We start from the raw sequence: 122,680 nt of genomic DNA, 5'->3' as shown, positions 1-122,680 counted from the left end.
GTCAGTGCTTGAGGAGCCTTCCTTCCTCTCCTGTGTGTGACATTTGTCAACTGATGTTGCATCTAACCCGGTGGTAGCAAGAGCTGGAGAGGAAATACTCTCCCCTCTTGCCTTCCCTGCCTCTGGTACCCAGATTGCATGAGAGAAGGCAAAGGGATAGCCAGCAACTGCGCTCAGCTTTAATTTAACTTAAAAGTAGGTTTGTCCATCTCCTTTAGGGCAAATAGCATCCGGCAGCCCTTCGTGCTCTGAGCAAAGCCCCGAGGCTGTCCCTCGCAAAAGATCTTCACGGGAGCCCTTGGGCGAGTGGTGCCTGGTTAATTCCTGCAACCAGCCACGAGGAAACACTTCTCCTCTCCCCCCCACCCCAGAAAAGCTTCGCATGTGGAAATTGTTAAAGATTTATCCTGAGCGTGTTTTTTTAAACCTAAGCCACAAGTCAGGATGGGCCAAGAAAAACATACCAGGGCAGAACGCACCTCATCATCTCCACCGACCGCTCTGCCCGCACCGGCTTCGCCGCGGCTGGGGCTGAACGCGAGCGGTGAGACCGTGGGGAAGGGAACGGCATCCCCATGCCCTCACCATCCTCGCCGAGCAAGTCCGAGGCCCGGACTGGCCACTCCACCCTCCCAGCAGTGCTTTGCCGTTCCCAGCATTAGGCCAAGTTTACCATAAATGGGATCTACGTGTATGTCTATGGTCAATATAACGACAATGCAATGACTGAAATGTTATTATAGCTGCACGTATAGTCACTATAATGTATATTTTTACAACGATACCATGCGCAGGGCTGTACAGGTGCGTACTGTCCCCCCGCCCTTACGAGCGCTCCGGGCACAGCTCCCGCCCGGCTGCGGGGGGCGCGGGCCCTTTAAGTGGGGCCCTCCCACCGCCGGCAAGGTCCAGCCCTGACCGCGCAACCAACCTCGCTCCACCGCCCTTTCCCGCCGCCCATTGGCCAGACGGCGCTGAAGGTCCCGCCTTCCGGCGCTGCTAGCCAATGGGAGGAGAGCTGGGCGAGAGTCGGGACTACGGTGGTGCGTGTGGCCGATGGCCGGCGAGCGGCGGGTCAGTGCAGGGGCTCGGGACAGGGCCCGCCACGGGGGTAGGGCCTGGCCACCCTCGGGGCGCGGGGGCTGAGGGGAGAGGAGCGGGGCCCTGCGGGGATCAGGCCCCCCCTGAGGCGCTGAGGGGATCGGGCCCCCCCTGAGGCGCTGTGGGGATCGGGCCCCCCACCGAGGCGCGGGGTTGGGGCGACGGTCCGGGCGGGCCGCCGCCTCGCTGTGCTCTGCGGAGGCGCCGCCGTCGGCCCCGGGAGCCGTGCCGGGAGCGGTGCCGGGAGCGAAGCGTCGATCCCGCGGCGGGGATGCCCCTCTGCCCTGCCGACACGGGGCGGGGGTCCGGGGAGGCGGGCTCCTGCCTCCCTGTGGTTGCCGGCACCCGGTTCGCCACACGTGTCGGGGCGGGGCGGGACCCAGGCCGTCACCCTGCGTGACCCAGGGGTGCGGGGGCTGGGGCGGCCAGAGCCGGCCTGGAGAAGGGTTTTGGCCCTCCCTGGGGAGAAACGATAAGTGAAGTGCGTCAGGGCAGCACCCTTGGCTTGCTGCTTATCGAAAGGCAGCGGTGTCCCACAGGAGCGTCAGGGAGACTGTGGCGCCAGCTCTCAGCAGAGCTGTGACCCTGCCTGCAGCCTGGGGGTGCCATGCTGAATCCTAGTGAAACCCCATAAATGGTAGTGGTTTCACCATAGAATATTTAGGCCAGTGGAGTTCTGTGGGAATGTGGGGTTTTCTTACCTATACCTGACCCTGACAACAAATTGTGGACCTGAGGATTGAAGGAAAAAAAAAAAAAGTAGCTTCCTAATAACTTGCTGCTGTAGGCCTAGCAATAATTAAAACAAAGTGCTTAGGCAGGTTCTTGTCTTAATACCACAAAATGACCTTGTCATTCAGGTTGAAGTTAAGTGTAGCTTGAGCTGGCCTTATTTTAAAAAAAAAAAAAGTGCACTTCCATGAAATTAAAATGTGGATTCTGAAAGTGTAGAGAACTAAGAACTTCTGGATAGGTGACATAAAGGCTAATTTTGTTCAGTTTTTAATATGTGTTGGTAGGAGATCTGATGTGGTTCCATGGATTTTTTTTTTTTTTTACCATAATTAAAGACACTTAGCTCAAGTGACTCAACTGCTTTTTTTTTTTTATGAAATTATAGAAAGTAGTATTTAAGATGTGTCACAAAGTAGTGTTATATAGTGTTTTGTCCACAGGTGGACAAAAAAAAAGGTTTGAAAATAATCTGCCCATTGTTGAAGTTTGTCTCCATAACCTTTCTAATACTTCTGTCATTGCAGTTAGAATGGCATCTTTTGGCTTTGCCCCTGGGAATATCTGGGTAGACAGAAAGCTTTGTGTGTGTATGTGTGTGTGCATGAATATCTTACATGCTAAGAAATAAATGCTGGTATTAAGGAAATTCAAAATGTCTGTTTTTTGTTCCAGGTGCTGGTATAAAAGATGAGGCTGAATGAGAGGGGGACAAGATCCTTCCAGGCTCCTGTCACCATCCACAACTACCCGGGCAGGCAGGTGTACGTGTTTCCCAATGGCCGATCTGATTCAGAAGAGTCATCGGAGGAGGAGCTCAATGTTATGGAGTTGCGACCGAGGGGCAAGGAGCAGCAGCGGTGGAGCACTGCTCGGGACAGAGTTGGAGATGTGGTGCTTCTGGAACGAGAGATCACAGAGGATGATAATCTTAACAAGCTAGCCCTGCAGTATGGTTGTAAAGTAAGAGCTGTCTCTGTTTGTTTGCTTTTAATTACTTTAGAGGTATTTTACACATAGCTTAGTTGCCAGAATTACAGGAAGGCATGCTGTTGTCTAATAGTTTTGATACTGAAAAGTGTTTGCCCTGTGTATTTCATGAAGGGTAAATATCAATATAAGCTGGAGAAAGGCAAAAAAAGACAAAAAAAAAACAAAAAAGAGCTCTTCAGCTAACAGCCCAGGAGGATGTTGTCAACCCCACGCCCTGTGTGACCTGCTTTCCTGTTTAATTTGAGTGACTAAGGGCAGTGTAGCAGTCATGATTTGTACTTGGTTATTTAAGTGAGGGCAAAACGTAGGAAGCTGAGTAGAGAAATGAGGGTGAGAGCCCTGCTCTCGAGGACCATATAGTTTTTGAAGCAAACTGAACAGTATTTTTTGAAAGGTGTGAGCTTACATGGTGCAAGGAAGGTCTAAGTCTAACAGGGGTGGAAAGTTCAGGTCGCAGAGTCCAGGTGCTGTCTGTGCATGTGGGTTTTGATTGTTTGCTGTCATACCCAGAGGCGTGTGCAGTTCAGCCATCTGCATGCAGAAGGGAGTGCGTGTGCCCAGTGGATTTTCTCTGGAGTTGGAACATAACTACAAAATACATTTTCTTTGTTCCAAAGCAGAGCGCTTTATAGAAAAACTGTTGAAAAGTTTAATTACCTGATCTGAACGTTAGAAGTACCCCGTTGTTTAGCAATTAAAGCTGTATTTTTAGAGCCTCCTTTATCTGCAAGCTGCGCTGTGATTAAAAAGTTCCGTGATGCAAACAATTGGACAGTGACCTGGATGGGGATAATGACACAGTGCTGGCTCAACTGCTGCAATACTATTGCAGTCCGTCTTGCTTAACAACACAACAGCTGTGTGGTGCAGCTGAAGCAAGAGAGCTTAGAGGAATTGCGACAATTCCTCCCCTCCCATTCCCTTAGAAACACAAACAAAACAAAGAAGAAACCCTTCTAGGTTCTGCTGATGAGCCTGATGAGTGTAAAGAAGCGAGTCTGGTAGGACTTGAATAGGCCTTGATTGGCACCGGCAGAGCCTGAGACTCGGAGCTGCAGCAGTTGACTTTGTAGTTGTGACTACTGCTCATCTCTGAGCAGCAGCAAGTGCGTCGTTATTGGCACTTATGCAGAATCACAGCTGTTCGATGAACTCAAAAGGAGGGAGATTCTGAACAAGTCTTTTGGTTTATGGCATGAAAGAGCTTGCTGTGCCCCTGGTACTGTAACTCTGGAGGACTCAGTCTTGTCCCTGCCACGACTGTCCATCTGCCTCCTCTGCTGCCCCGCTCCTGGAGCCTTTCAGCCCCAGCAAGTGCAGGTAGATCTGCTCTGCCTGCCCTGCTAAAGGCTGCTGGGCTTGTGGTGGGGAAAGCAAGCTGATGGGGAGGCACCAGGTAGTCAGTGTTCTCCACCCACCAGAAAAAACCTGTCCTGCTGCCTCCCTCCCTTCCAGAAAGGGCACTTCTGACTTGTGCCAGTTAAACTGCAGAGGTACAGAAATCCTTATTGTTGGAGATTTGTGTATTTGTCTGTTTACAGACTGGCACTGATCAATTTTCATGTATTTTGGTTTACTTGCACAATTAAGCAGCTCCTGAAAGGCTTCCAGGACATCAGTGAGGAAGATTTGTAGCCATAAATGTATGCGACTGTGTTTAAAAAATCCAGGATGAGCTTCTTGAATCAGTGAGAACTTGTCAGGGCCTGCTTGGGCTGGGGGCATTAAGACAGTGCAACACATACAGCTTTGTGTGTGCTACAGATAACTTACTTGGCAGAGATGCAAAGCACTTCAAAATTCTCATTTTTACTCTTGACCATTTATAGTCCTGGCCTGCATTTGGCATTGTTCTTAGCTGGGACAAGAGGAGCTCACTGCAGCCAAAAAAAAATGAGTACAGAAAATAAGCCTAAATGGCTTGTGCAGCCGAGTGCCCTCGCATGCTTCCCATCAGCTTTGTTTGCTGTTTCTGTGTGAGTGCTGCTCCACTTTCTGTTTCTAGAGCCTTAGCACAACATTGCAGTGTTTTATTGCAGACGCTGCAGGGGATATTTACTGTCCCAATAATTTGTTTTCATTGGAACAAAACCAAAAATTGAAGCACCACCTCAGTTAGGAGGCTTTGGGTGAGATTGTTATTTCATAACTGAATAATTTTTGCAGGGTTTAAGTCCTGATGTTGCGCTGGGGCAAGCTCTGAGGAGTCTGAACCAGCAGTTGAGGATTCCTTTTGCCCCAGGGGCACCAGATTAGGATCTAGATTAAACATCCCATTTTCAGATTTCTCAAGTTTTACAGAGTAAATGTGAGATTCCAACATTCTGCCCTTCAGCAGAGTCTTGCTTTCTGGCTGTGACGTAGCAGATTTGCCAGCTTTCAGGGACTGCACGGTAGATGAGCTTGATGTGTTCCCTGACAGCCTGTATGGGCTGGAGGGGAGATCCACGGGAAGAAGCAGCTCTGCAGGCTGCTGCAGCTCCCCTCTCCTGGGGCCCAGTGCACGGTCCTGTGGGAGCTCCTGGCAGGGGAAGGAGGGAGGGCTGCCTTCCCCTCCGCACCTCCTGCGCTGCACCCCTGCCAGCAGCACAGCCTGCAAGTAGCCCTGAACATTGGTTGCAATGGCAAAGGGAGATGGTCAGGCTCCCTTCTGGTATGTTTGTCTTTTAAAGGGAGATCTTTGCCCTGAACTAGCAAAGATTTTGGCACTGATGGCACTTACACATTTGCTTAGGATGTAAATTACTTTCTTGTTTTTAGTTCCCCAGTTTCATTGGTAGCCTCAAGCTCATGAATGCAATTCATACAATAATTTACGAGATTCCTAGAAGAACAAATCAAACGTTCTCTGAAAGTGCAGTTCTCATACTGTGTCTCTTCTGTGTGATATATCGGAGGTGGTTAAGCTGCTCGTGTTGCCTTTCTCTTTGGTTTGGGGTCCTGCTTTTGTCTTTGTTTTGCATCCTCCAGCCTTTCCCTCGAGGTTCTTTCATGTCTCCTTGGCTGTTCTCAAGAGCTCCTTGCACACATTGACATTCCTGTTCATTTTCTTTGACACAGGACTTAGGGCAGCTGAGAAGTTCATGTACTTACTTATTAGGTGGTTGCGAGTACATGCTGTATTAAGCTGTCTTCTCTTTATTTAACATTAAATAAAGGCTGCCTTGCCGTTGTCTTTCCTTTGATATTGGCTGTCCTTGTGACTTACTCTGTACGTCTGGTTTGTTCTTTCTTGCTCTTACTGCTGTTTGCATCACTGAGCTGGGTGGGAATACTGGTCACAGATGGAGACACACGCACCACCAAAGACGATCACAGATGCACCGAGATTATTGCCTTAAGCGAACCTTCAGCGGGAGCATTTGCTGACTGGAGCAATGAGCTGTGTGGAGCTGCTGTCGTGCAGAAGAGGGGTGGTGCTTGGGAACATGAGCAAAGGGTGCTCGGGTCTGCGTGGGAGAGATGCTCACCTGCTCTCTTCCAGGCTGTGATCTTGCTTTCAAAACTGCACTGTGCTGCAAAGATGCAGCTCTGTTCACTCTGAAATCGTTTTCCGAGCTGGGGGAGGGTTTTGCCTGCTCGTATTGACATTGTTTAAGGTATGAAAACGATTTTTAAAAGGATTTGTTATAAAGACTCTTCTTGCCTTCACTTGGAGTAGAAAGTAAGTGAGAGAAGGGCAAAGAAAGCAAAAGGAAGGAAAAACAGTATTAAGCAACATACAGCCTATGAGAGAGCCAAGAGCACTGGAGGAGGTTATCGCCCGGTTCAGTAGGGGACCGTCTCTATCCTGCAGGTCCTGGAGCATCCCTGAAACAGCTGGGAAACCTCTGCAGACCACTAAGCCACTGGCAGCCAGGGCTTGCTTTTATCTTCTGGTTGCTGCTTGCACACTAGTTTTGTACTGGCTGCATCCTGCTTCAGTACGGGGTTGTCCTACACTAATACTCGTGTCCTTTTTGGATTCTGTAGGTTGCGGATATCAAACGTGTCAACAACTTCATCCGGGAGCAGGACTTGTATGCGCTGAAGTCCATCAAGATCCCCGTGAAGACCCACGGGCTGTTAACGGAGAATGGCGGAGACCTGAGGCCGCTCCCGCCTGTGCCCTCCCAGACCGGCCTGACGCTCGTGGACTTGCCGGAGCCCGATGATGGTGCGGGCGGCTCTGCTGACGGCAGACACCTCAGCGACTACTTCAAGGGGATTGACAAGAGCATTCAGGACGTGGTGCAGGCTGAGGTCCAGCTGAACGCAGAGTATTGCGTGGAAGCACTGGAGAGGCCGCTGCGCGAGCCAGGGAAACAGGAGACCGGTAATGGTGCAGACTGTGGGATCCAGTGGTGGAACGCAGTTTTTATTATGCTCCTGATAGGAATTGTCCTGCCAGTATTTTATATCATCTATTTTAAAACACAAGGCCTGGTGGCTCATACCTCCAACACAACAGTAACCTCAAATATTTCAACAGATGGATTGGAAGGGAAATTACCACAAAGCTCAGTTGTGGGGAAAAAACCCTAAGGGGGAGAGGCAGCCAAACACAGCCTCTCCTCCCGGCACTGAAGCCCGTACGCCAGTGATGCTGACTTGAGTGCAGTTGGGGGATAACAATACAGATCATGTTTATATTTTTAAGTAGCTGATTGATGATGTAATCCTGACCTTGACTGAAAGTGAGATGATGTGGTTTTATGGAAGAATAAGGATGCTTTGTTGCTTGTGAAGGTCGTCAGGCAGCTGGCTTAACATTTGTGAACTTTGTTGAGGGAAAAAGTATTTTGTAGCAATTCACTCATCTTGCTTGCTTCGGGTATTTCTGAATGCCTTGGCTAAGAAGCAGATCCTTTGCTGCTGAGATAGAGAGTGCAGTATTAATGTGATTGGAAAGCGGGGAGGGGTGTGGTTTGCATTTTAAGACAACACTTTTTGCTAGAGCAGAAGCGGAGACTCTTTTTTTTCTCTGAAGTGTCATTTTTACCTCTTGCAGACCATGGCAGTATTGGCATAGTTAACCCTGAACTGATGCCTTCTAGTGTGTTAAGCTATGACTGCTACAGCATGAGGATGCTGCCAGCACCTCACCATGTCATCCTTGAGTGAGTGTTTAAGCTGTGTTTATTAGGATGCTTCAAGCCCACCCCGGGAAGGGTGAGCCCAGCGCTCTGCTCCCCGATGAAATCCTTCAGAGACATCTCTCACAAGCCGGTCTCTGCAGGCAGCGCTCATTGCAGAAGCTGGGCTTTTGCCAGGTTACTGCTCGTCCAGAGCCAATACGGCAGAGGCCAAAGAGTGCTGGAGGAGCGTGTGAGAGCAGCGTTAAGCCTGCGGTACGCGCTTCTCAAAGGCGCGTTTGTTGGGAGGAGGCCTAGCCAGTATTACCTGTTAAAAATAATAATAATCCATAATGGTGCATCTCAACCAATCAATTGCAGTCATGGACTTGACTGTCCTCATTTGTAGTCTTTGTGTGAGAGAGCATTGCTAAGTTGCATTGAATTTGCAGGAAAGAAGCCCCGAGGTACCTTAGACAGTTGTGGCAGGAAGCGTAAATCCTTCATCGGATGGGGCCATGAAGCTGCTGCATGTTACACGTTCCTGTGAGCTGCTGATGTTTGCATTAAGAAGCTGCTGAGTGCGTAGGAAAGACCAGTGAAGCTTTGGAGGCTCGTGGTGGCCCAAGATGCCGGTAAGCCTGAGGACTGTGCTCTGTGGGATGAGTCAGTAAACACTACATGCTGGAGGGGAGCAGAAAGTGAGGCTTTGGGGAGTTTTGTTGCAGAGAAGCATTTGCCTCAAAAAATTTAATTAATTGAGCCAACTCAGGGCCTGCTGGCGGAGGTCAGCGCTCTCCTGGAACCAAACACTAAGGTATTTTGTGGCACAGTTGTGTGAACCCTGCCCGGGGGTGTGGTAATGTCCGATGTCAGTAGTGGCTCGCTCTGGGCATGGTGTCAGTGAGGGTCCCGGCCCTTTCCTGGGCTGCTGGCACAGGGCTGGCAGCTGCCGTCGCTCCTGAGGGCGAGGGCAGAGCTGCTGGGCGGGTGGATACAGGCATTGCTTGTGTCCCCCACCCTTGCCCTGCGCAGACCCCTCCTGCCCTGTGTGGTGCCTGTCCAGCCGCCTATAGAAAAGGGTGTGGGATCTTTCCTGCCGCAGAGGCCGTGTCAGTGCAGCAGCCAGCCCTGTCCGGAGCCCTCGGTGGCTGCCGGGGCGTACAGTAAGGGCAGCACCTGCTGCAAGGCCAGGCCCATCCTGCCTTGGAACGCGTGATGGGGTGGTTTTGTTGCTTACAGCTCTGTGAGCGAAGGGGAAGCGGGGTGAGAGCTGCGGTAGAGGCTCCTGTTGTGTGGGCACGAGCTCTTCCTGGCCCGAGGAGGAGCAGAGTGACAGTGTCTGTAAGGGGAAGGTGGAACTGAGGCTCCCCAGCAACGTGAGGAGCAGCATGCCGAGCAAGCAGAACCGTGTGATGTTATAACCTGTGTTTCCTGCAGCCATCAAAAAAGTGCTCAAGAAAGCCTGAGGGAACCTAATTTTGTACATGAGTATCTTATACTGAAAACTTGTATTTTTCTTCTGTGAAGGAAATATATCACTCTTTGTTCTGGGAGGGGGGAGAGGGGGGGATTATTAAATTTTTAAATAAAGCAAAATGAAATAAAAGCACAAGGGGCACCACCCACCCCAGACAGCTCATGGGTTTATTTTGTCAGCACAACTAGACTACACTGTCACCCAGCTGAGCACTCGCCTTGGACAGCTGAGCACCTTGCCACACCCCCACCTGACACGAGGAAGAGTAAGAATCAGAACAGGGATCTGCTCACGGAAGAGGTGTGTGTTTCACTGCAGGAGCTTGGAGGGGGGGGTGGCACCAGTTCCTGGTTGCTGGTTTCAAAAGGCAGAACCGTGGCCAGGGAGGCAAAGCAGCGACGGGAGCAGGGCAGCGCTGCGTGGTGCAACTGCCCCCAGCCACCGCCCCGGCCGTCTGTCTGTCTGTCTGCCTGGCTCACAGCAGCACTTACAGCAAGAAACGGGAGCGACAGCAGGGAAAAGAGAGGTGAGGGCGTGCAGAGGGACAGGAGGGAAGAAGGGCTTGCCTTCAGGTCACCAGGCTGCTCCGACCCAGGGTTTTTTGCACATTTCTGTAACCGTGGTGTAATAAGGTTCTTACGGAGCATCAGTTCTTAATTTGGATGTGGTAACAAGGGTCTGTATCCCCGTATCGATTAAAAGACTCATTGCTGCAGTAAAACTGGCCTTCCAACCCCAACCATTCTATGATTCTACGACTTCAAAACCAAAGCTGACGAGGGTTTGAGCCAGCTGGAGAGGGGGCAAAGCTGCGCCAAACAGGACCATGCTCTGCAAACACGAGAGAGGCCGGAGTACACAGTAAAAGCCAGTATCTTTACTTTAGTGAATGCAGGATACAAATATTTTACAACAACCTCTAGCATTTTCTTAACCATTTGATAAAAAGTTCACTAGAATATTTATTGTATATTGAAGAAAAAACAACACATTCAGGGAAAAAAATTGAGATTAACTTATTTTTTTCTTAAAAGATTCGTCTCAAGGATGGCAACAAAGTCCAGCTTGTGCCGCCAAACGGCTTATCATCATTAAACCGTGAACAGCTTCTTTGTGAACTGTTGACTACAAACATTTACCAAATACATAAATCTCTTTTAAAAAAGCCATTTTAAATATAGCAAAGCAGTGTTCTCTTGCACAGCAAAGTGAAGAAAGTTTCTACTAAGATTTAAATGTTTACATTTGTTAAGTCTTTCTTTCACATTCTAATTTCACTTCTTCCCATGATCAATTGCTAGGAGTTATTTTGTTCCTTATTTACTATGTATTTCTTGTGCGCACAGTAATTCGCAAGTTTCTGATGCGTTAGTGTCCTTTAAGTGAAAGGAAAGGCTAAAGCATTTTCCTCTGACGAATCCCTGATAACATGTACTCTTAACCCCTGTAGTGAGAGCTCGACGATGGAGAGGTGATTTGTCACAATAGCAGATAAAAATCAATCAGACTTCAATGGGTTCAGCCCGGGATTGGATGCACTTGCAACTGCATTCAGTACAGTTAATTAAAAAAAGCATTTTTTAACCTGTTGAAATATCTGTGCTATGTCTTTTTTTTTTATAAAACATTTTTACAATTCCTAAAAAAAGTATGTTCCAAAGTTAGTTACTTGTTATTAAAAACCAGGATTCCCATTTATTCAACGGCATGAGATTCGCTCCGAGAGAGGAGAAGACTTGTTCTGTTGGAGGGTTTGGGGCAACACGTGAACAGTCCCCATGGTGGTTCTGAAGAACCGCTTATTTTTGTTTTAATTCATTGGTGCATTTTCAATACAAACTCTAACCCTTACGTAGCTTTTTTCTTTAAGAAAACAGTAATAGTACTGTTTAAAAACCTGCATAGAAATAAAGACTATTGAGATACAGTCAGCAAAGCCATCTTATAAGGCACACAAGAAAATAGACAGTAAATGTGAATGCAGAACTCCCACTCGGATGTACAGCAAAGTTCATACATGTGCATAAATAATGAAAACATCACATAACTTCTCAGAGCATTAAAAGGTTTTCTGAAGTGGTAAGTGAATTCAGTCACTTCGGCAACAGAGTTGCTATTAGAAAGAGTCTCATTTTCCTCTACGCTTCTCTAAACCGGTAACTGACTACAACAGGGAGTAATTTCCAAAAAGGAAGTGGCTGAAAGGAGCCAAAACCTGTACGTTTGTTGAAATTCCCGTGACAAGAGCTCGGTTTGGGCAGCTGCGTGTGCTGCCTTTGTTCTTCAATGACACATCAGAGCAAGCAGCCGAGGAGATCACTCTCCCCCTTGGATTTCCATTTCTCACACTACTTAGTTACAGTATCAAGTAAGTGATTCTTTAAATTACCAAAAAAATCAAAGCCCAAGCAAAAATTTAATAAATATTGGGGATCACTTTTAGAGGAGCTTGGATAACAGAACTACCAGCAGTAAGGTTTACTTGTAGCTCCCTAACGTGGTTCCCAGTACGAAGGAACACGTCCCACGTGCAAGAAGGTGAGGGGCACAGCCCGCACCGGGACAGAGAGCAGATCTCGCCAAGGCAGGATGCTCCTCGTGCGGAACCAGCCCCACCAAACCTGCTGCTGGCAGCCGGCACACTGAGCATTTGGCTCCTGAGACATTTTGCTGCTCAAACGTGGCTTGTACCCACCCTGATCCATTGCTTTGAGCGGGGCCTAGAAGCTACCAGGAGGGACAACCCTGCCACAACACAGCCAGGCTCCGCAAATTAACATCCCGCTACCAAAGCCAAGTACAAAAAACCTTCTCTGAACCAGCTGTTGGGACACGATGGGCCTCTGGATTCCTCCCTCGCTTTCACAGAAGCAGCAAAGAGGAACAGCAAATTTCTTTCCAAGGCTGAGGTTTTATCCTGAACCACTTACCGACTTCAAACACCTTTTGTGCTCATCTGATATGTGTTATTTCCCTACCGTGAGAAATCGGGTCAAGTTTTTTCACTGTTGGATTTTTTTTTCCCCCTCCTCAGAAGAGGCAGTTTCAAAATGATGCCTTAAAATGTGTTGTAACAGATTTTTTTTATATTTATGCAGGATGAACTTAACACCGGATTTTTTTTTTGCCACTTTGCTATTTATATACATATATATAAAATGTATAATGAAGCTTAACCATACAGCACAGAGATTACAATTTAACGGCACACATTCACCACCAGTGAGGGGGACGACCCCTTTATACACCCTCTGAAAAATCTGGATAATAATATTAATAATAATTAAAATCCAAAGAAAGTACAGTATATTTAACAAAATAGTAAATATTAAACAGTGAATACTCTACTTAATAAGGACCTCGCCTTTTTTCAAGTTGGCGTCAATCCACAAAAATATACTTTTTAATCTGGTGAACGTACAATACATAGGTACTTACACCAAAGGTGATAATATATTTAGGATGCTATATACACAAAGAGTTTGGCTCAAATTTAAATTTACATATAAGTGTTCATGGCTTATTTTTCCCCCAAGGTTTCCGCCTGCAAGTTTTTCCTTTTCATCTTTGAAAGCAAAAACTAGAAAGTCAAAATAAGATAAAACTATACTCTACAAAAAAGCTACAACATACAGCTTTGGCTTATATAAATAATTCATAGCAGAATGTGTTCAAAAGTACTGTATATAACTTTATATATAGTCTTCAATTCATTAGGGTATTGTTTTCTTTAATATAAAATATACATGAGCTAAAATCCGTTTCTATATTTTTCAAAGGTATGAACGTAAAAACAAATTTGTCAAACATATTCCAATTATAACTTAATATATTAATTTTATTTTGTTAATGTTCTATTTTCTAGGCTAATATTTTCTGAATATTTCATGCGAGTTCTCTATGTCTCTCTTTCACTCATTACAAAAATCACTTCTTTGACCCAATACACTATTTTTTTTTTTTTTTTGCACGTGCAAAACAGGGTTTTTGTTTTTGTTTTTTTTATTTCTTACAGCATCAGCCCTTCTCCATGCACCCTCTGCAATAGAGACCCATGCCAGGTTGGGTAATAGAAAGGTCATTTTATGTACAGTATTGCTTTCTTCTTCCTGCTTTTCTACTGCTCTGCTGCTACAAAGCATTATTTCTTAACTACGAGTAACCATACAGCTTGAATAAAACACACAGGGACACTACTACAGGCGAGCCCTCTCGGTTTCTGCAATCTAGTGTGTAGGATTACAACGCGGGTACAACGGTTCTCTGCAAAACGGGTTCTATTATGGAAACGACAAGTCCAGGGAAGTGCCCGACTAGATCAACACCTACAGGATTGTTCTGTTACATTTTGCCATGGGACATCTGCAGCTATACAAGAAGTTTGTTATAAGTGCCTGATGGTTTTGTGTATGCTACACACACTAGCACATATATATGCATGTGAAGATATATATATGCACGTATGTATATACATATAAATATACTTATTTCATGTCCTTATTTATAAATTTAGATATGTCAGGACAGTTCATTTTGAGAACACAAAACTGAAGAGGCAACACTGCAAGTTTATGTCACCCATGTGTCCATCCTCATTCGTTTTACCGATGGACTCTCTCTGTCTTCGGAATTGGGTGGCCTCCCCAGCACGACAGGCGAATGGAAATCACTTCTCGGGTCCTCCCGATCGCTGCCATCGTAGGAGCTGCTGGAGCTGCTGAGACTGTCAACAGGAGAGCGCCCCATCTCCTGCCGCGACTGCTGCTGCTGCTGCTGCGGTGGCTGCTGCTGCTGCTGGGGCTGTGGCTGCTGTTGCGGGAACCCAGAGGGAGTTACACGGTCCCGGGGAGGTGAAATTGGTTCAGATTTGATGTTGATGTTTTGGTTGGTATTAATGGATAAATTTGAACCCTGAGATAGCTGGCTGCCAGTACTGGGAAAAAGAAAACCAAAAGGCAGCAATAAGAAAACATGAAAAAGGAAAAGAAAGTGACAATTCATGTGTCTGTGTGATGGTGAGGTCTTGTGGTTCAACACCCTCACAATGAGCACGTAAAGAAACGCCACTTACTGAAGTGAAGAAACAAAGCTGAAAAAAGCACTAATTAAAGGTCTGAACGCGTTTACAGAAGTTAAAAACCAACAGAAATATTTCCTATTTCCAAACATTTAAGTTCACCACATAGGTGACTCCTTTGTAAGGAGCTGGGCCTGCAGGGACACAGCTCGTCAGCTTGAGCACTGAACTGACACAGGGACAAACAACAGGGAAGGAGAATGATTTTCCAGCCAAGGAGCAAACCTGAAAGGCAACGCACTGTCACCAGCAGACAAGAAATTAAAATAGTCTGGTGCTAAATATTCCCCAGCGCAGATTATTCAGCTTGAAGTGGCCGGGGTGCAGCACTGCAAGGTTATCAGATGTACTTACACGAGAGAGCTGAGGGCTGCTGGACCCAGATGGTGCTGCTGCCAGGCAGATACCTGCCCCAGAGACAGCATTCCCGGGGAGTTAAACCCCTGCAAGGCAGACAGGTCTGCACTAGTCAAGGAGTAATCTAAGAGGGAAAAACAAAGTAGTTTATCAGTTTTATTTTTATATACATACACACATATATATATGTGACAATATGTGATACACACATGCACACAAATATAAAGACCTTCTGCCCAAAAGGCAATAAAGTAAAAAATAAAAATAAAATAAAAAAATAAAGGCAAGTGACCCAAAGGAGTCCAAAGGTGAAAACGCTGCAGTCTGGGAGCAGTCCTTCTAACTTCACAAGGAGCTTAACAGGACATGAGCCCCCAAACACCAATTTTTTTTTGCATTCTGCTTTCAATTCCTACATGTTGCTGTCTCGTATAGCTTCTTCTGAACTCCCAGGTACAACATATTTATGCATTTTATATGCATATGTGTGCATCTTACAGCAAGACAAATATTTGCATTTCTGAAGATTTTAGCCTGCATGGAAATTTCAAAATGAAACAAAAAGGGAAGAACTCACACAAGTCATGAGAAAGGAACGGTGTTTCTCACACTGACCTTACTGAAGACCTCCTGACTCTGGTTCAGTTCCCAGAAGGGAGGCAGCAGTTAGTGAGGAGACACACACTGGCCCACGTTACACAGCACTTCACAGCCCTATATCCAAACCTATATCCAAACCCACCCAGCAGAACAGCGCTGGCTGCCACCGTCCTGGCTGCCAGGGCAGGCCAAGGGACGCTGGAGCGGCAGCGACTGGCGCATGCGCGGCTGCAGCCCGGGCGGGGGCTGGATGCCCAAGGGATGGTGTGACCACAGTCACTGCCGCTGGGAGCCCGAGTGACCCCTCGGCCCACTCCATCTGTGCAGTCCTGCATCACATTCTCCCTCTCCCTACAACACCCTCACTCATTGTATCTGATTAAACCGTCATGTCTGTATCACAAAAGAAACCTCTTTATTTAGAACAAAAAGTTGTAATTATTTAGAAATACAACTTAAATGGATAATAGGAAATACAACATATTCCTAATCAACAGTCAGTGCCTGGCTGTTGGTTTTGGCTAGGCTATAATGCTTAGACAGTTCTCACTTCATCCACACAGGGGAAGTTATTTTCACTTTATCGTTATCACTCATGCTTTTCTTTCACGTTTTAAAACAAAGCCGCAAACACTTCTCAGCTTTTAATTATTTTGTAATGTAGCTTCCTTAAAATAATTTCTAGTCTCTTGAGAACGCGACAAAATGCTACCAGCCAAACTTACTTTATACTGCCAGAACAAAAAATTCTGCTTAAGTAGGGTTTGTGCTTTGCTTTGGTTTGTGTTTGGTTTTGTTTTTTGGGTTTGTGGGGTTTTTTTTTTTGGTATTGTCCTAAAATGACAACACCCTTATGATTTATCTCTCTTGAGATAAGCTTTCTTGAACAACTTCCCCATTCCCATCCACCAATTTGTTTGCTGTGGACAACTTCTAGGTTTCCCTTTTACCAGCCTACAGAGGAAGGGGAGCCCAGGGCTTTTCAGATGCACGTGCATCACTGCAAGAAGCTTCCTGAAGTCCTTGGGATGCCCAGCTGCAAGTGAAGCTACTTAAGCTGCCTTTTCCTTTTTGTTTCATTTCTTCTCCATTGACATTCTCATTGGAACTCTGAAAAACCCTCACAAGTATTTCTGCACAGATTCAGAAAGGTTTTTCCCAAGCTGATTGATCCAAAGCCCTTCTGCGAGACTAAAATAAAAACTAAAAAACTAAATCCAGCCCTCCCATGACGAGGACACGCACTCAGCCTTCACAGCAGCCCGGCCTATGGCAACGTGCAAGGGCAGTAAATGTAAACACTGGAGATGGGTGAGCTGTTCTGTGCCAATGGGATTTCTGCAAGAGCAGACCTGAAAAAAGTGTTTCTAGGAATTCCATTTCCATGTATTTTTCCTTTGCAATTATAGCTTTTATGATAATGGACAATTAACTCCTGGTACTTTAGACAGAACGTGTCTGACGACAGGGCTTTGAGGAGATACTTTTCCAAAGAACACGTATGGCACTACACAAGTAGCTGCATTATCACGTCCCTAAATAATCCTGTGTCCGCTGGCAGTCCAAGCAGGACACCGATTTCTGTACACGAGCGGCTTGATGCAAGATGGAAAAGTCGTTCAGACAGGAGAGTGCCTTCTACGTGACGGAAACCATTCCTGCTGTGACCCTACCAACCTTTGAAGTTTGTGCCTTTGCAAAATAGCTGACCTAAAGCCAGTAATAGAATTTATGGCTAGATAGGCTCTGTCAAGTGTAAGTTACTATTTAACTGATCTCTGTCATTTTTGGAAATTTTTTTAAAATGCCTGGACTGTTTCAGAACACTAACTTGGTCCCTTCTGGTCCTTCCTCCAGCAATCTGCAGAAGGAATATTTCTCCTGCAAAACCAATTATATAGCACAGCATATTTGTGCAAAACTGATATCCAGCATTTTAATTAGGGATCTAAGAGCTGAATCTATCCTTTCCAGCCCTGAAAAAAACCCTCTCAATCCAGAAAAACAATTTAGGTATCTAAATTTTATCTTAGCCCTTGAACTGCAAAACTGAAATTGCTACCTAAGTGGTGACTACCCTGAAAATACCCAGATGACAATTTGGTTTCAACATCAAATTTCTTTTTGCAAATCCCCTGAAAGGCTCAATCTAATAGAAACAGTTTTCAAGTGTCTGAAAAACACTAAAGGCTAAAAGCTTTTCACAAATTATTGCGTTATCAAAGGAAATGGGGTGGTTTTTAAAATCACATCCCTGTGATAACAGCACTTGGCCATTACGTAGGACACCGGTTTCAACTGTCTTTGTTGCTTCCTGAGATTCAGACTACAGCCCCTCTCATCTTTTTGATGTTTTAGGCCGTTTTAGCCATCAGCTTATAAATTATTCTGGATGAGGGACGCACACCACACTGCTTCCTGAAATTACACCCAAGAGAATTAAGGGATTTGTTAGGTGACAGGTAAAACTCAATGTGGGTCTTGTGAGCAGAGATCAGAACTATTTGTTTAAACAGCCATTAAATGCAATATATAAACAATCTTTGTGGCAAGTATCAAACCAAGATCTGTATGTCCAGCAAATTCATCCTTGAGCTTATTATCCAAAACAAATCACCCCCCACAATTCTTCACTCTGCTCATTACACTGTTACTGCAACCCCATCTTCCCCTTCATTCATTTCTTTAGACTTCAGCCCTCCTCAGGGTAGCGATTATTTGCATAAATGTTCAACAATTTCATTGGGTGCTACCGCAGTATAAATATTTACTGCTGCTGATGACTAAACAGTCCCTCTCAAAATGCAAACCTCCTCCAGGGCAGTGACTGCCTGGGGCAGCGCCTCCGAGGCAAACCAAGGCACAAAGTGGCTGCAGGGCAGGAACTGTCAGTTAAGGAGCACATTAATACAGAAAGATACAAATACAAAGAGATGCGAGTTGTTTGGCTGGAAGGTGGCTACAAGTCAACTAAAAACTGTAGGGAAGACTTCCAAAGCTAAAAAAAAAGTGGAGAAAGTGTGTAAAAACCCATCTTTTTTGGGGGGGAAATTATGATGAATGGATGGCTGCTCTATCTATTTCATCTTCCAACATTATAGACTCCTGATGGCGCTCCCCCTTGCAGAAAATGAAGAAAATCACAAAACCTCTACATCACTGAGGTTTTGGCCATTTTCTACAAACCTTGAAGGTTTTTTTTGGATTTGTACTGAACTTTGCACAAGAGTGAGAACATCAGCTCACTGACAATACACCAGCGCAGTGTTTTTTACCCTTTCTTAAATATATTACCACAGAGGTTCCACCAGCGTTGCTGATGGGCTCAGCTTCAGGCAGCAGCAGGTACATTTTGGAGCCGGCTGAAACTTTCTTTGTCTGACACTGGGGCAGCTCCTGATCTATTCTCAGAGCAGCCACCCCTGCAGCACAGGTGTGTCCGTGCCCCCCTTCCCCCCCACCGCTACCAAAGCCTTGCCACATAAACCCAATACAGCAGCTCCTTAAGGAAAAGCCATTTATTCCTTCCCAGTACGCCCTTCGCTGCCTCCCAGCTTCCTAAGCGTCTCCTGCCTGCCAGCTGCCTGTGCACAGCCAAAGACGATACAGGTTGAGGGAAGAGACACTACTGGGAATCTCCTCTACTGGAGACACGGATCTTCCTAGGTTCATAGAAGGAAGACAATAATACTCTCAAGCCCTTCCGTCTAGCCAGAGAGCCAGAGCTGACCAGCTATAATGGGAAGCTCTCTAGCGTAGCTCAGCTCCTGAGAGCTACCATTGCAGAAGAGAAAAGCCAGATTTTTTTCTTTTAGAATTTGAAAGTCTACCAAATAAGACTTAAACGTTGCCAACACAGTGGTCGCCAGTTCAGAAATTCCTGTTTTAACAAATTACAGCACTTACATTTGAATGTCTTAATTAGACTTCATCTAAAAAGAACAGCAAACTGGGGAATTATTTCCTTTGTTTTCCCTTTTGGTTTTAACCAATAGCTATTTTAACTCTGACTTACAAAATTTATTGACACTCATCTGCAATGTGGTTTCTCTGCAGGTGCATTTGAAAACTAAAGTATGCATCACAGATCAACGGTAATCAACCTGATGCCATCAAGGCTGCAGCCTTTCAAGGAAATGATTATAAAAATTCCTTTACTGATTACACACAGGGTCTGTAACAAATAAAGAACCTTGAGATTGAAGTCAAAATTACCTCTATTGGTATGGAGACGAAGTAGCAGGCACCACATCATGAGCTACTTCCCAAACCAATAAACCAATTATCGCTTATATTACCAAATTCCTTGCATCGCACCCATCCTGGACAAAATGGGCTTTGCACATCTGGGCTTTTTTATAAATTGAAAGCCCCTGTAGAATGCGATTCCTTCCTGCCACTGGAACCGAGCAGAGCAGAGCGCAAGGGACAGTATGCTCTGAAGGATCAACTATTGCTTAAACGCGAGGTGTTTCAGTTCTCGGATGGAAAGCTTGACTGCTACTGCTAGAAGCAATGGGTTTTATTGTGTGTCTCTCTGTATTCAGCTGGGTGCAACCTGCCTGGCTGAAAGCTTCTTCCTGGTATCTCAACATTTACAGATTTTACCAGCTAAAGGCTCATTTTTGATGAATAAGAGCCTTCATTTGAACTGAATAGGAAAATAGAGTGAAGTGTCACAGAAATGCAAATCTTCTAGGCTTATGAATCACAAAAGCCTTGTACATCTGACAAATCAAGGCACTTATTAAAAACAATGCTTACCAGTGTTGTAGGCAGTAGGCATGGCCGAGTACACCAGTCCCTGCGGAGGCAAGCTCGGAGTTGTCACAGACACCACAGGGGTAGCAAGAGGCTGTGTAGACTGAGAACTACTTATCCTTTGGGTATTCTATAAATGATTAAAAATAACATGTCTTGTGATATCAGTTAGAACAATGGAAAATCAAGTGCTCATTTAAAAATAGCATTCAATTAAAATGTGTTTCTTGGCTTCATTTTTCAGTTACGAATACATCCTTTTTGTCAGGATAGATTTTCTAAACAAGCCAAAACATTTCAAGACAACCAAAATGAGCTTGGCAAACTGAAATGAAAAATTAATTAAGACTCGTTGGTCTGCTTCCCGTGCATGCAGATTTCAATAGTGTTAGCGTTGTAGGACATAGAAATAAATGTAATTTCTAGGGATATACACAACAATTCCCAGAAGTTCTTAAGTGATTTAAGTTTTTAGTCTTATTTTTTTAAAGGGGTTTTAGTGCAGATGGTGAGGTGCTGTTCCACCAGAAGAGAGTCTCCCACTTCCCAGTTGTTTATCCAATTTTCAAAATTTTAGCTGCCAGTTTTGACACTGTGCTGACTACACCTGTCCTGAAAGGAACACAGAGATCTGCTAAATTTGTGTTGATAAGACCTCAGTGATAAAATAATCTTGCTGTTCCCATGGTTCCTGAGAAACTGAGAGAGTACTTGTTATAATGCAGATATGTTACAAAGCAAATGACATTTGAATTCACACAGAGCAACTGTGCTTTTTGATAGGAAAAATAGCTAAACTACATTGTCTCGGATTATCCACTCTAACTGCAGGCACAATGTGGCTTTTTAATAAGTCCTTCCTTCCCATATACCAGAATGAACATCTGAGGCAAACACATCACTCAAATTAAGCTCTTCTACCAAATTTGCTGTTTAGAAAACCTTGTATTAAACACTGTGGTGAACACCACCAGACAGCAAAGCTGCTCTGTCACAGAATGTACTATTCATGGAGGCAACTTTAAATCTTTCTTCAAAATATGTAGTTCAACACCATTTAGCCATGCCAGATACTGCCAAGAACAGGAAATGCTACATTTTTTATTTTTAAACAACAGATACTTAGTTTTACCTACAGAAGTCTTGGAAATAGTAGGAGTAGAAGTCTCTACACCCTATATTTCTACATTCTTACAGAACCATTCCCACTTAAGGGAGCTGGATTTCAAACTGCTGAAAATATGCTTTTAAAGCAAGCCTCTATCTCTGAAAAAAATAGTTTGCTACAGAAGTAGCAGTTTTTCATCTCTTTGGTAGAGTTCCATTTCCTAGCTTTAAAATATTGAAGCTACTACTACTTTTTCCTTATTTCAGCCAGGTATATAAGTACTCCGCTGTCTGCAGCACTTAACTTTTTTCTCCACCCTGATCTTGAGAGAGCGAGCGGTATTAAAAATGCATTATTCCCTTTATAACAGAACGAGCAGGTACACAAACAGGGCTCTATTCAATGTTAAGCGTCAACTTGTGAACATGAATTGAGGGCTATCATTCCTTGGCTTGGATCTTCCCAATTTAAAGAAAAAAGCATACCACAGCTACCAGATGAAAATCAGCTATAATCTTCCACTGGCTACCAGGTTTTGGCCAGCTGCTGTTGAAAGCCCACCTTTGAGCCTTGTAAGAATTTGGAGGCTCTCTGGCATTTCTTCAGCAGATGTATCCACTCTGCCTCAGAGCTCCCAGATTTCAAAGCCTTAAGTCGCAGAGAAAGTCCCACTGATTTTCTGTGTCATTTATCCCTTTAAATCACTTATGTACTTCTGAAAATATCCGCTAGACCAAGTTTATCTGGCATAAAGATATGTTATTAGAGCAGATTTTTGTGTCTGTCAGGAATTGACCTTTTTCCAAAGCTTTCTTGGATGGCAGCCTATAAAGTTGGAATTACTGTATAATGGAAAAGTTAGAGGAGTATACTGGGAAGCAATCCAGACCGAAGGATTTCCCCATGGGATATTTTTTTTTTTGAGTGGCTAATAAAGGTGGTTTTCTGAGGTAATTTATTTCTGAATATAATTCCTGAACACTCAGCCAAAGACACTAAGAAATATTTAGTTGTGTCTAATGTTGTACTTGGAGATTCAGCCAAAGATTCATGACAAATTTCAGGATTTTTTTTTTTATTATTTTTCAAACCGGTGCAAACGATAGCAGTAACAGGAAGAATTCAATATCTTTGTTTCATGCTACGCTACCGTTCCTGTTTTTCATATTCAGTGCTCAGTTCTTCACCACGTTTAAGGAAGACACTACACCCTTTTCTTTGTGTGAGCTTTCTTCCCCAAGAGCTGAGGCCAGGTTCTAACACCACGAGAGGGCCCACGCTCCACACAGTATCTGTCCCTAACCCAGCCTGCCTCCAGCAAGTCGCACTATTTCACGCTGCAAACATCATGGCCATTTCTAGCAGGTAGGAATACCTTCACTCGAGTGCTTTTGCATCATTCCAGTTGCAATGTTATTTTGATGAAGTGTTTTTATATTGAATTAAAGCTCTATTTCTTGCAGTGGAAACCAGACACTCCTCTACAAAGGTGAGATGAACATGCGTGACAGCTGTTTATAACCACAAGTCATTCCAATAAAAACCTTAAAAACTTAAATACTGACTTTTAAAAATAATTTCCCCTTACTTTTGTAAATCTATTGCTCGTGTTAAAGGTAAAAATCAACCAACAGCATGCATTCATCACAAAATTTATCTAAATCACTACATTTTCCATGCTTTCATGCAACTAAAGCCTCATATTAGCAACAGGTCCATGTTCAAAAACAAATCAAGGTATCTAATAGGCAGTCTTCTATATGTATCTTTACAATCACACTCTGATGCAGCATCTTCTGCACGGTTTGTGCTACAGCAGCTAAACAATTTGCAAATTGCTCTAAAAATAAGTTACGAATTATTTTAGGCTTACGTTATTTTCCAGACAGAATGCCAAATGTTAAAACCTTTTGGAAAAAATAGAAAAAAACCCCACAAATCCCAAGAGTTTCCTTTCAAAAAGCAGAATCTCTTTCCACTGGAAAAAGGTACAATTATTCATTTGCAATTCTCTATTCCTTTTGGTAAACAGGGAACACCCCTGTGGTTTGATAATCTCACGCAGGATGAAATAATTCTGAACTCCAAGAAGGTGACCTCACCAGCAATGATGTAATCTCCTTGAACATAAGTAGTAATACAGGGCTTGTGTTACAATCTGAGGAACTTCATGAGTGAAGCCACTTTCTAAAAATATTCCAATAATTTAGGAGATGATAAGTGGTTATTTATATTTTACATAAAAGATGGTAAATATCCTATACACATGGACAGTTACTCTGTAAGGCTCTTTTCCAATGTTCCCTCCAAGAAAAACAGAAATATTTTCAGGAAAAAAACCCAGAAGTTTACAAATGGAAAGCACTAGACTTTGGATGCGTTTTCAACTTGAATTGGTCGCGTTTTGAGTTTGATAAAACAAATGTATTTTTGTCTGCTACCAAGGGAACACTGGAATTATTTAAAATATGTAATGAAACTACAGTTAAAAAGCTGTAGTAAAAAACACTTTCAGCATCTTGCTCTCTCTCATCAAACAGTAGCCCAAACTCACCAACTCCAATTCATCCTCCTCCGACTGTACTCAGCAAACAAGAGGGATAACACAGTTACTAAAAATAACATTGCTTTCAAAAATGAAAGAAAAAGTAATGTTTGTGCTTCGGGATTTTTATTTATTTTAACTAATAATGTGAATTTGCCACCTGATTCTGTAAATAATACTACTACGAAGTATAATCCTTTACGTAATTTGGGTCAATTAAAAAAATACCATACTGAAAGAACGCAGGCTTTGGCAAAATTAGTGCAGAAAAAGCTTAGGTGAAAACAAGGACACAGCTACACATTGACAACACATGTAGACATGGAGCACAGCAGTTTCTGGCTGGACTGATCCAACAAACATCCAGCTCAGTAGCAAAATATTTTTCACATACAACCATAATACCATCCCAGCATCTCTACTCTGGAATCTTTCCAATTTCCTCAAAAAGACAGACTGAACCTAGTATTATGTTGTTTTTAACACCACAACAGTAAATAGGTATTGTACACTAACATCAGAACAACTGCATTAACAAGATCCTCCTCTTGTATCTATTTCTAATTAATTTAAAAGTCTAATTTTCACTTCAATAATCAGCCAGTGTATTTCCTATGTCTTCTACGCTTCAGTATTCCTAGAAAAACCTAAAACTTTAAGAATCATTAATCTGAGGATAATTATAGCTTTTGTTACTTGGATTAATTTGGTATTATTCATCATGAATACCAGTAACAAATGTAAGCACTTGCGGTATCTTAAAAACAAACAAGAATAATACAGAGAGTACTTGTATTGCTTCTATCCTGCTCCTCTTGGTTATGGTTCATTCTTCCATACACAGAAAACAGAAAATGTACACATAGGTGTTTAAAATTTCTACATGACAGTGAAAGACTAAGACCAAAGGACCCGGCCAACCAAATTAAAGGAAAAATAGAGTAACTCTTCCTGAAAGACCTGTTCTGGTCTCAATGCTGTGGTTGCCTCATGCCTGACACGAAACTTGCGTGCTGTTCCAAATCTAGGCTGAACAAACATTACTACCAACATGCCAAACTGCACAGTAGTACTGAAAAGTACACAAACAGGGACTGAGCCTGATCCTCATTACTCTTTTATGCCTTCACTGAAGACACGACATCCACCCTAGGACACCCAAGGTTGCATTCCAGCACACCACATCAAACAAGCGCTTCTCTCAGACCATCATTACCACCGAAGCTGCATTTTACATCCCACAACCATTATGACCCAGGAAAAAAAGGTACAAAGTGTGCTTTAGGGCATGTTAATACAGTTCACATCACCAACAAGATCAGCCATTCCTCCACAGAATAATGCATGAGCCTTTTTAAAACCCACATCCTCCAAACCAACAAAGTTCCCGGTACCAAGTCAGCGAGATGTCAAATCAAAACAACAAAATCCCACAATCTATGTCTCTAGGATTGCACTCTAACTGCATTGAGGCCAGACTGCTATTTTACCCTTCAGAAGAAAAATTCCTTGCAAATTTAACTTCTCCCAAGGTAACAACTTATAACTTAGATTAGTGAAATTTCAGAAAACAAACACCTTTCTATTACTGTAGCCTATGGTAAGCAGATGAGAGAGCTTCTCCCTGTGCACATGGACAGAACACTTCATTTTTACAGAGCCAGCCATAGAACAAACATTTTAACTTACCAGTGGTGGCATCATACCCTTGCTGGAGGGTGGGATGACAACACGTAGGTCGGGTTTGCGATTGTTCATTCCAAGATTACCTCCTCCAGGCGGAGGTGGAGACTTTGTAGGCATGACTTTGCCTAAGCCATTCCCACCACCAGTAGTTCCAAGTAGACTTGGTGAAGCTCGAGAATTCACAAACCCATTTCCTGAAAGAGGAAAAGCAAACATACTGTAAGACTCAAGAAAAGTAGCAGTACAAAATTTCGGTGCACATGTACAGATGATGAAATATTTCTTTTGTAAAACTTCCAATACCAAACTTCTCACAAGAGGCGCAGTACTGAATAATCGAACAAACAAAAACCACTTTCACAGAAGATCAATACGTAAAGGCAATATCACCTCAAGGGCACACTGTGGCAGCTTAAACGCTGAGAAGAGCATATTGCCAAAGAACTATTTCTAACAACATCTGTTGTGTTTTTTACTTTGCCCTCTGAAGTTCCTCCAGGCTGAGCTTGCAAAAAAAGTGTGTGCTTTTGTTCAACTCCACTTCATCCCCACTCCCCCAGAACATGAACTACACTGAATTGTTGCCTGTGAGAATAAAAAAATCAGCTCTTTAAGTCTCTATTTCTAAAATTTATTCTTCAAGTATCTTCCAGATCTGCAGGACTCCAGTATCTATTCTCTAATAAAATTAATTTCAGCCTCAGAAATATATACTGTCTGATTATTATATTTAGCAACAATGAGGGGAACAAATCCTTTCCCTTCAAATTCATTCCAAGCTCTGGACACAGATGTACTCATCATTTATGCCCATCGATTAATTTTACACAGGTCTTTCTCTACTCCTGACACTCAGTCTAAGTAGAATTAGACAAGCCAAACCCTACAGGTCCCAGCTTCAGCACTGAAATCTCCCAAAAGCTGAATACATTCAAGATACAAGCCTTAGCTTACACTCAGATCAGAAAAAAGTAACAAGACTTAAAACAGTTAAGTGCCTAGTATTCTAGTTTCCTGTACTAACAAAAGCACCAATCATGTTAACCAAAATATACTTCTCAGGAAAGATTTTAAAGTCACATTCCAATGATTTTATCATATTTATAGCAACAATTCCCAAAATACACACACCTTATTCAGCTGCAAATGAAAAAAAAAGTTGTTAAGCAAGGGGAATTTCGCAACAGGGAAGCCTATAGTTCACACTACAGAACTTGTGTATGTGTGTGTATAAATAAATACAATTCATAGTAAGGTTATGGTTATGCTAACATTGCAGTTCTGAAAGCAGCCTTTATAGTCACAGTTCAGGGAGAAGTCCATTAGACAAAGTTCACTGTGTGGGAAATTCTCTTCTAATAGCCTGTAGCGCCATACCGGCACAAATTTTGTATTATTGTTCTCATTTGAATAGGTCCCTATGCCCAATCCAATTTTATTACATTAAGTACATATTAATCTAAAAGCAATTAAAATAAGAAAGTTGTCAGTGTCACATTCTACCTTCTTTAGCAAAAATCTTAATGCCTTTAAGAAGCTCAGCAAGAATGAAGAACAGTAACACATACGAGTAACAGCACAACACTTCATGAAGGTGACTGGTCCTGCTAAGATGTATGTTCAGGACCTAGGCGTGAATTCACCAGGATGCTAACGAGGGAGCCTCCCTCCTCCATTACTACTGACCCTTGATACACGGTGGAGGAACTGCCAAATGCAGTCCTCACCACTACGTATTATCAATTTAGAAATGGAAAAAGCAAATATTAATATAAGAATTATAACAAAGCCCTCATGCTGATCTGAAGACGTTCTACTGAGTTTTATAAAGGTCTTTTGGAAACAAAAGTTATTGCTAAATATTTATAAAGAACAAAATTGTAAGTAGGTAGAACTTTCTAACCTGGAATTTGCAACCACAGTATTCTTGTTCACATATGGACGAGCAATAAATTCACACATTTAAAGCCAAGATTTCAAATTCTGGATTTACTTTCTTTGTGGGTTTCCTACTGTGCCAAAAGCCTGACCATACATGGATGGTCTGATATGTCCCTTGAGTTTTTCAAGGCTAACAGAGCAAGGAGGAGTTATTCTAATTTAGTAATTTCCTGAAGCATTTGTATGGCAGGTATGGGAATACGTTTCAGAGCATTCTACCATCTGACTCTGAAGTTATGGAGGAAAGAAGGACCACAGACAGCAGAAAGAAGAAAAAGCTTTTTATGTCAGCATTCTTCCTTCTGTATTAGAAACCACAGCAAAAACTCATCCACATCCTCAGCAGAAAATGTCACAATTTATTGGGATGCTTCTAGGTTAGTGCTAAAATTTAGTTAAAGTTGCTGGGAAGTTTGGCTGGAGCTGAGAAGACATACTAGAGCTAAATATACTTTTGACTGCTAGGAGAAAACTAACCACAGCTGGGCACACAGAAAAACCAACCAACCAAGAGAAATGAAGTTCTGTGCTACGCCTAAGGTTCCTGAAACTGTAAGACAGTTTTCATAGAATAATAGTTTTGTTAAATGCAGTTATGCATCAATACCTATCCATTATAAATGAGTGTAAACATTAGTTACAGACAGCCTACATAGCATCAGATTGCAAGACAAATCTTGCACAATGGATAAAGAGTAAAAATTAAGTGGATCTGGAAACACATGTGAGGGAGGAAAAATTATTAGAAAACAGCATAATTTTCAACAAATTATATCTTTGAAATTCTTACAATATCTTCCATTTTCATCAAAAATGCCAGAACATTTAAAGAACTTACTGTTATAAAAAAGTAAAGTCTGGGCTTTAATCTAACAATAAATAGTATTTTATTACTCACTAGGCTGTCAGTGTTACCTTTTATATGCCAAAGCTGCAGTGTTCCGAGTTGAATTTAAACTTCGGAACAATAACACTGTATAAACAATGGAGTTCTGTATAACATTTTAGTCTATCCTATGATACCATTTCCTGTCCTCTGTTGTCAAGTATTTCGGTAGCTCGTGTGTTAAATCTGGACAGTGTCTTTCTCCCACACCCAACACAGTCATTTCCTGCAGCCCTTATTACGAGGCTCTGCCAATCCTTGAAACATTTCATGCTTTTAGCGGTGCTGTCAAAAACAACAAACTCCTCGCCATTGCCTTCTCTGTGCAGTATCATTCAGCAGCAGGGCAGAGCCAAAGCATTTGTTCTCACAAAAAGCTGAGCATTTCTTAAAATGAGTGTTTAGAAAAAAATATATTAAGAACAGGAGAAAAAAAATGTCGTAAATGTGCACTAACTACTATGGGTATCAATCCAGTAACAGCCCTTTGTTATGAATAGCAAGCATTGAACATTTAGCAAACACTGAAGTATCTATATTGATTATTTGAAGAATCATATGCTGGGGCTGCAATAAGACTGTAGAATATTCATTTTTAATATGAAACTTAAAGCCTTTTTTCCTGTTAATAATCTAATAAGAAAATCAAATTACAAGTTAAGAGTGAAAGAGTAACTAAAAGCATGGTATTTCTTAGAGTAAGGTCAGGAGCCAGAAAAAGATAATGATTACAGGATGATGCAACTATACGGCAGTTTGCCAAACTGAGGCTTTAATAACCCCATAAATTCTACTTCTATTTTGTGTAATACAGAAATTGTATCTACCCCACCCACTACAGATCTTCCTCAGAGACAAGTACTTCATGTTTAAAAACACTACCAAACTGAAAAATGGAAACAGAATATGAAGTCCTACTGCTTTTAATTCCACTGGAAAAGTTTTATTTAACTCTAATTCTTTAAAACAGACTATGAAAGCATTTTTGAAACACTTATTTGGAAAACAGACACAAATGCAAAGATGGTAAGCTCTCAATTATATGAATAATTTTAAACAAGCATTAAAATTACAATTTAATTAGATTTTATGATAAAGCATTGACCACGTACATTAGCCTACTTCTTGTTTAGTCAGAAAACTTTACTTTTGAAATAACTTATTTTCTAAAGCTAAATGTTAAAACCCACCCATTTTAACAACTGTATATTCTGCCTTCAGAAACGTAATACAGCTTAATCTCATTTACTGCCCTGCAGCCCAAAACGTAGCATTCAATTACATGAGCCAGACTCATATTTCACTACATAAATCACATCAGCTGAAACAATGAACACACGTGGCTGGAAAGTACTCCATGTACTTCTAACTACTCAAGGAATAAATTCTAGTCATTGATGCCATTAATCTCTTTTTGTGGTTCACCTTTGGAGAAACTGAACAGTTATACACAGTTCTGGAAAATAATCGTGGGCAAGCAACTAAGCAATCTAAGATTAAGCAAAAATAAGAACGGTAGTAAATAAATATTTATGCCTCCAAATGACATCATACAACCCAACAAATGTCACATCATTAGAAGTAAACAGAAAATTGTGTTTGCAATAAGCCATCGATTCACTATGCATCTAGAAGACCAGACAAAAATCTATTCAAGAAAAACATTTACATGCAGGACCTTGTGGGGAAAAAAAAACCTCACATACTGCAAGAAAAAGCAACAATAGCATTTCTACATGCACCAGCTGCTCAATTTTTTTTTTTTAGTGTGACAGCTTTAAGTGGAAATTAAAAAAAAAAAAACAAAACAAAACACAAAACAAACAAAAAACCCAAAAAAATCGCATTGCAGTTCATACCATTTTCAGCTTTGCACAGAAATCACTGATGATTCTACCATCATTTCAGAAAGTCTGAGTTCTCTGCTAGCTTCAGAAAGATTTTACTATAACATCTCAAGGAAGCTGAAATACATGCGTATGCACTGATCTTTACAAATGGATACTTCAGATAATACAGTAATTTAAGATTTTGAAACACGTCTAACATAAGATTTGTACTTTTAAGGCAGTACTTTAGATATTAAAACACAGCCAAAAGAAATACACATGACTAAATGTCAAGGGAATGCTTACTCATGTTACAAAACTAAAAACCCCATTTCCCAGGTTGCTGGAAACATAAAAGGAGAGACAATTTTCAAGGATATTTAGAATTTAAATGGGCCTTCTTCAGCACCAGGGTTATTATTCAGAATGCAGCAGCAAACCAAAAACAAAGGCATACTGCTTTTGTACCTGAATGTTACCCAGCTTTCTGTGAAACATTGGCAGTGGCAATTGGATGTCTTTTAAGTCGTTTGTCAACTAAACAGTTTACAGTTAATGAAATCAGAGTTCTACTTTCTGAAGTTGTTGATTGCTATGTATCTATACAAAGCCAATGTAAAGAATGGTAAAGAATGGATAACAGAAGTGATATGTTTAGAACATCTGAGGACGCGTGGTGTTTTATCCAGGGCAAGGTGATATTATATCAATGTTGAGACTTCACACAAAGAGATACGCTGCAATACTTTAATCCAGCTGGGAGATTAATAACTTGTTATACACATGGCAAATTCTAACCAGAATTGTCTTGTACCTCTTAGTAAATCAGAAATCATGGTAAGATAATGAACACACATAATAATATATGAAATTTCAACTAAAATCTAAGGGCAGTTCAGGGGCTGAACTGATCACATGTGGATGGCTGGTTTCCAAGGAGAGATCACTACAATTTAAAAAAAAAAAACAAACAAACCCAAAAAAAAAAAAAAAACCCAAACCCAAACAACCACCTCAAATGCTTTCTTCTACCAGCATGTTTTTCAAGCTGATTTCAGCCAGTCATTTCTTGTGAGCTGATCTAATCAGAGCATGATGGATGGATCGAACTTTGTTATGTGCCGACAACATCTAGCAAAGGAAAAGGGTTCAGCTTGCACCCTGTGAAACAAGCTGGTCTGCAGTCCACTTTCAGTACTCCCTTTCCTTGAGGAGAGCTTGGAAGCTGTAAGGATAAATAGGCTGCTCTCAGTGTTCTTCAGGGATCCTCCAACTTCTTCCTTGGAGAAAAGTGAAACACTGACTGTTGTATTTACCTGCGCAATCTCAAAGGTCAGAGCAAGGCTCTGTATTGACATTACAGAGCAAGAACCTTTGCCCACTGCATTTAGCATCAGTTGAACATACATCTTAAGTCAAACCCCTTTTAATACAAGCTAGGAAGTGAGGAGCTCTGTCTAGTGAAAGACTACCTGTGACACATACTACCTGTCACACTGAAGAGAAAGTACAGCAGATTAGAAATACTACCAGTGATGCATAACCTGAAGCAGGAATATGCTCAAGGTTCACAGCTGCTTTCCTAAGGTGGTTTCTACAACAGTGCCGAGCTTTTTAGCTGATGGAGATGATACAGGCTGGTGAGTTTGAGAGTGGGGGTGGAGGGAGGAGAAAGTCTGTTTTCTTAAGTAAGAGGCTGATAGCATCAATCCAGTTTCAAGCAAAATTCCTGCAAGAGGTATGTTTTTCTAGTGTTAGTTGGATACTCCTGATTGGGGGATGTCTCATTTAATAAACACCAACACATGAATAGAAAGGTATGCACGCAAAGCTGTTTCGTTACTGAAGCCTTCTCGTGTACTATTAAGAATTGCAGCATATTAGCCACTTGACTCAGACTTGTGAAAGACCAAGCTGAAAGATTCTTTTATCCTCAGACATGCAGAAAAAGCTGTCCCAATCAGCCAAGCCCTCAGGACAAAGGGAGCCATTTACAGGTGTGGCCTTTCACAGTTCTCTGTCTTGATCCCTTTCTGACAACATACAAAGGAGCTTACAGGTGCGTGCAAGCTGTCAATTGCACCTCTGCATAATCCTTCCTGAGGCCAGGATAAAGGATTACACATGATCTAGACTGGCTCTTAATAGAGATTCAATAGCTCACAAGACACACTTTTTCAAGCAGGTATATCCTTCAGCTCTACTCCAAGGAAATTCAATATTCCTGAAGTTACTTCACATTCTCAGAATCTGAAGATTAGCGAGGACATTAGAGAAGATACAGCTCTGGAACAAAGAGGAGAAATTCAGTGCTCAAGGAGACTACATCTTTCTTATCCATTCTCTTGATGATAAATTTTTAAGAGGAAAGATAATTTCCCAGAAGATTAACTGGGTCCATAATCTGCATTACTGTCCAGAAGGGCTACTTCACTGACAAAGAAATGTATAAGACAGATAATATTGTGTCCTTGCAAGATCATAAAGAGCCTCTACTTCCAACAAACTCCTTCAAAATCACCTAGGGCTGGGAAGGACTTAGGGAACTCATCTTAGTTCAATGGTCTCAGAGTGTTTATGGTTTTCACGCAGCCTTGGCAATGAAAGCCAGCTCAGGTCCTTTGCATGGTTCTAGCTCAATGCCATACATGAAAGGTATGGAAGAAAAAGTAGAGACTGGGTAACAGTGGTACTTCTTTTGAGCCTTTCTGATTCTCAGAGTCCCCAAGGATGGGACAACTTCACTGAAGTGCACTTCATTGGCAACCTCTGGGTGATTCAATGTATAAAACCGAATCTACTGGAACATAGTGAAGCAGACCTCATGACAAAGTTGAAGGACGTCCTTCCAGTTCAAAGTAAAGAAACTCTCCCCTGTATTTGGCTCAGAGCAAGTGAGGCTCTACTTTGCCTAATTATAATCCACAGCCTTTTGAAAGGAGTAATACAGATAATGCAGCATGTGTTCAAGCCATAATGATGTTGACAACAAATAGCAAGTTTACACTTTACAATTATACAAAATTCTTGAAGCGTATTAGATGCCCATCACAAACTGAAAAGGGTTTAACACTGGCCGTGGGCAACAGTATGGTGAAAACTCTAGCTTCAAAACATTTGCTCTAATTAACAGAAAAAATAAATTAGCTCAAAAGCAAACACTGTTACAATGCTGGACATTTTTCCCCTCTCAAAACCAATATACTGGCCAAGTAAGAATTTTCAGCAAATGTTTCTTATGTGGTGGGCAAAATTTTAAAAATATTACAAAATAAAAATGCTTTTTCAGAGTTATGACAGCTGCATGTGAAATAAGCTCTCAGTACTATCAAATTATCACAAAATTTTCTGTTCTAGACATAAAAAAACCCACCTACCAATCTTTGCTACAACACACAGATATTTTCACTCAGTTATTTTCTACAGAAAAACTGTTAAGTTGGCAGATTAACTGCTAAAGCAAATCATATCTATTCCAATCAAGTTACACAGGACTTGGGAAAAAGACTCGGGAACTAAATGAGTCATTTTATGCAACATCTTTGTTTGAACTGGGTCCCAACTATGCAAGATAACCTTTACTTGCTTTTTACTCAGAGATAAAGGTGTATAAGTATATTTCAATGAAATGAAAATAAAATCTCAAATGCTCAAAACTTCATAATCTCAAGTAAGAGCGGGGGTTTCCCTTTGCCTATGAGTATCTGGGAATACGGGTATGCCAGTACTCCATCTTTATCTTTGACATCTCTCCTATAAATTGTGAGCTGCAAATTTGACACATGACCTTTCACAACTATATCCGCAGGAGAATTCTCTACTCCTGAGAAGTTTAAAAGAAAAGATTGAAAGCTAAAAGAAGAAAATATATATTCTTTAAAGTGAATTCTACAAGAAATGTTGCAAGAAACGAAAACCATTGTTCTTTGCAGACATAATTAAATTGATATACACACTTCAACAGCAGCTGTCAAGCTCAAATTGACAAGTTAGCAGATTTACTCAATCTGGTTATGTATGGTTTCTTGATTTTGGTTGCAATTGAGAAGGTTACTGTGCACCTGACTATTTAAAAGAAGCCATGCCATATCCTAGTAGAAAGTGGAGCTCTGACAACTTATGGTACTCTGTGGCTTAGCATTCTGGTGTTAACGAGGTATTTGAGTTTTGCTAGAGGTACTTCTTATAGATGTTCCACTGTTCTTGCACAGCCACAACTCCTACTTGTATGAAAAATCTTTCTAGAAATGAGTGGGTATATGTACAACATTTTGGGTGCGACATTCTGGAAAGCAAGAGATAAGCAATGTATTTTGACTTTTCACATAAACTATTAATAAATGCAAGAAGGAAAACATTTTACTGCATTAAATATGTTCACCAAGCTGCTGTAACTGGGTATTTCTACAGTTCAATATTCTATAGCAAGTGCTGTAAACAACTGTTTCATTTGCTTATTGAAAGAAGTAGCCTTAAATCTAAGGCTGCTGTTACTAAAGCCTGATTTTGGAAAAGAGGCCTGAAACTCCTTGATAATAAACTTATTTAGTCTGACTTGAGAAATGCTATGGAAATCAACATCTGACCTCCACAGTTTGTAAAAATAGTAATCTTTTTTCAACTGAGGAAGTTTCCTCCATTTAAAATCTTGCTTACCTGATGGAAACCACACTTTAATATTTCATATCTTTGCTGCACATAGCCAAAGAATGGATGAAGAGTGGAACGCCAATCCTGTGCTTTCAGCCTTGTAGTTGCAGCATTTTTTATTCATAAATTCAATTGCTTGACTTTATCTTCAAAGAACTTCTTCCCAGTTGCCACACTAAGTAGCCAGTGGGCAAATACTGAAAGGTCAACAGTTGCTTCTCTTAATTCCTTGCTATGAACACATACCAAGGAGAGTTATGTGTATTTCCAAAATTGACCTTCAGTTGCCAAGACATCTCAAGGAAGGGAAGGAACATGAAGGAAGTGGATGAACTGTCATTTGTCTTTCTGTGGCGTGATAAATCTCAATGGCTGCCTGCCCTCTATCAGAGTACTAAATTTTGTTTAGGGGAGACAAAATATTATTTAAATGAAAAAGTGCTATCATATCTTCTTACTGAAGACCAAAAAAATACTGTGAATTCGATTTTTGGCAAAAGCTCTAATGTGTTTTTGAAAGAAATTCTGATCATCTTCCAAAATTAAGACAGAATCTAGCTAACAGCTTCCAAGATTTATTGTTTTCTTTCTGTAACTGCTAGAAAATAATTAGCAAGACACACATGACAATACAATACAGTCTGTATTTTCTTCATTTTGATTGGCACTACAACCAGTATCAAACATGCAGGTCTTGTGAATACTGAAGTTGAGAACATAGCTGAGTTGTCATTAGTGTAATAGTTCAGTAAATTTCATACAAAGTAAGAAATCTGGTGAACATAAGATCTCTTTAGAGTGCTGTAATTACACCTGTAGAGAAACACAAAAGCAAGAGCAGCATGCTACTACTGAAAACAACTAAAATAAAAAATGCAAATATTACTGAAGTGGAAAGGGCACGGTAGTAAAAAGTTAAATGCCTGATAAGAATTTACAAGACCTGACAATTACAAGGCAACTAAGAACATTACGACCTTTGTTCTTCCACAACCACTTTTTCAAAAGAGTCAAAATAAAAAATTGCTTTTGAGTAACTGTGAAACTAAAACCACAATATTGTTTTTCAAAGACATGATACCGCACTTACCAACTGGACTGGTACCAGCTCCATTTGGCACTGTGAGGTCAGTTGTCCCCAGCATTCCACCTAATAAAAAATAAGCCAGAGAATTAAACTTGCTCTCATTACAACTTCAAAACTTAAGCCGTTAAAAAAAAATAAAATGCACTGATACCAAAAGAACTTGTTACTTTTTTTTGTTTGTTTGTGTTTGTTTTTTTTTTTAATTAAAAAAAATAAAGAGAGTGTATAAAAGGAAAGTACAACAGTACTGAAACCTTACCTGCGTTGCCAGTACTCGGTGGTCTCTGAGGGGCCCCGGGTGATACGTTCCGATGCAGGGTGGTCTGAGGTGGGGAGAGCATGGTTGTGTCCGTTAACGATGAACTGGCTGCCAGTGATGGGGATACAAGGGAACTCCCTGGGTTGCTGTAGGTTAAAGTGTTGGGATTGGACACGGGAACTGTAACCGACATCGAGAAGTTCTGAGCAGGCAAGCCAGGCTGGAGGAAAGATGACAAGGAACACACACAAGACAACAACATTAGCATTAACTATGTTTGCAGAAATAGCACATTATAAAATACACATTAAAGTTCGTCAAGAATTACTCAGGTTTAAAAAAAAAGTTAATTATGTTAGTTTTTAAACTCCATTAAGCATACAATTTTAAAACATCCATTTGTTGTAGAGTATGGTGTTAAACACTTATACATCATATAAATACAGTTCCAAAAGAATTACTCATAAACTTGTAAAATAATGAAAGTTCAAATACAAAAAACCTGAAGATATTCATACGAATTCGCAAGCTCAGAAATACAACAAATTTATCAGTTAATTTGGATAATTACAAAGCAATGACAAGCTACACATGTCTACAAATCAGTGAACTGTTGCACCTTCAAAATGTAAGCATACACATGCACATTATAAAATAGTCAGTAATTATATAAAAAAGAAAAAGTTAGTAATAACATTTTCTATTAATAACCTTGCCAAAATATTGCTACTAGTCTCTAAAACTTTTCTTTTTCAGACTAAAAAAAGTAAACAGATCTTTAGAAATTCACTGAGTTCAGCAATTTGAATTTAAACACTTCAGTTCTCATTATTCTGAGCTGTGTTCCATGAACCCCCACTTGAATAACCACTCCATCTTGCTTTTTTTGCAAATCTCATTTTTTTGAATTCTGATTTTTACAGCATTATTTAAAAGGCAAGTATTTTTTTGAAGCATATATGTTTGTTATTCAACAGCTATTTGAATCAAAAGCTTAGATGCCTGCCCATCTATGGTACTCATTTCGTTATGACTAACTTCTTCGGCCTTTGTCTCATTCCTATCCTTTGACAGTGGTGAGTTTCTGAAACAAAAGGGACTATTTTCTTTCACAACTCTTATAATTACTAGAAACAAAATCATGACAGGCACAATTTAAGGGTAAAAATTCAGTAATATTTATTGACAGAAGAGAGAGAGAATAGTTTTGATTTAGAGGTCAAATGCAGATGACAAACATTCATGACCTAGCAAGTATACTTAAAGAGATGCATTTTTATCATGTGCAGCTTAAAATTTACTTAGATTGATACTTCTGGGTGACAATTTTGATAATATTAGAAATACAACAATAACTATACTAATTAAAAGAGCATAATACATTTTCTACAAGAAACAAAATCTCTTACTAGTGAGAGCCAATGACAGTGTCCCTACTGAAGCATTCCGAAGAAAAATTATCAATTTTTGGCACAGACGGAAGGAAAAAGTAATGAAGCATAGCTACGTAATGCTAGCAAATCATTCACAGTATCTAACTAATGACAAGCTGTACTGGTGTTTGTTTCACAGGAAACTACTGCAAGAAACTATTTAATATTTACCAAAAAAAGGTTGTTTTTAAACAGTGTGCTGTCAGGTAATTCAAACTAAACTTGAAATACCTGAAGTATGCTTACAACAATGCTAGAAGCAGTTGGAACATTTTTTTCTGTAGGTTTCTCAATGTAGAACTAATAAATGACAGCTTTCTCCCCACACCTTACAGTAAAGGCTGCCTCTGCCCATCTATGGTACTCATTTGGTTACCACTGAATTCTTCACGCTTTGCCTCATTCCTATCCTTTGACAGTAATGAGTGCACGAGAACAAAAGAAACCATGTTCTTATACAGACCCATAAGTACTGGAAACAGAACCATAATGGGTCAAATTTAAGCTATAAATACAGAACTGTAGAGCTAAAAAATAATGCTGCCTTTTGTATTTGCACTGATGTCCACACAGACAATTTAGGCTGTTCATGAAGACCACAGAAAATCAAGGGAGAGCAATTTAGCTGTATTATACTGAGAGATGAGGCCTGAAGAAGATGTCTCAACACAGAAATGTTCAATATCATAAGCTTCAAAACAAAGCAGGAACAAAGAAATTGGCTTCATTCAAGCGTAAAGAACTTGCTAAAAGAAGTGATGCTGGGTGTCATGACTGTCAGTTTGCTGTTAAGTCCCCGAAGATGGCCTCATTGCTCTGAACAATGAAATAATTTCTAGTATCAGCAAGTCATTTGGGGACACACTGCTCAATTACCCCAGGGTCTGTGCTGCTTAACCTAGCCAGTCCATTTACTTTAATTGCTACAAGATTTGCAATGTTAAAAAATTCAAAGGCTGTGGCAGAGCCCTGTATTAGTTTTCTTAAAAAATACTTCCCCTGTAATACTCAACACTAATTGGTTTTTGTAAATGGGAATTAAATGTCATCATGTACACCTCCATGAAAAGCATGAAAAATTTTCACTACTCTTATCTCCAGACTTCTTGAGTTCTGGAGCCCAATAATTCTCTTCCAAGAGTTCTTCTCCACTAGATGTTCTTTTTGCCTTAGACCCCAAAAATTGAAGTGGATATATGAAACTAAGGAGAACATGAATAATCCACCCATTAAATATCTGAGGTTCAGAGGACAACAATTTTATTTTTGAATTAGGTAACACTAAAATGAATAATGATCCTGTGATCACACTATGGGATAGATCATATAATTCTAAAGCAAGTGACTTATGGCTGCAAATGGGTTAGGCACTTGGGACAAAATCTGCAAGGATCTTTCAGTGTCCAAGGAAGTATCTGTTAGAATTTGAACAGGAGTAAGACACCAGTCTTTGGAGGCTCTCATTGTGCACCAGTCTATCTTTAAGCATCTAAATACCTTCCTACATCCAATAATCCAATTCTATTTGCCTGCTTGTAAGATATTATAAAATCTTGATAAACAAAGAGCTACAAGATGTAAATAAACTATCCTACATCCCACGACAAAATCTATACAAAAATATTTTAGGTAGGATTAGGCAATACAGCTAGGCTCCTGAAATTCAGAAATGTTACCTCATGTTCACGAGGTATGAAAAACTGTGAGTGCAAAAGAGAAGCTAGAGAGAAATCTTATTGTTCTTTAAATGTATTTTAACAAGATCAAGTATCAGCATCTCATTTTTCCTCAAAAATATATATTCCCTTCTCAAACCATTAAATCTTCTTGTCTTTGCGGTGGTATTCAGTGGTAAGCAAACACTGTGAAAATTCTCATGCACTTAATAGAAGCACAAACCATACTTTAGTACTCACTGCGATTTTATGATTCCGCATCATATTATCAAACTCTTCATTAATTTTTTTATATTTTTCTTCTGTATGTGGCGTGAGCACATATGAAGTGTCAGGGTCCGGGCTGTCGCACCCTCTGTGTTCCTTCTTGTTCAGAGCCTAAATAATGAAGTTAATAAAAAGGATCAACAAATAAAAAGTAGAGATAAAATAAAAGTACTTACAGGGCCTCGCTTGAAAATAAAATCACTATCTTCATTTAGTTTGCTGAATCTGTCCTCCGATAGTGGACTGTGCTCAAAGTAATCGTCAGCATCAGGGCTCTCACAACCATTAAGGCCTTTCTTTCTTAAGGTCTGAAATACAATTGGAAAATTCACATACAAATCATACTAACTTGCCAAGAAGTTTTGTATACTACTGAATCATTCAGAGCCACTGAAACTACATGAAACTTTCACAGACAAAACTCACTGTTCAACAGACAGGCTCAGTCTTTCATAGTAGTGGCATAGTACACAAACAGAAAAGGTTCATTCAGAGGCACAGACTCTCCCAGGTGCCATCTCATGGGTAACTTTAACCTACACCCACTTCATCTCTCCAGTGTTCCAGGCAAAATTGTTTCTTCTGATGGAGTAAAGTTGCCTGACATACAAGGAACTTTAAAGCCTATGGCAAAGGAGTTTACGTCATCACTGGTAATTAAAAGCCAGTTTACTGTACCTTCAGTGAATTGATTTTAGCATCCCAATTTTTAATATTCACATTTTAAAGAGCATACAGTTAAACTCTGAGAAACACAGTGGCTAAAATTTTCGATTGAATTAAACAACTGCAGTACATCAATATATGTAACACTTCAACTCAGTGGTTTATAAAGGCAGGATTTTCCTGCACTTCTGTCATCCTGCATAACAAGAACTGCAAAAAATTATAAAAAGAAACTACATAATCCCTCTCTAAAATGACTTAGTTTGCTAAATATATGTTTTTTCAGACTTCTTTAGACTAACTTCATGCAACTGCTTTATTTGGCTACTTCCTGTTTTCTGATGCAGAACTCACATCAACATCCCCTGGAAAAAAAAACAAACTTGCCTACAATCTAGGCATTACAAATAAACTACTGAAAGAAAGGATGTGAAACTACAGGTCTCGTGACTGAATTTTAAAAGATATTTGTATTCCTTGTTGTTTTTCTTTTTCACCCTATTACACAAACAGAAATCTTTCGTTGCAAGTTCTCATTTGTAACAAACCAAGATTTAAAATGCCACCTATGGAAAAATCTTTGATATTCTAAAAAAGTTTCAAAAGGAAAGCAATATACATTTTTAAACAGGTACACATTAGCAGTACCTAAGAACAGCAACAGGATTACACAGGCATGAGGGAAGTTCTGTGTGTTCTTTTTGTGAGAAATGATTTATATTCTATGAATTTTACACTAAAAACCCTAAAGATTTCAGGTCTGCACACTGACGTTCTCAGCACCATAAAGAAATGGCACTTGCTTTCCTGTAGAAGCTTTATGTTTCCATAACACACTGAATTTCTAATCAAAAATCAAACTGTTTTAGTTTAGACTACAGTATTCACCAGCATTTTTCATTAAAGTGCTATCTACTAATTTTTAGTACAATAAAAAGTACACGAGACTTCCTCACTATTCATATACATGCACAATATTGACTATTTCTACTTCAGTTTCAAAGCAGTACTTGAAAATCCAACTGCGCCATCTGAAATTCTTTAATATCACAGGTCACCATAAGCTATAATTCCTTCTCAAGTTTCTTGGCTCGCTCCGTGTATCCCACACAGTATCTGGAACTCCCACAAAAATGTAATCACTAAACCAGCATATGGGGAAAACAGGTGTAGCTTCCTCCAGCACCTGTCACAGCACTGATCCTGCTCCTCTAACCAATCAGCTGGACACGTATATGGACTTGGCCATACAAGGGCCGGCTGTTCGGCCTCTCAAGGTCGGAGCCTGTTATCCCCCTCCAGCCCTTCCTAACAAGTCAGCCTGCCAGTCTTCTACACTTTGATATCAGTAGGGAAAATGTTAACACTGTATAATCTGGATTACACTTAACCCCTGCAACCCACAGAATTCTGTAAATAGAATCCAAATATGTCTTTACATGGTGCTCAGCGTCAACATGCATATGCAGTGCCCAAGACACAAGTAGAAGCTGTATTTAGACACCATAAAGATCTTGCAAGAAATACACATCCCTCCTTTGAGAAAACTATTAGAGCAATTTTAAGTATTGCAGCATGGGAGTTTCATTAGTGCTCCTTTCAATACTCTAAAACAATCAAGTGAAAGCTTTTAAGCGTAATGCTGCCAATTCATCCACCTTGGATCTATCTGAAAATTACACTCAAAGTTCTAATATAAAGGAGATCTAGTTAAATATAAAAATGCATCCTTCCTCTTGGCGACTGGTTATTTTTACTTTTGATAACAATGGGGTTAACTCTGCTTTGACTCATGAGGAAGGAAAATGCCTCAGTATCTCCCGTTTAAGATTCTGGAAACCTTCACTCCAGATGGGGTTCCTGTCATTGTGGAAGGATTTAAGCCACAGTTCACTGTTACAGATAATAAGTCTGGGTCTGATATCCAAAGCTCTGTCTCCTTATCGCTAAAACACGAACTGCCACTTTGAGGACCTAACCATAAAAAGACTGCCAACTTTATCATTGCCCAGTAACATAATAGTAAACCAGCTCTGCTCCATGGCTCGTACTCACAAGTGGAATGCTGTAATCTGTTCACACGGCCAGGCGAAGCCTACGCGAGACAGCCCAGCCTCAGCTTTCTCACAGGCTAGAGGGGGAGTCACGATAACAGGCCCTTGCTCAGGGGAAAACAAGGCAGGGCACGGCTACTGGGAATCGCTCTGTGGGGACGCAGGAAAGCCAAACGCCATAAACAAGTGCTGACTCCACCCTCGAGATTCCCTACAGCTAAAATGTGTTATTTCTTCGATTAATGTAAATAACTCGCCCTCCCAGAGATATTTCCAAGGTAAAATCATGGAGACTGAAATTTTATTAACTCTGAAGATAAGGGGGGATGAGAGGGATAAAAAAATACCAATTACTGAGACCAAATAATATTTGTGCAACATGAAGAGAGTTTTATTTCTCTGCGGTGTTACACAAGCTTGTTGAGAATAAAATCAGTTTTTGCAGTTGAGGCTAATAAATATAGAACATAAATTTTCTTACTACAAGAGGGAAAAAGAATACTAAATTTCAAGTTTTGCTACTGGATACTCACTGCAATTCCCTTCTGGTGTTAAGTCTTGTTTTCCAGATCATCTAAGGGAATGTTTCGCCTTTTGAATTAATCTGTATTACTTTCCACTTCCTCTAAGACTTAGCCAAAATTACTGGAAATTGTTCCAACATGTTTGCCAATGCACTGTATTGTGCCTTCAGTAACTGAGATTGTGCAGCTTTGATATTAGACTGGGTTAACTAACTGATGAGAAAAAAATACTCATTTTTGTCAGATAATAATCCAAAGTATGAAACCTTTTTTTTAAAAGAATGAAGCAAACACAACAACATAGTTGTGTGACACACAAAGTTGCCATACAAGTGTTCCAGACAGCTGTGGTCATCTTGATACTGCAGAATGACCCAGAAGTTTTAAACTGCTTTTGTTCCACTGTGTAAAACTGAAATATGCAAATATTATACAATTAGTTTAATACTGATTTTTATTTTTGAATGGCAAAGCTTAGAAAACATTGTATGAGAACGGCTGGACTAGCTATGACAGGTTTAAATATTACATTCAAACACATGGTACAAGAGTCCCAATATTTTCCTGAACTTCCCCACACATATGCAAAGTACTTTTTAATTGCACTGCATTTTGCTAATTTAAGAAAAGAATCATGCCTTGGCAAGAAGCATCTAAGGAACAGAAGAAGGGCTTCTTGAAAAACAACAAAAAAACAGTTAGCTTCCCTCTACAATTCAACACAAGTTTTACTGAAACCAATAATACTGATACCAAAGAGTACAAAAATAGTTATTTATTGTATGATCCATGAAGAAGCACAGATGATATTCAACCATCACAGTGTAATTATCTTAGCATAAACTTCCTTCCACAAAATCCAACAGAGAAACATGAAATGCAGGAGCATTAAGCCTGCTGAGTCTGCACAGCGTGAAACCAAGTCACCACCTTCTCCAAGGCTTGTTCCAGCCCAGCTGCATGCAGCTTCTCTCACACAAACTTACACTGGCTCAATATACCGGTCATCAGCAGTCCTGGAAACCAGAAACTCTGAACTAATAAACACAGATTACTGCTACCAGAGATGAAGTTAAGTGACAACCCCCAACTGTCCTCCTCCCCATGAAAGATCCTGTTTTTCACATCCGACGCTGAAAGGACATGTTGCCAAGGGTTAAAAGAGCACAATCAGCATGTTTTGTGCTCCGACTCCCTGAGTGTGGTTAAAAAGCCAAGACTTCTGATATTAGTGATCTGGGCTCCTTACCAGCTCTGGCAAAACCATGGAGAACTTGATTATGTTCATTGTCACCTCAGGAAATAATATTTTTCTGCCTTCAAGTAAAAAAGTAGGATGTTCTGGTATTTAAAAAGTGTTACGAAGTGAAAAAAAGAATCGGTTCTAAACATTTTCAGTGTTGCGTTGCTTGTAATAGTATACAAAAAGGAAATGCTGGTTGCTATCAATGCTACTATGTATCATGTTAACAGCTCTATTTTTACACTTACTGTTGGAGCTGGCCAAACAGGGTTTTTGTTGGTGTTTCATCCCAAATCATGATGAAAAATATTCCCAAAATTTGACTAAGATCAAAATGAAAACTGATTTCCCTTGGAAAAGGCAAACCTTTCACTTCACACCTGTGGCTAGTTCCGTTTCTGCTGTTGCAGTCAGAGCACGGAAAAGCTGTGAAGCAGCACAAATTTGCAGTAAATACTTTTTAAAAAATTGTAATTTAAAAAAGTGGAAATATTCCTCAGGCCTGAAGTAATGGAAAGGCTCTGCTAGTACTGCCAAATATTATTGCTGCTCCAGGAGGCACGTACACCATGGTTATCAAAAGGATAACCAACTGAACAGTTTCCAGATGATGTAGAGAGCTGCCATGCAATAGAGGAGAGGGAGAGGATACTTGCACCAAATTCCAAAGGCTCTTCACCCACAAATGCAGTCGCCAAGCGCTCACACAGCTCTCTGCAGGAAGGACAGGACTGAGCATCACTCTGCCATCCATGATGGGAATAACAGTAAGATCAGTGAGGCAAAAGATCGTGAAGTTGCAGTCACACCAATAAAATGCAAAAGCCGGTACCATCAGCCCAGGCTGCAATAGTGCCTTTCCTGTATGTTCAGGAACAAAGGAAAATAATACCTAAAATAGAGATCCAAGGATAACCAAGAGATATTTAGCTGTACCATAGCCTTCAGGATCAGCCTCAAATTCCATCTCTGCAGATGATTACAGAGATCCATGCTTCAAGGTTATTTCCCCATGCTTTAAGGGAACTGCTGAAATCTCTGTGGGAGCAGTTTGACAAGCTGGCTGACAGTAACAACTGAGTGCCACAGAAAGTGCAGGATCCTGGAGACCACCCTTACGCCAACTCTGATGTCTGCTCCAGCCTGCAATAAGTCATTTTTTTCTTCACTAAAGGGACAGAAAATTCTCCTTGGCCATTCTTGAACTTATTTTTGCTGGGTTTGTTTTCAATTGTAGCAGGAATAAGGCGGTTTTCCAATGTATGGACTGATCACCACAGATACAGAGTAGGCAGAAGGAATGGCCTGTCCTTTCTGGCAGCAGCAAACCATTGCCTCAGCCACCACCGATAATCACATCCTACTTAAAAAGCCACACCTTTTTTCTGAGATAGTCACAAAACTAAGGACAAATAGACAAATACAGTAGTCACAGCATCAGACTCCCACCCAGTTTTTATTCTTATTATGTGAAACACCAGTGAGACAAAACAGGGCATATCCCTTTAATGCAGTTCAGCTCCCTTCCCACAGTGGAGAGAGACTTCAGCTGGCAAGAACCACATGTATCACTGCAGACTTTACATACAGCAAAAAGTCATGCTGAAAGCATGACAACTGCTTTATTATTTGCTTGCTGTTTCATCCTGTTGCCAAGAAGTTGAGCCTAAAACCAGGCTGGATTTTTCTTCTTTTATAACACAAAATATATCACTTTCACCACCTTGAACAACACTATAGTGTATCTCCTTTACATAGTCATTTCTCCTCTATTATGTATAAAACATTCTTAGTCACTGAAAGCTACTTATAGTTTTTAAACTTCCTGCAGGTCAGTTTGGTTTCAGAGGCATCATTTCTGTTTCTTTTCTCTAAAGTAATAACATGGTTCTGCAAAGTCAGAGCTTGACCCTTCAGTGCTGGGTCTACAAATTTTAACACTGTCCAAAATACAAGCAGGAGTGAATCCTAAGTGCAGCGTATACATCAAAAGTGAACAGCCAGAGAAAAAACACATAATTCAACTCAGTAATGGTGTTTTGTGTTTGAAACTCATAACCATTATTTCTGTAGGCTTCAATTTCTTTTTTCATAGTTAGATGTACTGGATTATTTCATGTGATGTTTACAAATTTTGTAAATTTTCCTCAGGCTCTATTAACATTCTCAACTTTAACTTCATAATGAAATTTGCAGATGCTTCAGTGGTTGTTTTCCTTTCCTTTGAGTTAGGAGGCTACTTAAGCTTAGCCCTAATACTATTCCTTTCAGTACCCTCGACACATTTTCAATTACATTTTGCTATGCTATCAGTTAGAATTTCACGTTCTAATTATAGCCACAAATCCATACATCCCAAAACAGCACAGCAAAGCAGGGTGGTGCCCAGCTTTCAAAACTTCAGTGAAATGCATAGGAGGTCAAATTAGATTACGACACATTTCCACGAGCTAAGCAACTTGAAGAGCTTAACTGCCTAAAGAACAAGGCCTCACCAATCTTTCTGGCAGGCTCCCCGACCAAAATAATGTATACTAAGTAAAATCTGAAAAATTTACATACTTTACTTTTAGCTTACTTAAATAATATTTTCCATACTCGTGCTCAATTACTAGTGGTATTTCAGAAGTAAATAATTGATATTCTGCAAAAATATCTAGACATAAAAAATTCCGAGTACAGTACTTAAAGTTTGCTACAATGATTGTATTTCTTGGTCAAATATTACAGTATGTTAGGCAAAAAAGGAGATTTAGGATTCATTACTTATTCCACGGTTTTACGAACAAAAAAAATTATAAGCTTGCCTAGCACTAGGCCATAAAATACAAGGAAGAGCCCTTTAAGCAATGCTCTATGTTCAGTTGTAGGCAAAGGTATTCATCACTTACGGATGAAAAGTGTTCATGATTCAAAATTTTATCAGTGTCCCTGTTATATACCACTCTAAGAAAAGACACGGTCTTGTTCCAAATGTTGGAGCACTTCCAGTATCTGGCAAATTTTAACATGTATCCCTGGCTTGCCAAACATGAAAGCTAGCTGTCAAATTCCTCCAAGATATGATAAAGATGGCACTCAGGATTCAAACTCTCATTTATATAAAATAACACATACAAAAGGTTTTTAGGCGTGAGATGGTTCGAAGCTTAAATTCTAGCTTGAAGCATCTTTGCTGTGAAACATGTTTTTAAATAGATAAACCACAAGCAATTACTAAGGAATAACAATTTTATGGGCTATAAAATCCACTCTTCTATTCACCCCCAGAACGTTACGCAATGCACTGCACTAGAAGGTATAGGAAGGGAAGCTGCTTGCCTGTATTTGTGATTTTAGAGAAACACTATCTGTAAACTGTGCACTTTATAATGCAGTTGCTGACCTACAAACAAGCTGGATTGCTCATTCCTAAATGAACTTCTTGAGACTTAAAATGATCAGTAATCCATTAGCACTGATAATACTGTTTCCACAGCGAAATCTAAGCCAAGCTCTAAGTCTGGTATTTGATGCACTTGTCTTTGTTTCACTTTCCATACAACTTACTGGGTTATTAAATTTTACATCACCGAGCAGGTTTTCATTTCACCTGTTTTACAGAAAGTACCACCAAATAGGTTTTTCCATTAAAGAATACTAAATTGCCAGTCTAAGTCAATCTTATCCAAATCTTTTTATTAAAAACAAAAGACAAAGTAGATCGATGTTCATCTTCAGGAAGCAGAAATTATTCCTTAGCATATAAAATAAATATATTTTATAGTCCTTTCCGATAATGCAGTTTGCAACAAACAAAACTAATGGTGACACCAAGCAAAACACACTTCTGTGTTAGAATATTCAAAGAGATACTTTAAGGTAAACAAATGCTTTTTTCAACCCTTACTCAACTGACAACGTATATATGTACATACACATCCTCCCATATATACCTCTTCACATACTTGCAATGGTTAAAATATAAATCAGCAACAGCAGTAGCTGACTGAATGCCTCCTTTCAGCAACAGTATGTGGCAGATAAGCCATATGGAACATGAAAAGTTTCCAAGCGTAGCAATCCATCTGCATAATATCCTTCATAATCTTTTAGAAGTTCTTCAGTAAAAAATATTATCTCTTACTCACAGTTTGCCAAGAAAAATTTTCTAAACGCTGATTACAACTCAATGACATAAAAAGAATGGGTTTCTTTTGGTCTACCTGCCTATGCAGTATTGCTGTTTCAAATATTTTTTCTTGTCCTGAATTTCTCCTTACAGCTTGAAAATTGGAAAGGATAAGAGAAACTATTTCAAAGTCTTGTTACTCACGACAACTTAGCATTATCAAAACAGTAATTACAACACAAACAGCAACTATTCCCAAAGAAAATGTTTAGTGGATTCTAAGGATTTATACAATTGTCAAAATACCATTCACATGTAAGGTTATGGGAACTGGCTACACTAACGGCTACCAGAACAAGCTTCAATCACCTTTAATATTGGTATGGAACTGCCATTTTGTTTCACCTGAAAGGTGTCCAACTGTATAGACAAACAGCTAAAAGTATGTGCAGGCACATGTGTATGGTCCAAACAGGTCTGGTGCATGTGCGCACACATACAAGCATTATCCCAGTTCATAACGTTACTGCAGAATATTTACCAAAAAGAACCCAAAAAATAAGCAAGTTTAATAAGACAACTGAAAGCAGGTACTTCAAAACACCGAGATAAGTATGTACAACAGCAAGCAGCAAGGCCCTCCAGAAATAAAGTAGTAGAGCACAAGCAGATACATCTCTATTGTTACTGAATTAAAATAATTAGAATGTAGGACTTGAAGACACAAAGCTGTAGTAAGTATGTCACAACTCACGTTTTGAATACTGAACTTCTCAGTTATGTGTCAAAGGAATACACTTAATATGTTTTTCCTGGCATAATCTTCACTTAGAGTGAAGTACTCAAAAGCCAAAGCACCTCTTTGAAGACTGTCCTTACCTAACCTGAAAAGGGGGTGGGAAATCAAAGGTGGGGGGGAAAAAATCAAAGGTAGGACATAGAGAGTAGAGAGAAAAGACTGTATAGGAATCAAGGACAGTGAAATACGAGTAAGCTTTACTCTATCGTGTGTAATTCATGTCAATATTGAATAAAGACTGGCTCTGGCATGGTGGTTTTTTTTCCTTTTAACAAGACACTACACTCAGCAAGTACTGAATTGTAAGTTAATACAAAAAAAAGAGCATTAAATGGCATCACTTTGTTACAGTTAGGAGAGCTTTCAGTGAGATAATACTTAAGAGCTTTGTTCTAAAAAATCTCCACAATATTCCCAATTAATTTGGGAGTTTTTAATTAAAAATATTATTCACTTCCTATTGAAAGTAAATGATAAATAATTCCAGTAAAACATCATTTAAATGTTAAAATTTGCACTACTGCTGATTTAACTAACATTCCGTTCTCTATGCTACAAATTACAGACATGGAAACTCCCACATGAAATATTACATCACTGATATGACATTAACAAGATGTAATAACTCTCACTGGTAAGACACAAAAATACATTAAGACTGTATGTGTATTGATTTATAAGTATTATAAGGAACAAGAATGATATGATATAATAAAGGCTGTTAGGAGATTCGTAGGCCTGTACCACAAGAACTACCACCATAAATACTTCCTTCATTCAGGTGCAAAACATAGTAAAAGGATTAATATGAAGTCCTTTCTTCAGATGAGCGTTGAGAAGGCCCAAACATTAAGACTATTCAAAAGCAAATTATTAAAACTTCTCAACAGAAACACAACATGTAAACATGCTGAGGTCCTAAAGGCAACTAGGAGCATCCTATAGTTGACACTCTCCCTCCTTTTTGACTGTTTATGCTAAACATTGTTGATGAACAGCAGTGATCAAGAAGCTAGCACTTCTGCTGTCCCTTCTGCAAGGTGGGTAATCCCTGGCAGATTGGCAGGGTTGATAGCTGAAGACACTACCAAACCCATGAGCTTGAAAGTCAAAAGCTGGGGTTACATTAACTCTCCACTGAAATTAAAGAGTCTCATCAGAAAGAACAGTTATTTATCTTACTGTAGGTCCAGGAGATGCATTGTTCTGGGGTCTATTCTTTCAATGCACAGCTTGTGTAAAGTCACTCAACTCTTGATTAACAGATGCCATGGTCCTCGCTTTGAAATTGCAAAGTAAAAATATACTCTTCCAACTCTTAATACAGAATTTCAAAAGTACCAAATTGTGCAGCAACACAAGGGCTGCAAAACACAAGAGACCAGCACAGCTTGAAGAACTTAACACAAGTAAATAATTATGTCTTTGTGTGACTGCCTGCATGAACTCCAGTGTTAACAAGCAGTGAGCTGTTACAGATTTTCTTGGAGTCAATTTTCAATCCTACTTAACACAACGTCTCCAGAATGGCTAAATCCAGAACCAAATCTTTGATATGTGTTTCCCGAGCAGTGAATGTGAGAACAGGACTTTGTGTGTCTTTCCTATAAATTTCAAAACTAAAACCATTCTCCAAACACACTGCAGAATCAGTTGGAAAAACATCACTTGCACAGCTGGGAAATAAAAATTATGATTCTCCTCTGTTATGAATTCCTGTATTTATGTAGTTGATCAGAAGCACCTATTTTAATAATACTAAAAACAGTCTCCAAAGAAAACGACACGTGTGTTATTCACGAAGAATAGAAGCTATATGCAATATTTTAAAAATTGCTGCTTTAAGTTTTGATTCTTTGGGCTGTGTTATCCAAGTCTGTACTACAAACAAAGATTTATACAGGGAGCCTTAACAACCCTTTGCTTCCAAAGGAAGATTGCAAGTAAGAGGTATAGGATGTAAGAATCACTCCAGCAAACCCTCATGGGCCAAAGAACCCCAGATGCAAGATGCACCCTTAAAGAATCTCTCAAAACACTCTTAGTTACTCCACTTCAAAGTGCATCTTTATTTTACAAATGTCTAGCACATTTGACACATTTCAGCTTCTACAGTTCAAAGTTTATGCTTTAATAAAGATTTGTGAGGAAGGGTGGAGTAAATATGGTACTGCTATCTGCTAATTTGCAATATAAATCAAAGTCAAGGGTAGTTTTCATAGGAAACACATGATTAATATTTACAATAGCTATAACCTAAAAAAACAACACAGATTCCACCTAACAGCAAGTTTTACATCGTAAGGCCTCGTTCCAAAAACACAACAGCCTAAGTTTGCTACAGTAAAATGAATAAAAGCAAAGAAGTTTTCTTTACTGAAACCTCATCCTAGTAAGTTACACGGGTACAGTGAAAACAAGTTTTGCTCTTACTGCTTTGGGCTCTTGAATATTTTTATTTATTCCAATTACATCTAGATACTGCACATTGCAACGGAAAGCACAAAAATCACACAAACGAAAAGTAGTTAACGTTGCATAATGAAAATTCAAAACATTTATTATATTCATTAGCATTGTTAGCTATTTCTATCTTTAATGGTTAACATGTCCAGAGTTCAATGAGACACTTATGAAATTCTTACATCATCCAAACTGAAATCTTCACTCATGTTACCACTAGAAACTGAGGAAAGAACCTTTAAATAGTACTATTTTCTGTTTAGATATCGTCTACACTTTAGGATTACAATGATGGGCTTATACCACTGACTAGCAGGACAGGACACTGAACACTCACGGCCATAGTCAAGCCTGTCACATTCAGAACTGTTCTAAGAACTAGAGCACATCTCTGTGAACTTTACTGATTATGAGTAGCTTGTAGCTACACATGCAGGTAGTGATGGGAACTGAAGGAAGCTATGCTTTAAATTGTTTCAAAGAAAATGGTTACCTGTGCTCAGAAAAATTGCTACCTAAGTGCCTCAACTAGCACGACTCCAGCCCTGCTTAGAACTTGCATCTTCCAGACTATGATGTTAACAATTCATTTACTGTACTTATTAAGCTACATCTATTTATTTTTATTTTGGGTTTCATGTCAAATTCAGGAAAAAAGTTAACACCATTTGATGGAGGCAGGAAGGAGAAGGGAGACAGTTTAATGTCTTAGTTACATTTTCTCATCAGATAACCGCAAGAAGGTGGTGGAAAAGGAAGAGGGGAAGAAATTATCTCTGGTCCATAAACAGAATTTAAAACATCGGCCAAGCATCTAGCTCACAGGACAATTAACCATTTCACTACGACAATCAGGTTAAAACACTGATAGCTTGTAATGAGGAAAGAAAAGATTTAGATATTTTCTTTTTACTAACGATATTGGGACCTATGATATCACCCATCCCCCTTTAAGGAGAGATAAACATAAATAGGGAAAAGAAATTCTCAAAGAGAAAAAACACACTTATGACCAACTCAAACTCTTGGTGTGTCTCCTAGATTAAATACAAAGTTATCTTGGTTCTTAAAACATATCTACATCACATATTGCAGGGTTGCTTCTGCAGAGTTTTTGGTAGACATTTCACAGCTTTAAGATAATCTCACTAGTATAACAGTAATAGGACTGTTGTAGGACAGAGCAACTGGAAGTGGAACTACATAAAATTATTAATGGTAATACAGCAGCTAAGCACAATCATTACTAGCAAGAGACTTCAGAAACTATATATGAAGATGCATTCTAGACAAACTTCAGAGAGAGAGATATACATGCTTTAATTAGTGACTAAAGCTGGAAGTCATTAAAATTCAGAATACCAGTACAGCATGGTAAGTTTAAAACATCAGGACTGTTTTAAGAGGTAGAAGAAATCTAGTGTTCTTAACCCTAAAACACTAAATTTAATCACTGGTTTATACACAAGGAAAGTGTAGCTTTAGATTATTTGCAGGCAAGCCAAAGATGTTAAAAAAAAAAAAAAAAGGAAAATTAAGTCTATCCTATTTCTGGCAGTTCTTTATATAGCAGAAATGAAGCAACACAAAAATAAGATCAACTAGGAACAAAAACTAGCACTGTGGGCTTTTTTAAAGTCACCAACAATCTGTAATTTAAAGAAAAAAAGGCATGTCAACATTAGTCACCAGTAAGCCCAAAGCAATTTCAGCATAGCCAAAGAATGAAAAGAATATTTTAAAGTAGAACAATATTACCAAACGCAAGAATAGACAAAATTAATGATAACAGTAAACAGCTCAAATAAAACTATTTTGGGGATTAACTGTTGGACTTAATCTCCCAAATGAAAAAAAAAGGGGAGAAAGAAGAGACAGACACCATTATAAGTGGTAACTGTTCTGCTCAGCATAAAATAACACAGGTGTCTTCTGTCACTGTATTCAAAATAAATACCTGCTACCTTGACCGCATTTTACACTTTTCAAGGAAGCTGTTTCTTCCTGAACCCTGAATGGAAATAAAGCTCCAAAGCATAACCTGTTTACAGGCCAGGTTTATAGTAAACACTTCTACAAGAAGAAAAAAACAAAACCAGATTCACACTACTATAATATATATACACATATATTTTTTTTATATCTAAGTTTTTGATGAATCATATTTCAGACCACTTCATTTTTTATGCATTTTCTCTCTTTTTGGCTTACCTTAAAAGTGATATTTTAGTCCTTAACCACACAGAAATCCCCCTCAAATCACCTCCTTAAAATGTCTCAAAGGCATTTGTGTGCCGTCTCAAATTATTTGAAATGTTATATTCAGTATAATTACATTTACATAATCATTTAGCAAATCAAGTCCAATAATGCCTACATTTTCTCAGCATCATGAGCAGATTACAAAGTCACTTTCTTACTTCACTGAAACCATTTCAAAGCTGCTTCCTTCTTTTAAATGTATACCACTTCTTTCCACAGTGTGGTCCATGCTATTTAGAGACCAAAGCAAGTGGTCCACACAACAAAAACACATGATAATACTATTTATAGTACTCATATGTACTCTTCTATCAGCCTGAAGCTTTTTGCTTTTTTCCTTCTTTTTCCCCCGCTAAACTAGCCCACCTCTGGCAATGCTCCATCTATCAAATATGAAGGAATGCAAAGCAACATGAACTAATCAGCATTGTCAACCTTCCCACAATCTCTAGTGTGTGTCTAACCATCAACATTCATGGTATTGCCTCCCCTCACTATCTCAATTCCATAAAGCTGTGTTGATATTTCATGCAAATTTGGAGATTTTAGTCACCTACATTAAGCATTAGTTTTCATTTTCAACTGAAGATGCTTTTACAGCATTCTCTTCATTTTTAAAAACTTACCATGTAACTTCTCTTATGAAACATTTCAAAGAAATATATTTTTGAATGATGTGATCCAATTTCTACCATCTGACTTTTTAGCTCTGAACAGCAAAATATGGAAGCCCAAATTGCCTGCCAAATGCATATCTGGATTGGATACACCAGGTATCCACCAAGGAAGGAAACAGGATCAACTAACTGAACGTCTTTCTCATCTAATTTTCTATGTGTGCATCCATGTATACTGAGATACACCTCCCAGATCTTCAATTTCATATGAAGTTCACTCAAATTTAAAAAAAGAAGCTATGATCCAATTCAAGAGCTACCAAAATTCCGTAACATCCCATGGTTAACAAACTACTATACTGTATGACACACCAATAACAGTTCAAAATACATGTTGGTAATCCATAGCCTGGAAAAGAAGCAATGCTGGGGAGGTGGAGAAAACTGGATAAAAACAAAACCAAAGAGCTTTTGGTTTATAAACACAGTGTTTCAACACCAACTTTTCTGTTTACACTCCCCACACTGTTACACTTGTCTCTTGGCATATGCTCCATCTGGCTGTGGAGATGCATCTGCTTCTTTATGCTGCAGGCTCTCCATGTGCAGATGAGCTCTACGTGCTTGCTCAAAGCTATGATCTGACAATCGTTGTCTCCGATATTATATACATCTGTGACTGAAGAACACGTATTGCTCTTCTAACAGCTCTTCATTAAAATTTTGTGAAAAGGCAGAGAAACAGAGTACCCATTTGGTATTTTAATGCAAGATCATGCACTGAACACAGCTTCTGTAAGATTAAACTGCCTTACGTAGACTACTGTAAGTAGCAGCAGGTACATTTACCTGCTTTCTATCTGGCTTCTGTTAAAGCTATGACATGACCACTACCACACCAAGCCATCACGAACATTACTTCCTATTAGAGTCAGCGTTTCTCACGTTAAGAGATTTAATACAAACATCCAAATCAACCAAGAAACAATTATGATTTTTCCAATATATAGCAGTCTTTTCACAAGGATGAGTAAGTTTACAGTAATTACAAGATACAGTTTAGGATAGATTTTTTTTATATACTTTTTACTTACAATTTTATTACAGTTCATTGCATATTTCAAGGACAGCTGTCAAGTTTTGGGGTATAACCTAAGCCTTATACAGCACATTATACTATACTGAAAACAGCATTAAACTATACAGCACAGAAGAGGTTCATTAACTGACACCTATCTGAAATTCTCATGGGCACAGATGCCAACCAGCAAAGTAGGTCACATTTTAGACAGGCTCCTAAAAATCAAATCACCTCAGTGAGATGAGGTGATATGATGGAATGTGCACAACCTACCCACAGACAAGTGTAGGTGAAATAAACCCTGCTTTGCTGTATCACTCAAGGAACATCAAAATGTGGAAAAGAGAAAAACAACAGTCAAGCTAAACAGGCAAGAAGAGCCTCTCTTCAGCCCTTGACTCAGAAAAAGCAAGGCTGGGAGAGAGGGGAACAACTGCTGCTTTCTGAGGCCCTCTTGAGGGACAGAAGGGCCCAATGTGGAAGTGTTACGTTGTCGATAATCTGTAATAATCTTAACACCCCCTACACTAAAGAAGATTGAGTATAACTGCCTGTTCATTACCACTTTTCCTTTGGATCAAAAAAGGATGCAAGCTCAAGGTCTCAAATTGTCTTTTATACATTAAAACATTCTGTCAACCATATGGACACAATCCTGATAAAACCTGAAATTCTTCCCATTTTACTCTGCAGAAGTACTCTACTTCTTTCTTCAGGAAAAATACTTGCCAAGAACAATGTGTTACAGGAAAAAAAAGTCCACGAACATTAAAGCATCAAATGCTCTAACACCTACAGCAAGTCCTTCAAATCATAGGCAGTACTTCAGTGTAGCAACCTTCAACTGTGCCATTACGGCTTTGTAAAACTAAATACATGATCCTAATATTTCAAGAATCCAAAGCACACACTGAATGAAAATTTCACTTGTTTCAATAACCCTATATGGTCCATCTAACCTGTGCAAGAGCACTAGCTTTCACTGAAATAACTATGAAAAAATAAGACAAATGAAATGTTATTGTACAACAGAAGAAAACCTCTCTCATCTAATGTGAAAAGGACCACATTCTTCAAGAGCAAGAAACATCAAGGAATTTTTTTGAATGATAATTTCTATTTCTGAAATGATATGAAAAGGTTACTTTGGAATTTCAACAGAAGATACATTTTTTCCTTTCATGAGGCTTAAAGGAAACATTACACTTGCCACCTCTTGAGTAAATACCTTTTACTAAAAGGTCAGGAGATCAGCAACCATAAGCAAAGTTTCACTGTCCTCACCAACATCAGCTGTGTTCACCTTCCACATTTCAGAGGGATGCAGAAATTAATTTTTAAAACCCATTAGACCAATCGTGCCTGATAAGCAAGGAAGTTTTTTCACAGACCTGTGTATGTTCTGAAGACTTTGAGTGTTTCAAACAATCCTGTTTTCCCTATTCACCCCTTTTCCCAATGCTGCAAAATAGATTCATAGAGTAAAAAAGCTAAAGATCACAGAGGTTGAGTCCCAGCTCAAAAACGCCACACATTATCCTTTAAAACTGGTTACAGGCTGTTATGAGATCTTCTCCCTTAATTTTAAAAGTACCACATGGCAGGGAATGGACCATCCCCAAGTGTGCTACTGATAGCTAGAAAACTAAGCTTACATTAAAACAAAATTCTGTAACTTCCATTTCCAGCTGAAGTCTATGATTCTGCCAAGATGGATGAAAAACCATATTCCTTACACCCACACCAGTTACTAGTTACCAAGTAGCTACCAGAGAAAAAAAAAATATGATGACAAAAACCCATGGCAAGAAATAGGTAAAGAAGTCAAGATGGTTTAGAAACTGAATGGGGGGGGGGGGGGGGGGAAGGAGGGACAAGAAAATAGTAACAGAAATTGAAAAGAAAAACAGGACTAACAAAAACACATAAAAGGGACAAAAAAAATTAGAAAATAATAGGTACAGGACAGCAACAGAGCATTCACATCTACAATAACATGTACAGTGAAAAACATAAGGGCACACATCAAAAAAATTCTAGCATTCATTTAAGATGCCAGTGCTCTCCCTCCTACTATGTTTTCACACAAACGTTCCAGCAGCAACAGAAGATACCAAGCTCTGGGCACACAAAAGCAATTGCTACGCCAAAATTGAACAGGAGGCAACTGTAAGGGGAAGATGTCTCATCAATTTCACTTAATGATTTACAACATTGCCATCTACCCAGTAGTGAAAATAAGTAACAGTAGATTTGTTTCTTCCCTTACACAGCTTCTGAGCTGTGTAGAATTAGCTTTCCTTCTAGTACAGCAAAAAAAAAACCAAAACCCTCCTGTCACGCATATCAGGAACACAGTGGGTCAAGACTAGTTTCACGGTGAGCCTACATCACAATAAATACCATCTGTCATATTCAAGGAGGCAAGTGAATTACTAAAATGTTAACTAAGATATATACATCAGTTATAACTCATAAAATGGAATTACTTGTTCTAAACTGGTTTAGTATATATTTGACAGGTTTTTATGGGGTTTTTTTTGTATTTTTTTTTGTTAAAATTGTATTTCTACATAGGCACAATAAAGAGAAGCCATTTTACATTGTTCTTTCAGAACGTTTCCAAAACACTGATGCTGTAACTTCACCTCTATCATGCCAGAAGCATCCATCAATGGTGAAATTACATGAAGCAGTGAGCTTCTGGCAACTTGCTACTGCTTAAATACAGGAGTCTTACTCTCCCCTATCTCATCTCTTCTCTCGTGTTCCTTCCTACCTATGCTATACCTGTCATTGCATCTGCTCCAAAGCACATCACATTCTCCGCTGAACCAATTCAGCTCTGTTGTAAAGCAAAAAAAGTAGATAATTTTCCACTGAAAAGGAATTTTTTTTTCTAAATTAAAGGCATTATTTACTTACAGTGGGAAGCAAACCATCCAAACCCAACCATGAATGATATCTCTTAACTGCCTAAAGAACAACAGATAATAGACCACAAAGCTACCATACAGGAAGAGCAAATCTGAAAAGCAATCAGTTCCAAAAAATGAAACTGCAGAGTAGCTCTTCAAAATACTGGATGCCTAAGTTTTTTCCTGCAATCCAACAGAGAGAAAACATCACTCTACCTTGCATATATTGAGCTTGTAAATATTTCATCCTACCAATTTAACTTTCCTATCCACAACACAGCCACAAACTTAAAGAACATGTTTCCCCTGCAAAAAGGTATACACTCCCCTGTCTGGCTAAATAACTTCCCTAAGAAAGAAAAAAAAAAAACACCAAACCCAAAAACATTTCAAGCAGACTAAAGAGCAAACAGGGCTAATCTGAAGAGACTGGGAGATGCATTCCTAAATGATACTACGCTTGAAAAATGAGAGTAAAGTCCAAAATCCCACACTAGTATAACACAGTAAAACCTACTGAGGAAAATTAGAAAGAATCTGCAGATGAGTCCTTGCATGTTCCCCCAGAATAGAAACCCTATATGCACTTCAGTACTGACTGCACTTTTTTATGGAGCTGCCAGGGGCAAACACTTGATACTGGTAAAAACCCTGCTAACAAAAAAAACCCAAAAAACTATAGGCAGCCTTGCACAGAAATTATTTTGGAAGAGGTTCTTAGTCTTCATGATGTGAAGAAGCGCTATTACCACAAGTCATAACATAAAGAGGTCTTAGATGCAGAACAAAAATCAGCCTGCTCACTGACTTGCTTGCATCCCTATCTCAAATTCACATCTGCCACAGTCAAAAGCTCATCTTGAAAGAATTAGGTTTTCCCTTCCTCTACAGTGGCTATCCCTTATTTATACTAATCCAGTGACTCAGTAATACTCCTTCAACCCTTCAAAGCTTGTATTATCCCCTCTCATTAGTACTCTACGCTGAAGACAGAAGTTGAGGGGGGTTTCTTTCTGATCACAAAAGGCAGTTGACAAATTAGCAAAGAATCTTCTCAGAAAGAAATATAAGGCGTTTGTCTGTTGCTCAGTTTTGTCAATCTGATTTTTGCTTGAAAAGTTATTTACAAGATCAGCTAGTATCCTCCCTCTACTCTGTGATCCCCTTGGCAATAGACTCTTCAGCTACACAAGGCTAATCACTATTCCTAAATCATTCCTAAAAAGCAAGGCGTTTGTTCGGAAGACAACTTCAGAATTTAAATTAAACACTTAAGTCAGCCACCTGTTTTGGTCTATTTACAGAACTACTGGAGACATGACTCTTATCTGAAACGCAGTTACAGTACATAAAGGCTCCAACTGCCAAGAAAATCCTTGATTTCCACTGCACCTAATTTAGAAATTATGTACTGGAAAGAGTTTCTATTTAAAGCACAAGCATAATAAAAGTAGATGAAAGCAATACCTTTGAGTAAATATATTCATGCTACTGTATTACTGCAGAAACTGCAGTTGTTCTACTGCTACGTTTTAACTGACATAGTGACGGAATAACAAATTTAATTAAATTCATTTGCTCCACAGATTCACTTTTTTTTTTTTTTTTGGCTGAACAAGGGCCGGCACAGGCTGTGGCTGATTTGAGCCATGTCAACATCAGACTGGTAAAGTGGCTACTCCCTCAGAAAAGTGGCCAACCGTAATTGTCTGTTAGGCTGAGGGCACTCTTTGGACCTTATTCTCCATCCAATTGATTTTTTCCATTAAAACCTTGAACACTTCCCCCCCCTCCCTCCCCCAGAAAAACAACCATCTTTCACACCTCTATTTCCATTGCCAAATGTGGTTGAAATCAAACACGCTTCCCAGAAACTGGCAGGGAGTGGAGGGCAGATGGAAAAAACAACATGGCTATAAAGACAACTTATTGTCTTAGAGAAACCAGACTAAAAGCAGTAGTTTACATTTTATGACAAGGTTTGCAAGTTATTAAATGAATTTGTTTAAAATATCTTGAAATACTCTCTATTGCTCTATATTTGAAGTATTAAGGAGATAAGAAAACTGATGTGTGTTTTCAAATTGTTACCTCAACGATATCTGAGTTGGTTCTGCTTTCATGGGGCTCGTTGTATTCTGTATATTTAAGTAGAACTTTGTCCATATCAGTGCTGGCATACTGAAAGAGTTTGTTAGAGCTGTTAAAAATGATGAGTGCTATTTCACAGTCACAGAGTACACTCAACTCATATGCCTTCTTCATTAATCCAAACTTCCTCTTTGTAAAGGTGACCTAGAGAAGAGAAGATAATGATTATTTTTTTTTTTCCACAACAAGAGTTTGAAGGACTATGATCAAGCATTCAAGGAATATACCAATTGAGCCTACACTATTTATTCCTGCTAACAAGTGACATAACTGGACATGTGTACAACCTTAAAAGAAGAACTGCCTATCATATTTGGGTGTCACTGTTAGGGCAAATGCTCCATATTAGACTAAGCTAAACAATTACACTCCCCCCAACTCTTCCACTGGTATGTAAGTGCCAAGAAGAGGGTATATAACTACCAATAGGAGTTAAAGTTTGTAGGATCCTATAACAGAATCACAGAATGTTAAGGATTGGAAGGGACCTCGAAAATCATCTAGCCCAATACCCCTGCAGGAGCAGGATTACCTAGATCATGTCACACAGGAACACATCCAGGGAGGTTTTGAATGTCTCCAGAGAAGGAGACTCCACAACCTCTCTGGGCAGCCTGTGCCAGTGTTCAGTCACCCTCACTGTAAAGAAGTTTTTCCTCATATTTATGTGGAACCTCCTGTGTTCCAGCTTGCACCCACTGCCCCTTGTCCTGTCAAGGGATGTCACTGAAAAGAGCCTGGCTCCATCCTCATGACACTTGCTCTTTACATATTTATAAACATCAATGAGGTCACCCCTCAGTCACCTCTTCTCTAAGCTAAAGAGACCCAGCTCCCTCAGCCTCTCCTCATAAGGGAGATGTTCCACTCCCTTAATCATCTTCATGGCTCTGCGCTGGACTCTCTCTAGCAGTTCCCTGTCCTTCTTGAACTGAGGGGCCCAGAACTGGACACAATATTCCAGATGCAGCCTCACCAGTAAGAACTACTTTGTCTGGATTCCTCTGGGGATTTGGGGAAACTGTGGGTTTTTTTTAAATAGCTGTTGTTCTTGTTCTAGATGCTTCAATTACAAGGCAGTTAAGAGATTATCACCTGAGTATAAGCAGGTATATAGAAAGATACTACAGTTTAGCTTTTGTCAGGAAAAAGGCATCATAAACAAGATGTGTCTGTGCTATATCACTTTGAGAAGTCACTAAATGAACAGACTGAAGGCTTAGTTCCACTGAAGACACGTATGATCCTGGACAAGGGATCTTAACTTCTCTACTGAAATGTTATCTTTCTCACCTCTGGCAAGGCTATTTTACTTGTGAGATTTTTTACTTGTTTGACTCTCAGCTAGCACCAATGTCTCACTTTGTATTTGGACAGTGCTTAGCACAAACCCCACCACCACTGGAGTCCAAGCCTTACTTTAATGCACATAGACTATTATAAACTCAGTTTTCATTTCGGAACTCAGAAAGCAGAATATTAGTTCTGCAAATTTCTCTTTTTTTTCTTGCCATTTAGGACCACTCTAAACCCAAAAATATATCTTTATTGCAGGACAAAGGCTTCCTCAGCACTATTCTAATATTGCTTAGCAAAAAAGGGTGAGAAGGAGACAGCAAAGGCAGCAAGCTCGAGCTCCTTTTGATATCTAATTTACTGTACTTTATTCTCTTCAGCTTAATGAAGATAAATGTCCTACAGCTCATCCAAGCAGATAAGACTGCTTAATTAATAATACAATGACAGTCTCATGACAATTGTAATCCCCCACAGTAACAGTCTATATATTCTGTTTTGAGCTCACACACAATCCCATTAGAAATAAGATGCTTCTGATAAAACAATAGCTTTTCTTCCCACATAGTTATAGGAACTTGTTCTGCAGGCAAAGCTCTATCCCATTCTACTCATATTTTCAAACAAAAACACCTAAACATCATAAGAAAGATGTAAACAGGACATCATATGCATGTTCACAAGTGACCTACTAACCAGCTATGTAAGCCATAGAAAAACTGACAGAACACAACTGAACTATACTTTCAGTTTGGCAAAACAAACCCTAAATGCCCTCTTTATGTAGGTCAATTAAAAAAAATTATCAGAAGTACATTAATACCTAATAAATATCCTGTGCATCATGGCATTTTAATATGTTAAAACTCCATATACTAGCTATGAAAACCACAGGACATCACTGTGGTTAAACGCCACCATCAATACCTCTACACATAAAAAATTTGGCTCCGCTAACAAAAGCTATTTAATTGCTTTAAAACCTTTCAAAACCAAGATCCAGTATGTTACCATCTCTGAGTTTTCACATAAACAGGGTGAGGCAAGCCTAATTCCATTGTTTAAGTTAGAGCTTAAAGCCTCTTCCTAGTCACTAAAAAGCCCAAAAAAGTGCTAGCCAAAAAACAGCCAGAAACAAAATTTAGAATTTAATCCCCCTATTTTGCTTCAGTCACAGCAATGGTACAAGGGGGCTAAAATCTGACGTAAGTGCACTAATTCTCCTCCTCTCCCATTGTTCCAATCTGAACAATGAGATGGAGATCCACAAACAGCTCTCCCTGAAAAAAACCCCATCACACCAAAGTCAGGTATAGTACAACAATATTTGTATTTCAAGCAGAACAAAACCACGGTTGTCCAACTTACTCCAAATAAGTTAAAAAAGGGGGGGATGGGATCAATCTCCATCTCTTCAATGTGCCTGAAGTTCTAGAGCAAGATCTGAAAGATCTGAAGTTACTAATTCATCTACTTTTACTACGTGTACTTAAGACATTTATCTACATCAAACATACAGTCGCTGTGTGATTAAAGCTGTTCAAACACAATACTTGGCTTTCTCCCAAACTCCAATAATACTTTTCTTGCTATATATAGTCTTCTCAGAGTTTACATTGCTTTAGAGTGATACATGGAGAAAAACAATCTTGATTTCACAAACAAAACAATGGGCTCTGAGCTGATGTGTCAGCAGCAAGACAGTCTCATGGAATTCTGGCACTTCCCCAACAAGCTGGTGGTCAGGAGAAGTTAAAAAAGCAAATCAAATACTAGGAAGGGAGCAGAGAACAAACATCAGTACACCACTACATAAGTCCATGTTTTGCACGCATCTTGAACACTGTGTAGGTCTGAGTCCCTTTGCCACCAAAAATAACGTAGCAATACTCAAGAAGGTTTAGGGAAAAGCAGTGAGAACGGTCAAAGGTGTGGAGAAAATTCTGTATTAAAACAACTAAGTAAGCTAGGGTGCTTCAGCCTGAAAAAGTCATTTTAAGAGAAAATAAGAAAACATGGCAGAAGTCCACAGAACAACAAGCAAGAGGGACAGGCTACATAGGGAGTGACTGCTGTCTCCTCCATACAAGAGCTACGTCACTAGCAGAACCATGACTAAGCATAAATGAAAAGGTGTTTCTTGAAACAACATGTAATAGACCTATAGGAAATCCCAGCCAAAAGATGTTGTAAATGCTGCAACTTTATAAGGGCTCAAAGGATAACTGAGCGAGTTCACTGACGGGGGGCGGGGATAACAAAAAAAAAATCCATTAATGGTTACTAAATATACGGAAACCACATCCAGCTCAGGAAATCCCTGAGCTAAGAATAGTCAGAAGCTGGAAGAAGATTACAGAGTAGTGTAACACGTGCATTTCTAGCCTACACTTACTTGCTTATGACTATCATTGGACAAAAGATACTGGCCTAGCAGCATCTTTGGTCTGACCCACTATGAGTATTCTTAAAAGATCCTAAGTCATTCCTACAATACTTTTCCTTAAAAATGTAGCTTCCAGATACCCTGCTACACATTTCAATATCCAATTAAATTTTTTTTTTTTTTCATATCTCACGTAGCAATTTAGAAGTTAACAGGAAACACTACTTCTGCACAGTCATCAGCTTTTGGTACCTTTCAAGGTCACAGGACACCTCTTTATTAGGGCAAGAGCAACCAAATAAGCAGCTTTCCCTAAAACAGTGCACTTTTGAGTACTCTTCCCTCTTGACTGACAAATTTTAAAGACTGTTGCAGTAAACAGGTCTTACAAGGAACAGAAATCAATGCTTTTAAATAGAATCATGCTAACAAAAACTCATTACTATATCCAAACCACTGCAGATCATTGTCCACAGCTATGTCAAACTCCTCTGTCAAGAAGGCTGCAGCAAATACTTTTGCTACAACCTTTCTGAATTTCTCATCCTTTCTCCGTCTTTGTTACTAAGTGTTCCTAGTAGCTGTCAGATCAAGTAAGTTGTCTGTTGCAACATGATCCTCCAGTCTACTAGAAGTACAGACTAAGGTACCATTTAAATTGGAATAGTAGTTCTACAGTGAATTTGATTTAAAGTAGTAATTGACATTACTTATAATTAACAATTTCCCCTACAACAGTACTAAAACGATTGAGACATATTTCTTATTTGTATTCTGGTAATGCCATCTCTAGATAAATGAAGACAAAGCTTGGCTTCAGAAGACTGAATTAAGATGAATGTATTCAAAGTTGCCATTAATTTTTAGGATTACTGACGAACTTGTTCATGCAGACTCTTTGTTTCTCACCTGTCTGTTCCGTTCATCCATTATTCTTGTGATCTGTATTTTCTTTCTCCCCATTTTCAGCCTCTTCTTTCTTTTGCTTTGCAATCCAGAAATATGCTAATCCAAGAAATTTCCCTCTTCAGTATTCTAACACATGATATAGTTTTCTTTTACTTTGTCTTCAGCTTGAGAAGAGGTTCCTAATTCTTCTTATAAAACCCTAAAAAATAAGAATTTGAAAAAAATTAATTTACAAATTGATAAAGAGGAAGCGTCATTAAACACTTGCATAGCCGTAAAACATGTGCATGCACAAAATAATTTCAGTGAAGAACGAAGTATTTTCATTAGTAAATTATTATACTACACACTTTGTTCCAATTAAATAAACTCCAACTAGTTTGCTGGATTCTAAATCTGTAGTTTGTAGGTAAAATGACCAAAAATTTCAACCACTTTCAACTGGATACCTTAAAAATTTACCGTTGTCAAAGGGAGTGGTGCTCACCACTCTAAGCTTTAGGCCTTCAGTGATCTGAGGTTTCAAAAACTTACCCACAAAGTTTTGGTAAACTCCATTCACTGTTTTAGGAAACCTTACAGAGAAACCGCTTTGTGTTTCCCATTTGTCTTTTAAAATTATCATCATGGTAATGAAATAAAGCCATGAGAATATCAAGTTTCTGTTCCTGAACTAAATTACATCTCATTTTGTAAGACAGTATTTAGAGTTTCATTTGGAAGCAGGAAGGAGAAGGAAAGAAGGAATATCTTTACTTAAAAAGAATAAAGACCACAGAAAATATTTTCACAACACAACTATTTCACAGCTACCACAACACCAATGAATAATAAGACATTCACACAGTTACTCTCTCTACAATAACCTGTAAGTTGCACATTTGCCAATAATTAATTACCAGTCCAGCACTTGTTTCATTTCACTAAATTGTTTAGAAAGATAAGGGTGCATGCAGCTTGAAAAGCCAGTGTGCCGTCATTATATTTTAATCTGGTACTGATACTTAACAAACTTTAAATGCATTTTCAGTAAAAAAAAAAAAAAAAATATGCTAACATATATTCCAAACATACTGCCTGAACTGTGGGATAACATTAATTCAACAACACTGGAGAACAACTGAAGAGAAATAGCCTCTAGAACATCAACTGTATACTAGAACATATAAACATGAAATAGGTACGCCTTATTCTATTACCACCTAATATTCATTAAAAGGGGTAAAACCAGTCACAATATTAGCTTATAACCTCTCTAACTTTCCAGCCCCAAAAGCCTTTTGAAATCAAGCCTTGTGTATTTTATATATGGGTGTCACAATGCCATATCCTTGAGGCCGTGTGCAGAAAGTGGTGCAACCGCATCACCATCAGACAGCTAATAAGTAGAGACAGCAAGAGGCAATTAGTCACAGGCTACACTTCACAATATATTTAATTTACACTGAGGAAACAACCATGACATTTTGATGCAGCTTGGGAGGAAAAAAAAAACAAAACAAAACAAAACACAGAGGTGAAGGAACATCACAAAATGGGATGTCATTTTATATTTACCTTATATCAACAAAGGACTGCTTTGGTAAAATGCCCAACAGTATTTAGAAATACTATTCCATGAAATTTAAGATTAAATCAACACTAAGATTATGTGATGTTCATTGGTCCAAAGGATAGGCACTAGACATTGTACGTCAAAACACTTAAAAGCATGCATCAGTGTTGCATTCCTTTTATTTTCTTCAAGAAAAAAAACTTCTTCCGAGGTGCTGCTACAAAGGTATTAATAGCTAGCTAAGGCCAGATGAACAAGCCTCTACACAACCAATATTGTTGGTTGCTCACACAGCAAATATTTCACATGGAAAGCAACAGCTGGCATATACATTTATATCTTTTTTCTTAAAAAAACCCACCAAGAATATCCACTGGACTCTGAGCTTCAACTCATAAAACATTCAGTCTTAAGTCAGCTGCCCCGCTCTCTTAAAAAACAAAACAAAACAAAAAACCCCTCACCTCATGCTATGATCACACATTAAATTTAGTTCCACAAAAATCTGGTTGCATTCCTTGAACCCTAATAAAAAGGGTCTCTATAAGCAGCTCTTAAAATTTGTTTTCTCCTTCATGTGTGGCTTTGTTTTTTAAATATACCATACATTATTGAAACAGTTCTCCACATACAGAATTACCAGATTCCTTCCTCTGCTTTTTGAAAGCACTCACCATCCTAGCTAGTACGTACAAACAGCCACCACATGCGAGACCAAAGATCCATCTGGTCCAGCATTTTATCCACGGCTATTAGCAAATATCACTAGGATGGTAAAGGAGGGACACAGGAATAGAATAAGCATGTATCACTTAAAAGCAATATTTATAAAGCATTTTCTCCAGATATTCAGTCATTTTTGAATCGGGAACTTCTGGGGTCATATATGGAATCTTAGATTTAAAGCCGTTCATCAAATCTTCTACGAATATTACTTCTGAATCTGTGTAAATTTTTAGCACCTAGAAGCAAGGAGTTCCACAGCGTAGTTATGCATCAGAGTAGAAGATATATCCTTTCATTTAAGCCTGAACCTTCTAATTATATTTGGTATCCACAGATTTTTAATTATACAAGTCAGTAAATAGTCACCTTCACCCTTCATGTTAGTCCTGGTTTTGATGCCTATGTCATATCTTCCTTCAGTTACTTTTACTCAAAACTAAAGAATCCTACTCCAACCAACCGCTTCTTACACAAAAGCCATTCTCTGGCCAGCCATCCTGTCCTCTCTACCCTTTCCAGTTGCACACTGCTCTTTCTGCAAGAGAAGGACACACAGTGCGTAGAGCATACAAGACATGAGGTATAGAAAGGTTTATTATGATCTACCGTAAAGGTATACAGAGACATGACAATATTTTATGTTCTACTGCATTAGACATGCACCTAGGCAAATTCACTAGTTCTCAAAATTTTCCTAAGGAAACAGACCAGTGCTCCAGAACAGAATTTTAAAGCCCCTATGTGGGACCACACACTTTCTTCATACAGTCCTATCTCATTCACTCAGCTCTTCCACCTTCTGCAACAGATATTCAAAAGCAAGTCTATGCAGTGAATAAAATAAGGAGCTCATGGGAGAACATGGTAGAGAGGAAGAGAAATATGTGAGATTATGCAATATATATACTTAAGGATACAAAATAAAAGAGATGCACAAACATTTTCCATGAGCTAATGGAGGAAACAGGAGCAGAGAAACACCATTATCTGCTCCATGTACCATCACACAAAGGGAAATGGGAAAACTGACAGTAATTTTCACAAAGACTTTGTTATAGTTTTGGGTTATTTCAGGTCTTTTAAAATTAGTATGTGCTATTAGGCATAAATGCATCAACCCATTTCCCTTTTACGACCTCTGTTTCACCCTCTTGAATCAGCCCAATGTTGCTTCCCATCTCAGGTCTGCTACTTTCTTCAACCTCAAGCACTTTTCTCACTTGGCAGATTCCCATTTGCATGTCTGTCCCCATCTGGGTCCAGCCAGCGACAGCCTCTCCTCCCTCTCCACAGGTTGCTATGGACACCAGAAACTTGGCTTTGAAACACATTTGCCAAAGGCAACCCAGCTCTGAAATACAGCATCCCTTTCATTTTGGAGTCACATACAAGACGATTTTCAAAGCTAAGAACTGAAACATAAGTTTGGCATGAGCTTAGGGTAGAAAGGACCTTGACACTAACTGCAAAATCAGAGTAAACTGTGCAGTACAAAGCCACTTTTCATGCGTGCTCAGAACATCCAAATGGGAAGTTACCACCGATGACAAATGCATGTTACATTTCTCAAGGGAACAATGACTTTTCCTTTTTCTAATCCTCGATCACGTCAGACCTGTAGTTTTATTTTCCATCCTGACTAGCAACAAAACTATATAAGACTGTGTCCACTATATGGCTACATCAAAAATGTAATTAGTGAAGTCTTGATTTTGCTAAATCATAGTTGCATTACAAACATACTTCAGTAAAATTCTTAAGTCAAAGCCATTTCATCTAGATCACCATCAAACTTTTGCTCAAATAAAGGAGCAGACACATATGCTGCCAAAATTTTGGCAGACACATATGAAGATCATTGGACATTTATTTCTGAAAGTAAACATGAAACTAATATGAAGTAACCTTGCTGAAGGTAAAGTTCTACTTCCTTAAGTGACAGAATCAAACTAGAGCCACCAAAACTGCTTTACATTACTTTCATGGGCACATGGAAGCAAAATATTTTTTAAGAAGAATTCCAGGCATGTATTAAACAAAACATAAGAGTAAGCAGAGAAAAAGAAGGGAAAAAACCCATGTGCTTCACAACTAGCTTCAAACAGAAAACAATGTCGGCTTGCAATAATAGCAAGAAAAATTATATTTGTAGCTGTCCAAGTAAAAGCCTCTATTACTGTATAACAGTAAACTTTATTCCAAATTTTCTGGATTTATTCCCTTCCCCAACACATGTGAAAACACCACACTAAATACTGAAAGACAGCAGAACTATAGGCAAAAAAATACCCTCATGACTGTGTATTTTCAGCAACTCAGTTCATTGGTCGTCAAGGTTGCTTACGGTTTCATAGATAGCAAGAGATATACAACTTTAGCAAGGAAACTGTATTTGACCTATTTAAAAAGATTCTTTCAAGGGTTCAGTGGAAACAAGTAATATCTGTGCAGAACTCCACAAGGTCTTGAAACCTCCTGGCAGAACAGGTTAGGAAAAACTGTGTCAGAATTATACTCTTCCATTTATTTTCCTTTTACTTCCCTCTGCGTTTCTTTGTTTTCTTGGAACTTCTATTTCACCATCATGGTTACAGGTTACATTTGACAGTAACCATCTTATCACAGCTCATTTACTGCAATGCACACAAAGAAATGAGTGTCATGACGTCAGATAATTTGCATGATAACTCTCAAAAGCCACAGCTGCATGAAAACACAGATCTGGATAGATGCATCTTACACTGGTACGGCTTACTAAATAGCAGACAATATTTTTGACTAAATCGAGGTTAATAGGTCTTTTTCTAGTCTTAAAGGAGCCTGTGCAGATATTTTTTGTAGATTTAGCCCCCAAGCACGAACTGATGGGCACCGACTGCACAACCAAATCACAGTCGAACTGCACATTCACTGGTAATTCTAACACTTTGCATGCTTACCAAGGATGTGATCAGAACACAAATACTCCCATACACATCAAGATGAAGATGAGGTGCATCCCCAGGTGTTGACTGTCTTACATTAACAAGGCAGGTAACACAGTAACTCATTTTTCCATAGTAGCTGTAAACATGTAAGTGTCCTCCCTCCCTGCCCCATAACTCTAAGTGGAAATAGCTAGAAAAAAATTGAGTCAAATAATGTCTTCATCAAAATAATTGATCAAAAGGTTAGTTAAAAGGTTCGCAGACTCCATTTCACTGTCCAGAAGTGAGAGATAAGAACATTTTCTTCTTCACAGCCTCAAAAAGAATGCAAACCCATATAAAGTAATTATACAACTCTAGATACCTTTCCTTCCTAAATCCCGAGCTAATTATACAAAATACATTCACTCAGATTTGGATCTGCACTGAAACATGCTGAGTGCTCTAGACGTTCTACCAGCCCTGCTCCAAAATTCATTGCTACCACTTCGAAGCTAGATTTTAAAATTAATATTTCAAGCGAAGGGACTCCATCTACCTACATGTTGCACTTAACAGAGATGACACTCAGATTCTTGCTGGGGTTTTTGCACACCTCTGCAAAAACAGTAACAAAAATGTTTCCTACAGCCACATCTCTATAACCCTGCCATCATACACTGCTGTAATGTACAACATAGTGTAAAACAATAGCATTGCCTATCCCTTCAAATCAAGACTACATGTTGTCATTTATCTCACACTTCCTGCGGTACCACAATATTAGGAAATAAATCTTGTTTCCATCCTCAGTTTAGAAGCCATTCTTCTACATCCAAGTAGAGCCTTGTAGTAAATGAGACTGGCCTCAGAGCTCCAAGGTCCCCAGCTAGCAAGTGATACACAAGCATTGTTATAAAACAATAATAGAACCCTTAGCCAAAATAAGTTTTTTTTTTAAAGTGGGACAACATAAAAAACAGGAAGCCATAAACAATTCTTTATGGATATTGTTTTTCATTTGTCACAAAACACTTGTTTCTTTCAGCTGGGAAGAACAATGCACATCTTCAATACTAGACCATTTAAGTAAACTGCACTTCTAAGAGTGGATTTGTGGAGTTTTGCAACTAAACATGGTCCTCAGTTTGCACATTAAAATCAAATCTATTTTTGAGCTTCCAATTTGTAAGTCATACAGCTTTTCAAGTCAAGTTTTGATAAAAGTTATGAAAAATGAACTAAGATTCAGATGCCTGTTTTTAAAACAAGTTTTGTTACTCCTAGAATGCACATTTTTTTAAACAGAGATTCTTGCAAGATGACAGACCAAACAGTTTTCGAGAACTATCAGCATCACCTATGACAGTACACGCACTCCTAGATAACACGACAAATGTGTCCTTGTCCAGGATCAGCGACAGCCAGGAATTCTGCTCTAGTTAGTTGTTTAAAGTTAAATGGGTTCACTTTTCAATTAAACTCAATATCCAAATATTTTTCACACTGTTACACTGCTATAAAGCTTTTTTTCTTGGCTTACTGCTTAAGTCCAAAAAACGTGTATCACCTTACTCTGAGCATTTATACCCTCTAGAAGCAAAATAGCCGTTATCAAGCTATCTGTAAAAGCATACATCTTTACCACATATTTTCAAGTGACGTTAAATACTATTTCATTATTCCCATCCATAAATTTGGTCTTGATATTTTCTAAAATAATTTATCTTTGCATTCTCAAAAACACATTAGAACGCAGTTGGAAAATAGGATCTGGAAACTAATGAGCTAACAGTGGAGGAAGAAGACCACAGAAAGAGTACTAAACTTTCAATACTGGCCTAAAATCCAATTTCAGATAGAAGCACAACTTAAAATATTAAGTCACCACAAGAATTCTGTTGCCAGACTTCTACAAACGGATCAAGAAAATAACTGCATAACTGAATAGCAGTCTGGAAAACATGGTCTGGAGAGTTTCTCAAGAAACTTGTTCCTAATTTATCATATGATTTCTTGAAAGACGCAACTTTTCCATAGTATACAAAAATAGCCACAAGGAAAGATGATTCTGAACACTTAAAACAAAACCCAGTATTTAAAAGCTATGGCCAGAAAGACTAGTTTCCTAGTGAATGAACCATCGCTTTTATGTCAGTTTGATCACAATTTTAAATGTTTTGACCAGATAATCCTCCCTTTTTCCCCCCCATTTACAGCTCTTGGAAAATTAATGAATTAGATGCAAAAATCTAAAGTTTAGATATGATGGCTCCATAATGAAACAGAAGAGAATTGGCAGGTATTTAACTAGTTTAAAATTCATTACATGTTTCATAACTTTCAAAATTACAAGCTCAAAGTGCAACTAAAAGCATTTAAAGCAGCAGGTCTTAAACCCATAGACCTCTGTGCAACATAAGCCACATAAGGAAGGTTTATTTCGTGAAGTAAATATACAACTAAAATATATTAAAAGTTTTTCAAGATCAAAAACATCTGCCTCAAGTATATTATCAATCTGTAATGGCTGTGGAATTTAACTACCATGTAGCAAAAAAAAAAAAAAAAGGCACAGAGCCACATGTCTTCTTAGCAAAACTCCTTTCTGCCTCAAAAGAAGGGAACCACCAGGATGTACCTTCCAAAATGCTGATAAGAACATGTCTACTAGAGATGGTTTTAAATTATACACCATTTCACCCGCAACAAAAAGCTGCTACAGAAGACACAACAGCACCTGGTGAAATGAACATTTTACATTCATCTTGTAGGGGAGTTGGCAGGGGGTGGGAATCACTGAAACCATGCTGCTGTTCTCAGCTGGGGAAATAATATCCTTTCTTTAAAGCTATCCTAATGATTCAATAAGAATCAGCTGAAAAGACCTTCACAAGGCACTGGTAATTAACTAAATACCAAACACTTAACAGTGTGGACAACTAAAAAGGTTCATCTTAATGTTTTTCTTCATCTTACAATAAGAGAGAATAGAATACTTACACAGGACTCTTCAGTTTCCAATTAATACATTTACCTACGGGAACTGAGCTTTCTTCTGGTTTTGCAACATCTTAACACTTCATCAATCTTCTTCAGGCTCATCGATGGATCTTCAGATAACACTTAAAACGTGTTACATACCACTAAGTTCAGTCATGGCTTTAGGAAAAAGTATTATCATTGGGAAATCTCTTTCCAGCAGTCTTCATATTCCATCAGTTACCGTAGTGACACTCAAGCTTTAATTACTGCTATCTTGACTCATTACTTTTCCCATCTCAAATTTATGTCTATTCTTCTAATCTATTGATAATCTTATTTGGCAAAGGTACAGCTCACTATCTCAAAGTTCTCACAATACCTCTGCCCCACCTGTCACATCTATATTTACCTCTACAGAAATCAGTAGAGCAAATCGGAGTACATACAGCGAATAAGACTGGGGACTGCAAGGGGACAGAAGATGGTTTCACAGCTACAAGAATACTGTTCTAAAGTACTAAATTGATTTGGTCAGATTTCTTATGAAATTATAGACAAGCTGCATCACCCGTTTTTTTTTCATATATGTGGTCACTCACTGTTTTCATCATTTTATAGATAATTAAATCTAAAGCTTTGCTCTGACTTTTTAACATGGCCATGCCGGGCTGAATTCAGTGGGAGCAGCACTTCAAACATAAGCAACATCATGTCAAAGTAACCTTCAAAATTCAGGTTCCTGGCACTTCTGTTTGGACATCCTTATCTATAAGGAGTATTGTCCTTCTTTTTGCCCCTGAGAACTACATGATTTAAGTAGATTTTCTTTTCTGAGGAGTACTGCAATTTTTAGTGAGAATTTTTTTTTGCTACTTTTACAACCATTTAGAACCTCAACAAATAACCTACATATAAAGAACTATATAAAGAACTGAACATTTGTAAACAAAAAACTAGACAAAAATATCCCTCTATATAAGTTCTGATGCATCATAATCACATCTCACAGCTAGATTATATGGCAAAAAAATAAACACCTGAAAGCAACATCAAAAAATACAAATAGAACTTACTACTTTTACACATAGTTCAAAATGAAACAAGGTACCAACCGAGCTAACTCAAACAGCATCCTGATATAAGATTTAAAATTTATAGAAATGACAACAGGCAAAAAAAATATTCAGAACACAGCACATACCGTAGGGCAATGTTACAAGATTTATTACTCTCATCCTTCAAATGCTTTCTTTAAAATTGTATTCAAATTTTGCAGGCTGCGCTTCAGTTTCCTTGTAGCAAATGCCAAATAAGCAATTCTCCAGTTAAGGAAAAAGTGTCTGTTCACAGTATATTAAAACTGACTGGTGTATAACTGGCACAGTTTCCCAAGGCGAGAGTAGAAACCATAACAGATTTTTCCTTAGGAAGTACATATAGAAAAGGCATTTGTTTGCCTCTGGTTTTTAGTTTCTTCTACTGAAAAAAACAAAGAACATAAATTATGAGGTAATCTTATTTAACACTGGTTTTACCTGATGTAAAAAACTGTACTAGCTTGGTACTTCAGCAAACCAATTTTGTGATTTGTAGCAAGACTTCTAAAACTCAGTGAAGTTCTGAACACTTATGAGTGACTAAACTTCTGGCAATTCATTTCTACCTTTTACAAAGAGGAAAACCGTCCACTTTGCCTACAAAGTACAAACTGTTGAGGTAATGCAACAAACAGCCACATGACAGCAACTTCAACACATGTTTCTGAACAAACATTACAGCAATCAAAAGCATTTACAGCTGACTTCAGGAATGTAACGGGATACAACGGCACCCACAGCTTTCACGTGGCTCTGCTTGTACCTTCTCCTACAGAGAGCTTCCTCAAACCAGACTTCAAACTAGAAAATGCCACATTTTATTAACGTTCTTAGCAAGGGACAAATGTGAGTAGATGAGAGAATGGAAATACAGAAGAATTATAAACAAGATTCTTCCTTGCACATTGTGTCCTTGCAAGATGGGTCTTCATTTCCAAGTCTGGCTTCAGTCAACAGTGGCTTTATGACACAGAGCACCACATGCTCCCATTTTGTACTTGGGAAACTTCTTCCCAAGGTTCAGCTCATTTTTACCTATCTGCTTCTTCCTGATCCTATATATCAGCTTTTCTTCGTGCCCTGCACAAGCTGCAGGCTCCAAGCTTCTTGCTTGACTCCCCCTCTTTTTTTCTTTTTTTTTTTAAGCTGCTATGACAGGTAGTCTCCACAATCACTTCCCTCCTGAGCATACTCTCTTTCTTACCAAACACACATTTCCAGTCTTCCAGAGAATTCCACATGATACAGGCACCCCGCCTTTTAAAGAGAACAGGACAGGGAAACAGAGAACACATGCGACATATATCACACATCAAAGAATCTATAAGAAGCTTTAAATCACTGAACAATTATCCAGAAAGCTTTCTTGATAATTTATTCGATGCCTGATTAAACGACAGCATACAGTCATGTTGTTGAAGTGCAACAACTATACACCAGACAGATATGACAACATAATGCTTCAAACAGCCTGCCTGCCTCAATAAGACATTCACTAAACCATAAAGACGCCTACATGTTGCTGACAAAGATTAGTGGTAAGATTCTTTTTCTGTAGCTGCCATAGCCTTTGTTCAAAACTCAGTATCATCTTTTAGAATTCAGATACAGCACCAGTTCAAATTTCTAAATAAAATTTAGAAAAAAAAAAAGTTACTGTGCTTCAGAGAGATTAAAACCAAATTTCAATTAATTATTCCCTTCCCTGCACCCTTTTAAGTAAACAGTCATTTTATATTTAAGTAAAATAAAACACCATTACTGTTGGGGGGCGGGGCTGTACCGCAGATCATAGGGCAGGTCCTTTACAAACATGCAGGGAGGCTACTTCTTTATAACCTAAAGGTTTCAGAATCTGAGACAGACAGGTGGCAAATAATAAAATAACGTACAAGTGAGATGAATCCACTCAGCTATATCTCAGGAGTGACATACTGGAAAACGATTAAATACAGGCAGAATACAGGCTACAACAATGAACTCAGGAAGATGATGCTAGGCACCCACGGTCAAGAAACAGTCTGATTCCCACAAACTCTCTAATTTCAGCAGCCACTTTTAAAAGCACCCTAGAATGAAATGCCTTACAACCAAAAACATTTTATTGATCCAAGTACTTCACAGCCCTCTTTTTCTCCCTGCTTCCCCACCCTCCCCCCCACCAAGGCTAGTGTTACTGCCCTCCATTTGGATGTCTATATTCTCAAAAGCAATCACAAGCTAAGACTGTCCAAATCAAGTACAGGGCAGGCCATTAAAAACAGAAGTTAACTACATTAATATTCTCACTTCTTCTCTTAGTAGAAACTGAGTTTACTACAGTATGTTTAGGTGTTGTGGTATGTATCTTATTCAGAAGCATTCAGATGTCATTAATATTAACCTAGCCACTTTGATTCACTTGCAAGAGTTTTACCTAAACTACACTGATTATAGTACACTGAATCTTCAGATAAGAACTGTTCTCTGAATAGAAACCTAATTCTAAAACTAACTAACTTTGAAACTATTTTTTCCTTAGCAATGGTAACAAGCATACATAGTCAGTTAATATGGTTTAGTTGACAAGTGGAAATTCATGATGCTACAGTAACTCTGTTACTTGCTATACCTGCAAGGCAGAGCAAATGATAAAATCTCATTATTTCACCTTTCTTGCATATTGCTGCAAATAGAAAACTTAAGTCATTTGACCCTAACTAACATTACTGCTTCACAGCAAAGCTACATGATTCAAGTGGTGGAGAGCAAGATGTATTAACATACCTGTTTCAATAGCTTCTGGAATGAAATACTCAATGACTATAAATAAAAAAGAGCAGTCTGACCCATTTGTTCCCATTATTGTATTAAAAACAGAAATCCTCAAAACATCGAAAATATTTCAATTTCTCTTCCTGTCAACAAACCCTGACCAACATCTTACATGACTAGAGCCACTAAAAAGGCCTGAATGAGAAGATACAGCTGACAGAAGTTTAAGTGAAGGCCCAGAAAAATCTAATTGAGGTCCCAAGCAAGAATCAATTAAGTGATCCATACATAAATATATAAAGTCCTTCTGATAAACTACTACATGAATAAACTACTACATCACTGAAGAGTTAAACAAGAGCAAGGAACATTGAGAAATGCAAGATATCACAAAAAGCTGGACCTTAATGTACTTGAAAGGCAGCTGGCCTATTTTCAATTACATTAAGCAGACAGGAATCTGAAGCAGAAGCTCAGGCAGGCTCAGATTATTGTAGACTTCTCTCACTGAAAACCTCTTCCATTTAAACAAGTATATTCATTTAACTTTTGACATGAAACATTAGATGCAAATGCAAGCTTTTGGAAACTCTAAGGTAGACATCTCCGTCTTTACTACTTGGCCAGCCAAGTACTATCTGATGCAATGACTGCCTAGACCTGACAATAACCAGGGTCAGTCAGGAATCAGAGACTATAAATATAGCTGGCCATCCAGACTTGCAATTATGCATTAAAAATAAATAAATAAGAATACAGTCACACACAGCTTATTATCGTGATTTTGGAAAAGGAAAATATAATTATCCTCACTATCAAAGAAACTGCCAGAAATGCCAAGAAGCAGCCCTGAAACCACTTCAGAAGGGAAGACTGCATGATCAGCCTCAGTCTCTTGCACTATTAGATAGTCAAAGTGGACATCTCAGCATTTAATTATTGCATCAGTGATTTGAACCTGCTAGAAAAATTACACAAAACAGTGCCCATTTCACACACACTGCTGGATCCCTCCCATCCATGCTGTCTTCTTGTTCATCTCTGACAAAAACCTTACTAAGAGACCTAGGGAGCACATTTGAGTTGTAAAGCAAATATGTAGCAGTCGGACATGAATGACTTCTTCTTGAAGGTTTTAATTGTAATTGCGGCACTTAATGTTAACAGCAACTGCTCTTATTTTGGTAAGAGCAGTTGCATCCCACTGTAAGACTTTGATACTGCCTGTAGCCCTGGCAGAAGAAAGTGTGCAATGTGCAAGTTCAGATACCTCAGCCAATCTTTGAGCTTGGAGAAACAAGTGATGAAAGCCAGTTTTAAATTCCTGCATGTCACGCAATAGACTTATTCAGACATAGAAATTATTTTATTTTTATTCTAGCAGTATCACTAGAGTACCTCAGGAAGAATCTGCAATTTCTTCCATTCCTTTCTGGTATGACAATGAAGCATTCTGTCCCCAAGAAAACCTCTATAATACTTAACACACCTAAGCAAAAAAAAAAAAAACACACAAAAAACAAAAAAACAAACTCACATATTAAATATATTCATGAAAGTGGATTCTGTATACTAGAATCAGATGCTAGCTTAATTATTTTACAGCATCTCATTTTATTCATTCTAAGCAAGTGATCAGAGAACATGATTACATGGAGTTATATGAACAAAAAAGTAAATCACAGCGAACTGGCAAGCAGTTTATGCAGAACTTAGAGAACCTGTGTAGAAGCACTCTTGCACCTACAAGAAACCTTAACTCATCTTTAAAAAAATTATTGTTGAGTACTCCAGGCCTTGAGGACATTAAAACTGTCTTTCTTTTACATGCTGACTGGAAGCCTTGCAGCAGCTGAAGCAATAAATATTGACAGCTAGCTGGCAAACAGCAGATACCAGTGCTCACAGTCTCCAATTTCACCTGCATCAGCAAAGACAGTGCCTAGAAGGGACAGTGTAACCAGGGCCCAACATGTTCATCTGTATCACTGCTGCTTTTGCCTATATTGAAAGCGTACTTTCCCCTCAGTAAGACTGGTGCACCTTTGAACATACCTGCTTTCATGTATCACCCTTAAAATCTTCAATTATCTATTAAATATCATTGCAACATACAGATATACACTAACAAAGCTCTAACTTCGGCTACAAATCGTACTGCAAGTAACTTCCAGCATCCAGTTGCATCCTTTCATGTTCTAACGTAGCTCAGCTCCTTCCCCCCTAACTGATGCTATGCAAGTTTTGTATATGAGGGCTGTGCACTGCATAACAAAAACTAAACAGCCAACCTACAGCAAACACGGGAAAAGCTGTATGCCAAAACACGAGACACTCCCGTCAGCACATAAGAAATGGAAGAAAGAATTCATAAAGTGGATTTTAATTAAGAAATTGTATTGGTGACCGAGTTCCACTTTTCACTCAGTTCTTATCCTCTACTTTGAGGCAGGATTACAGAAGCTGTAAGGAAATGCATTCAGACTTGCTTCAAGGAAAGAAAATGAAAAACAAAACAAAACACAAAGACTACAAAATTCTGTCTTCCCACTGGAAGACAGGTATCTTTCAGACAAAGTGCAGACTGATAGTTGCTTTTTAGCAGATTTCATCCTGCTCCCAAGATAAGCAGATTTTTAAACTGAGATTTGAAACAAAGACTTGTTAGTATCACCCGAAATGCTGACCCCTGAGTCGGACCTAGTTCTCAAAACTTCAGCTTATGATGTCGTCTGACGCTCATAGATTTTTACCCCAGCACAGACACACCTATGATTATGGTCTATGTTTAGATTTGTAAGAATTCACCATTACACAGTGTTGCCATTTTCTCCAGCACACAGCTTCACTGTGGGGAGGGGTGGAGACATCCTCTACACTATAAACATTTGCCTGCTTTCAAAAGGAAGCTATGAACCAAAACAAGCTTACCCTGTACTTCTAGCAGGCACTACTCTTTTAACATGTTACATAAACCAATACTTGTGGGGATTCTTCCTTCTAGCTTCTTGCAGATTTTCCTTCCTCTTTGTCTGCCACTGAATGTGTTTAATTTTGGCAGTAATATCTGATTAACAACATTAGCGAGCCTTTATAGATGGCAGGCACTTCCCTTTGTTTGCATGACTTACTCAAAAAAACCACACCCCCTTTAGGACTCCACATCAGAAAAAGCACCATATCAAAATCTTAAGACTACCATAAACGCACAGTTCAGTAATAGATAAGTACACTGTAGGTGTACAGCATCTAGAAAGCGGCAATGCACAGAGCTTTGGTTTAAACAGAGTAAATTAAGATTTCTGCTCTTACATTTTAATGCATCCATTTGCATTATTTGCACGATGTCAGTTTGGGCATGGAGAGGCAGAAGTACTTAAGATTATCTAGTGAATCCTCAAGACTCAAAATCTCATTTTATTCCAATGGGTGCCACTGCCTAATTCTTTCAGCAGGTGGAACTGAAACCAAAATATTCCTAAACAGGATGGCAGTATTCCCTGTAGTCTTCCCATATGGAGGCGAGATAGCTCTCAAGCCTCGCTGTTCTTTTTTTGGAATGAGTCCAAGTTTGCCCCAGTGAAGATGCTCACCCCATACAGCTGGAAGAAAGGTATTAAAGAGAAGGGGAAGTCCCCAAAAGCACAGGAAAAAGCGTGATGGAGGACAGCAGCAGAAAGAGTTAATAAGTTTATGTGTAGGGAGTTTTATCTGTGGCGTTTTATCCAATTTGATGCCACGAAGCATAGAACAGAGACATGGCTTTTTAAATTTAGTAGCCTCAAACAGACATTAAAAAGAAACTGGTTCTCATTCACTTTTAAGGATTTCACCTTAAGCGAAGGCCTTTCAAGGATGCACATGGTATTCCGTGGCCTTCTGAAAGCAAAATCAATTAAGCACAAGACTCAGCTCTTGTAAGAAAAATTTATTTAGAAGAGCCATGAGAAAAAGCAAGCTAAATCATGGAACTGAAATTAATAAGTATTCATCAATAGCACTAACAAATCCACTATAAACAAGTGGCAGCTTTTGCTAGAGATCTGAGTTTTCACTGGTGGTTCTGCAGTGTCTCAGATTCAGGCTGCTATGGAAAAACAAAATGGGAACTCTAAATGGACCTTGTTGTTTTCATATGCTATTAATTCAGAAGCCTGGCAGAGAGGATTATTGATGTATTTTGAAACACTTAAAAAGACCAACCATAGCTTTCAACACAATTATATTCTGCAGGACTAGGAAATAGTATGTATGCTAAGGTACATAACTCTGAGCGCACAATATCGTTACACTTTATAGAATAACTTCAGTTCTCTATTATATTTAGGACAATTTCATGCTGATTTACTATGTGTGTCCTTAAAGTACTCAATAGAAAATCCACTAGGCTTCCTTGTAATTTTTCTGCAAATGCAGCATCTACCAAAACTAGAGAATTCAATAGAAAACATCTTCAATCTTTGAAGGAGCTTACTATTCCCCAATGACAGCGCATCTAGAGAAATACCATCAAAAAACAAAATCCAACAACCTATTATCTGGAAGAAAGTGCCTACAGTCTTCTCAACAGGAAGAGGCGGAAAAAGTTACCACCTGGAAGATATACAAGTTACATGAGCTGGGGGAGGTGGAACCCTTCGTTCCTCTGCTTTTAGCGAAGCCTCACTGGCATGACGTGTGACCACTGGACTTGAAGAAAGGAACTCCCAAAGCATTCAGAACCCACTTGAATCTTCAGGCTTAAGGAATGCAATCATACAAGTCTGAGACACTAAGGAAATCACTTAGCTATGAGTTGTTAGAAATACATTTCCCCATATTCAGTATTAAAGCTGCACTCTGGCGCTTAGATCCAACCTAGGACATTTTTATTCATCTGGGCCCATAGCTGCAGTGCAAGAAGAATCCTGCTACCACATGCCAAATGGGATCGTGCAACAAACACGAGACAATGAGCAAGCCATCCCACTCTTTCTGCTCAGCAGAAGACATCAAAAAAACCTTAAACAGTAAACCAACATCACCCTTTCAGCAACAAACCAGCAGAGAAAGTAGTATTAAACTTTATTAGGATTTTGCATGAGAGAAATTATATTCCATTAAAGAGATTATCCACCTTGTAACATTGTCTTGATAGAGGACTTACGTATGCCACTCTGCCCTGCATATCATCTCCCAAATGGTGACCTGTGAAATCTGCAGAAGGCATGTAACTGACACACTATCTTTAAGCACAGACGAGACCAAGAAATTCTGACAATATCACAGCATTGCCAAATTTACATTTGTAACTTTTCCTGAAGATTAAGTACCTGAGGATCGGATTGCTATTTTCAGATTTCATTTAAAAATTAATCTTTAGTCATCACGGCAGCAGAAAACTGAATCATAACAGCCTAAAAAAAAAAAAAAAACAAACAAAAAAATACTCCAAAAATCATGGTGGATGAAAAAAATCCAACTACTTTCGAATTCTCAGTCCTGTCTCACACTGATAAGCAGATGCAATGCTGCAGCATTCCAAATTCTGCAGCTGGTTACTTCTCAGTTACAAAGTCAGTCTCTTCAAAAAGTTTGATAACATTTCATTTCATTAACAGAACTCTGAAAACATTCAGAGAAATTGTAACTTTTGAGAGTTTCACTGTTTTATTCACTTGCATAAGATCTCATGGTTACCAGACACATGCATGCTAAATATATTACATGCTATCATGGCAGCAGGTCAGTTCTGTACAAGCTGCTTGTATTAAATTCCTCCTATAAGTGACATTAGAGTTTAGCTCTGCTATAGCAAATATAGGAAGAGACCTCGCATTCCAACCAACCATCTGAACGGAAAAACAATGCCAACAGAGTACTAAGTATGCTACTGCTACTTCAACCTATTTACCATTTTAAACACACACATGTAAGCCTTGCATTTATATTATCTATATTACGAATTTTTAAGATTCTAAACTCCAAAGCTAATTGGCTTGTCTTACTCTCTTGCTACGAAAATTTAAGGAAAAGGTCACAAGATTATAACCTATAACTTGTAAGACTGATTAAATTCAAAACAGTACATGTTGTTAACTAGGTAGGATATTCAACTACATTTGAAATATTTTACTGGTTTATTAAACCAACTGGGTACACAGTAACTACTAGAACATATTTTAAATGAGTATAATTGCATGCTGTTCTCACAATTTCATAGCAGATGTTCTCTATTAAAAAAACATACTAAAAATCCCTACACATTGTCTCTACATATATAGAAATACACACACTGGCATATAAAAAGTACAAACAAATCTGAGTTGTCAAAATTAATGGAGCACACACTAGAAATATTTTATCAACCTCCGTCGCAATGCTTTCCTATGTCATACTACACAAGAGGATGCCACTGCAGAGAATGCCAGCCTAATGGGGAAAGGAAGGCAATCCCTTCTAAAAGCTGCCTATAGACTAACACAGGGGGACATTTCAGATAATGTGTTTCATGGCTTCAGACTGCTACCCTGGAGAATGCTAAAACAAAAGGGTAATAGACTTGACCACAGAGGTCAAGACAGATTAGAACAGTATCTGCACTCTGCTGGGAGAATACACATTAATCCTTTTCTTTTCATAAGCATAGAGGAAAGCCTAATTCAACCTCAAATACTTATCAGTAGGAGTGTAATCACAGTAAGCTTCAGCACTGAAGCTGGAGGCAGGGGGAATCATACAGACCTTTGGTAAATATTTAGGCAGCTAGCCCACATAAAAACCTCAGACTGTTGCTACTCTAGTGAAACCATATCCACTGTGGTTAGTTTAAAGTTATCTCATATACCTACTTAAGCTGCAAGTCCACGTTTGCTGCATACTAGAAGCACATCCCAACAATGTTTCTCTCAAGTAGAAATTTCATGAGACTGCTCATACATCACTGGTCCTCCCTTTCCACTGGATGGGGGACACCTGGAAACCAGACAGAACTATCAACAAGAAACTGAGTAATCCACAAGAAAGATATGCTATGGGTGTATCAAGAGAACAAAGAGAGGCAAAGGTACAGGTAGGCTGTAATAAATGCTTGGATTTTGAGTAGATGATACTTTAGCTCATTATTCAGAGTAAGTCCTTAATTAGTCTGCAGAGAACACTAGCATTTATCAAATAAGACACTGACAGAAAGATATAGAATACCACATTTTTACAGAAGAAAAGTATTAAAACACTTGCAATTTTAGTCACTCAAAGGTTAAGCACCAAACTCTCTGAAGTCTACGGTATGGTCCTGATAAACTGACCATGTTTCATTTTGACATTAGAACTTCTGCACTATGGGACCGTGTTGGAGGTACCAAATAATCTCCAATATAGGAGAGAGATTTTTAATGAACCAGGAGAAACGCTTATATTAGCTGCACACACAGAATATGTATTCATACAGTGTCACACACAAGCACATGATTGAGATACTTTATCTGGTCAAATAGCATCACATCAACTTAAGTGACAATACACAGCAGTACTCTGCCTGATAGCTTTAACATTAAATCTGGGCCACCTTTGTACTTAGAGGTTTCTATGCAGCTGCTAGCAAGAATTCCCCATGCCCCCAACCCATGGGAGCACAGAAGCTGTTGCTGCAAAGAAAAAAAAAACACCACCTCCTCAAGAACCACGCTTCACCTCTGCATAACCGTCAAAAACGTGAGCCTAGCTGAATTATAATGTTCCAATTGTATACTTCTGCTAAACTTTGCATTTGACTTGTTACTGCTCAAATATTTAAGCCATCACTTCCGTATCTGCAGACTTTTTCATTATATCTTATTGGAATTTTTTCTTCCATCTTGATGACTTAAAAGTTACGCTCCATTCTGACCTGCTATTAGCAAAGGCACAGCATTGAAGAACACAAAAAAAAAAGTGCCAGAACATTAGAAGTATACAACAGTTAACACACTTAGAGCAGCCTTATACCAGATTCCTTTTGCAAAGAAAAAAACCACATAACTAAAAACAAGAGCTACACTGATAAAAACCACAGAAAAGTAATGAAATAAGCGCACCAATAAACTTCAATATGAAGACAAAACTAGGGAATGGGATCAACAAATACCTGTCTGCAAAAACCATGTTTTCCATCCTTCTAATTAACGTTTCTGACTGCACCACTAAAAATGCAGCTTCCAAATTTCACCAATAGTAAAAACTAAAAAAAACAGTTTCTACTGCAAGCAAATAATATTAGGGTCTTACAGAGAAAAGTTAATCTTACAGATCATATGAAACATGTTTTGACTAAGAATAATAAATGCTCAATATTATACAGAGCATTTAAAAAATGGGGACCTTGGTGGAGGACTTGGAATTAAAATTATCTGCAACTGTTTGATGCATTACAGGTTACTGTTATTTCAGAAGCAAACGAAAACCCAACAACAGAAAAAACCTACCTAACACGATTATCAATAAAAGCATAGCTTGCATAATATAAAACTATGCAGATGCTCTGCTTTTAAGATCAGATAGTAAGTAATTGTTTTGTTTCTCCAAAAGTGTCAACACATAATTGGTCAGTTTTGGAGCATCTACTTTTCAAGACCCCAGGTGGAAAAAAGGAACAAAAATCTGTTCGTGTAACATAACCAGCTGACTGATCTGGAACTTTATTGATGGGAGCATTAGAAGACTAACCAAAAATTGAAGGAAAGATATTAAGATAAGCAAAAAAGAGATACTTACTGAGAGTAAAATGCACAAGACTTTCTCTTTCTTCCTTGGGAGAAAAACACTAGCACTTTAATAGATAAATCTCACAGAAAACTCATCATCCACCCACTGAGAAGTCAAATGAATGAAAGCTCCAAGCAGAGAAAGGAGGAGCTGAAATACTTCTATCAAAAACTACCTATCAAAAGAAAAAATTATAAAGAATAAACAGCTGAAGTCTGACATAATCACTCTTCCAGATCCTCACACCAAAAATCATATGCAACATAACTTCAATTGTTTACATCACTTCATTTTAGCCAAGTCACGTGGCATGCCATACGTCCTCTTCAAAATACTGTTCTGCCCTGTTACACTGACAAAGAACAGGACAAGAGATTGTTAAACTGCACCTAGGCAGGGAGACAAGGATGAAGGCATTTGCACCAGGGTCAGAAAGCAATCAACCAACTTCAAGGCAATGCACCAACAGTAAATGTCCTCAACGGCAAAACACTTAAGGCAAGGTTTGCCAATAAAAGTAACATTTGCTGCTAGAGCAACAGATTAGCAGACAAGCTTTGAGGCACAGAACCCCTCCAGATCACAATTTCCACTTTTAATTTAACTTACAGGTATCAACTGGACAACTGAAAACAAATGCAAAAACGCAGCACTCTCGCTAGAAAGTTATTTCTGATTTTTTATCTTCCATATTTGTAATAGCCAGAGCTGATGGAAGTTATATTTGGCAGAATAAAGACCTTAGTTAAAGGTAAGGCTTCTCAGAGTCAGGCATCCATTTGGTGAGGTCAAATTACAACAGAGTACAAACGACCACCATCATCATCCAGCCATTATCAGCACCGCAAGATCTGTATGCTGGACAGTTCAGAAGCCTCTGCCATACATCCAAATCAAAATAAAACATTTTTCTACCTCCCTAGTTTTCCTGATTTGTTAAAGGCCATCTGAGCCAAAACTTTCTTCTTAGAACAGAGGCATCAATCTAGACCATAGACAAATTTTGGAACTACAAGTTTTACTGAAAGCCACAAACTTCATTGTAGTCTAATCATCTAAATGAAATATGTAAACAAAAATAAGATATATTTTTTTAAGGATGACTCATTTACATTTGTCACACAATAATTATGAATAATTTCAAGCCCATTTTTGAAGGCATTTCATGCAGCAACGCTTGCTAAATTAAAAAATCTTAATATGTTCTCACAATACATAAAAAATGACCAAACCACATGTAATAAAGAAACAAATGGAAAAAGAATAAAAGTTGGTGGGTGCTGACTGTCATTTGTTTTACTGGAACACATCAAATAGTTTCAGTACTCTTGTGCTAAAGATAGGAAGAAAAGCTGAAACAGGAATTCACAGCTACAAACCACACGAGACCATGTGATAAGACATACCCACCTCAAAATGCAGGTGCATCGCCATCCACATCTCACCAGCGAATAGTCATAACCGAACATATTAACTCAGTTTCTCAAAGACTTAATAGACGACAAATATAACTTGGTACTACAATTAAAGAGAATTTTGTGACACCGTGGATTTTCAAGTGGTAGGGATAAAAAAAAAAATAAATGCTTTCTCTGTGTGGGTATCCTAACTTGCCATTGACTTACATAGCTACATTAAACTAGTTTAAAGGCAGCCTGCATGTATCTCTACATACACCTATCACAATATAGCTTTACCTTTGATCTAAGAGGGGATCTGAGGAGTTCCAGCTAAACAGACCAAACGACTATTATCCTGAATTTGGTCTCTAATCTGGAAAACTGTTCTAGTTAGAAATATTTTTCCCATCATATGTTGTTTAGTGTGGTACCTCCGCGAGCCTTTCAAATGTGAGCATTAAGACAAGCCAAGGAAGTTGCTGTATAGGAAATACAGGTAAGGCCTATGAGCTTGTAACATGTCTAAGCACACTGCACAGACCCATCAGATGCATGGGTCTAAGGTCTGGGAGAACGTTCTGGTTTTAGAAGGTTTCTTACATGAATTGCCTGAGACCAGCAAAACAGCACTTTAACCCAAAAACACCTTTGAGAAAAATTGTTAAAACAATACAGATGTTATCTTCCCTCATTATCCAAACGACTCTGAGCATCTCTAGATCCAGCGCACCTTCCTGTGGGCAGAGTATGAACCCTGGGCAGAAAGAGGGCTGAAACCTCCTGTAAGAGGTACAGCAGACAAAGCCGGAGAGAAGGGCTGGCCACGTGCTGACTCGGTTGGGTGGGCAAACGGTGTGTCCCTTTCTCTGTCACTAAACCACAGCCTTACCAAAGTCCTGGAATTCCAGAACAGGATCTCAACACACTGGTGCATTCTGGAAATTAAGAGTGGCAATGAAAGTGCAGGTCTAGAGCTACATTCATTAGATTGAACAGTGAGACTTCAATATTTATTGTAGCTCTCAAACAGAAATGTACAGTTTCACAATGAATGACTGCAGACGTGTTCTCTAAACAATGATAATCCAATTAGGTATCACTCATTTAGACAGTTACATTACTTTAATTATGCTCAATTTGTCTCCTATTGCTAAAATAAAAGTTAAATTATTTAATTTAGTATGGGAACACAGCAGAGAAGAAAGAGACAAAGACTTGGATTAAAAAGCTTACGTGAATGCCAAAAAGAAAAAGACTGCTCCCTACACACTCAGGAACCATTAGAACCCATTCGCATTTTTTGCCAAACATGGTTTTACGTATTTTTTTTACAGTGTTTTAGAAAGTTTTGCTAGGGAAACTTGTGTATTGACTATACTACAGCCAACATGCTGTATTATAAAGAAGACAATAGCAAGATCTGACTAATGTGTATTAAAGAAAACACACTCACTACCATGGGAACCCCGTTAGAATTCACCACTATTTCAAGCAGTCTACAGGAAGCTTTTCTGTGCTCGGCTTCCTCTCCTAATAATCTCTCTACGAATACTTCTAAGACAAATATTAATGTTATAACAGGGAACAAGCACACAAGCAATGTTGTCGGCTTACACCATTTTCATCTAAATAGGTCTAACAGACATAAGGAAACATGGTAGAAAGACTACCAGAATAAGATCTCCACCACTTAGCCACCACTACAGCCAAGGATTTATAGCTGGAACATTGAAACTAATTCACTGAAAACTCATTGTAAGCACAGTTAATGAATGTGGGAGAAACAAGGAAAAACAAAAAAAAAAACCCACACCCCAACACAACACCAAAAAACAAGCATTACAAGAAATGTACCAAATTCACTTGAAAGCTGACTTCATCTAAGCTGGTCTAGAAGTTTCACCAGAATAATTTTGTTGTAACAGACTGGACCATACTAAAGTGGTGCCTATATCAAGCTTTTGGGATGCACAGCTCTAACAGGAAGAGAAGCAAGTTCCACCTCCCAATCTTCAGCTATACTGCAACTCTGTCTACGTAAGAGCACCAGTAATACCAGCAAAACAAAACTAGAGTTAGTTTAAACATTAATCTCCACATAGGACTTGCCAAGTTACTGCCATTTACAGGAAAAGCTCAAGAAATCTTGCAGCATACACAAGACATTAACATACAGTTAAAACCACTTATCTCACTTCCTGCATGGAGGTAGTATATAAAATCCACCTGGAAGTAGAACTCAAACATTATTAAGAGAATTTGGTTTTAACTACATCTTACAGAGTCCAAGTTATCTTTCAATGACGATCTACAAACTCAAACACTACATAATAAAAGCATTTTCTTAAGGTTCTTTTGCAGGGTTTGAGAGATCAAAAAACAGGACCTAAAAATGTAGAAGTTTTTTCAGACTTCAGAATGAACAGAGTTATGAATCCAAAAATAGAACAAACTTGCACTAAAAAGCATTTTACATGTTGAAATATTAGAACTACGTTTTCTGCTTAGTCAAAAGCAGCTAGTATTCGTACACCCAGCATCAGCTACTGAGGATCTGAACATTCAACCAAATGGCTAGTATATCACACTAAATGTTAAAATCCAATTTTAACCAACAAAAAGTGTGGCAAGTTGGCACATAATTTTGTTTTTTCTGAACTTCAGAAAGAGAGGTACTCTTCTACAGAAAACAAAAAAAAAATGTCTTTCAGAAAATATGGAATAAATCACATCACAAGCAGCATCCTGAATGTATTGCATATGAAGTTCCTTCTCTTGCATAGTAACAAGAAGCAAAAAGTATTCTAATCCCTCGAATACTGTAGCAACCACAATAACAACTGCAGCACAAGCCTTTCCAAAAATACTCATTTTGAATGCAGAGCTCACCCTTCAGAATTAACACACGTACAACAGTCTTCTTCATTAATATATGCAATTGTTTCCTTGCCCAAATTTGTATTTGCGTCTAAGGAGATGGAAATGGAAAAGGAATACAAGACAATTACAGAAAGCAGTCAAACCCAGACACTCAGTGTCAAGCAAGTAGATAGATTAATGGTAGGACACTTCAAAGCTTAAAGGTCTGAGACCAGAAATACGTGTAAGTTTGAAACAAGGAGTTTGAGGTAAGATGAGACAGGATCACTCTCTCGAGCATTACAGTTGATAACTCAAGACAGACACACTCAAACTACAAATATAAAAAACAACGTAAGCCAAGGAACACCTGTGGAACCAAATTTTTCATCTTCATTCTACTTCACTTGTATCTTGGTTAAAAAAAAAGCCGCTTTCTAGTTACTTTAATTAGCTGTTGTCAAACTCCTGAAGGAGTACATCTGTAAATCCTAACACAGGTGGACTGAAGCATTCATGATCAAGAGATCCAGTCATATCTTCGAAAAATCCTCACCTACTCCTTCTTTCCTCCCCTGTGGCCCAAACACTGACACATCTCTGTGAGTGCACTATGTGAAACCCAATGATTGTTGGGCTGGCTGTCCCTTTGCTGTTCCAATATTGCTAACAGATCAGACTATTTTAAGATGAGCTAATTATCCCAGTGAAGTACCTTATAAGCCATTAAGATTAAGCAGAAGAGACCATGAAGAACTAAAAGCAGTGAATAAGAGATAAGACAGAAGCAAGAATTGTGATCTCAGCTATTCAAGATAAGAAGCCTGGAGGATTCCTCGTCAGATTGCAACTCTGAATTTTAGTCTGTACTTACTTTCTCCTGCTTCCAACAGTTGTAACAAGCACAAAAGAACCTTCACAAAAAGGGCTGCTGTTCCTTACACCTTCAGAAAATTAGTCATTCAAGCCTTTAGAAGAACAGCACACCAAAACCTTTGTGGCTTGCTTGTAGGCATTATCTACATGCATGCAAGACAGACAGCTACAGAAACAAACACAGATGCCTTAAAAGCACTAGATCTGAAGAAAAATCCTCAGATTATAAGTCAGTTTGTTGCACAGAAATTTTTCAAGATGTTTATCAGATCATCTTCTCATTAACATTTCATTAAAGGAATGCATGATGGAAAAGCAGGTTGAAACCTCTTTTGAGAACTAGTCAGCCAGTATCTTCAGGAATACTGTGGCAGAACAAATCAGCCTTAAAAATACCACGTTTTAAAAAAATAGGATCCATAAAGTCCTTGATAAAACACAGATGTGAGCCTCACAAAGGCGGGTGGGAGAAGGATTTTAAAGAAATGTATTAGTATCTCCTAAGAACAACAAGATATTCCTTCCACTCTTCTATTTCCTTTTTTTTGGGGGGGGGGGGGGGGCAGAGCAGTGAGGTGGTGCAGGGGAGATTAGGCATAAGGTGTTAAAACAGAAAAATCTAATTGATTTCTAGACAAACAGGTCTTCTGACTTTCTTTGCTGCAAATAAGCTCCTGCTCCCCCACCTCCAGAAGATATGCATAAGAGAAGCAAACTGCTGTCCGAAACTATATACAATTATGGTCCAAAGTCTGGCAAGGGAAAAGCAGAGGACAGACAGTTACAATCACAACCCATCGACCTTCTATCCTAGATCACAAAAGTCAAATCCTGACTACAAATGCTGCATAGTCAATTCCCTGTACAAAATCCCCAAATCATTACAGAATTTTGCAAACAGCATCCTGAGCAGACTCCCTGGGTAGGAAGAAATCACAAATGTTCTGCACAATTATCTTCCCATATACTTAGAAACAGGCATCATCAAAATAAATATCTATTTAAGATTTAACTTTATTCTGCTGAACAAATGAATCACAGCCTAATACGACATTTAGATCAAATCAAATACATTAAAAGGAAAGCAAATTAAGAAACTGAATGCAGAGTTTTATATCATCCTATCTCTAAGAGTTTATTTTCATAAAATTAAATAAAAACACTTAAGAAAATAACTGTTTACTGATATAAGATTGGGGCATTATCAATGACAGCACTAAAACCTTGAAGATGGAACTGTCGATTACCCACAGCTTTCTAAACCTGCTTCTCTAATAAAGTGAGGTTTACATGATCACAGTCTATTTTCCCTCATTAACAGTTTCTGATGTAATTGGCCAGTTTCCACCAAGTGCAACAGTAAAAATATCAATCATTTTTAAGACTTTATAAAGTGCTGCAGAATTTTTGACCTGGCAGTTGCACACAACCCCCAAGCAAAGCACCTGCCCTGCAGTGACCAGAGCAGGGACATGTTCTGTTGGGTCACTCAGGCAGTCAGCAGGCACCTGCACTCAGACCAGTTCACAGCTGGCAGGCCATTTAAGATACTTACAGAACTTAAGAGAAACACACTGTATAAAGGGGATACTGGGAAAGGTCAGGGAATAACAGAAGAGTCGAAAAATAAGGGAAATAGAATTTCTGTAAGTTTTATTACTTGCAAAACCACTACTTTACTATTACTATTCAGACTATTTTTAAATTTACTTCCATTTCTCCAAGCCATATTATAATACCATAAATAAAATGGGGTATAGCACAGCGAATAAAAATTTTCATATACACATTTTCTTTGTTCTTCTCTCTTCCCCACACCATGCTTCATTTGCTCCTGAGCAAACCAGCCATAAAACTGGAATCCTTTTATCTCATGCAATCACACTGGTTAATCTTGCCTAGAGCCTAGGACAGTCTACAGATCCTTCAATGACTTCCATCTCCTCTTAGACAAAAATCAGAAGGTGAAAAGAAAAAAAAAATGACAGCAAAACCCAACAGCACCCATTAGTAACATCAAGTTGGTTGTGGTCTAGGCTTGTTCCAAAGTGTTTCTTCGGTCCTGTAGCAAGACCTGATGGTTACGCTCATTCAGAAGCTCAGCCAGGACCCCAACTGCTGCACAAGCATGTTTGGATCACCAGAGGGTGCTGCAGGGGCTCATAACATGACTACACAGTGGATTTGGGCTTGGATCATAACCTTCTCACATGGGGCAAGTCCTTTTTACAGCTTTTTTTTAAAAAAGGTTTTTACTTGCGTCTCTTAGTTGTCATAGTAGTCGATCCCTTTTCCAATTACCTCTTTTGAAGTGAATGACTCCACTATTTTCTAATAGAACCTGGTGCAACTTTATATAAGCACTTTGTGCTAACACACTATTCATTGTAAATACACGTGTACTTCACAACAGGGTTCCTGGACTAATTCTAGGGCATCCTCAAAAGGTAACTATAAAAACGATATGTCACCACTAGGCTTAACTTGACAGTACAGGAGTCCATCTCCTCAGCAAAAACATATGGGGAATCTACAAATAAAGAAAAAAAGACTGCAACCCACTGAACTCGAGAAGTCTCATGTACAGGGCACGCTAAACGTACGTGCAGGAACATTCACTGAAAAGCAGCTAGTGGGATAACTGTGAGCGATAGGGTTACATTTCACCTTACTGTGAATCCAAACCTCCTATGTAGATAAGCCTGCAAAAAAAATTCAATGAGGAGTCACTAGGAGCATCCTTCAGAATGCCAAGACAGTAATAGCAGCTGAAATTTTCAACTCTCCCATAACCCTATTTCATCTCCTGAACACATCATTAGCCTTTTAAACTACTTTCCTCCTATTTTGCAGGAAGCATCTAAATAATTCCTGTATTCAGGAACATTAATCACTTATGTTTTAGAACCCAGAACTTTCAATCATTTGAACACCACATCTTACTAGTTCCTTGAAGCTACTGAATTAACAGTGATTAAAGGAAAAAAAACCCACATTTGACAACTATCTTATGATAAGTGTGTGTGTGTGTGTGTGTGTGTTTCAACTCATGTTAAACCTATGGCAAAGTCTGGGGGACTTTTTTGAATTTCCATGTCCTTCATTGAGAAAAAGTGTTCCATATTTCTATCTGATTTTGTAACATAGATTTGGTAAAATAAAATATTTTTTAAATTTCAGTTAATTCAGTAAGTTTCCCATTACTTTTTTGATGGCTATTCAGGTTAGTAGTTTTCATATTTGTGACAAAGAAAACAAGCAGCTACTTAAAAATGAAAATTATTCTTTGATACTCAACAAAGTTATTACATGCCCTACACACTCCTTGTGAATTTTAGAGTATTTGTGTTAAGAACTAGAACTTCTGCAAATATACCCATATTCCACATGTCCAATATCCAGTGAATACCTGCCTCCACCTACTGATCATATCTCTCTGCAGCCATGCAGGATTTTGTCTTCTTCCCTTGAAGAAGCAGTTCTAATTCAATGCTTCCTAATGGACACCATTAATACTTTTACTGCTGGCACTTTTTTCATAGCCAAGCCCAACGTCTCTCAAAGCAAAGACCTTCATATATGTTTCAGTGACAAAAAGACACCACCATTTGGAATGCTATGAACAAAGAGGAGGAGAACAACAACAGGACAAAACAAAACAAAAAAAACCAGCAACACACAAACCACAAAAACCCTAATGCTCCAAAAGAAACACAGGAGGATATTAAGGAAGTCTCTCAGAGGAAATCCTCCTTCTGCACTCAAAAGCTTCAAATCCCAAAAGCCAACTAGACAAGCTAATATGTGTATTACCAAACCCAGACTAACAAGCGTAATTTGACAGCCTATAGGCTCAAAAGTTTTAGCAGAATGCCCTTTTCACTTCATGCCTACAGAAAGGCAACAGTGTCTCTCTTGCCACACCTTTTCCTTTGCCCTCTTCTACCCCGAAACCAACCAGCTTCTGAGCATAAATTTAAAACACCTAAATTGCCATTAAAACCTCGTATCATTACAGAATAATTTTAACAGCTTCAAGGAAAAATAAAAATATTTAGTTACTGAAAAAATGAGTTTCTTACCCTCACTGCATGACAACATAATACAAGCACACTGATGATGGAACATCCCATTTTCTCAAGTATTCCCAGAAGACTCAGTGCTTTGAAAGCTCACATTGGAAAAAGCAGCACTTTTGAACTGCTATATACACCAACTTATTAGCAGCCATTCTTGTCAGCTTACAGTTTTTAAAACAGGATGCATGCAGTCATATCAGGAAGAGGGCAGTTGCTGTGAAAGAATGATACCAAAAACAAGATGTCCTTAATGTTGATAACCTCACACAAGTTTCTGAGCTTTACTATACAAGTTTTCCACAACACTAAGATGGTCAATTAAATACAATTCAAAACATCTGGAGGAAGATGCTCGCTTAATATCACTGTCACTTTTTTTCGACATCAGAGGAAAAAAAATTATAACTTCTTCCTCAGCCTCCCGGACTCAAGCATTGCAGATTTTGCGTGATACAAGGGGAAAAAGTCACCTTATACTGACACCTTTCAAGTTTCTGTAATGGACACTGCCAAGGCAAGTCTGCTCTGCCCTTTGTGACCCCTCATCTTTTTGTACGTGTGGTATATTTGTGAGTCTCTCAATGTTCAACTACTTGCTTACCCTCTTCTCTTACAACTGTTTGTAATTCTTCCATATCCCATCTTTTTACACTTACAATACCTTCCTACGCATCATAAGGGATACCAAAATGATCTCTGAATTCTTTCTCTCAACTCTGTACGCCAGTATCTTCAAGAAAGAAATGTTTAACAGCATAGCCACAGCACAGCTCAGGTATAAATGTGCTTACATAATTATATAGCTAAAAGTTTAATAATTTATCCCCCTTGACCTTCCAAACATTATAAGTGATCATAGAAAATTGCAAGATTAGGCCTCTGTATATTGCTACAGCACTCAAGACTGACACTGACCACAGCTTGCAAGCACTACCGCTGGTATCAAGATGGCATATCCGCTTTACATATTCTCACAGGTCTATGGTTAGCTTTCAAACAATAAAAATAACATTAGTCCAATCCATGCAATCCTAAATTACAGCGCTGGAAGCAATCTGGTTTTCAAATGAAGCTGAGTTTCAAAAACACTTGAAGGGATTTGAAATAAAATGGAAAAAATCCTTCTTACCCTCTACTATCATCAAAGTATCATGAGCACCAACGTATCCGTTCTACACCCCATCCTTTTAGGTGATCTCAACCACCAGAGCGAAGGCAAACACATTTTTCTCCTAGTTATTTAGCTCTTTATAGATATTTAAAAAAAAAAAAGGAAAAGATGCTTTGTCATCAATGCCTGGTACACAGACACTTAAACCAAGCACCTTTCCACAACTATGCTTGGTTGATAATTCCTACCACTTACTTTTTATCTCAGGATACTTAAAATAGGCATGCAACAATACTTAGTAACTACTAGTGAAACCCAACTGAGCACAAAGCAATACAGAATGCACTTCTAAGTCTCTAGTTTGGCCCATAAGGACTTCGGCAGAATTCAACAGCTCTTCAGGGACAGAGACAAATATAACTGGGAGACCCACCTAATTAAGCATCACTAACATTATGAATATAAAGTAGTTAATTCCCTGAAAAATAATTCAATTAATCACACTCTTCAGAAGGATATATTTTCTTCTCATCACACAGGCATGCTTGTACTGTGACAACACATAGGGAACAAAGAGCACAGTGCTTTCTGTAGAAAAGGTTCTATATTCCCCAGCATCAAAATTTTGAAAAAAAAAACAGCCACTAAATTTAGCTGTCTTGACTTGACAGTCATTCCTGCCTAATTCTTCACTGCAGCCTCAGATTAAGGAGAAAAGCAGCAAGGAAGATTATCATCTATACCATTTAAAATATTCCAGCTCAGTGACTGTTTTGGCAGGGGAGGATTGAAATCTCAAGAACAGAGTTGTCTTGCAAGACATTAATTTCTCTTTAGTGTTAAATGGAAATGAGAGTAGACAGTGGAAGGGTTTATATTCCTACAGAAAAACATATTTCAGTTAAGGATAAAGAAATCTCAAGAAATGCTCACAGAACCATTAAACATAAATCTAAAGAATACAGCTGATAAACAAAAATAAGGAGTCCCTTAATATGGAAGAAAAAAAATCCCTTCCTTTCAACTCCATAAGCAAGAACTTGAAAGATCAAGTGTTAAAATAAGAATGCACCATATGAGGGGGGTAGTAAGAGGTAGAAATCTAGATCAGATGCTTACTTTAAAACAAACAAAGCAAACTACACTACTGCAGGCTACAAATTTAACCCTCCATGGCATTATTTATTGGCTGGTGCTCTACCACAGAACACATGCTGGAGGAGGGTAACTGTCATATTACACAGTTAAAGTCTGTTTTTAACTCTTAGTAAAAGTACTTTGTTCATTCATTAGATACTGTATCAGTGGCCTAAAATGTATTTTGATTAGCTGCCCAAAAAAGTTCCTGAAGTCTTTTTACTGGAAGGTCAACAAAATTAACTTCAGGAAAAAAAAAAAAAAGTCAAAAGAATGTCTTGCTGTAATCTTACAGCCTTCCTAAGACACCAAAACCACCTTGTAAACATTCAGGGAAAAAGCAGCTATATTTAGTTATTTCAGGATCTGACTGCAGCTTCGGACGCTTTACTCATTTCACACGACAGGAGAAAGAGTTAAACTAAACCCACATTCAGTACCACATTGACTAATTCATTCAAATAATTATTGCATTAGCCTTTCAGCACTAGCAATAAAGCATGCAAGAAACAAGAGGAATGGTGCATTTATTTTCCCTGGTTACTCTACCAGAGCTGAAGGAATCAAATCTGAACACAAGACAACAGGCACCAAAATTCACCCACATTAATCACGGAGAGAGACTTTGATTTTTGTTCCATTTGACCAACTGAAGAACACATTATTACAGCTGTGAAGTCGTATCTTTCAAATATAAGAAATGTAAAAACTTAAATAAAGCCACTTTGTGCATTAAGAAGTTACGCAGCATATAGGTCACTACATGATGTTCGAATTAATTCAAAGTAAGTTCTGTTTCAATGGGAAGGCAAAGTATTTCCCAGTGTTTCGCACACATTATCAGGCTGCTGTCATACTGGACAGGCCCAAAGCCTAAGTTTTACACAGAGTATTTATAATCCTGTGACCTTTAAAAATAAAAATTAAGAGTTTGGTAAGGTGAAAAAAATGTTCTAATGGTAATTTTAAGAAAACTTATTTTTTTAAAATTGAGCTGAAACACAGACATGTCTCATGCAAGGCATAACAAACTCCAGTTATTACAAATTCAAGATATTCCTTATTTAGGCAAAAAACTTAGTTCCCAAACTAATACAGATTTGCACATTACATAGCATTATACTACACTATTTTTATTACCGTTAGAGAATTAATCAGCTGTGTTTTGTTATGCACAATGACTGAGAGCAGGCAAGGTAGCACGGCATTGTTCACAGACTGGGATGGTGCTTCTGGTCTCTCTGAAGCAGCACTCAGGCCCAGAATACACAGAATGACATCAACAAGTTATCCGAGAAACCTGGCTAATATTCTAAAATAAACCCCGTAAAAGCTTTGCTGCCCACATTAACCAGTTTAAGGTAAACCGCACACACTTCAGCTCCAATAAGGTTTCTAAATAAGATAGGTCTTCTGCCATAATAAGCCATTTTATTCTCCATAATTATTTCAAGTTTTAATTCAGCCAAGTCCTTCTCATCTTACCTGTCCAACATGACTCAATTCTGTAGATCAATTTACCTAGCTTCATAAAATTCAGTGTTCACTTCTTCACCCCTTGTTTCGCAGAGAAAGAAACTAATGTTATGTGAATTTTAGGACTCTAAATCCAGATATCTACACATACGCAAAGCGTTCTATGGGCCCACTCATTTACAGAGGTGAGGTGTAACCACATCGGTTTAAATCCACACTTAAAAAATGGAGCAAAACAAGCAAACATACAAGCTAAAGGCTAATATATTTCTACCATAGTTTACAATCTGTAAACGTCTTCTCACAAGTAAATCATTAGAAATGCTAGAATATTAAAACTGGTTTAGATGAGCTGCACTGGCAGTGCCATCTACACTAAAATTGTTCTGAAGTAGATCCCGGCCCTCTCATTGAAGGATTCTTCTCGTTTACTGATGATACTCCTCTACTACTGGTGGATTACGTCAACTACAGATTTAGAAGAGAATTATGGAGGAGAAAAATAACTAACCAGGGCACTGGGTTATTTTCCTTCCTAAATTCCAAACTGAATGCACTCAAACAAGGCTCATCTCCAACTGCCCAGCACTGTTATAATCCCTTAATATCAAGACAAATTGTTCCATTCTCTCGTTTTTGTTTTGCTAGCTAAACAAGTATTAAATTTTACAATATCATTTTATAATTACACCTTTTAGTGACCAACAGTGTTAACATTACATCCTTTATTACAATTCTTCTGAATTATGTAATTAAAAGACATGTCATTTTGCACATATTCTAGCACCTAAATGAAAAAATATAGTTTAAAAGAGGAACCTCACACCTCTCCCCCAAATGCAAATCGCTTATTAGAGAGGACAAAAAAAGCAAAGATTACATTCTTACATCTAAGAGGCAGAGATAAACATTTTAAATAATTTTAAAGACAGACAAAACACATTACAGGAACATTGCTCTGACACCTTTTGTGCAGATTGTTTAAACGCTAGCTAGCGGTAACAAGATGACAGAAATATCTATCAAAATATAGATACCTAGTTCCTAAAAATTAAAAAAGACTTGTACAAGGAACAATTACACATAGACAGTTAACATAATGAAGTTTTAAAGCTTACAGCCTTCCTCATGCTGCATAGAAATTTACCAGACTGTGAAAAAGGTTTAAAATAAATACTATATTACCAATTCCATGCCAAACCATCTTTTTTTTTCCTTACTACTGTTTACAAATTATTCCTTTTTGTTGCTACTTTGTACTTCCCAAAACCCTTTCCTCCACTGTTCATAATAAATTTAGTCTTTGTATGACTACAGGACACAATGATTTTACACTAAGCACTAAAAAAAAGCCTCTTCTTAAATTGTCTTTTTTCCCCTACAGAACTTCAATTTCTCAACTCTGAAATTAATCACTTGTCAAACAAGTCACTGTGGCTTAGTTTTTCAAAGCAATTCCATTCTCTTCACCACCTAGCATCTCAAAAACAGGTAAAAATTTATCAGAAAAACACAGCCTCCAAGAATTTATTGTCTTTCCAGTCAGAAATAGAACAGTCTCTTTTCTTCTCCTCCTGACTTTCGCACAGAGCTGCCGAACACAAGATCCTCCTTGCAGTACGACACAGCTGTACCTTCAATCTTTTCCTCCTCTGGACAAAACATCCTCTAGTTTACACATTAGCGAACAGTTTCTCCTCCCATTCCCAACACACCTTTATGCGCTGTACAACTACTTCAACAATTTCTACCTTCACCTCCTCCCTCCCCGACCCCCGACCGTTCTCCCCAGCTCATACAGCGCACAGGCTCTAGGAGGGGGGGTTTTGTTTGTTTTTAAGCGTGATGTTGCTCACCCAACGTGGCTGCCCAGAAGCAGGACAAAAGGTACTTTTTCCTCCCCGCCTTTCCAGACACACACACCCCCCCCACCCCGAGCAGCGAAGTTGGCCACCCAGGCGAAGCCGATCTTACCTCGGTGCTCCCCGAACGCCAGGGCCTCGTACCCCACCCTCTCTCCCTGGCGCACCAGCCCCCGGGCAGACTCCGCTGGCCTGGTCCATAAATGTCCATCCTCTCCTCCAGCGAGCGGTGCAGGAAGTTCTGGAGAGGCCCCGGCCGCGGGGGAACTCGCCCACCCGCGGGACCCCGCGCCCGCCGCCCCCGCGGCCCGCGCCCCTCCCCCGCCCGCCCCCCGCACCAACTTCCCCGCCGGCACCCCCCGCTCCGCTCCGCTCCGCCGCGGTGGGTCCGGCACAGCGGGAAGGGGGTGGCGGGGGGGACCCTCCTTCTTCCTCCTTTTCCCCCCCTCAGCGACTGCCCCCGCCCGTCACCCGTGCCCCTGCCTCCGACCCCGCTCCTCGCCCCCGACCCTCGCCACCGTCCGGAGCCGCCGGGCTCAGGGAACGCTCCCCCGCCCTCCCGCTCGCCCCCAAAAGCAGGGACCCCCCCCTCGCTCACTCACCCGCCCGCGTCCCCTCTCTCCCCGCCGCCGCCGCTCCTGCCTCCTCCCCGCTGAGGCTCCTCAGGAGACACTGACACCGGCGCACGGATACCCGCTGGGCGCTATTTTTGGGAAACAAGGCCCAATCGGGGCCGGAACTACTTCCTCTGTCACTCTCGCTCTCCTCAGGAGGCGCAGCAGTCTCCCAAGGATATCCCTCCGCTCTTTTCTCCTAGCAGCTCGGACGTCGCTGAGGGCGCTCACCCGAGCCGGGCAGGGGCGGGACGAGGGGGAAAGCGTTGGGAAGTACGAGGTGAACCCGCACCCGGCGGCGGGGCTGGGAGCGCCCCGGTTTGAGCATCCAGCATCGCCGGATTATTTTGTTTTACCGTGGGGAGCGGCCGGGTCTACATTCTTGCCCGCCGACCCAATCCTGCGGCTCCGCGAGCCGATAGGGCAGCGCGCCGGAGTGACGGGGCGGCAGCGCCAATCACAGCGCCCGTAAGGAACAGAGGTACCCGCCAACCAGAGAGCAGTTGGTGGGCGGGGCGCAATGAAATGTGGAGGCCTTGAGTGACAGGAGAGCGCTCAATCAGAAAGGCGGCAAGGGACGCGGCAGCCAATCAAAGCCGAGCGTGTGCGGGCCTACGGCGAAGGAAGCCCTTGGCCGTGCCCCCTCCTCCCCAACCTTGGCGGCGGCGCATGCGCACGAGGCTCCCTCGCTCTCCGGCCGGCCCCTCCGTCGCCGCGCCGCCGGTGACGCACGTAGCCAGGCCCGCCCCGCCAGGAGGAGGCGCATGCGCGAAGGCGTCTGCGCCGGCAGGGCGGGGCCGCGCGCGCCCCGGCCCGGCGGAGACGTGCGGAGGGGTTGTCGGGGGCGACAGCGGCGGCGGGGCCTGCGGGCGGGCCGGGGGCCTCCCGCCCTGCCCACCGCCCGCTACCCCTCCTGCACCCGCACCGCCATCTCGGGGCCCCGCAGCCCCCTCCACAGCCCGCCTCCCTCCTCAGGAGAAGAAACCAGAGGGGGAAAAGCCGAGCTGCTTCCCCCCCCCCCAATCTCTCCAGCACGGCAAAGCTGTGCTCTTAGGGTGCAAACCCATGTCCTTGAGTTAATTAAAACAAGTCTCAATAAGTGGTCCCTCATCCTCTTGCAAGACCTGATCGCTGGAGGATGCAGCAGGAGACCAACACCAGTTACCACCTGCAAACAGCTCAACTACCTCCATCACCCTCACAGAAAGGACCATCTCCCCTCTATATATATAATTCTTTTTCTCCTGACTAGCTTTCTGTGAAAATCACTGCTTTATGAGGACGTGAGCTCTATCTTCACTTTCAGGCTAGGGTGACAGTCCACTTCGGTTCCTCCTCCACCCGTCTCCACCTCACATTATCTTTGTCAGAGTTCCCATTAATTTTGCTTTAAGCAGAAAAGACTACTTGGGAATACATAATAAAAGACATAAAATTGGCATCTTTCTCCTTCACAGAAGGCAGCAGCTGAAGAATGACCCAAAAATAAAATTTTGATGATGAAAAGATTTTTGCCAAAAATCATCTGCGCTCTACAGCTTCTCCAAATTTATCCTGCGAGATACCCAGCCTCAGAGTGAAAGGATGGGAGCCATTTCAAAGCACTAAATCACTGATGGAGAGTGCACATCTCTGCTTAAGGACACAAGAATCAAAGGTGCTTTCTTTGGAAAACAGAAATCAGAGGGTGTTCTTCATATTTGGAAGACTATCATTAACGGAGTACAAAAAAGTAGCTCCACAAATGGTTAGAAAACAGGATACATGAAGTGATGACAGAAACAACCAACTTGCAGTGTGATTACCACACCATTGGAAGGAAAATGGTAGATCCTCCAAGATCATTCCCAAAAAATGAATGTAAATTTCTGTTGTCTGTTTCCAAACATTTAGCTCAAATGGAAGCAGTAATTCACAGCTCACAGAAATTTTGAAGTTCAGTATTTATAAGGTACAGTTTACTTGGGATTTAAATATACAGCCAGTAAATAAGTTGAACAAACTTCTGCTACATCCCCCTTTCATTCAAAACAGAACTGCAAGAGTATGCACTTCTTACTGTGGATCTTGGAAAAAGCTAATGAGAGGTGTGAAAGACGAAGAAATAACAAAATACAAATAATTGCCATCTACTGTTGTATTTCCACACTGATTGTTACCGAGCTATAATAATCAGGAAGAGATTTAAATACATACAGTTTTCTTACAATTCACAACATAAACAGTCCAAATGTCATTGATTTTTATATGGATATGGTTATTCTCTTCTTTCTCACTACACCTATAAGGTCTGTTACTAGAATCTGATGATTAATACAATTAAATCCTCTCATGACAGCAATATGCTGAAAAGATGTTAGATAAAATGCTGAATTCTTTATTTAAGCTATAAAAGTCAGTGGGAATCTGAGTGAGACATCGAAGCAAGGCCTGAGCAAGGACTTCTTGATATACTCATTAATTATTTTCAGTATGTAATCATAAAATTCTAAGCTGGCAAAAATAGAGCAGGAAGCCAAAGAGAGAAGTAATTGGTTCTAATCTGTCCCTTTCAGTGGCACTACAAGAATAAGCATAGCATGTGTTGCTCAAGGGATTTCTATATATGCTTTGCAAACAATAGTTAAGGGGTATAGAGCAGCGTCTTTCCCACTGAAATGCATTCCTCCCTCAATTGAAACACTACCCTATGTAACAATTGAGAAAAGGAAGTGCAAAATATGGCATCCAATTGAAATTACAGATGTTGTTTTCCATATGCGATGATGTGCTGTGACATCTGCTTCTGCAGACCCCTCTTGGGACTGCTAGTGAAAAAGAATGGGTGGCGGGGAGGTCACAGATGTTCTCACATGTCACAATAGCATAAATTAAAAATGTCACCCCTTAGGGTGACACAAATAAAATCATAGAAGAATTTACATATCAAAATGACTAAAATCACTACACGACTTGATGACCACATTCTGCGTTGGGTTTAATTTCCAGGACAACTGCAAAGGCAAAATGCACCTGGATAATCCAAAGGATGCAAAGCTGTAGGTGAAAATCCACACTACAGAGAAAAAATTATATCTTTAGATCTTTATAAAACCACAGAAGCAGCAACATGACAAAGCCCTGGAGAACATCACACTTGAGTGTCAATATGACAAGTGAAAAATTATCACAAGCATCTGCTAGAATCACTCTTGAGATAGATAGGAGACAACAACCGCTGAATGCTTTTCTGCCCATCTTACGTACCACCCGGAGACTGAAAAGAACCACCTGAAATCTCTCCTCTTGGCCAAATATCAGGCCAGTTTCATTTCCGTGATACCCTGTAAGGAGAAATAAACCAAGAGAAATAGCAAATATAAATACAACTATGGGGAAAAAAGGACACCGGTATTCTTAATTGTAACTAAATAGCCTCACAGTTGAATATAGTCATCATCCAGCGGTTGTTAGAGTAATAAAGCTTTCCCTTGCATCTCTATTCCAGTGCATTTCCACCCACCCAGACAAGGTATTTTGGACGCACCACCAAAATCATATCTCCACTAACTTTTAACTTACATTTTAGAACCTTCTTACAAAACACTCCAGAGATGTACCATGGCTGTTCCTCAGGCCTCCTTTCAAATGTTTCTTACATTCCAGAAATCAGCTTTTTCATCTTGTGTCCTGGAGAAAAATTCTTAGTCTCATGCTTCTAAAGGTGAACTTTGTATAAAAACAAAACGGAGGACATCTAAAATTATAGGTAAGAAGAGAAGGGGATGTTACGTAGCTTTTGGACATTTGCCAAACAATTAAGTTATCTTTCATAGGGAAGGAGGCTCTAAGAACAAGCTTTTAAGAACAAGGTTTCTTAAAATCACAGGCCAGATGAATTCCTAACATTGTTTCACTTACAATGGTGGAAGTACTCTATGAATGAAGATTTTGTAAAGGACCACTTATTGCAACAAAACCAAATTGTACTCAGAGCATTTCAGGATGGGAACTTGTATGAAAAACAAAGGATAGGAGAAGGGGGGACTCCCACCTAGGGAGCAGGAAATCAGAGAGGAGCAGATAATGGTTCCTTTCCATTAACACTTTGGGTAACCCCCGTTAACCCCATAATGACCACTTCAGGACAGACACAGACTGTCACTCTCAGAAAGCTGGCTTGGAACAAACACCCCCCGGACCTCCCTGTCTGTGTTTGGGAGTATTGCTGTTACGCTACTATTTGGCTCTGGTGTTCCACCAAAGACGGATACAATCAAGTAAAGATTTCCTTATTTTAGTTAAGTTGAAATTGCCTGACAATGCATGAATTAAATTCACTCAATCCATTTCATAAACTGCCCTCTGTAAACCACTAATATTTCCACATCGTTATATGGTACATTCAGTAATCTGATTGCCTTGGGAATATTTGTTTTTCCAGAACTTGTGGCCAAGGTACATAAGATTAGATCAGACACAGCTTGTCTAAGAATGCTGTAATGTGGGTGTACAGTATATTTGCTAGTTTTGAGTTACAGGTAAAAGTTCTCTTTCAAACTTTTCCAGCCAGGGGTTCAAGCTAAGTTATCTGAAGTTGTCGGTTGCAGCATTTGGCACTTTTCATTTTGCTTTACTGTTGGCCTTCTAATACTGGAGGATCAACACGGGAAATATTTGTATTGCATGCCTCACTGACTGCACGCCTCATCCATACCTCAGCAAAACTTGTAATATTTTATAGGTCCTCGCAATGACAGAACACAAGTCTCTCTGGGATTCACGCTTTCCTGCTGGGATTTTCTCACCATTCTGCATGTTAACATGAACCAACAGCTGGGTTTAAGAGATCTGATATAAATAGTAACATCATGCTGCGAGCAAGCTTCTTGGAAAGTAAAGAAAATACCGTTATTTAATGCACTCTGACATTTGCCTTTCCTCCCCTTATTCCTAAGCTGCATTTCTGTAAACACCCATAATGACAAACGCAAAGAAGTTGACTTCTTCACATAGACATAACAAGTGCTGCCTTGAGCCCAGGAGATGATATCCAGAACAGCTTACCTCTCCTTAGCCAGACAGCTGGCAAATTCTGCACAGTAGGAAAAAGAGTCAGAGCGTGGATGGAAAGTCCTGCTTCCAAGAGCATTCAAGATTACAACCTTTGGTATTTTATTTTCATGGGTGCTCTATGTTGCTTCAGAAACTTCCTGCTTTTGCCATATCTTTCCATTCATTAAAATTGCAGTTTGCAATTAAACATTCTGACATAACATAGCTGAGATTTTTTGGCAGCAGCCTTAACCAGAGGTTTTCAGAGTTTCCTGCAGACGGCTTTAAATTTTCATATCCTCATGAATGCTTGCCACCTTCTTTTAATAACTTGAAAAAATAAGCCTCTCTTAGGAACTTCATTGTTTCTGTATTTCCCCAGCACTCATTTACTGCTTTTAGAAATGTGTCATGCACATGTATATTTATAGAGAGAGCAAAGTGTACATATGCACAGTATAGTTTGACATCTTATAGGGAACACACAGATTGCTTAGCAGATCTAAAGAAAAATAGTTATGTTCAATATTTTTGTTATTAAAATGTACTTTTCTCTTCTGATGGTATTGTATTATTTCACCCCTCTAAAGAAACAATCGTATTTACTACGTTATTCAAAAACTGCAGGCCTTCATCTGTTAATAATTTTGTAGCTTTATACATATTATGACTGTCATATATTGCAACACTGAACTATTTTTATTATTTTTATGCAATAAAGTATTTCTTAGGATAGATCTTGCCCTCTTCCCAAAGAGCTAAAAATCACTTAAAAGGATTTTAAAGTTATTTGCATTTTTAAGGTGTAGAATATATTTGGAGATCTGTTCAAACACTGCTTGCCATTATCTCTAATATAGATTTGAAATTGATTTAAAAGGGGGTCTTTTTAATGTTCAAACTGACCTTAAAAGTCTTTTTTCTTCTAACATTGCCTGGCAAATAAATTCTTAAAGAGATATTATCAATTTAAGAACTATGCTTTAGTCTGGAAAATAGTCCAAGAGATTAAAGAGAAAATGTCTCCTTTTTTCTGTAAGTTTGATTTCTATATTTGACAGCAGTTTGTGTGGTCAGTATCCCATGCTGTTAGGAAACAAAAGGGACAGAAATAGATATAGGAGACCATAATACCTGAAAAGTCTTTGAACTACTTTTTTAAAGTAGATTTGAAGTGGATGGGGCCTCTTCAAGTGTCAAAAGACTCGTGGAGCTCTTAAAAGCCAGGTAAGTTGCTCCTGACTTGTGCAGAGCACCCTCAGCTCCCACTGCAACCAGCTAGCGCTGCTCTTAAAATGTAAGTTTAAGCGTTATTTCCCCTGCATTTTATCTGCTTCACTGTAAACTCAACTGACCAAATTGCACGTACAAAAAGGCACATTTTAATGCCCTGATCTTGTAAGCTTCATATACAGAGCCTACAATGGCTCTGCATGAGCTGTTATAATGTACAAGGCATAACAAAGAAACTTTTAAAGCAGTTAACTTCTGAAATAAAGTTTACTTCTTAAACTTGGGCAGTTTACAAGGTACATTTTAGGTCTTTTATAATGGTGTCCAGACTCCTCAGTACAAATACGTCGTTACATGTAGGATGATTGTTCTGTCCCGCACAGGATAAATAACAGACATCAGCTTCCCTGCTCCCTCCGGCCCTTTCAGGTAAAGGCAAAAATGCCACTGATTCTTTGTTGGAGGTTTGCTTTAGTTTGGAAGACAAGCCTTAACAATTTAACTAGAGCCTTAATGTGGATCAACTGGTGCACATTTCTGAGTTCTGCATCTGAACAGGCATTTGCTAAGGGGTTTATGGTTTTCTTGGCTGTGATTTAGGATTATGGCATACTTTCTCAACCCTTTACTAAAAATATGCTCAGTTCTAACCATGAAATGCGGCAGCACATTTGTTGCAATCTCTGAGGATGGTTTATCTGTCAAACAGTTTAGAAGACAAACTGGCACTGAAACAGCTCACCTGTTTCCTATGGTTACTTGATGATAAACTAATTCACAGACCCTGCTGTTGCATCTAGGACAAGCGTTTAGAAACAGAGCTCCGATACACATGTAAACAGGTCACCTCGCAGTAAAATGCCATTTCATTTTCAAGCCAAGCCAGCTGGCTTTGGACAGAAAGTTCTTTTCTACTTGCGTGGGCAAACTTTATCGCCTTCCCATCCTTTTTCTCTTGCTGTCACATTACTGCAGAGGTGGCGGTGGCTGACAGCAGAGTGAAAAGCAGTGTTCAAAATGTGTCCGTGTTAGCCGAGATAATAATGCCTGCTCCTGCAGCCATGTGTTGAATCAGTTCGCATGATCTCACACAACCTGATCAAATATCTTTCCTTTCATTATATGGAAGTAGAGAAAGATTAACTGAGATTGAGTTCAAGTTATTGAATATAAAGGAAAAGCATCCAAAGTTTTTGTGTTTGATCCTGTGTTTCCTTGGCCCCAATCATAGTTTGAAAGGGTGCAGACTCATCCTGGGTTTGGAACTTTTGTATCTCTAGTTTCAGTTTAGCAAATCCTGTTGTATTCCTAGATAGAAAGAAGCAAATTTCTTCTTAGCTCTCCCACAGGGTGGAGTAAGAAAACTAGTGTTATCTGGGAGGAAAGCTGGAAGTTTGGGATTGATGGGTTTCTTTTATTGTTTGTCTTGGGGGTTTTTTTCCAATTGTTTTTAAGAAAGTTGCAAGTTCATCTTTAAACTAGACTCTAAAATGAAGGGTTTTCAAACTTCTCTGTAAAAATACTGCTCTATAAAGTCAATGGAAAGTCTCTTGTTAATTCAAAGATTTGACCTGCAAAACTGCACCACCTAAGCGAAGAGTAAAATACACAATAGGTATAGTTTAACTGATGTAGAAGTGGTTTAAATCTGTTTTATTACACTTTAGCCATGCTGAACTGTTCTAAACTAGGTTAAAACCATTACTGCAATGGAAGCCAGGCTCTGAATTTACCATGCCTTAGCTATACCTTCCTCCTGGGTAAAAGAGGATGAGGCTACCTCAAATCACCCAGCATTTCATGCAGGTATGCATATGGAAAAAGCTGACACATAAAGACTTGTTATCCCCACACTAATTTGTCCATGTGTCCATATCCACAGTTACACTTGTTTATGTAACACCAGTTTAAAACGATACTTTCAGGGTCTGAATACATGAATGAGTGATCTCATTCACGTACTGACATGCTTGACAACTTACCGTGCATCAACGGAGCCAAAGTAATTGACCATGTGTGTTTGCTCTTAGCCTGTGGTGATCTCGGGTGGAAGAAACCAGTTTAGACTTTTCTTTTTCTTGGCCCTGAGGTTAAGCTGACACATTGAACCTCACGTTTGCTGCAGGCTAAAGAAAGGCACGCTGCAGTTACCGTGCCTCAGCTGATGTGCGGTAACTCGTGAAGTTGCTGGAACCGGACAGCACACCTGAGCTGTTGGTTAAAATGGGATAACTGAGGGCATAAATCAGCTGTTAGTTCAGTTCAGTGCAAGTCAATTAGGAATGGATTTAAGGTAAATTGACACACATCACTCTTAGTCCAGAACAAAAGTGGCTACCCAGCATTAGCTTAACTAAATCCAATACAGCTTAATCTATCATAAATGGAAAGACTTTCAACTAGCCATAAAAAGCCAGAAATCTTATGTGCATTGCCTATGGCATGTGCATTCACTTCAAGCAACAAATACAACTGGACACATAAACAAAGCGAGCCAAATTCACAGCTACCTCTGCAGACAATATAGAGAGAGGGACAGAGGTAGCTGTGAAAGCAGCAACACCTTCTCAGGCTCTCCTAGCACATTTGGTACACGCAATCATTTTCAGTTGTAAACTGCTGAAGGTAAGAATGGGTATTCTGCGTTGTCTCAGAAACGTGCGCTCTGCCATCATTTCATAACAAGTCTGTAACAATGCTAACAGGATCCTGGTAAAAGCCAATTGTGAACAAACATGAAACAGCTAAGTTTGTTTTCGTTCCTTGAGCTTGATGAACAGTAATAAGGATCAGAAGATGATACAGATACTGAAAAGCAAATCTACGTTTCATAAATTTTAATAAACGAAGTGTTATTAGTAATTCAATCTAGCTGAATAATCCCTCATGAATAAAAAGCAAATAAAGCTTGATTTTCTCCAATGGCTTCACCCTTCATCTCTAGAAACTGTTACTGAAATTAGGGAAGCATAGCTGGGATTAGTCATATAGGGACAATTTTTTAAATCCTTTACCAATGGGAGATTGGCTTCAGTGAAGGAATCTGGCCCCCTAGTTCCCATTTCCTGACTGACTTATCTCTTCTAAGAAATTCTTTTATGGAGAATGTCCGTGGGAAACTACTCTGAATTCTTTGTGTTGTGTGAGATTTTAGAAGACTCTGTTACGGATCAGCATCCCACTAGGGAGGATACAAGAAGCATACACACAATAAAATGATAGTCTTGCCCCTAAAACATACTACGTAGTCCTAGCAGCAGGCTGTGCTTCAAATTTATTCCTATGTGGCTGTTGAGAACCAGTAAGGAGTCATCCTGCAGCCTGTGGGAAGAAATGCAGCCCTTTCTCATCGTGGTTGCTTGGTTTATCCATCCAAGGTAAAAAGACACATTGTCCTCCACACTATGGGACTTGTGCTGTAAGTGCCCTTTGCCATGGCATGACTTTTGTTCACTGTTTTTTTTTTTCCCCTCACTCCAAACAGCACTGTATGCACACTGCAGAGTTGCAGCAGACCACACATTTTGAACACAGGAAAATAATAAGCGTATTATTATCCGGATAATTGAGTGTTGGAAAGAAGGTTGCCTCCAGCACTTTGTCCAGATTAAAATCTCAATCAGTACCATTATCTGGGAAGTATCTGCAGTGACACGTGCATGCTATGCATCTCAGTCAGCAATCTGGCCTATAGCATTTGCAGAAGCTTTAGCAATTTCTTTAATGACCCTTACAAGTCCTCCATTTAGTCAAAAGCTGAAATGCTAGTCTATGTGGGACAGAAACGTCTAAAACAGCAGATTGAAGGACTCCATGTAAATTGAGCAATTTCTGTTAACACATGTCGACTAAACCAGAGCTGCCAATCAGCCAAGCTGCTGCTCTGTGACAACAAACATCTGAGGTACTGGAGCTTGAAGTTAATCGAAGTTATTTATTTTATCATGCAGAACTAAGCCATCAGCCATTGCTCTCACAGACATGGTTTTCATCTTCCCCCTCAGAGTATACATGCTTTCTTCAGAAGAAAATAAATGTTATCTACTTAGCCTTAATACTAACCTTAAAAATTCAGCTATTACAGTTGATGTTTATTCTGCCTCTAGTACCAAATTATGCATGCAAGCATAATTTGGGGATCACCGAAGGAAGAAAACCTAAACCACAGCTATTGTTAATTCAAGACCAAGCACTTTTGTTTGTATCAACATGAAGTAACCACGAACGTAAGAACTGTAGCTAGTACTGTTTTCCTCTCATCATGTTAGTGATCTGAACAGTTCCTTCAGAGGATTATTATTTAAGAAGTGGTTCAATGGAAGAGTAACTAGTTTTAGAGGGTCTGACAACAGAGTCAGAATTGAGGGAAATAGCAATAGCAAGTACAGCAAAGCCATTTCCCCAGCACCACTTCTATACCCTACCACCCATTGTTTCTTATTTTCTGGTCCACCTTTTTGTTCCTTCATCATGAACAGTGAAAATATCATCCAGTTACATTGCTGTAAATTTGGACCAGTTCCACTGACTGTTAATAGTCCTTGCCTCCAGAAGCCCTGGGGATGCATGTTATTCTGCATGCTCTTTGCGGCTCCTTCTAAACAATGTATAGCTGATCCCTTTCTTCATGGCAGCTTGCTCATGAGCCATGCAGCAGGGTAATGGTTCCAACTTCCTTCTATGTCCTGAAGATTTTGGCTTGAGTCTTGCTTGTTTGCCATGAGAAGGTTCCAAAATAAGAAACACATTCAATCCTGCTCTCTTCTCTTCACATGGTTATGTTTAGTCTTTCTTTTTGTGCTTTCCTCTCATCACAAGGCTAGGAGTATATGCTGTCTTATTGCTTATGGAAAATATAAGTTATGTACTGTCCCAAAGATTTGCTCATATTTGAGCTTTTCTTGACCAATCTGACTTTATAGCCTATAGCTTTAGGTGCATCTGATGATTCCCTTTTTTTACCCCTCGTTGTTTTGGTTTGTTAGTTTTAGCACTGCTGACACAAACAGTGCCTTTCAAAAGGCATCTTTCCTGTGGGCTCTGTTTACTCGTTAATGTGGCTAAGTGTCATCCGAAGTCCTGGGTGACAGCTTGCTTTGCTTTAGATTGTGGCATTTCCATATATGATTTACTGTATCTGAAGGAAAGCACAGTTACATCTGTAGGAAAGTGAAGAAGAGTCATGGGAAAAGGGGAGTTGTTGGAGTTCTGGCTGTGAGGGGGACTGGGGAACTTGACATTTAGGTTCCTGCACAAGATGTAATTTCCAGCTGAATAGGTCAGGCACTTACACAGCTTCGCTTTGGCCCCAGCTGTGCGCTAAGTGCAACCGACATCTCTCTTAAAAGCCGCTCACAGCAACCTGTCTTGATGTGACTGTTTTGTTTTCAGTAAAAGGCAGAGGAAAAAGTTGCTTTAGTAAAGTAGCTGATAGCCCACATGAACTGGATTGGAATATTTCATCCAGGCCACTCAGAAGCGAACCAAGGTAGCTGGGAAAATGGCAGATGAATCTGACAGCTTGCAAATAAAGTTTTACTGGAAACATTGCACACTGAGTCAATGTCTGTGTAGCTTCTGGTACTGAATTATTGGTACAATCCCAGTTCCTTCCAATGAATGACATTTTCCTCAATTCAGGATTAATCAACATGTCATTTAGATGTATTCTCAGACAATAAGCACTATGATATGGATGTCAAACTATTTTTGGCCAGACTGTTTTCTATTTTTAGCTTATCTATTCTGTTATAGGACTAATGCCTCAAATTCAGAAAAGACAAGTGTTACAAGATACGAGCAAAATCCTGACTCCATGGAGGACCAGCTGGAGTCGTGCCGTTGACCCTAACAGGGCCAGGATTTCACCTGATGGGTCTGTTTTAATTAAAGCTTCTTCCTGTTCAAATTATGGTTCTATCCTCAGTAAATGAGACAGTTACTCAAATTCCTGCTTTTAAAATGCTTTAATGTTCCAGAAATATTGCAGATGGGGAAACATAAAAGCAGGAGAGGGGGCTACATGTTTTGAATGAAAGGTAAAAGAGATCCCTGACTCACTGCACCATGAGGCTGCCTAGTACATAGTATACTGCATTCTTAGTTTTTGTTGTGGATCCTTAATATCTTTATGTATCATTCTAAGAGAAGCGAGACTGAATTTTCTATATGTACTTAAATATAAACATACCTGCTTTCTTGCATTATACATAGCACGTGTACATATGCACATAGATGTACACACACACACACAGTGCTTCCTTCATTAACATTAAAGAGTAATAAATGGTGAAATTTCTTAAGCAAAGCAGTCTTCAAAATTAAGACAATGAAAAATTTTAGGAGGAAAAAACCAGCAAAGATATCTATCCAAAATGGAAACAGCCTTTCTTTTTAGTTAAGAGTTGGACCGCATGAACATACCACATGTGCATGTACGGCTCAGAATTCAACGTGGGCAATCAGATGTCACATCATACAGCTCCTGCAGAAACTCACAGAGCCAGCGAAGACCGAATTCAAACCCTCCCTGTCCATAACAAGTCACTGCCATCCAAAACAGAAGAGAAACTCTGGGTATGCCTACAACAGGGATAGCCAACTGGAGGCCCACAGAATTTGGATCAAGCCCACAAAGCAGTTTTCTTTGGCCACTGAGAAGCTGGCTGGCTCTGAGGCCAACCATGTGGTGTTGCTCTTTGTGCCTGGGGCAGGATGCACAGTAAGTTGTGTCTGCCTGATCTTCATGGGGTCAGCTAACCTGCCCTAACCAATAATAAAAACAGCTTTTCAAATCCTATGCAATTTGGCCATCCTTGTCTACATGCTTTCCTGCATGCAGATGAAAACTTCCTTCACTCATGGTCTGAGCTGGCCAGAGCCCTGAGCCCAAGCTAATATCCTGCCTCTCAGCAGGCCACAGTAATTTGGGCATGTAGCACATTAGCTGCAGCTACGTGGCTTCTGGTTCTCTTGGACAGCAGCCAGAGTAAGCTCATATCTGCCTTCAAAAGACCATGTAGACATCACTTATGTAGCTGGTAGTCAGAAGACCTGTGACAGGAGTGGAAAAATACTGCTCCTGCACAGTGGAAAGCAGGAGTGTAGCTCATGCTTTACAATCTCTCAGTGTCTTTTCCAAGTCCTGGGGATCTTTACTTCTGAACAAGATTGCAGAGTCTGACTAGTGCAGCCTTAAAGTCATCAAGTTCTGCCTTTTCCAGTGTATGCCAAACATTCAAATGCCCACGCAGTGGATCACAAAGTACCTGCCTACTTGAGATTCGATCACTCTCAAAACCCTGCCTAATTTCTCGTATTAAGTTTCCTAATCTCCAGGCTATCATTCCTTTTTAAAGTGCCCCATTGATTTAGTAGCATCTTTAAAAAGAGCATTATAATTATTCCCCCTCATGTAGCACTGCTCTGGTTCATTAATTACTTCATATTACCAGCATAAAACTTGTAAAGCGAAAGAAAATTGCAACACTGACTTGCAATTGCTATCACATTTTCTGATCCTGGAGTCGGGGACTGGCTGTACTCTGCAGTTACAGCCCCTGCCCTCAACGCTCGCTGCACAAACACACTCAGAGTCATTCGCGGCTTTGAAAATAATTACACCACCACATTGTGTATTAGGGCTCTTTACACTTCACTCACAAGAAATCTCTTTCGAGCTGTAACAATCTAAGTGCTAATCAGCTTCTAGGGTCATTTTGGATTCCTTTTAGACATTTTCTTTCCTCCTTTCTCAGAAGGAAGAAGAAGACATGTGGCCCTCTAGTCCCTTTCCTCAGCCATGCAGAATTACTCTCCTGTGTACACAAGTAATAAAAAGATGTATTTTTCTTCTAGAGGTCTGCAGATACTGCAGATTAAGTGATGGCTCTCCTCATCTGTTAAGATGTCCACAGCTGGACAGGAGATAACAAGCATCAGAACCACACTTGCATGGATTGTACTTAACTTTACTCCACAGTGGAGGTGGGTGGCACGCTACGAAGTCTGGCTCTAAGGAGTTTCTGTGCCTGGTTGGGAGCAGCAGTGCTGATTGCACCTGAGCCTTGAGCCTGTGGCAGAGGGAACACAAACAGGTATTGAAGACTCTGGTGCATAGCCTGGCTGTAGGAGCTGACCCGCTGCTCCACATCCAGCCCGTGCACCGGGGGATTGTCCCCTCCAGCTGCTGCAGGGATCCTCTGCAGAAACACCACTCAGGCTGTGCTTGCCAGGGTTCACCTTTGCCTCTCAATTCAGTTTTCCACGGTGTCCAGCTTGTTCCCTTTTACACCTCACACTCTAACCAGAGAGCTTGCCGAGTGAAGTTGCGTATCAATTGACTATTCCTCAGCCTCAGCAGAAAGGGAACAGCAGAGCCATCATCTTCCCAGTGAGTCAGTGCTTCTTTCTGGAGGATGCGTGACTCACCAGTCCCCACCGGCTGCCTCCCTCCCCCAGCGCTGTGCCTCACCTCCAGCCTCTCCTATTCCCATCCCGCCTTCACGAAAATCATCCTTATTCATTAGTCCTTCCTGCCATTACCTCCTTTGCTATAATAAGCCTGGGGACAGAGCAAACTTAACAGTACTCCTGTTTTCATATTAGAAAAAGCTCTATTTGCTTTCACCACTCAGGTGTATGTCTCCCGGCCCCTCTGGACACACACACAAGCTGTGCAGCCCCAAACCTGTCTGCAAAGTGACTTTCAAGTGAAGCCTATTAGAAACACCAATCCCCTGCTCTAATACATTTGTAAGGTAAGATCCTAGTGTTCTTCAGCTCCCCCCGACCCTGCTGTTACAATTTCTCAGGGGTATTTCTGTTACCTACTCCAGTAAGTAGTTACAAACCTGGATTAAGGAGAAGCAGTAACTGCTGATTGAACTAAGAGAAGAATCAATGAGCCAGTGTTAGAAATCAAGGAACAAAGTACTTTCCCCCCCCAACAGTTCCACTGCAGTGGTGTTCACTCTTCGCTTCCTGACTTTTACAGAGGTCTAGTTATTCTCATCTTACCCCACTGGGCTACTTTTCTTCCCAGAAAGAAAGTATTGGCTGCTTGGGATCACACCGGGAAGCAGTGAGGAAGCAAAAAAGCACCTGGATTTTATGCCATAGGAAGGACAACCGGCTGTAATGCAGAAATGGTGACAGGAGAAGCTAGTGGCCTTTACAAAGGGAAGAAAATGGGGAGCAGGGTTTAGCTTTTGGTAAAAGATACAACTTTTGGAAATACAAGCTGGTGAATTAGTGCTGGGTGCCAGATTTGCAACACGAACATGCCGACCACAGCCTCCAACCCAAGCAGGGCTACAGTTAGCAGCCACCAGCAGCAAGTGTCATTGATGTCTGCTGGGTGGAGCGGGAGGAAGAGCCCTGAAGCCATTTGTGGTGGGGTCTTTAATGGATGTGCCTGTCTGGAAAGAGGTCCAGCAAGAGTTCAAGCTCTGCTTGGGGCCTCTAGGTGTGACTGCCATGCAGACAGGAACCGCAACATTTGCTCAGTAACGAAGGTGATCTCTCCACAGGGAGGGACTTGCCCTGCCTCAGCCCATGCTGTGTTTTCCAAGGCAGAGGCAGCTCAGCATCCAGTGCTCCTCGGAACATAATATCTTTTGCTGGCAATAATCACACACTGCCATCATTAAGAGCAAAACTTGACGTTAGCCAGCCAGACCAGGTTGCTTTAGAAAATCATCAGAAAACAGCTAAAAAACACAACCCCAGCACATTTGTGTGACTTTGCAGTGAGACTTTGCGACAGCCTGAGATGTGCTGCTCATGTTGATGACAGAAATATCCCATGTGTCTGTGTTATTGGCTCTGCACATTGGGTGAAGAACCTTGCTGAACCTTGGTTTTGGGGACAGCAATGTCAGTTCCAGCACGTACCCAACAGCAGACAGGACAGGCCCTGCGGGTGTGGGATCCATAAGAGGACAAAAGCCACAAGATCAGCTCATCCAACCCCAAAGCTGGGCAGCGGTTGCAAGGAGACAGCATGGCCAAGGAATCTGGTGGATAGAGTGATTCAGAGAAAATTCCTCAGCTTTTAAAACTGTCCCTGCCCAATGGAAATGCCAAATTGGTAGCAATTCTTCTTGCTTCTGTCTTGCAGTGAAATCATTTGCCTGGAGCTGATTGGGATTAGCTAGTTACAGGGCAGCATGCATGACACATCTTTGCCACAGCTTGAGTGAACAGAGAGCACACTCCTTGGGGCAATCCCTGCCTCTCCCTCAATTTTGTACACCACCACGCACATGAAATAAGGCACGGTATAAATAACAGCTCTGTCTCCCTCCTGCTCTAAAATGCAAGCAATTTAAAACTGAAGCCTTTCTTATAGGGAAGAGCAGAAAGCCAGTGTTTTGAAGCCACTTTCTTCTCACTTGTTAACATTAAGCCCAGCCTTCTGCTCATAAATAATGCATATGGCCTCTTTTTCCTCAATTACACAGTAGTGTCAGATTCCATACTTTGCCTTCCCAGAGTTACTTTCCGTCTCTTCTGGAGACAGAAAGGCCCACTTGGATGTCTGCAAAAGCCACAGACTCACTAGACTTGAAGAGGATCCTTTGAATACACCAGTTAAAAGATACACACCACCTTTGTCTTGGACTTTTGGTAATTATCCCTTGCTGGACTGAAATGCTGCGTGGCAATGTGTTTACAGTAAATAGGTTTTGCCTTATCCCTGCATTTGTGGCGCAGATTCTAAATACAGTCCAGAATGCAAAGATGAGCTGGGCAAGAGGGTCACTGCATAGCTCATGAACTGAAGTGCACACAGCTGAGAAGGGAGGAATTAAGACAATGCTCCTGCAGGCCTAGCAGGGAGACAGAAAAATCATGGGGAATTCAGTTTGTCAGATAAGTCAAAGATGTGAAAACAAAAGAAAACAACTCCTCTTCTTCTCCTGCCCACCATCTTTTCTGATTAATTTAAACTTAACTTGTGAAGCCAAGATTTCTGCTTTGCTATCAACAGCTTGCTGTCTATAGATACCGACTCATTACAGAGAGGCTGCCTGCTTTTATGCCTTAAACTAGGCAGCCAGAAAACGTTCGACTGAAGTATTTCATGTTATAGATTGACAACATTTAAAACCTAGATGGCCAGGCTACTGATATAATTTCCATACTCATTAACCATGACATCTCCAGTTCTCCCCCACAGCATTCTGTCAGATTCAGCTGGACCAAGAACCTGTCTTAGCTGCCAGAAATCATTTCTTTACTCCTCCATGGATTGGCATCGCCTGAATGTACTCTTACCCCTCAGAGCAGAAGTTTATAGAAATCTCTTTCCCATTTCCCAGCTGTGCATCTTGCCTTCCCTGCACACACACACATGGTCTATTAGCTCTCCACAGCTATGCCCGTCTAGCTGGCAAGCTGCCTGTTCACAAGCTGCTCCAACAATTGCCCTTGAGCATAAGCCAGTGCCAAGTCCCCTCTCAGGAGTTCATGCTCCGTGCTAGCACTAACGCGATTGTACTGGATGGCTTTGCCCCACGCGCTGCTGCTGACGACCTCTCACAGACCCCACGTTTGCTGATGGCAACAAGCTCCTGAGTATTTTCCAGGCTAATATTTGCCAGGTTGTATTGTCACAGCCGTCTCACAGACCAGCAATCTGTCAATAGCAGAGGCAGGCTTACAAATGCAGTGTGACACAGGAATCTAGAACTCTTGTAGTTCTTAGTATGAAAGACTGTTTCACACATGATGTGACACTGGAGAACAAGCACAGCCACAGAGGCAAGAGGTGGGTGCTGGGCTGGGCCAGGAAACCTTATGTGGGCATTTTGAAAGGGAAGAAGTTTAACTGGTGGGCGTTAAAAGGGTGAGCGACAGCATTTCCAAATAACTTTTCTTACAAGGAGAGTAACTTTATCCACTAACAAATCCTGTCGGTGAACGGGAAGCAGCTGCCCAGGCTCCTGCAAACGGCCAGGGTGAATGCCAAAGCGTCAGAGGGTGGCTCACCCTCAGTGCTTCACGGCTGAAGTACCGTTTGCTTTGTAAAGAACCCCATATTGACTGAGAAAGAAAAGAAAGGAAGAACAATAACTCTGTACCCCAGCCTGGGGTATTCACCTGAAAAAGGGCTCAACTAAATTCCCGTCCTGGCACTGCAAGTGTATGATTATTGCTACCAAGTGCAACAGCGTCAAGAGGGAAAAAATGTTCTCACCCACCTTCTATCTCTTGGGAGAACAAATCGTGTCAGCCTGTACAGTCAGCATCGCCACAACACATACGCCAGGCTATCGGGATGCCTGAGGTGAAGCTCTCGCTAGTGCTGTGTTGCCTCACAAGGCATGTTCCCTGGCATGAGAGGAGCAATGTATTAGTGACACATCTCACGTAGCATTGATAGCTGCTGGCCATCCCACACACAGGCACATCGTAGGTCAAATGACTTTTGCCGGTGTCAATGTGCTCTGCTCATGTTCAACAGGAAATAGTAAAAGGATGCTTTGCTTTACATGCTAAAGCTGGAAGAGTGAAATACATGTGCATCTTAAAAATTTTGCTTAAAATATGAAAATGGTCCAAATGCTTCAGATTGAAGCTGCTCAAAGGAACAAAGAAGTCGTCTTTCTGACAGACTCAGAACCCAGTCAAGAACAATGGGCCTTAGATTTAAAACACAACCCAGAACTGAGTTCTTGCAGTTCCTGGAAAATATGAGTACTGGACTGGTGCGTTTTTTTATTCAGTATTATTATCTCCCACAGACATTCATCCTGATCTTAACATCTTTATTGTCCACATAAAGCAAGCTTCCTCTCAAACAGAAATTAATGTTCCAGTAAATTTCCTTAGACAAAAACATAAAAATCAAACAAAAAAAGAACCCTTTATAACTTTTTAAAAAACATACACTTCGTGTTGTGTTTCAAAGTGCTCTTTGTTTCAGTAAGGATAAATACTGAATTTTACAAAGAAAAAAAGCAAAAGTGAGAGGAAGAAAACTTCTGTCATACATGGGTTAAATAACAATTGCAGTCTTAGTTCCAGACTGATTACTCTGAGAGGCAAACACTAGGTAAAGTCAGGGTTGTTATTTTGCCTCAAGGACAACAGATCTTTGTCCTGAACCCTGCAGTCAATACTTACAAATACACTGAATGTTGTGATAAAATTTTGAAAAACCTCTCTACCAGGCACACAAATACAAGACCTTCTGCTTTAAAATGATCGCAGAGTTAAGTCAGAAGCTACAATTCACTTCTTAGAAATGTAAGACAATCGTTTTGCATGCTATTCGTTTGATGTAAAAGATCTTTTTGTCTGCATTAGTCTTAAATCCTTTTAGCTGAACTCATTAGCAATGGGGACAGGGAGACCAGTATAATCTTAAAGCCCTCTGCATGCCACCCTCTATGAGGAAAATTAGACCCTCTCCCAGAAAGAGAGCAATGGCCAGAGCCCGCGTGAGGGTAAGGGCTCCTGTCCCTGGCTGAGCAGGGAGCTCAGGCACCTCGGAGCCCTCCATACCTCATCTTTAAATGAGGTTCAATAAATCAGCCCTCCTGCAAAAATGTGGTGTGACCTCTGGTGAGAGATGCAGTATAAATCCACATGAACATTTCCTTTTATTATCAGTAAATACTCTTGGATTGGTTGAAATTGTTCCTGCCACTGATAGCACTGATCTCTGAAGAGATAAACATGAGCTGATTGATGACTTGTCTGCAGGATCTATTTCAACCACCCCCAGGCAGGATATTTTCCATGCGGGTAATAATAAATCTCGCTATTGAATGTCATCAAATGAAAGCAAATTATGGTAAAAATAGGCACAGTTATGTATTTCTTATTATATAATATTAAGGGAGATTTTTCAGAGATTGGAGGAGCTTTCAATTGCCTGCACAATTTTTGGTAACGTAATATTTTTGCCTGCTTTTAATATATATTTTTTAAAAGCTTTGTACAGTCAAGCAATGTAAAGAGACTGTCTTCTCCAAACAGCCTGTCGTGTAGTCAGGTCTGGAAAGAAAGCTTCTCATCACGACTGAGACTGAATAAGAACAACGTCCATTCTCAACAGATAGCAGGGCTGCCTTTTAACTACCACTTTTTACATTATATTTTCAGGTATCACTAGTACTATTTTATACATTTTATTTGCAAAGGAAGCAAATGGCATCCTTTCTTGTCAGTTAATAGAAAAGGTTTGAGGGGAGAGCTGTCACTCACTCTTATTGCTCCCAATTCTTTTCTAAAAATGGTTGTAGAGTTCCAGGGAAAAGTTCTACCTTCATAATGAGAACAGCATTGAAAATGCTCATGCCACATTATTTGTGCCAAGCTCAGAAATAAAGATCTAAGCAACTTTCTAGGATCTGTTACATACAATAAAGCCAATGCTTTGTACCAGGGTGGCTGTGCTGCAGAGGAAGGAAAATGTGCAAATCCAAATCTCACATTCAAGATGCAAGCATAAGAAAAAAAGCTGTGAAGACAAGATTACAGGTGGTCCACTTACCAAATGTTGTATTTCACCGTCGTATTATCTGCACAGTATCAAAAAGTCTTTGTCCCCAAACGCAATAAACCAGACAGAGAAAATGTGGAGATACAAGAAAAGGACTGAAGAGAAAAACTAATCTGAGGCAGCATTTCCCTGCTCTCTCTGTCCTCAGTCTATGGAGGCCAGGGAGAGTTCGGGGAGAAAAGTGACAGTGAAAGAAGCAGCTTGAGGGAGAAGCAACAACTTGGTAGCTATGCCCTGTGTGATCTCTCCTCTGCACAAAACCTGCTGCTCCATTCTGGGTGTCATTTGTGCAGATGGTGAGGAGGAAAAGAGAAGGAAAAGAGAAGGAGAATAGAACAGAGATGGGAGAGCTCTGTAACTTGAAGGGAACATATCAGCTCCCTTAGGGACCAGATAAGCTGGTGGATAAGGCCAGCAGGACAAGTGGATGATTTTATCAAGGGTGGGGAAAGCCAGGCAGGAGTTCAGAGGCTACGGAAGAACAGACTGGTACTGCCAAAATGCCACACAACCATGGATCTCATGAATGGAACAGCAATTCATTGCATAGTCAATCTGGCTTTAATTGGGGGGTACAGAGCACATGGTTAATAAAATAAACAACAAAACCAAATCAGCCTGGAGAAAAGGATAGCAATTCTTGTGATTCCATTGGCCTTCAGGCTGCTATGGAAAGTCTTATTTTCCATAGTTGAAATGGGGCCTGTTTGATTTTGATATGAACCTGAATACCCAGAT

The 122,680-nt window shown here is 39.7% G+C and overlaps 2 protein-coding genes across 10 annotated transcripts; one reads left to right on the top strand and one right to left on the bottom strand.

Moving 5' to 3' along the window:
* Window positions 1-998: 998 nt before the first annotated feature.
* On the top strand, window positions 999-10,978 carry LYSMD4 (LysM domain containing 4). 3 transcript variants are annotated; one of them, XM_068410166.1, is made up of 4 exons: window positions 999-1,074; window positions 2,509-2,796; window positions 6,799-7,141; window positions 8,333-10,978. In XM_068410166.1, exons 2-4 carry the CDS (start codon window positions 2,524-2,526, stop codon window positions 8,428-8,430), a joined length of 714 nt encoding a protein of 237 aa, XP_068266267.1. In that variant the 5' UTR covers window positions 999-1,074; window positions 2,509-2,523; the 3' UTR covers window positions 8,431-10,978. The 3 variants fall into 3 exon arrangements, with proteins under 3 accessions (XP_068266267.1, XP_068266266.1, XP_068266265.1); XM_068410165.1 differs by having other exon boundaries at window positions 6,799-7,147; XM_068410164.1 differs by having other exon boundaries at window positions 6,799-8,418.
* MEF2A (myocyte enhancer factor 2A) lies at window positions 10,216-101,534 on the bottom strand. 7 transcript variants are annotated; one of them, XM_068410163.1, is made up of 12 exons: window positions 101,149-101,533; window positions 65,003-65,201; window positions 60,352-60,555; window positions 39,699-39,830; window positions 39,496-39,633; window positions 36,147-36,366; window positions 35,891-35,950; window positions 25,498-25,688; window positions 23,818-23,841; window positions 20,159-20,285; window positions 14,792-14,918; window positions 10,216-14,293 (listed from the first exon to the last, which is right to left on the bottom strand). In XM_068410163.1, exons 2-12 carry the CDS (start codon window positions 65,054-65,056, stop codon window positions 13,930-13,932), a joined length of 1,641 nt encoding a protein of 546 aa, XP_068266264.1. In that variant the 5' UTR covers window positions 65,057-65,201; window positions 101,149-101,533; the 3' UTR covers window positions 10,216-13,929. The 7 variants fall into 7 exon arrangements, with proteins under 7 accessions (XP_068266264.1, XP_068266261.1, XP_068266257.1 ...); XM_068410160.1 differs by lacking the exon at window positions 39,496-39,633; XM_068410156.1 differs by lacking the exon at window positions 39,699-39,830 and having other exon boundaries at window positions 101,149-101,531.
* Window positions 101,535-122,680: the final 21,146 nt, after the last annotated feature.

This window comes from Nyctibius grandis, chromosome 11 (assembly GCF_013368605.1).
Source record: "Nyctibius grandis isolate bNycGra1 chromosome 11, bNycGra1.pri, whole genome shotgun sequence".
Taxonomy (NCBI): Eukaryota; Metazoa; Chordata; class Aves; order Nyctibiiformes; family Nyctibiidae; genus Nyctibius; species Nyctibius grandis.
The sequence above is the reverse complement of the archived record's forward strand: the minus strand, read 5'-3'. Positions and strand labels throughout refer to the sequence as shown.

Bases quoted from the DNA above. Each gene is read 5' to 3' on its own strand.
- LYSMD4 (XM_068410164.1), top strand. From the start codon at position 2,524: ATGAGGCTGAATGAGAGGGGGACAAGATCCTTCCAGGCTCCTGTCACC. The intron at 2,797-6,798 runs GTAAGAGCTGTC...TGGATTCTGTAG, and splicing joins CCCTGCAGTATGGTTGTAAA to GTTGCGGATATCAAACGTGT.
- MEF2A (XM_068410163.1), bottom strand. From the start codon at position 65,056: ATGGGGAGAAAGAAAATACAGATCACAAGAATAATGGATGAACGGAAC. The intron at 36,367-39,495 runs GTGAGTACTAAA...TCTTTCCTCCAG, and splicing joins TGCGGAATCATAAAATCGCA to CCTGGCTTGCCTGCTCAGAA. The intron at 35,951-36,146 runs GTAAGGTTTCAG...ATTTTTTATTAG, and splicing joins ACCGAGTACTGGCAACGCAG to GTGGAATGCTGGGGACAACT.